Source organism: Limanda limanda, chromosome 16 (assembly GCF_963576545.1).
Source record: "Limanda limanda chromosome 16, fLimLim1.1, whole genome shotgun sequence".
NCBI classification, from domain to species: Eukaryota; Metazoa; Chordata; class Actinopteri; order Pleuronectiformes; family Pleuronectidae; genus Limanda; species Limanda limanda.
The window spans coordinates 19663715-19786732 of record NC_083651.1 but is presented as its reverse complement, the minus strand read 5'-3'; the positions used below and the strand labels follow the sequence as shown (position 1 = coordinate 19786732).

The window sequence follows — 123018 nt, the reverse complement described above, 5'->3', positions numbered from 1 at the left end:
GACATGGTCCAACATTACACACCAGCACGTTCACTCCGCTCTGCTTCAGCTAAACGACTCGTTGCTCCTTCACTGCGAGCTAAACACTCATCAAAATCACGACTGTTTGCTGTCCTAGCTCCTAAATGGTGGAATGAGCTACCACTCGATATCCGGACATCTGAAAGTTTACACATCTTCCGCCGAAAACTAAAAACCCACCTCTTACGCCTGTACCTTGAATAAAAAAAAAAACACTAACCACTTTTTGAAACTAACACTTTGGTAGCACTAAAATGGCACTTACTTATAGCACTTTGTAGTTTTGCTTTATTTCGAAGAAATTGTACTGTCTTGATTCTTGTTGTTCTTGGTTTGTACCCTCGGGGTTGAATGCACTTATTGTAAGTCGCTTTGGATAAAAGCGTCAGCTAAATGAAATGTAATGTAATGTAGTTGTATCTGCTAAATGTTCAATGACAACATGTTTACTTTCTTTTCCTGGGGAGAGTATCTATAGCAACTAAATTATGTTTATTCTCCATAAACAGATTCTATCAACAGTCCAGATTGACTGAAATGATTTCATAAACAGATAGCTGTTTAGAGAGATTAGTCAAAATGTCATCTGGAACTAAAACACCTATAGTATCACTGTTTGTGTTTTGTGTGGGCAAATGATTGTGTGAACACATTAGACTGTAAACAGAGTAGGTGAATGGAAGATGGTGTCATCAGAAAGTAGGGGATGGGATCTGAAATTGAATTATGTTTAACATTTTACAGTAATATTTAGTCAGTCAAAGCTTGATTATGTTTATTTAATTAACATTTTAAATCAAACCACAATCTTTCCAAACCTAAACCTGACCACACGTGGGGAATTATTGAACATTGCACATAATCTAAAAAACAATTATAGTTCACTATAAAACAAATGTGAAGATAAACAGCTACTTTGGGTTTGCTTATGAGTATATCACTATAATACCTTGCCTTGGCTGCCTTTATTTTATTAACCACATGTTCACAAATCAAGATTACGGCTGAGTAACATTTCTGGTAAACATATTATTATTAGAAACAAAACAAAAACAAGGCAAAGTTGTAAGAAACCAAAATTTAATATCTTTAACACATTAAACATTTTATGATACTGTACACAGAAAACAGCCGTTTCCTCTCAGTTATGAATTTCAAACATGCTTCTCTGCAAATCCAGTTCCCACCGATTAAATATTTGGCCCAGAGGTTCAGGTGAGTCCTGCATTTTTCACTTGTTTTTAATAAGCATGCATTCAGTCGAGGTAAGAAACTGGCACAGTCACAAGGCTCAGTGGTAATTAAATCCTATGAGCTATGACCATGTCAGCAGATATAACCCTGTATTGACAGGGGCTGATTCTGGACTTCAAACACTAAAGATTTATCGCAGTCTACATTTTTCCGACATTTCATCGACCCGTATGCTCTTCTCTTCTTCCCTGGTCTAAAGATGCTGAGCGCTGTCACAGCTCTAGTTCGCATGCTGCAACCTTGCTAATTCCTTCCTTGGGGGGGTTGTAAATTGGCATGTCATTACAGCTTCGGTGTCGGGACAGTTCCTCCATCTTGCTGTAGGGGATCGGGGGGTGCAAAGGCCGCACACAAAGGCAGAGTGAACTGTCCTTGGGTTGAGGAATGACACATTTCTTACTGCCGAGGCTCCGACAGCCCCGATCCCTTTAAAGTTGCAGGTGACTGATCTTCACTTGTCAAACAGACAGCTCGTCTTTTTCTTTTTCTCTGTAAAGTGACACTTTGAAAGCCTCAGCTCATATTCCTCTGACTTCTTCTTTCCCTGCAGGAGCTCAGATGCTGCTGATTTATCCCGTTCCCCCTGTAGAGAAAATAACTACAGTATGACACTTGTACTTGCAAAGCAGGGCTCTGTGCTCAGGAGCAGAAACCTCTGAGTCATGGCTGAGTCATTGGAAGGATGACATTAGTAACTGATGCAAATGCTAGGAGGATGTGGGGGAAAGTGACATTGGAAGAGAAGACAGAGGAGGTAGTCGCAACAGTGTTAGGGTGTTTGCTGTGATAAAGCTGTGCAAATACTAATTAGTGTACGCAGGTTCCCTATGTTGCTGCATAGTAATAAAGCCTTAATCAATGAGTCATGCACAGAAGTCACGCTCTCTTATTTGCCCCATTAACCTCATCGCCCTCACACCTTCTCTCAGGAAGTCAGCACAAACACTTTGAGGGAGGCAGGAGTGCAGAGGAGACCTGGAGAATGCAGATGAATTGGCAGCAGAACCAAAGGCACAGAGGAACAGCAGGTCCCGGATGCCCCAGCCCCCCCCCCATCAGCTGGCTGCGCTCCTGCATCTTCTTTGCAACAATTCAACAGCAGCTTGCACAAATTAGACCCATGGGGAGCGAGAACAGACCAACGTGCGGCAAACTACTGTCACTCGCTGCTACACCTTCTGCGGAGGAGAGGAAGGAAGGGTGCAGCGAATGCAAGAGGTGCTCAAGCAGACGAATTGGCCACAAGGGGCCAGATGTTCCCCTGTAGTGAGGCCTCCTCTCACTAATAAACGCTCTTGGAATTGCACTGCAGCGTAAATCCACAGTCTCTGCATCTTCATTAATCGCAGGGCCGGGTGGTCTGTTTCTAATGTGGAGCAAACAGAGGATGTAGTAAAAATTCATTGTGTTCTCTTCTTTGCAAGCGACACAGTTTCCCTCAGTGTCACACTACGGCACACACACACACACCTGGTGACGAGAGGCGACAAAGAAAGAGACAAGAAGAAAGAGAGGGAGACAGACGCACGTCTCGCCACGGGAGGAACCTGGCAGCTTGCACGCCTTTGTAGATCACAGGTGTTGTGTTCGCGATGGTGATGGAGTTAGGAAAGCCACGCATCAGTGCGGGCTGGCAGGTGTTTTCTGTGGGGAGAGGCATCGACAAGCATGACTTGTCATATGTGGAGTGGATTGGTAGAAACAGAACAAACCCTTATTCTCTCAGAGCCGAGGCTTGTGACGTTCATCGTGGTTTGATCGAGAATACTGAGGTGAAAATCCATAGATAACGCTGCACAGAACACCAGAGGAGTGGGAGTGTGTGGGAGTGTGTGTGGGTGTGTTTCAGTTTGGAGGATTTAGTGACACCTGATGATGAATATTTTTCTCCCCATCCCCAATAATGGATAACTGTTGCTACATTCAGGCTGTTCCCCCTACTGCAGAGTTTTTCGAGCATCTAACATTTGGAAACACTGATGTTCCCATTTTAGTTTGAAAACCCCTGGGCTGGGGAGAAATGGAGAAGTTTGGAGACGATGACACAGTACAACCGCCTTCGTAGCGGAGATGTAAAATGTTGTTTTTAAATGATAAATAAACATTTAGTTTACAAAACGGTTCGACTTCTCTTCGGTTTGGGTCTGTCTGTCTCGGTTGAAACAGTCCAGAGAAATGGTAACAAATCCAAAACTCTCATTCCCACAGGTAATGGGACTTTCAGAAAACTCATGTATTTCACCTCCACACACTTCAGCCTTTCCGCACCCAGATGGATGGCTCCATCTTATAAATGAATTTAACACACACCACACATACCACGCAAATTTGCATGCACAGGCTCACCAAGGTGCACACAACTAATTATAACTGTATTATAAATAAGGACCTTTGATCATTTTCCTACAAGCAACCCACTGCACAGTAGACTTTCTCCTTTGTGTTTACACCGTGTGCTTCCTATGTGGAACTCATTTTAGTTTTAAAACACATCAGTGTATGGATGTAGCCTAAGCGAACCTACAGTAAACTCTCACTAGCACCTGTATTTGTTTTTCCGTTCAGGGTTGCTATAGAAACATGGCGGTGCAACATGGCCGACTCCACAGAAGAGGATCCACTCCAGATGTAGATATAAGGGCTGATTCTGAGGTAAGGAAAACACAACAATTCTCAGTTTAAGGTAATTATACACATCTCAAAACATTAGGATAAATATCATATTCCATTTTTACTGATAGATCCAACACACTTGATCTTTAAACTGGATTAGTTACATGTTGTTTTTATCCAGAGCAGGTAATTAAACATAATTAAATCCCTCCTTGAACAGTGAAACCAAACATAATGAATAGACCTAAAAGCCCATGAATCATCCCTGTGAAATATTAAAGGGACAAATGTGTTTTTGAACCACTCAGTTGACTGTGTTTCAAATGAAAAGCTTTTTACAGCTCAGTAGATGTAATTACACTATTCACACAAACAATCCACCTGAAAGATGCATCAAAATAGAAACACTGTCGTACTAATAAAGACTATGAACTTTATTTCATATAAGGGCAGCGGAAAAACATGCGTCTTCCCTTTCCCTTTCACCGCCATTGACAGTGATGGCCCCCAGTTTGTAATGGCAGCCAATTACAGGGGCTTTTCATCCGGGGAGGCAGCTTCAAACGCTTCGACTGTCAGCTTTTGTTGGTGGAGGGAGACTGGCAGGTCAGCCTGGGGGAGAGACGGGCGCGCACAGCAGCTCTCCCCTCTCCTCTCTGCACGTGGTAAACTGCTTTCAGAGTGACCACGTCAGAAAAACACGGCTGCAGTAATAACCTCTTGTAGCTGAGAGAGGCCAGGGAACGACCGGAATGAGACTCCTTCCGGCTGCGTCATCGCATGCAGGAGAAAAATATATTAAACATGTGCTGAAATTTAAATCAATAGGCTTAAAGTGTTTGTTGATTCAAGAGGTTGTTATTTAACCTTACCTGTTTGTCAGGCTGCGGGATCATCCGGTCGCTACCTGAGGGACTTTCCCGTGAGCGCTGTAGCCGGCCTCCCACTGGGATTTGACAGATATAACAGATGCAACATCAGCTCTTAGCTCACATAAACACATCCACACACACACACACACACACACACACACACACACACACACACACACACACACACACACACACACACACACACACACACACACACACAAACTCTCTGTCTCTCTCACACAAAGACAGACGTGCAGGCAGCGAGGGACAAATGGTTCCTGCCTGGGAGGGGGTAGAGTCTTGCGTAATGTGCTTTTAACACAACACAGAGTGGATGAATTTTTAATGCCAGGCAAGAGAGAGAGAGAGAGAGAGAGGGTGAGATTGGGGGAAAAAAATGAACCAAGTTAAGTATTTAATTTGTGCCGTTGCTTAGGGGAGAGACAGAGATCTGAAAGCAGCCAGGAGTCAGGCATGACACACAGGATGGCCAACGATGTACCAGCCATGGATGAGTGGGTCTGCAAAAGAGGGAGATGGAGACAAGAAAGAACAGAAAGCAAGTGATGGAGGTAGAGAGGGGAATATTGGGAGATATGAAAGGCAAGAGAGTGCAGAGGAGTTTGCATGAGCGAGTGAGCAGGAATAACTACGAGCTATATCAACTATTGTGCTTGGGGAACCCGAGGGAGAAGCCCTTACACAGAGATGTGAACGTTCACAATGCAAAGAAGTGTTGGGCTGAGATAATGTGACTCAGGATAATCAAACATGAGAAATAAAGGTCAAATCTTTTGCAAGAAAAACTGTGCTCTCTCTAATAGCCTCCTGCTAAATTTAGAATAGAATTTAAAATCCAACACCTCACCTCAAAAGCCCTTAATAATTTGGCACCATCATACATTAAAGAGCTCATTGTACCATATCATCCCACTGTCTATGTTTAAGAGTAAAGGCTTATAACCTTCCTTTTTGATAAAGCTTACAGTCAGAGCTGGTTCAGGTCTGTCTTGGACCAGTTAATGTGCTGTAGGTCTAGAATGTAGCTTATCTTTTCTTTTCTCCCTCTTTATCACATTAATGTATCGTCAAGAAATGTTACTGATTGTACCTCTTCTTGATAGACCGTTCCATTCTGCTTAATATTGTAATTTTGTTGATGTCTTTATTTAGACGCAGCATCTATTGCACTGCTGTCTGCCCTGCACATGTGGCTCTCTGATGTTTCTATGTCTCTTTTTCCCCTGTTAATAGGATTTTATGGGTAGTACTCCTTACTCTTTTTTGAGGGTTAAGAAAAGAGGATGTCGCATCTTCTTAAAGGGATAGTTCACAGAAAAATGAAATATCTCCTCACCACTATGCCGATGGAGGCACTTTTGGAGTCTCAGGGGTAAACAGTGCTGCAGCCAAAGTGACCCCTTCCTCAGATGTAATAAAACAATGGAAAAAATAAACTTACATGCCTCCATGCTGCTCGTGTGGTGTCATCTAAGTGTCCGCAAGCCCCGACATGGACATTTGGCTCAAAGCGACATAATTTACATTGTGGTTTAAGCCGAAATATCCACTAACAGAAGCAGCAGTGCTAGCAGACTTGCCGATGCAAACTTTTCTGTTGTTTTTCACCTCTGAAGAAAGGGTCCTGTTTACTTCAATTGCATTGGATTCGGCTGCAACTCTGTTTACACTGAGACTCCAAAAAGTGTTTTATGGAAACACTTCACCCCAATAGTGGTGAGTGGATAATGAGTGAATTAAAAGATTTTTGGTGGACTATCCCTTTAAGTCCTTTGAGACAAATTGTGATTTCTGAATATGGGCTCTGCAAATAAAATGTGATTGATTGGATTGATAAATAATGTCATATTCATTGTGCTGATTTGACTGAAGGGAAAGCTGCGGAGAAAACAGCTTTAGACATTCGATGCAGGTGAATTAGAAACGGGTGCAGATGGGGGGGTGATCACCTTCTCCAATCTTACAAACAGCGTCAGAGCAAGATACCGGAGGTGACATTTTTGCAGCTGTTCTATGCTGAAAGGGCAAAGATAACGTGGCGCGCAGAGCGAGTCGCTCCTCCACAGGGAAAAGGTTTCACACCCTGCGTGCAAAATAATTAAAATCAGATTTATTGCTCTGTGGATTTCATGTTCGGACTTGGTTGTTTGTCTCCCCGGAGACAACAGCAACTATGTGATTAACCACAAAACCTTCACAGAATACGACAGAATATGTTCATAGGTCCTCATGTTTTTTATAGACAGAATCCTTTTCAGTGTGGAACAGAATTTGTTTTGATGGCAGCCCGACGGTGAAGTTTCTCTTTCATTGGTATTTCTCAAGGTAAAGGCTACTGTCAACAAACATCCACGATAACATCAACATCAGTTTCCATCCATTTTATTATCATAATATTGCTTATCCTTTTGAGGGACGCGTGGCGAGCTGGAAACGATCCCAGCTGTCGTGGCGGGTGCGAGGCAACACTGCTAACCTCTGCATCCCTGTGCCACCACGCATCACTCATCCCCTGACCGAAGAAGATGTAAAATATTTACACATGGCTCAAATACTGTTTTATTAATGACATACTCGTGATTTGTGATTTACTGAATTATAGATTAAAACACATTTGGTGATGCAATGAGTATTTTACAGGTGGGATTCGGTCATTAGTTGTGTTGTTTTTTCAGTTGGTTAAGAGTAAGAAGCTGAAACATGAGAGAGTTTTCACTCAGTATTCAACCACAGCTGCTGCTGAATCCCAACAGACTCAGTCTTTTAGTTAAAACGTTTTTATTGAAGGTCTTGCTGCAGCAGAAAACTCAGGTAAATACTTTTACCTTGGAGACTAGAGAAAAAGCTGATTTAATAAACCTACCATGTTTAAATCATAGACTGTAGGCTATATTAAAATGACTGCTCCACAAAAATGATGCCAAATGGTCTGGATCGCCACCTGGTGGCTGGCTGCAGTATAGGTCATAAACCCATGTCTCCTCCATGTTCGTGAATGGGAAATGGACCAAATCAAATATATTCTTCTTAAAGATAGTTTCTGTCATTTTTTTAGTTCTTATCACACTGATGTTTTCCTGTTTCCAGGAAGTTTGGCTTTAATTGGTTATTTGATGATATGACAATGGGAGGAAACGTCATGATTGACTGCTATTACTGATTCGCGATTGGTCGAGAGCTTTTATTGGTGAGACCTCGATTCCCCTGATTGCTACCGTGCAGACTCTGGCTCCAAATGCACTATCCATGATATTTTTCTTCATTCGAGTGGGAGGAAGTGGAGTCACATCATTCATCTTTATACACAGTCTATGGTATAAAAACATTTAGGATTAAGAGCATCATCATAAGGTGAAACAGGTTGTCAGCGCTGTTTTCTTTATTGGCTGGTGAAATCTTTGCCAAAGTAAATCAACCCACTGCTACATCTCTGAATACATTCTCATTTGACATTCCTATTTCCATTAGCTGCTCTTCACGATAACTGGATAAAAAAAACCACCCGTGTTGACAGCTCCAGGGCCGCGGTGTAAAATCACATGACGTGTGCCAGCAGAAGCATGGGCAACAACACATCGTCAGGGTAACACGACTGACTTCCTGAAAGACAGTTGGCTACAACTTAAGAGCCAGGACCAAAATAGCTGGATGTGTGAATTAGCAACACCTTTCCCTGCTGCTGGCTTGAAAACAAAAGCAGAGAAGAAGAGAAATAAAGCATAAATAAAACATCTTTAGATGTCATGGAAACACCTGCCTACAAAATCAGCTGGCTGGCCGAATCCCTCTTGGAGCTTTATCGCCTCTTCACTACATGGTTTTCCTCTCACCACAAAGGCTGTTTGGCCTCTCCCATTGTTTGCCTGGAAACATTATGTCAGCATCACTGTAACTCATGTGTTATAGCCCCTAGAGTCCCTGTAAGCCCAGGGTATTTGGTGCTGATGCAGGCCGGCGATGACAGATGGCCGATCAGGAGCCGGCTATCTATCTTCTCACATGGCTTTAGTGTACGAGGGGGCAGAGAATTGAAAAATGATCAGGGTTGTTGATCAGCAGATGTTATAGGTCCACTGTTGCTAATCCTAGCTGCTCAGATCTACCGGAGGGATGACGTTGGCATGACAGCGAGTGATAGACTGCGTCAGTCGAGGGGGACAAGAAGTGACCTCAGCAGCAGCAGCGAGGGGGGGCATGTCAAGTGAGGAGCCGAGCATTCTGACGACTCTAATTCATTTTGTTCACCTCTTTTTCACCGTCTGTTTGGAAGGAAACTGTCAGTCTGTCAGTCTTCAACAGAGTTAACCTGCAAATCGATTTTTAATCCGTTCAATGTCAACATGTGCAACACTGTTCCACTGGATATATCCTCTGTTTACAGTTGACATATTATCATCTGTTTTTTATAGTTTCTTATGTATACTTATTCATTACTTTGATTGAGTGTGTTCTTTCAATACTTTCACTCAGCGGGAAAACAATTGTCTTCAACCAATGATCATGTAATAGAAAACCAATCTTTTGGATCTCAAGTTTAATCTCACGATCTCTTGTGCCTGACTGTTAAAGGTAGGTATGACGATGAGCGGCTGAGCTTGATGGAAATAACTCGCAGGAGTAGTTGGAGATTCAGGTAGAAGAGGGGATTTTATTATTCCCAACAAATGAAGGCCGACAAGGCAGAATTATGAAAGAAAATACAAAATAAAACAAAAGAGCGAAAAACAAACACTACGAAATAAGAAAATAAATAGGCACCATGGCCAAACAAATAATTACAATAACACTATACTGTTTTCAACAAACACTTCCTCGAGAGCTCTCAGACTTACGTCCCTCTTACAGCAGCTCTCCCCGACTTACGTCCTCCCATGTCTCTCCCCTCGACTCAATGATCAGCCCGGCTTAAATGGACCTAGACCACGCCCCGTATAATTGGAACATTCCAATATTACATTAAGCACATGGGTGTCCCAGGTAAGGCCAGCTTCATAGCTTTAATCAGCTTAAACACTAAAACTCAATATGGCCGGTAGCATAACCAGCAACATATTGACACACAATTGTTCCCTGAAGGCATAGCCTACTAATTCTAGAACAGATTGTATACCGACACAGACCACAGACACGTAACACACACAGACAACATTTATACATATAACACGTGTCAACATGACAGTATATTGGTGCGGTGACGGTCGCCGCGCGCACCGATACACAGGTAAACGGGGCAGTGCCATCACTGCCGTGACGGGCGCCGTGCGCTCCGTCACACTGACACCAAAGGTTTGGAACATGCATGACAACTGGGTAAACATAATTTGCAGGTGAACATCATGAAGCAATAAATCATCCACTCAATGGACCTCTAATGGGAACACTGCTTCTGAGCGTCGGTTCCCAAGGCGAGGAATGACCTCAGAGTCGTTAATGGACCATAAATCCTCAAAATGCTCAGGTGGAAACTTTAAAATGTGCATTTCCATGAGATCCACGAAAACTCCCATCTGCTGATGTGATGTGATCAATTTACCCGAGGCTGTTTTTCTCTTACTTAGAAGTAGCACATGATAAATATTCAGATGAGAAGCACGATTCCAATACCAATTATATTATCTTATACCATTATATATAATTTTACTTAAGTTTAATTTCTGATGATCTCACATGATGGAGACAAATACATTTTTTGGCAACATTTCACAGGGGAAAAATGTATTCACTCATCTTTTATATGTATTTTATTGTTTCTCCTAATAAAATACTGTGGAAAAATAATAATGAAATCAATTAAGCACAATCAGAGAGCACTGATTTCTGAGTAGACTGCAGAAAATTAGAAGACATTGATTAATCAGTTGGTTTGTGAAATTTCAATCTCTGTTTTTCTCCTGCCAAGCTGAAGAGCAGCAGCGGCATCCTGCAGCATCACGCATGTTTGTGTGTGTACACGCTCGGGGAGCATCCCCTTCATGCTGACTTTGCTGGAAGCAGAAATGAATTCGGAGGCCCACCAGTCAGAGAGGTAGGTGTGATCTCTCTTCCTCCACAGTTTCACACTGAGACTATAAACTGATCCCTGCCACCGGAGGTACGAAGCAGGCTTACCAGATGCACATGCACTGCACATGCACATCACTGCCACAGCGGAGCTTAATACTTGGTTATTATATTGTCTGCACATTAGGCTGAAACACCAGATGTGATAATAATATTTCACATTGGGTGTCCGATTCCTACGATGCTCCGTGGGGGTGAGCAAGAGCCGAAATGGGTTTTGCCATATTCATGTAAAGGTGGCAGGATTTCAAAAATGTGAGAGGAAGATCAGCATTAGCACACGGGGGTAGATACTGTATCTCTTCCCTGGAAAACACATTGAGGGCTGTATTTTTCTGTCACATCTCAGATCGAAATGGCACATTGATTAGAAGAAACAAAAAATCAAAGTCACCCTCAAAAACCAGCAGCACTTCCTCTTTTCTTGCAGATACGTTGTGACGGACAGAGCCCAGAGGTGTGTGAGCTGCCATCCGGGGCTCATCTGGCCCGGGAAGGCCCCGAGGCGGTGGCTGTCCCCAGCAGAGCGCACTTCCTGCTCTCGGCTGTGGGTTTTTCCATTGGGCCGGGGCCATCTAATGAGGATGTTATCAGATCAGCGTCTTCAGCCTGACACGGGCCCATCGCCGCCAGCGCATCTGATCCGACCTTTCTTTTTCACCTGCTGTCAAGATTAACGACCCTGGAGCTTCACACAATATATAGTCACGGAGGAGGTCGAGGATATTGTATATTATTTTCTAGGCAAAGGTGAATGAGGGGAGGGAATGTGATTTATGTGACACAATTCAATTTTAAAAGTATGTGGGAGGTTTTGATGACTTATTGCTGAGCCTTATATGGTTGACATACGACTGACCATTTAAAAGCTGCTTTGGTTATCACATCATTATCTAACCTGATAATGGCAGTTTAGAGGAAATGATCAGAAGTTCATCTGGTAAAACATCCTGTGTTTATCAGTTTCCTTCCGATAGATAAAGAGATGAAAACGATAGGTGTCACCAAGGTAACATCACACATTTGCTTTCCAAAGCAACATCAGCTGAGAACTGAGCAACGGCAGGAACCTGTTTTTCTTTGGATCCTAAGACGAATGCAAACATCTCAGAGCCACTCACTGTAAATCCGATTAAGAACAACGTCGTGTTTAATAGCAGCTTTTCTCTGGCTATCTCAGATCAAACCTCTTTGCGGTAAAAATACAAACATCCTCCGCCATCTCCGCAGCGACAAACACATTATTTCCTCACAGCAGAGAGACCCGAGTGCTTTGTTTACAGTTTTGCGCTGATACATAAACGTAATTATCACCACTGGAGGAGATGTGTCCAGAGGCCGTAACCAATTTAGTCACTCAATCGTCGTCTCCGAAACGGAGCAATTCTATCATTTCGAAAGCCTTATTTGGTCCATTAGTATTCACAAAGAGGTGCACTTCATCTCAAGCACCACAATTGTAGTGGCTGTTGTGCAATGGTGGACTCGGGGGGGTTGGTGTTGTTTTCCTGCAGTTGGTTGCACACTCAGCTAGAGACAGTAGGGCTGCAAACATCACATGGAATGTTATTTATATTTGTACACCTCTATACTCTCCCTTTATACAGCCAGTTCTAAAAAATGCCACCCTCTTTCTAGGCATCGACTGTATGTGCTATGTTGGAGGGGACCCTCAGAAGATGACAGCTTAATGTCCTCAGTGACAGCTAATTTGGCTGCGTGGGCGTGAGATGGAGCTGCCAGGGAGTTTATCCCCCCCGCCCGTCCCCCAATAAAATCTACATATCTGATCTTGGGTGGCGGGGGGGGGGGAGTCGTTTTCTGGAGTGAATTTTCTTCCTCACAGGGAGTACCAGCTGTTGGAGGCTCGCCTGCCTCCTTTTTTTTTCACAGGGCTGCACTGTATTTTCAAATTAAGATTAGTCACAGGGGGGGGGTGCCCGTTGCCTCATGGACGCATCCAACAGCTTTTTGCAGGAACCTTAATGAACCTTGCAGCTTTGTATGAATATGTATGCCAGACACAATTACTGTTACCAAATAGAATTACCATATTGTGGTTGTATGTCTCCGCCAGTGCAGTTTCATTCAACATATATTTCTTCATATGAGGTCACCTTTGACCTTTGACCTAATGACCACTGAAATCTCATCAGCTCATCTTTATGTCCAAATGAGAACTGGGCAAAATTTGAAGAAATTCCCTAAAGTCAGACTTGAGATATCAATGTAAAGAGGCCAAAACATTTATTCTTAAAATAATGTGTTCATTAGGCAAAAGGTTTTGGTCTTACCTTGACCTTTGACCACCGAGTCTTAATCAGGTCCTCTTTTATTTCCTATTGGTGTTCCTGATACATCACAAGAACATGAGATCGCTGTGACCTTGACCTTTGTTCTTTGACTAAAGTCAGTTGAAGAAATTCCCTCAAGAAGTTGAGGAGATTTAAAGTTCACAAGAATGAGACAGATCCGATCATCGGCCATTGTTGCCGCTGAGGCGTAAAAACACAGAAATCCACATGAACGTACAGAGCAGGTCCAACAACATAAAAGCTGGTAGCCATGTTGTCTATCATTATATATCAGATCTACTTCCACTCAGATTCCAGGTCCACCAGGTGTTTTTTAAATCTAGTATTTAATCCAGGCTAGAGTTTAAAAGTGCTCAATTATTGTTACATTTCTTAAATTAGCCTTAATAGCTTTAGTTGACAGCATCAACATCATGAAGCAATTAACAAAGTATATCATCACATTCATTTCTTATATTACAAAGCAATTTTAAAAGACTTATCTATTATTTAGTTACTCTGAAAAAAACGTGTTAAGATTGATGTCCTTGTTTTAGATCAAATGAGAAAGCTTGTTCCATCAGTACAACTTACATTAGTTCATCTTTTTTCTGTTGTTAATGTAACAGCTCCAGTCGTAGATATTTAATGTCACTTCCTCACAGTCTGTAATAGATTTTGAAATTATTTAACTAATTAAAGCATTGTGATGTGGTTTTGAATAAGTGAAGCTACTCTCATTGTGCTCCATGTTAAGTGCAGCTTTGCTACAGAGTGGAATAGAAAACCTGCTGCGTGTGTCGACAAAACATAGAGTACGATGCCTTCTGAGCCTGATTCAAACAAATTAAGACACAGCTTCACCTCAGGTTACCACTAATATTTCTATATGTGATGAAAATCTCTTCTGTCTGCGTCAAGATGAGGTTTTGAATCAATTACGATCCAATATCATCAATGTAATATTATCGCAGCAGCCTTCATCTTGAGTCCCTGTGCCCAGAGGTAATAAAGAGCTGCGCTGCGACGTTATTGTACTTGTTTGAATCTCTCTAGGTCTCCTCTGACAGTCTGAGTGGCGGTCACATTTATCAACACCTCACACAGAGCCCGGTGTCGCTGCTGCCTCGGGTTGGAGAAACTGGCAATCTGAAAAACAGTCAAAGCCCTGGGGATGATCCGAACGAGGGAACAACCTTGAGGTGGCGAGCAGAGCCGAGTAAATCTATGACCAGGGAAACAAGTTTGATGACCCAGTGTTGTTTACGTACAGAGCATTCTTTGAAATATGTGTTGTATCAGAAAAGGGACACAACCAAGAAGATGATTAAACAATTATTGTGTGTGTGTAAATAGTCCTGCAGTTGATATAGAGTCAATTTAAATTTTCAATATGCAACTTTGGTCACTTGGGTTTCTCAATTAAATTTTGTCCGCTGCCGTCGGAAAGGCAGAGAAGAAATCAGGAGCTGAGACGACCGAGAGTTTCTGGATTGTGTCACAAGAATGAAACAGCTGTTGTTAAATGTACGTGGGTCTGGCAAGGCTATGATTATTGTTGCTGCAGTGAATTGTGGGACGGTACATTTTCCTTTCATAGAGGATAGTCTGGTGTTTCCTACGTTAAAGAAAATAAGATTGAAGCTCCTCTCCCTAGTATACTTCCAGGTAATTTCCCTCAGTAAGGAACAATGGACTAACCCTAGTTTAATGACATCATGAAGCAGCGTAGGATCATGGCAGATGTTCTCCCTGGGTTGCCTGGTTCCCCTGTGCGTCCGCATATTACTGGGAGAGCTTTGGCAACAGGAGGTGCAGCAAAGGGCAATGAAAAAATCATCAAGTGACCAAAACAAACAGCTGAGTGGCTAAAAGCCTAGCAGTGTGATTTCCCTTTGTCATACAACGTTTCCCCCAGAAGTTATTGAGACGAACAAACCCACGGGTAGAAAGGATATGATGCAATCTAAAGGCGACCAGTATGAAATGTCCTGTTACCTTAAAGTAACCATGAATTTCTCTGGGATTGAACATTGTTTAAAACATTTTGGATGATAACATACACAAGTCAACAAAGTTTAAAACATAGGTTTTCTTCATGTTAATGAAGAATTATGACATATTAAAGCTCTGGTCATTCGTTGTGATTCTCACTGACAGTTCTCCTTACTTGTACTTTGGAGTCTTTCAGTTCATTGTTTGGGTTTTTCAACCCCAGCTTAGTAATTAGCTGCTGGACAGATTGACACATTTACCTGTGAAAGAGATTTCCTCAAGGAATCGATATTGGCCTCTAAATAAAAGCTATTGCAGCAGTGTTGCATTTGCATCTTGTTGCGTCGTTCTGAGGAACCCAAAAATCTATTAAAATAGGTTTAAAGAAATAGTAAAAGGTTCAGAGGGTGTTTTTCAGCCGTGAAAAGCAACTACTCAGCTCGACCTGCATCTCATAGCACCTTCAGATTAACAATCATTGACCAAAACTGATGAAAGCCCAAGGTAATCAGCTCCACAGCAGCTCTGGCTGTCACAGTTGTCACGCCACTGATTTCAAACGTCTTCCCCTCCACTCTGGAGCAGCCTTAGGTCTGTGCGAAGGTGATGAGAGGAGAGCGGCTGCAGTAATTCACCGTGCAGCCTTTCCCTCCGTCTCCGGGAGCAGGTGAGAGTTAGATCAGTGGCTTTAGATTGGCTGTTATCTCCTCATCTGTGGACTGTCTCTGCCTATCAACGGCTGCCTCTCACACGGTAAGCGTATTGATCACGGGTGTCGCTGGTCTCTAAACGGGTAAGCGCGAGGTAATGTGTTCCCGAAGCAGAGTAGGAAGCGTAATGTCCAGACTGATCACACATGTGAAGTGATTATTTAACAGCGAGTGAGGAGGTTAATGACAGTGCAACCTTCTATTTCTACGTTTTCCTTTATTCGTAGTGAAGGTGTGAAGATGATGTCGGTGCTTCAAGGCTCGCTAAACACAGAGCACTAATTGGCCTGGAAATCTGGTAACAGGTTTAATTAATGTCAGCTAGCATAACAGACACACACACACACACAAATGCACAATTCGTACCAGCGTACTTCCTGATAGATAATTATAGTCGGGAGCCCCATCAATTGGAGTGATTGAATCCACAGGTGTTCGGTTTCCGGTGGTCCTGTGCCGTGCAGGAGACGTTTTGCCTGAACCCTCATTAAAACCTCGGGGGGGCCTCATTAGTTCACCTCTCAAAGTGCCTGCAAGCGTTACATTATCTTTCATATTCTGATGAATAATTAACAGTCTCGTGGCTCACAGGGCTCCTTTACTTGGATGTAGAAAGTGCATGAGGCTGCCAAAAGGACATATAAAATATAGATTCATCATTTGTGCGACATATACTGCATCAAAGATAGAAATTAGTGCACTGTTAATGTCTCAGATGCTTGTGTTATTTATTTCTCAACTCAATTATTCACATCAAGGCGATAAGGCGAGGGAGACTGATTCCTGAACTCAGGATACTGTATTATAATTTTATGCCACCAAGCATTTAGTCTTTGAGCTCTGTGAGGGAATGAATGTGACTTTGAGCAGTAACAGTGGATTCCAAATTATGTAGACCTCCAAAAAAATTACAAACAAATATTAGATAAGAGACTAAGACGTTCTTCAATATTACAGGACTGGCCTTATTTGTTTTGATGGTAAAACATTACCTATTTACCCCCAGAATCCAGTTAGCTTATATTAGCATAAAGGCTAGAAATTGCACAGAAATCTTGCAACCAGCACATCAAGTTGTGATTAAAAGTAAGGTTGTCTTTTTAATCAAAAATATGTTAATGTACATTTCAGAACTATTTAATAGTTTCTTTATAAAAGTGAAACAAAATAAAATTAGTTGCTCACTTAGGAAAGTTGTCTGACACTAAAATAAAAGACTCACTAAAAGAAAGAAAGAAAGAAAGAAAGAAAGAAAGAAAGAAAGAAAGAAAGGAGATTAAATTAATTAGATTAAAAAAATGTAAATTATCGAGGTGATATAAATTCAAAATGAAGAAGTCCAATCGAAACGTTTAAAAACTAAGGATGAATTCTTCTACGTGGTTTAAATACAGGAAGATGGAAAAGGTTGAATGGTGTTCATGACCAATAGACTCAATCAGCAAGCGGTTGTGTGTGTTTACATCATTGTTTCCAAACATCTCAGTTTGTGCCGGTCTAGACTAAAACAGAGCTTTCAAAGTAAGACAGAAAACAGGGCCAGCAGCATCTGGAAACTTCTCAATTTTAGTGATTATAAAACTCTGGATTGGTGTGAAAGCCAAACGTATACGTAGCAGAGTTGTCGCAGCAACGTAACATGGCAGGATGTGTACTCGGATCATTCTCCGGAACAACTCCTACTGCATGTTGAGAAAGTTGGTCTCAGAGTGTTTTCATATTCTGCTGCTGTATTAATGATGAAAGCCAGGATCAGAGTCATTTGTGCAGCCTGGTCCCTGGACAGCATCAGCAGCATGTTTTGTGTAGATATATTATGTCACTTTCCTGTGAGGTTCACTGAGTGCTAAGTCGGCACGATAAACATGCTGCACCCTGGAGCTAAAGAGAACAAAGACGCTGTAGAAAAGCCAGAAAATGAGGCTACTCCTCTTATTAGAATAACTTCTAGCTTTCCATAGCGTGTCACATGGCGGAAAGTTATCCAGATCTCTCCCTCTAAAGCAGGCTCTCTCGCCCTGGCCCGTGGAGGAGAGCTTAGGAGCATCTGAAGGTATTTCTCCAAGGCTGCAATTATAAGGTTTGGGCCTGGAGGAGCACTTTTTAATTACTTAGACATGGCCGGAGTCCTGCGAGAAGCGATTTACCTTGCTCTTAAAACTTCACAGCAGAGGCAGTGAGGTCAAACACTTAGAGAACTTAACAGAATTAAAACACCAATTTCAAAGGCTACGTCCCTCCATTAGCAAACTCCCACCTTACTAGCTCCGGGAGGATGCAGAGCAATGGTATAAGCATCTAAATAAAAATGGCAATGTGACATCTCCCCCGGCACCTAAAACTCCTCCAAAGGACACGTTGGAGCATCCTCATGAGCCTATTGTGGCTAAATGTCATTTAAACAACCTTGCCGACTTTCATCATTAAACTGCACACGCGGGCACAAGCCTTTGAAAAGCATGCCACTATTGAGCGCTCTTGAAAGGAAGGCTCTTTTCATTTAGCGATTCACTGAAGATGATTAGCATTGGGGGGATTTTTTGCTCGATGCTGTGTGATGTTCAACAGGCTGAGCTGCTCCAGGGAGCCGTGCTCCTCTCATCTGCATCAGTGATTGATGGCGGCTGATTGTCCCTTGAACTTCCAGGGCTGCAGAGTTCAGAGCGATGTGATGGTAAGTGTGTGGGGGTGGGGGGGGGGGCAGGAGAGGAGGGAGCGCAGGAGGACAAGCAATTTAGCAGATAATTAGACAATCAGCCAGGGATGCCCTCTGAAAAGGCTTGATTGTTGCTTTCTGTGATACAGCAGTCTTTCCAAATAGGACTTCTTGCTGTCACTGCACAAACACAAAGCCAAAAAACAACTGCTGAATTCACAGTGGAACAGGAGTTTGACACAGTTGAAGCAAAAGGTGGCGGTAACAGTCAGGGAGAGATTGATATCACATGTGGGGAACTTGTTCAGGAGAGAAAGGGAAGCAACCCCTGAAAATGATCAAATATACATTATAAATATAAATGTAATGTCACCTTGATTAAGCTACAACAAAATTACATCAACCATGTGATGCTTTGACCACTAGTAGTGTTATAGAGCAATATTTTCACGTGCATAGGCACTTAAGCACACAGCATCCAGACAATGGTTTCATGTATACAGTTTACTGACACTTGTGATACTTATAATGTCATTATTTTCCTTTTAATAGACGATATTATATTTCAATAAATCTTAATTTTCTCTTTGGATTTTATTATTTTTACTGTATATATCTTTTTATGTATACTCTGTCCACTGGTTCTTTTAATATTGCTATTTTGGTCTTTTATTTTTTAAATTCTGCCTCCAGTGTTTCCTAATTGTAGGTTGGGAGGATAGTATGTCCTCAGTCCCTGTGTTTACAAAGTGCCTTTAGTGCTCTGTTAAACCCTCGCTGCTATGATTGATTGATACTCTTATACCTAAAGAAAAAATACTAATGCCCTGGAAAAAGCAAGAAAGAAGAGTTCTTGAAATTAAACATGAAGGCTGGAATGTTAATATTTAAAATACACTGCTTTGCAAATATTTAATCAGGAAGAAAGTGCATTCACCATATCAAGTAGATCTCAAGGATACGTTAAATGAAAATATAAGCTTGTGATCACGGCTGACATATGCGGAGATTTGAAATTGTACTGCTTTTCTTAAACATGTTTAAAACTTGAATTTCCTATTTTCCCGAAAAAACTACGACAGATAATGGTTAGTTGTTATTCGTGGTTGTTTACAGGCATGAAATGGAATCTATTGAAATGGGAACAGGGTCCACAGAGGATGAATAAGCGTGGAGCTGTTTGTAGCCTGATAATAAGAGCAAACATACTGCAAGGGGCCTCTTTAATGCATTCAGACATATTTTATCCTCTCAGCCAGTTTCTCCACTTTAACATGTCACCATTTAAACGCTCAGGCATTGTGAATGCAGCACCACGGAGCGGAGGATAAACCTTTCAGGGCTGAAGTATAAAAAGATGAGCTCAGCCTAAAGGCTTGGTGCGCTCTTCACTCCATTTGATGATGAATGCACACCCGGCAGAATTTTACTGATTCACTTTACAGATATAGTTAATTCAATTAAACTTCATTTTTCACGCATGCACTTTAAATGGTAGCTGACATATTGCTGAGAAAGGGAATAAATGCTTCTAGAGCTACATTGTGATTCCAGCACCTATAGCAGTGGCTCTTTAACTTGGGGTCAGGTCCCTCTGGGTGGAGGGATATTTGATAGATAGAGTCACTGAAGGAGAGTCTAACTAATTTGCCTGAATATGATTTAATTGGTTTAGGGACCTTTAAAAAAAATCATCATTGCTGATGCTATTATGTTGACCTCAATTTCAATAAACCTCAACTTATATTCTTTGTTATAGTAGCAGCTTCTTCTGTCATTATTAAATCGTGGTTTGTAAAGTTGTCTCCTCTTCTGTAGAGGGCACTTGCCAGGACAGTTTTGAGAACCATAGACCATATTCACACATCAGCCATTTTTCTCTGTCGTCTGAAGCTCAGTGTAGAAGGCTCAAGTGCTTCTCTGAATATAATATATTTATATTGTATTGCTTAAGTGTTTGCTATTGTGCTGCATGGTTATGTGAAGAAAGTTTGTTTGAAGATGTCTTTTCAGGAAAAAATCAGTTGTTGGGATTTAGTTGGACCATTATCACTTAAATGAAAGCTTCCTTTTGCTGATCAGGGAGAAAACATCTGACTACAAGAGCTTGTAGTGGAAGTCCATCCTCCAGTGTGAGTCAGGCACCTCATATTTACTGCATTCAGTCTTTGAATAATGCATGCCAGCTATCCACATGCATCAGCAGCGGATGCACAAGCCTCCATGGCATTTCTTCGCCTCACAGCCAGACTGCGAGGATCCCCATCTGCACCCGTCGACTCAAAATAAAAAAACTCAAGCCACGGGAAGCAGTGTTGCTACAGCATCATACCGCCAAAATAAGTTGGAGAAAGTGAACACTGCCATCTGAACACTTCTGTTTTTTTTAGAGGAGTTTGTCAGCGGTGGTTGTCAGCACAGAGAAGCGACTGTACACTATACTTCCTCTCTGCTGCAGCACGAGCAGCCCACAGAGATGAAGCACAGAGCTGGTCACTGAGCACTTCAGCTCTCTCTGCATTTGGATGTCAAAGATCACAGCTCCGTGCCCCATTTTCACAGCTCATTTTGTGAAATCTCCAGCACTCAGGCTGCACGGCTCATGTGAGAGGCGTCACCAGGAGGTTACACGACCTCAGAGAAATCCCAGACCTCTCACAATCTCCACACATGTTCTGTTTGTTTCACAACTTACAATTGTTGCAGCTTTTGTCTGAGACGTGGGGATTATAAGCTTTGGGTTTTTGGACAAAAGCATTTTTCATCTTTCATTCTTTTGCAAGTAAGTCTGGCGTGTTGTAAATCCACTGCTGCCCGGCACACATCACCTGTGAGCCAGAGCATGTCGGGAGAACCTGGCAGCCACATAAGAGTCTGCAGTCTGTGTGAGAGTGTTTCAACGGACGTTATCACAGCTGCTTCAAGACACATTTCCAACTGAAAGAAATAAAAGTTACATTTCCGTGACAGGCCCTTATCATCAACCTCACACAGTGTTTGCATGTTTTGCTTCATGACTCACAGTGGCTTCCGACAGACTGCTTTTGTCAAGTACATCCGAGCTGTGAAGCCTGCAGAGCTAAAGAAATGCTGAAGTGTGCGAAACTACAAATAAAATCATAACATCAGAAACATAATATTACCACCACATTGAGTTCTATTCCCGCAAGACCTGCAGGCACAGTCAAATGAAAGCAGCAGAAGGCTGTTGGGGGAATTATATCTGGGGGAAGAGAAAGCTTCAGTAGGAGCAGTCTATTATCTGTTTGAGAGGCTATCCGAAACAAGACCTTTAAACCAAAGCCCAACCCTCTGAAGACCGTCTACCCACTAATAAACTGGCTTTTCAATTAGCACCTATCTGACATCACAACGATAACACAAAACCAATTACACGCTGCGCTGCCGATAACTCGTAATCCACTTAATAGGTCTGATTTGACTTCTTCCACTGTTGCTGCCCTGGGGCTTTTTTTGTTCTCCAGCCAGAACAAGGTATCACTTTGAATTATCAGTATTGAAGGCACATCTGTGATAGTGGGCCAGCCAATCACCTGGATGTCCTGATAGTGTGCCTCAGTGTCGGTGTACGGGGAGTGCTGATGACACATGGACTCACAGAAGACATCACTTCGCTCTTTGTGTGTTCTTCAGATAACTGTAACCTTAACCTTAACTTAAACTTAACCATCTATTTTGTATAAATTATTAGGGTTAGTTATTTTGTCTAGAATATGGGACACAGGCTTATCGCCATTTTTTTCTCTAGCAATGTTAAAGAAAGTGAAAATAATTATAATTTTTCCTGATCTTGTCAAATGCAGATGAAAACACAACATCCATGGCTGAAGTAATAGTGTTGGGTATATGTAGAGTATTGTTGGGTATACACAGATCTTGCTGCTCTGCTGGACAGATTAAAACAATCCATTTTTAGATAGAAGTGCAGGAAGTGAGTCCAACCAAACACAGTTTGCTGCATGAGAGCTGCAGATCTGCTAAATAAGGCTTCGTGGGAGTAGCAGAGCTGAATTAGTTGACTGATTGACAGCAGCTATTAATCTGACGTTGTTTCAGCTTTTGCAGATAACGGAGACCCGCCTCAAATGATGTCACAGCTGCCTGCCTTGTTTAAACAAGACCGATGTTCAAGGTCCAGAATCCATGCAAAATAAATCACAAATTTTCAATTCTCAATTAATACAGTTCTATGTAGCGCCGAGTGATTTTATTCCATCGACACCTGATGTGAGGCGTCTCATGCATCATACGATGGAAAAATTACCATTTGCATCAAAATGATATTTCACTTGAATATTTCTCGTGGCCAACTGCATATTCTCCCTGTTTAGGAAAACAAACAAAAGCCAAGCCATTTTTTTTGCTTCGGGGTGATTTGTACGAATGGGTGGAAAAAAAGGAGAGCGAGAGAGAGACAGAGAGAGACGGGAGATGCATTTATCAAATATGGCAATTTGCTTAATGGACTCTGACAAAGCCATTGGCGGTCTTTATTTAGATGCAGATGACTTCCTCCGTACTGGCTTCCTCTGTCACTCTCACAGCCGCCTGTCAGAGGGAAAAGAGAAGAGAGCTCCCTCCTCTTTCTACAGACTGACAATCACTGCTGCTGTCTGCCTGAATATGAGACTGACTGACTGACGGCCAGTATAAACTCTACATTAATGCAGCAAAGAGGAGAACAGACCCGTCTCTCAGCTGAACTGCTCCATGTGTGTGAAGGCACAGGGTCACGGTTATCATGAGGTCTAAGGAAAATGGAGAAATATTGTAATGTCTCTGATCTGGCACCACATCAGACTAAAAGCACAGCTGCCACTCCTGAACGCAGCCTGGTGAAATGGTCCGATGGAAATAGTGTTTGTACTTATGACATTATATATACACCATGACTTTTAACAAATACACCTGCAAAAATAAAGCTATTCGGCAGTCAATTGCTGTATTGCTTACAAGTTTTGGGCCTGGAGGAGCTGATAAGCATGCAGCTAGCATACTGAGAGCACAGGGCTTTCCTGCACAGAAAAAAAACTCACAGAGCAGTGCCCTCTTGTTAAGAAGAAAAACACTCTTTGCTGCTGGGTGTTATCTGTCTACTTCAAACACTTTACTCGTTTGATATCTTATAGACAATTTTTGCATTTTAAAAATAATCTTTTTTCAATAAATGTTCTATTTTCACTGCAGTGTCATAGGTGGAATTGAAGATATGTTTTTGTATGATTCATTAACATAAACTGAATCAAGCCCATCCACAGCAGACTGGCTGAAAAAGGAGTCCACCCACGCCACAATGCCCTTCCTGCCATCCATCCACCTACCTATCTATCTATCAAGCCACATATCTATCTATCTATCTATCTATCTATCTATCTATCTATCTATCTATCTATCTATCTATCTATCTATCTATCTATCTATCTATCTATCTATCTATCTATCTATCTATCTATCTATCTATCTATCTATCTATCTATCTATCTATCTATCTATCTATCTATCTATCTATCTATCTATCTATCTATCTATCTATCTATCTATCTATCTATCTATCTATCTATCTATCTATCTATCTATCTATCTATCTATCTATCTATCTATCTATCTATCTATCTATCTATCTATCTATCTATCTATCTATCTATCTATCTATCTATCTATCTATCTATCTATCTATCTATCTATCTATCTATCTATCTATCTATCTATCTATCTATCTATCTACCTATCTATCTATCTACCTATCTACCTATCTATCTATCTATCTATCTATCTATCTATTGTGATGGGAATTTTGTATTTAGACATGTTCAAATGTAACAGATTACATTTATATAGAAAGAAGTTTACTGAAAGATGTATTTCTGTGTTTAAGACTCATAGTCAGAGTTTAGCTCAAGTTAACACTATGCATAATACTCTTGAAGGGCCTTATAGACGTGGCCTTCTCAGTCTAGTGTGAACAAAAGGTTTCTCAACAGGGGCCAATTAAGTCTTCTGCAGCAGGGAGCTTCAAAGGCTAATAGGTGTGACCTGCAGAGACAGGAGATCTCTGAGAAACTCACAGGGTCTGGAACAAGATGCGTTTAGCATCTTGTTCAAACTTCAAAGAGACCGCCAGAGACCAATGTCTGGTCTTCCTGTAACGACATGGAGAGAAGCTGATTGGACAAATGTATTTTACTGTGGAGAGGAGGGATCTGATTGTATAAATGGAGTGTACTTTTGAGAGCTCATGGCCATTGCCCTCATATCTGTCACCGTGATGTTTGAGCTCTGTGCCATTGAGGTCAAGTCTGTTGTCGTGACTTGACCTTTGTAAACCGTCCGCAGACGGTTTGAATTAAACATCCAGAATTGATAATTGCTTGTTGTGTCATGATATGTAATAATTTTCCCATTACATTTGGCTGTTGTTGGCAGTGACATCCACGTGAGCGACTCTGGCTCTCGGTGCTGAGGGTAGGTAATTGCGCCGGGGCAGTACGTTTGGAACTAAACCTTTATTATTTCAGTGGGCCTGATGTTCTGAGAATCCGGAGTGCTCACTGAGGTGGGCTAAAGAACCGACTGGGACAGGCAAGCAGTTTCATTCTGGTAAAGTATAATTCTTGTTTTTAGATCTTTTAAGGAAAAAGGTCCAAAGAAATTCACTCATTCAGGGAAGTGAGTTACAGACGTGTATATACTAAGGAGGTCTTAGAGACCGGTATAGGATTCACAATAAGCTTAATAGGTTAAGATTCTTTTCAAAAAAAGATCAAAATGTTAAACAGGGTTTAGCGAAAGAGTTTAATGCTAAATTACTTTAATATTGGGCGCTGCGGCATGCTCATAGTTATTGTAAACAAGCAGAAGAGTAATATATCATAGTATTATTATTTTGAAATGGAGGAAAAGCTGTGACAGAGAGACCTAGGCCAGGTCTGTATCGTCTCAGCATAGCCATCTGTTGAAAAATCTGATAAATTCCCATACATTTTATACCTGCATGTGTCTTGTTTAAGAGAAATGTGAAATTAAGTTTTCTCTAAGGCGATTTGATTCATGCAGAGTTTTAGAATTGTATTAGAGGAATTAAAATTAAAACTTAGTAATTACAAGAGGTGATTACAGTGGCAATATTATAACTGAAGGGGTTTTTCTCATTGTCTCTTAAAAAGTGTTTTGAAGGTGAAAGGTTACTATCAACGTTACACAAATGTTGATGATTTGATACAAGTAACATGCATGATTTGATGAGACTAATCTGAGAATTACAGCTGAAAAAGAAAAAGTGAGGAGTGAGTGAGAGAGGATTTCTTGGAATTCTCAACACTGGAATAAGGTGAGTATAATTTCAATCATATTTGGGATATATGTGTAAGTTTTAAAGGCTTATATCAAAAGAAAAAGAAAAAGATTCAGATCAATCTTAAAACGAATTTGAAAATAGACGTTTTTTAAGAAATAGGAAAATAATTGGCTTTAGAAATTAATTCTGAAACATTAGGGTCTTTTCCATATCAGTAGAACTTAAATTCCCAAAAGATTCGTATTCTACTGAATAAATCAGAGTTTAAATTGATAAACAACCATTACAGAGATGAATTTACCACAGATTTCTTCTCCTACAGTTCAAGATATGGTTCTGAAGTATGGTCATTATAGTGTTACACAGTTTGGCTTGTGGGTAAAAAACTATGATTTTCCAAACACAGGGAACATAACTTTAAATCAGTTGAAGCAACTTAAGATCAAATTGCTCATTGAACAAGAACGAAGCAAAGAAGCAACAAGAGGGAGAGATGTGGAGCTATTTGTGCCAGACTGGAGAGCATTTGAGTGTTGGTTGACTGAAGTCAACATAAGAGACAGTATACAGAAGGAAGTAACCGAAATAATCTCCAGGTATCAGTCTCTCCAAATAGGTTCTGATCTGGATACATTTCCACTGAGAGGGAGATCATGGAGACAGAGCAGCCATCAAGAGCAGACCATGATGGAGAGAGAGAAGTTCAACAAAACTTCATATCGTAAGAACACAGCTGCAGACACCATGTGAATTAATGTTACACATAAAGCATATGGTTAACATTATTATAGTTAAATTAGAAATCAATAAAACTAATTGCTAAAAACACACAAATTAAATCTATTTTTAGGTTCAGGAACTAAAAGCACCAGTAAATATGTGTGAATAGTGTGATATTACTTTTAGAATGAATGTTATATAGCTCATAATGATAGAAAAACATATGCAAAGGTTGTAGATAGATCCATTTTTATCATTGGGGTTTAATAATGTGGTTAGAGGCTAAATGCAAGACAAACATTTATCTCTGTTGTCACTTTACTGCTGGGTAAAATTTAGGGGGAAGATAGAATAGTATGCTAAATTTTAAAACAGCAGGGCAGTAGTGGAAGACAGAGTTGAATAACATCTGCATTTATTTAAACGAGAAAGGGGGATCTGACACAAGCGTATCAATGGATGATCCGAGACAAATTTCTCACCTCTAAATTAACATCCTCTTGCAAAGAGCAAGGGGAGAGATCAAATTAGAGCACAAATGGTATTTACTTAGATTTATCTAAACACTTGGTAAGACAAATTTAGTTTAAAAGGTTATATAGTAAGTAAATTAAGGATAAAATAAGTTTGGTTGCATTTACAATAGTAAATACGGTGTTGTCTCAGTAGTTTTTGATAGATACATTGGCTATAAGAAAAGAAAATACATTTAATCAAATTAAAAGATTTTAAAAGGAAGGTTTAAAGTTAATCGCAAACGATTTTCTTTCATGCTAAATCACATTGGGGTTTCTGAACACATTTCTGCATGAAAATGTATTTCTTTGATGTAATTGATTGTCATTTTTAGTTTGTTGTAAACATTATTGATTTTTCTGAGTTGATAACAGGTACTATCATGTTTGTGAAACGGACACATATATGATTTTGGTCTGATCAGAAGAGCAGACGCAATAGAAAAGAATATCTGAAATCTTCTTGTGGAATATGAGTAATCTTTTGTTTAAACAGAAAAACTTTTTCCTTTAGGGGAAAAGCAACAGATGCAAAGTTTCAAGCAAGTCTCAGAGCAATGGCAGCTTCTGAGAGAACAGAATAATGTGATATGTGTGATACTTTGAAATAAGACTTTACTAGTGTCATATGCTGTAACAATGATATTTGCTGGAGAAGATAACATTCACTTTTCAACAGCTAGGAGGTTCAGCTATGATACAGTATTGTTTTGGATGATAGACATTACTATTTACAAATAGAAAGTTTTTAACTAGGAAATTCTTAACTTTATCAGTAGAGCAGATTTAAATGGTTAACAGCTGATTACTGTGAAACTGAAGTGTTTGATGACAGGTTTTCAGCATCACAGTGTGATAACGAATGACAGAGGGGTTTTACGACTCTGTTTGAAACAAAGGAAAACCGTCCCCATCATTACATGCATGAACCAAAGAGATGCAAATATGCTAGTGGCGAGAGTGTCAAGATTTACACTGATAGCTTGTTTGCATGGGGGTTCTGCATGTGATTTGGGCTGAAGAAGACATTCATGAGATTGACTTCACACCATTGTCTTGCCTTGACTGTGTTACTGGTTGCAAACAGTATGCAGTCTGTAGAGGACATGGAAGGCATTTGAATGATTCTTAACACTGACATTTAATGTGGGTTACAGGAGCGGTTAGCAAGACTACATCAAACTAAATTTTTTTAGAATGCAGATTTGGGTTTATTAGTTTAGGAATTAAGTAGTCTTGATAGACTGTGTTTTGTTTGGTGGTCGATGGACTTTTGATGTGGGATATGGATGATTTTGTTCAACCTGTGTATGTTTTCTCATTAGGTTGGATTGACACATGACTGGAGTCAGTGTGTCAAGAGAGAGGAGTAACATATGCTGGATATAGATGAATTGGGTTATTGGGTGTACACAAGAAACACTCTAAATAATATTCAATAAAACTTTTTTAACAGAGTTATGTAATTTGAGTTACAAATAAAATAGAGACATCCAGATTCTACAAGATTGACATCCACCTCAAAACAAACGGTTTAATCATTTATAGAGAGGTTTAATAAAGATTAAGTTAAATAAAGTAGGTTAGGGAAATAAATAAATACTGTTTTGTTTTATGACATGATTTCTATGCAAGCAGAAGTGTTTCCCAAACATCTAAACAGGATTCTCCAGCGGTGAAACAGATACTGTTCGGAGAACTCATTCCATGATGGAAGATTTCAAAAGGATGTCCGCTGACAAGGGTAACATATTCATAAGTATAGCTTTATGGATACTGGTGAGTATGAGTATCAACACAAGGCAACATCATGCCACATCCCGCCAGGGATGGGACAGTGGAGAGAGAAGGAAGTAAAAAACAAACATAACAAACACATTGAAAAACACATTGAAAAACAAACTGGTAGATATTGTTTTAAACTGTTTCCTGTACTCTTTAAAATCCACAGGCAGACGAGGAGATTCTATCTAAATCCATGGAGAGAGGACTGCGTGACCTGAAACCAGGAGACTGGATTGTGCTTAAGGACGTCGATGGAACGAGTGCAAGCCAAATGCCTCTCAACACAGATGACAGGAAGGTCGCAGAGGTCAACCTGGAGATGAGGGCCAACGCAGGAGGATTTCCAGAGCCAGGGGTGGATCTACAGGACGGGAAGTGCTTTGTGCCAGTGTGTGAGCTTTAGTCTGAAATTTTTAGGTGTTGCAAGGAGAGTCAACACATTTGAAGAGCTACACGCTGAACACAACCGCACCAACAGGAGATCAGCAACACATGATTATACGACTGAGAAGCATTCAAGGGAAAAGAGATGGTTTCCCTGCTCACGAATGCTTGGCAGGAACAACATCAAATTTCTTATCATCAAAGTCAGAGCATACAAGATGTCTCTGAAACAAGATGTTCTTCAACAAGGAGGTGTTCGACACACGATCAGGACGAAGTGTGGCACCAACACAGTGAACATTTTGATAATATGATGCACATCATTTTAATAATTGTAAAATATGTTATTGAAGTTTGTAGAAACTGATCATTTTCAATTGTGTAACTCTGTTGTATTGTTTTTGCACTAAGACTAGTGTTACTTCTTTAATTCACATATCCTGGAAAATTCCCAATCTAAATGATGAGATGTTATAAAGATGTTGATCCCAGATTGATAAAAAGGGAGGAATTGTGATGGGAATTTTGTATTTAGACATGTTCAAATGTAACAGATTACATTTATATAGAAAGAAGTTTACTGAAAGATGTATTTCTGTGTTTAAGACTCATAGTCAGAGTTTAGCTCAAGTTAACACTATGCATAATACTCTTGAAGGGCCTTATAGACGTGGCCTTCTCAGTCTAGTGTGAACAAAAGGTTTCTCAACAGGGGCCAATTAAGTCTTCTGCAGCAGGGAGCTTCAAAGGCTAATAGGTGTGACCTGCAGAGACAGGAGATCTCTGAGAAACTCACAGGGTCTGGAACAAGATGCGTTTAGCATCTTGTTCAAACTTCAAAGAGACCGCCAGAGACCAATGTCTGGTCTTCCTGTAACGACATGGAGAGAAGCTGATTGGACAAATGTATTTTACTGTGGAGAGGAGGGATCTGATTGTATAAATGGAGTGTACTTTTGAGAGCTCATGGCCATTGCCCTCATATCTGTCACCGTGATGTTTGAGCTCTGTGCCATTGAGGTCAAGTCTGTTGTCGTGACTTGACCTTTGTAAACCGTCCGCAGACGGTTTGAATTAAACATCCAGAATTGATAATTGCTTGTTGTGTCATGATATGTAATAATTTTCCCATTACACTATCTATCTATCTATCTATCTATCTATCTATCTATCTATCTATCTATCTATCTATCTATCTATCTATCTATCTATCTATCTATCTATCTATCTATCTATCTATCTATCTATCTATCTATCTATCTATCTATCTATCTATCTATCTATCTATCTATCTATCTATCTATCTATCTATCTATCTATCTATCTATCTATCTATCTATCTATCTATCTATCTATCTATCTATCTATCTATCTATCTATCTATCTATCTATCTATCTATCTATCTATCTATCTATCTATCTATCTATCTATCTATCTATCTGAACAAATTTAAATTAGCATGGGACAGATGTGTATTTATGATCGGGTGGATTTGTGCACTTATGAGCTTCATTGATCACTTCCTTAAGCTCTCACACATTTACACATATGCATTTTGGATTAGGTAATTTAGTCCCTTTAGATCAACAGAAAATAATCTGCAGATATTTTGATATTTTGAAGCTTCTTTGATTTTTAGTGGAATATAATAAGACGTCTTTTTTCACTGCTTAATATGTTTTATTGGCTAAATAATTGAACTAATGAGAGTTTTGGAAAATAGTTAATCTATAATGAGTCATCATTAGCTGCAGCTCTCAATTTAGTTGATTGAAACAAAAGGAAATAATACAAAGAAAACAAACTGAGATATTTTCTCGTTGTTTTGAAGAATTCCTCAAAGAAACAACGCCACAGACCAACTGGGATTTTTTTCACAATTTGTTTCTCAATAATTAGAGTGAAATCCTTCGGGCCTTCGCTTTGAGCACCGCAGGATAAACCTTCTTGAAAAATGAACACAACAAATGGATTTCTTCTTTAATGAGGGGTTTAAATATGACTTTTGTGCTTAAGATGCATTAATGAAGATTAATCCTGAGCACTGTCACAGCTTCAAATCCTCTGTGTCTCTTGCTGAAGAGGAGAGATTAGCAGAAATCCACCAGGGGAGATGATAAGTGGTTCTTCAAGTTGACATGGGAACTGAAGGCCTGCAGGGAGACTGAGGAATTACCACTGTACCAAGGAAACCTGAACCAATGCTGAGCCGAAACGTTGAAACTCTGTCAAACAAATGAGCCGAGAAGGAGATTCTATCATCCTGAGTTTCTCTGAATTCAGTCCAGAGACAGTGGTTTTTACTTTGAGGGCAGAGTGTTAAAGAAGTCTTGACTTTGAGACATCATTATAAGCAAACATATACACAGAGGTTTATCGTTTTTTTCATGAGGAACGTTAATAGGTCAGACATTAATTTTAAAAGACGTTTAGCTGCTCTTTGCTCAATATATTATTAAAAAAACGCTCTATCTCCTACAAACGATATGCAAAAATAAAATCTTGATCCGCCCTCTGATCCACATCTGCTCCAAAGTGTAGTGCGTTATTCCTTGGGTCATGCACCAACCCTCCAAATAATATCATGGAAATTGGGTATGTAGTTTTTGTGTCATCCTGCTAACAAACAAACAAACAAATACAGGCAACAGTTTAATCCTCCTTGGCTAAGGAACCAAACTCTGAGGATATGATATCTCAACCTTTCTCAATATGAAATGAACATGTTGATAATAATATCTAATAACATTCATTCCTCATATGAACAGAGGGACCTAATGACCCAATGCGTCTTCACAGGTTTGACTGAGAAAGTACGACCTCGTGTAGAGACGCCCAACCACCCACCCCCAACCATCTTGTGTCGGTGCGTGCCCCTGGGACAGAACAGTCACATTGCAGTTTGCAGGAGTGGGCCTGCATATCTGTTCAGCATGCATGAGTCAGCTACAGGCAGCAGCAGAAGTCATTACTGATGACATGATGGTTTCAAGGCCTAATATTTGAATCGGGCACATGGGACAAAAGCATCAAATCAATGTTTGTCATTGACTTGATAGAAAAAAAAAGCAATTACTTCCATGCGTCTCGGCGATGAGAGGCAGCACAAAATCACGGGGCGGCACATTACACACTGTTTCTGCAGGAGAAAGGTCCTGTTGGGTCCTCGTCAGCGCAGCCATGACAGAGGGAAGGTGATTGTTGTTCCCATCTGGACACAGAATGGGTTTGGAGTTAGACACAGCGGTTGCTAATAGAGAAACATCACATGATACATGCTGTACGGTGAGAGCAAAACAAGCTGTGCAGTTGTAGTCGACAAGAATAAAGGACTCTGCCCATTTTGAGTGTTTCACTTTATAATTCCCTCCCTCACTCGCTGTCACAGTTCACTGTGATTTGTCTCTTTCCAAAATTGCTCTAATTGTGCGACTTGCTTATCTGGGCGCACTTGAGCGAGCGACGGGGGCTGCGGAGCCGAACCACTCAAGTTCATTGATATTCGAGAACCTGCAAAAGTGGTCTCATCTCCTCTGAGAGCCAATTTGAACTATCGAATGAAATGTTAGAGAAGGAGGAGGCCTCTCCGCGGTGTCAGTGCAGCACTGTAGGCCACAACCTATAGTGAACACCTGATTCCATTAAGGATGCATATATTACAGACACAGCATGCTTTCATTAGTAGATAAATAAGTGCAGCATTATGATGGTAATGTCTTTTAGTTTGCACAAACTCATTAAAACAAGCATTTAAGAGATGGGGGCGTAGAGCAAACTGTAAAAAGATAGCGACTAAATTGTACGAGCTCCTATCAGGGAGGTTTTGTCGCATATTAGGAGTAAGAATAAAAATATGTTTAAAGCTAATTTGTCGATTGTATTACAACAGTATAGGATGCACCTTCTTGAAGTGTTTATTAGAGAGACAATAAGAAAGAAATGTTAAAATCTATACAGGATGAGTTATCAAAGCTTTTGGGCCTGAGGTTCTCCAGAATACTGGTCACCACACTTCCCATAATGCCATTTTCCAGTATCTTTTGTTTGCACCCTCCTTCCTTGTGAGGGCAAAAAACATTCCAGTTTCCCAGCTAGTGTTGCAACTAATGATTATTTTAATTGTGAATTAATCTGTCTCGGTTAACCGGTTGATTATTTGATCAGCCAAATGCCCCTCAACATTTTGTCTGATAAATACTTCAAACCTAAAGACGAATAGTTTCTTATGAGAAAAGACAAAGAAAAGCAGAAAATCATCCTGATGAAGAACCTGAAACCACCAAATGTTGTGAAAGGCCTGACGGAGTTTTTTAATTATCAAAATATATCAGTCAACTAATCCATTCGTTGTGTTACTGCAGCTGTAATCCTCTCTTTAATGTTTGGATTGCCCATTAAATTAATTCACCACTCAATCCTTGCTGCACATTCTGCATGTTACCATAGAAGTGGGTTGGTTTCTGAGTTTCTAGGTACAGTTTGATGCACTTGATGGTTACTTGGAGGTGACACACTAAAAACACCTTGCACAGAGGGGGATGAAGGGAGGGGGGGCAGGGGGTCACATACCGCTCTGGGGCATGGACCATCTCTACATCACAAGAGGGGCTTCAGGAAACGATTTCCTCCACAAGCTGCTTTTGAAGAGTCAAGGTCATCTTGACACACCACACACACAAATTCAACCCCTTGGTTTTGAGAACTGGTCAAAAGTCATTTGGCAGCAACAAGCTCACACAGACAAGAGACCTGGTTGTGAAGTAACTGCTTGAAAATGTGATTGTGATCGTACGGGTGTTAAAAGTTCAGAGGAAGTTCTGCAGAGGTAAAGATAGGTTATGATCAAATATTAACTTTGTCAAGAAGAGGTTTGTGTCAGATTACAAACAGTAGTGTACGCAATAATAAGTCAGACAATTATTTGGTAATATTATGAGAATGGCCTGTTTATCTGGCTATAACAATATATTCTGTTGCATAAACTGATAACATTTTTTGCATATAAATTCTTAATGTGAAGAGTCAGTAGTAAATATATCTTTTCATTAACCATAGAGAAAAAACACAAAAGGTAAAATACACTCTCCTGACATGTAGTAGACCAGAAATAGAGTGTTTTGAAACAATAAAAACCTCAGACTGTATTTAAATATTCTTATTTGCTTTTAAACCCTGACAACACTGTGCCTAATATATTTAATACCTTTTGAAATTCAAGCAAAATACTGATAACAGACTGGGGACTTCTCTGTTGTAGTAATAACACTGCACGGCCTTGACAGCATAATCTGTGAATAATATACTGTCTGAAAGCCATAAAGATTTGTAAAATAATATTTATAAAAATATAAAAATGTAGTTATGTCTATCTCGCCTTCAGTTTTTAGAGAGGTCTTTGTGCTTTGTATAATACACATATTTCGAATGTGCAAATAAATAAACAATAAATCAGAATAACAGTGCACCTCTTTTGATCTATAAGAGTATAGGTCATGGGGGTAAAATGGATAGATAGATAGATAGATAGATAGATAGATAGATAGATAGATAGATAGATAGATAGATAGATAGATAGATAGATAGATAGATAGATAGATAGATAGATAGATAGATAGATAGATAGATAGATAGATAGATAGATAGATAGATAGATAGATAGATAGATAGATAGATAGATAGATAGATAGATAGATAGATAGATAGATAGATAGATAGATAGATAGATAGATAGATAGATAGATAGATAGATAGATAGATAGATAGATAGATTCAAATCAAGTTTTAGTTCCAGTGCAGAGGTTGCAGTACCGATAGTGACCAATGGGAGGCGGCTGTGAGAGAGAGGGAGTACCAGTCATTGGTAGAAAACGAGTCTTGTTCCCTCTTTGCTAATAATGATCTGTGATAATAATTAATAATTTATAATAATACTGTGGAAAACAGATAAACAACTCAACTTAATTTTCAGCTTCGTGATTGAAGGTCACATGGCTCCACAAAGCGTGAGGTGCCGTCGCTTAGCAACCCACAGGGTCCAAACAAGCTCGAGCAGCGGCCCCAGAGGAGACGTGACACATTAGCATATGTGTTTATTAGCTTATTGTTGTTGTTTACAGTACAACGCACAGCTCGATCATTCTGTGTGGAAACATCTGTTGAATTGACGATTCAACCAAATGGCAGCCAAGAAGAAAGAAGCGAGTCTGCAGGTTAAACAGCCCACAACATGGTTTCTGTCCCGATGGGAACAGTTTCCTTCTTCCTGTGATGCTTTAAGATGCTTTTAGTAACTTTTATTTGTATTTTCTTGTCCAGGCGTGTGTCACAACCCAGGAGCAGTGGGAGGAGATGCTCGCCACCAAAGGTTTAACAGGTAGGACACTCACAAGTAATAGAGATATTGTTATGTCCTTTTTGACTTGAACGCATCCCTGCAAACAGCTATTACAGTTTTTCTCAATTGGTTTGGCTCATTTCACGAAACAGAAATTACATTCTCAGAGCACTAAGTGCAATTGGCAAAATAGCCTATATGGTTCAGCCCAACTACATGGATCAACTTCAAAAGGTCATATCTCACCCAAAACAGTTAACTCAAGCTTCAAAACCAAATCATTTTCTCATATAAATAGTCAGTGCCCCCAAAATGAAAAGTTCCTTCTCGATTGCTGTGGCTCATCTCTCAGTGGAAAAAGGACATTCTCCAAAGGTTTAAATACATTTGCCAAAATAACCTGGATGGTTCAGCAAAACTCCATGGCACACCTGCAAAAGGTAATATCTCTCCCAAAACAGACAACTCATCAGTCAAAACTAAATCCTTTTCTCATACAAATAGTCAGTGCCCCCAAAATGAAAAGTCCCTTTGGCATTGTTTAAACACTACAGGTCAAAATGTTTAGATGTTTTGTCAGTGTGGCAGTGGACCATAGAAATATCCCTCATGTGCACATTTCAATCTTGGCTCAGTCCTTTGACACTGAATGGTTTCAGTAGATGTTTTCTTTCCAGAATACTATGTGTAAACAGAAAAAAGATTAATTCAGGGTTTCACATAAAATACTTTATTGCAGTCATACAGCCATGGAAATTGTTACAGTAATTGCCATACATCGTGGTTACAGTAACAGAAAATATGTATAGCACAATATACTGCGGGACAATTAGCACATCAAAACTAAAATTAGGTATAGCCTACACTAACAACACATACAGTAACAAACTAAAGTAAAGCTGGAGTTTCACTAGTTTTCATCCTCACTCGCCTGCTCATCCTTGCGCTCTCGTCTGTCTGGCCACAGACTTCCATCAACATCACATCTGATGTTCTCCCTTGCTATGCAACGGGGGAAGAATCGGCGTGCATGCTGCAACCATCCCTGACACTGCTCTGCTGTGACAACACCACAAGCAGCATCCATTGCCTGGAGAAGGGACCTCTGGTTTTGAGCCCGATGCTCATAGACTCTCCACCTCCATGCAGATAAAAACTCCTCGATAGGATTGAGGAATGGGGATTAAGGTGATAAGAGCACCATCAGCATTCTTGGATGGGCAGTGAGCCACGCCCTGATGAGCGGGCCACGGTGGAAGCTTACATTGTCCCACACAATGAAAAATGTGTGGGAATAGACACTATTACCATTTGTATTTACTTGTTTACTTTGACTTTAGTTCAATAAATTTGAATACTACAGTTAACTCTACCATCAATAATTCCATAGTTGACTGACCACATACCTGTTTTCCCTGCGGAATGTTTGGATGATAGAGGACACTGTAGAGCGTGGCACATTAGGCTGAACTCGACGACCTGCCTCTGCCATTGTGAGGCCATGGTTGACCACATGGTCCACAAGTGTAGCCCGAATTTGATCTGGCACAAATTGTTGTCTTGGTCCTCCTCGGCCTCTTCCCCCTTCTCCACCACCACGCACCCTTGCTCCTCTTCCTCTTCTTCCTCGAGCAGGCAGTTGCCCTTGGTTGTTTCCCTGGCCAGGTGCTTCCAGGTTCATAAATTGTACTGAACTTGGTCAAGCTCTAGATATTTGATGGAAGCATTTATTCCCTGGATAGCACCTGTCAGCTAACTAAACTTACTGTGTGATTGGTGATCGGATGTGTGAAACTCCCCCTTGATTAGTAAAGTTCTAGTTGCACCTGAAAATTAGGCCGATGATCCAAGAGATCCATATTACAGTATATACCATGATGTTTTTCATGGTATAATGTGCCTGAAAGATTTTGACAGTGGAGTGAACTACTGTGCAGGTGATGATGTAAACAATGAAATTATGCCAACATGTTCTGCAGAGAACAACCACTTGACTGAGAAGCAACATTCAGTTTAGACCAGCAAGATATGTTCAATTGGTAATTGGGCTAACTGAAGGCAATTGTACCTAACCGTTTGCAAGGTGTCCTAAATCATATGAAAATTGTGCTTGTCATGTGCAAGGCTGTGCTAATACAATTGCAATTTGATTAAAGGAATGAGATCTGCCAATCTGTTGTGAACAAGTGCCCAGTGGTTTGGAGGTTTGCACGTGTAGTTTTGAGAATGTCATTTCTGTTTCGTGAAATGAGCCAAACCAATTGAGAAAAACTGTAATAAACTGTGTTAAATTTACTGTGTGCTGCTGCCCCCATGTGTTCGCTGAGATTACTGCAGTTTAAATTCAGTGAATTGCAGTCACTGATATGATGTAAAGACTGTTTGGACTTGTTGTGCAACATGATGACTGGATAGAAAAATCAACCAATCAATCAATCAACCAATCAATCAATCAATCAATCAATCAATCAATCAATCAATCAATCAATCAGTCAATCAATCAATGATTATTTTCTCATCTCTTGTCCCTTCTTCTAGTTGTGGATGTGAACCAGCAGTGGTGTGGTCCCTGTCGAGCTGTGGTCAGTCTGCTGCGAAAAATAAAGAATGAACTGGCTGATGATCTACTGCATTTTGCCACAGTAAGAAAAATACATGTTTTTTTTTAAATTTAAGAATATAAAAAATTATTTTGTGAGCAAGAATCCCTAACATTGAGTGTGTGTGTGTGTGTGTGTGTGTGTGTGTGTGTGTGGTGCAGGCCGAGGCAGATAGCATCGATGCTTTGGAGAAGTATCGGGGGAAATGTGAGCCCACCTTCCTCTTCTATGGGGTAAGTGTGTGTGTATGTGTGTGTGTGTGTGTGTGTGTGTGTGTGTGTGTGTGTGTGTGTGTGTGTGTGTGTGTGGTGCAGGCCGAGGCAGATAGCATCGATGCTTTGGAGAAGTATCGGGGGAAATGTGAGCCCACCTTCCTCTTCTATGGGGTAAGTGTGTGTGTATGTGTGTGTGTGTGTGTGTGTGTGTGTGTGTGTGTGTGTGTGTGTGTGTGTACATGCTGTATATACATGTTTTTACACTAATGTGTCTTAGGTTGAGCCCTCAGGTGTGTGTGTTTTACCTTATTCTTCCATAAAATGTGCTTCTCTAGTTATTTAAGTAAGATGTTGCATTACAGCTCGATGAACATTGTTATGTTGTTTTCTGATTCAGGCACCAATAGAATACTTAGTTGCTCCCTCTTGTACGTACAGAAACGTGAGCACTTAAGAGGAAAATGAGACCACAAGGAACAAGGGAGTTGTGAGGAAATTAGATTTAAATTATGTAGAAAGAGTATGTTATTGGTATCTGATTTATACAGAAAAATTACACTGTAAACTGTGATGCTGCATTATGAACAGATAATCCAGATCTCTGTCTATACCTATGTTACTTTTTTTTTTTATTATGACTCTCCAATACTCAGGTGCTAACGATGTAGGCCAGGAAACAGAGCCACCTAGAGTTGTAACCTCTCTGGTGGTGATGCAATCTTATTATTTCATGCTTATTGTTAAATCTCTGTTATCAGTGTTATCCTCATTCCTGACTCATCGTTTTTTGGATCCTTCCTCTGTCTAATGCAAAGGGGGGGGAGCTGGTGGCTGTGCTGCGAGGGGCCAACGCTCCTCTGCTCCAGAAGATGATTGTAGAGGAACTGGCCAAGGAGAAGCTGGTCCTGGAGCAAGGTGCTGAACGCAAAGTGGTGAGCGCACACACACACACACACACACACACACACACACACACACACACACACACACACACACACACACACACACACACACACACACACATGTTATCCACTCACACATATGCTATTATAGACAACCATTTCCAGCAAGGGTTTTATGTGGTATGTCTCTCAGGTTAAGGACGACGGTCTTTTGTCTTATGAGAATCCAGAAGAGGAGGAGGCGCCTCAGCAGTCAGAAAATGAAGAAAGCATAACTGGTATTGTGGAGACAGTATAATCATGTTTTTGGTCATTTTGTAAATTGTCATTGCTGTTATCATTGTTGGTTATTTTATGACTATCATTTACTGGCATCCCCGTGAACCATTTTCAATTATATCCGCCTTACTGACCATATTTCAAACTGCTCTCTGCTCCTCCAGTTCCTGCCAGTAAATCCTACACAGTCGCCATCATCAAACCAGATGCTGTGGCTCACGGCAAGGCAAACGAGATCATTATGAAGGTACACAGAGACAAACACTTGCTCGCATTCTGGGAAGACAAGATTGTCCCCAGCCGTCCTGCTGATATCATTTCATCAGGCTCTGATGTGATTCCCCCGGTTAGATTCAAGATGCTGGGTTTGAGATCCTGGCCCACGAGGAGCGCACGCTGACTGAGAATGAGGCTCGAGACTTCTACCAACACAAAGCTGCAGAGGTAATCATACAGGGAACTAAAAGAATAGGATATATAATGCAATAATTGCAAAAAGGTACGTATGGTGATCATATAGACGAGGTGAGACATCTAATAATAATAATACATTTAATTTCATGACACCTTTCTAGACACCCACCTTACAATATATCGTAAATAAGCACATGAATAGTAAAACCAAGTGTTGAATTGCATCAGGAGACAAAAACACCTTAAAGTACATCATATGTGAGTAAAAGTAACACGTAAAAACTAAATTATATATGATATATAATATACAATGTAGGTATGTCAAGATGCCGACAATACATCTGACAGACTCATGACCTGGTCAGACCAATGAATTCCTTGTGTGTCTGTGTAAAGTTCATCTGAGTCAATATCCCAATGGGAGAGTTACACACAACGGAAAAACCATTTAAATTAGTTTGCAATACGTCACACTTCCATGGTAATCTCTGCACAACACAGCTGCTGAATAGGCAGTTTCTTTTTTTTGCTTATCACACTGTTTGTGATGAGACTACATGATCCAGAAAAATGTCATGTTCATGAAATGATAGAATGTAAATGTGGCTTGTACAGTCCAATATTTGTTGTGTCTTTTACAAAAATCATTTCCACTCTATTTTTACTGAATCACCTGCATGTCTTTAGTCTGAAACCTGGCCCGACTGGAGTTGTGTTTGTGACATTAACGTGTTGTTTCCGTCTGTCCTCGTCTCTGCGTGTGTGTTTATGATGCTGGTTCTCAGGATTGCTTTCAGGACTTGGTGCAGTTTATGTCCAGCGGTCCCTCCCACGTTCTGGTGCTGTCTCAGGTCGAGGGCTCTGCTGGTGTCGTGCCGGCGTGGCGTGAGTTCATCGGCCCATCAGACATCGAGGAAGCCAGGAGAGAAAAGCCAGAAAGGTTTGTTACTGGAAATTATACATACGTTGCTTTTAGAAGAAAAGTTGAGTTTAGAAAACATCAACATCATCATTACACGGTGTAATGCAGCATGAAGAAAATTGTCATTGGTACAGCAAATATTTGTTTGTAAAGACACTTATTCATGCACCATTGACTGCAACAGTGTGAAACAATCTCAATCTAAAGTCTGGGAAAGGGAAGGAGCAGCACATTCTCTCAGCCGCTCCGTCAGACACACCCACACAGAATGCTTCTCTCTGGTCGAGCACCAGCAGAGCAACCATCTGCTCTGCTCTCCTCTCTCCCTCCCCGGCTTCCTGCAGCTTGCGGGCACAATACTGCACACAGCCACCGTTCAACGCAGTGCACGGCAGTGAGGACAGCGACCAGGCCAGCAGGGAGCTCGCCTTCTTCTTCCCCAACTTCAGGACGGCCTCGGTGACGGAGCAGCAGGATGGGGAGGAAGAGCGTGTGGAGAGGACGCTGGCTCTTATCCGGCCTGACGTTGCCAGGGAGAACAGAGGTGGGGCCCGTGCCAAACGCATAAGCACAAAAACACACGTGTGGGGGTGAAGATACACACACACAAAAGGTGGATCATGTCAGCGTACTGGGACCGCTCCCTGATTCGTTCATTACTGTCAATGACATGGTTGGTATTTGTGGTTCTGCAGGAGACGTCCTGGCCCAAATCCACAAGTCAGGTTTCTCTGTGGCTCTTCAGAGAGACGTGATGTTGACAGAGGAGCAGGTCCGACAGTTTTACTTCCAACATGTTGAGGAGGACTACTTTCCAGCCCTGCTGAGAAGCATGACCAGGTACTTGACACATCCATCCATCCTTTGAGGGTTGTGGGAGGAGCTGGAGCCAATCCCAGTTGACATTGGGCGAAAGGTGGGGCACACCCTGGACAGGCCATCACATATAGAGACAAACATCCAGTCATGCTCACATTCACACCTACAGTCAATTTAGTGTCTCCAATTCATCCAACCCCAATCTACGTGTTTTTGGACTGTGGGAGGGAGACCCAAAGAAAGATAAATTGGCAGTTTATTGCTGCAAAGGTTTATTTAACATGTGTGTTTGTATTTACAGTGGGCCGGTGCTGGCTCTGGCTCTAGCCAGAACAGGGGCTGTCGAACACTGGAGGAGCATCCTTGGACCTGCTGACGTTAATAAAGCCAAAGAGGAGAGTCCTGACTGGTGAGTGGTGGAACTCTTACAGATTAGTTTGCACAAATGTGTGTTTAAAGATTAAGTAAACCGTAAAACACCCCTTTGGAAACCAATGGATACAGGTATTTTGCAATGTTGCTGAAGTCCGAATCGTGACATTTTAGTGCATCTATCCATCATAATGACTGCCCTCTAGTGTTAAAAGAGAGAAAAGGCTTCACTCCATTTGCACATTCAACAATCACACAGTAGGTCACCATCTATACAGCACTGTTTTTTCTAAACAGTAGTTCAGGTCCCAATACAGGTTGTTTTTTTTATCGCTCCACCTCCGAAGCATTCATTTGAAAATATTAAAAAAGCTCAATAATACCTGTAATTCTGGCTTCTGTGTCACTCACCACTCAGTCTAAGGGCCCAGTTCGCTGTGGAGAATGAAACCATCAACCAGCTGCATGGCAGTAGAAGCCAAGAAGAGGCAGAGCGCGAGATCGACTTCTTCTTCCCCAAGCAGAGGACGCTGGCAGTTATCAAACCGGACGCCATGGAGGAGCACAAAGGTTCCGACTGCTCATTTAGAACAATACAGAAATATACTTTGGTTTTCACAGATGCACAGATGTTGATATAATTTGTAACATTTCTTCTGTTCCCTCTATCAGAGAAGATCCTGGAGGAGATCCATGCCAGTGGCTTCTCTGTGACGCAGCTGAAGGAGACGGTGCTGTCCAGGGAAGTGGCCGAGGAGTTTTACAAAGAGCACAGGGAGAAGCCTTTCTTCGGCCAGCTGGTGGAGTTCATGTGCCGGTTAGTTTCACCTGTCGTTTAGTTTGACCCCTATTCTCAGGAGCAGGCCAAAGGGACCAAGGCAGACCGAGCCTCATCCTTTCGCGGCTGCAAATTTTCCACTATTCCACTATCATCCTAGCAGCTCCGAATCAAGGCGGCCTCGGGCAACTGGCAAGAGAGTCCATCTCAATTTCATTCTTAGTTCTACAGCACATCTAGATTTTAGAGTTATCTTCCGCTCTGATGGGCCCCTTTACTTGGTGGTTACACAACTGCTCGGACACAATGGGCAGAGAGAAGGATGCAGATGGGCACTACAGCTTGGAAAACTATCTTTACCATTTCCATTTCTCAATGTAAGCTCAGGTTTAGCCTTAATTCTTCCTCTTCTGGTTGTTTTGGAGTATTTTTGGGAATCTCTGCTTTTAAGGAGATAGATGGAGAATGACAAGCAACAAATATCTCCAGACAGATGCACACCAGGGACACTCCAGGCTGCAGTTACTGGTTATACATTGAGCTCTGTGGCCTTGACCGCTTATGGTAACACTTACAATGCATTTAAAGCATCTCCATGAAAGCACTGATGTCTTCATCATCAGATGAGTTCTCATCTACAGGTTTAGAGGTTGAAACTCAGGAAGGTTCAAATAAAAAAGGCAGTTTTAGAGTGTCGTCTGGTGTAGTGTGGATCAGATTAGCTATGATATTGTTTTAACAGCATTTAAACCACTACATTTAGTATGAAGCAGACCATTGAAGTTGAGCTAGGATGGCCTCCACCAAGGACCAATAGAAACCTCTTGAAATCACATTTGAATTATTAAATTATTACTATTTAATCTAGATCCACAAATTCTTATTTGAGAAATCCAAGAAAATGCTGAAAAACACCACATATCACAATGTTAAAGAAAGTTTAAAAAAACTAACGATCCTTCTACCAAATTTCGTTGTAATCCGTCTTGTAGTTTTTTCATAATCTCGATAACTAACGCTAAGGTAGAGGTAAATATAGTGATGCTGTAATAAGAATTATTTTTACACAGGCTCCCAGGATATTTGCAGATTTAAGTAAATTCAGCTCAGTTTTGACCCAGATTTGAAGACCGCAAAATTTGAACAGAGAGAATAACAAGGTTGACAGGTGCCTCCCCGGCTTCACTGTTTGAAGGATGTCAAATGCATTAATGGTGAAGGTGAAGGTTCATCTCCCAAATCCATCAGCAGCCAGTGGTCAGATAACATGAAACTCATAATCCAAAAAGCTATATCAGTACAGTTCTCTGTGTGTCAGGCTTCACCCAGGACCCAGCATTCTGTCTGATACATGTATATGAGCATCCTGTCCTTGTTTGTTTCAGGGGGCCCTGCATGATGCTTCTCCTGACTAAGGAAAATGCAGTTGAAGAATGGAGGGCCATGATGGGCCCCACAGACCCTGACCAGGCTAAGGAGACTTCCCCAAATTCTCTGAGGGCCCGCTTCGCCTGCGACATCCTCCACAACTCAGTCCACGGCGCCTCGACCGAGCAGCACGCAGCCGAGAAGATCCGCTTCATCTTCGGTGAAATCTGCACAGAGGCAGAGACCAACAGTGGTGATGGACAGAGTGACGCAATAATTGCAGGTAATGATCAGATGCATGAGACACAAGACATTTCCATCAGGTTTCAGATTAATAACAATTTTGTTCTGATATTTTGTACGTCTTCGTTTTTGCTTCTGCTAGAAATAATAGCCAAATTTAGCCATATTTATTATTCCAAGATTCTGCTTGAAATAACGATTTGTTTCTTTTAGCTGAACAGGAAGACAGTTCTGCAGATGACAACGCAGGAATGTCACAATCCCAGAGTGAAGAAACATCTGATAACCAACAACAACAAGAAGAAGGTATGAGATGGGTTTCAATGATACATTAGCTGCACGATGGAGAAACTCACCAGTATTGTGGTCTTCAGTTTTCAGGTGTTTCTGTTTCAGTCATATTCAGATAGCTTCCGTTAACAAGAAGGGGTGTTTTCTCCTGACTGAGAGAAAAACACCATTTATCCTCATAATATCCCAAACAGCTGAGATGTAACCTGCTTGTACGATGCCTTATTGGTCTACGGTGCAGTAAATCTGGACCTGTTGCACTTAAAGCATCAGTACAATTCCTTTCTGTGATCGCAGTATAAATGGTTTAGGAGATAAAATGCTGCACCTGAGCAAAGTCTTTAGCCCCTCAGCCATTCAATGTTACAAATGTTTTAGTTGCAGAATCAACAGAATCTATCTAATTTAATCTAATCATCCTCTTTTATTTCACAGCCGACCCACAAAATTCAAATCCTTGCAGTCCACAGACGGGAGAGAATGACGATGCAGAGCGCTCAGCTTGAACCTAATGTTTTCCTTTTAATTGTTGGCCACTTCCGCAACATTACGAATACACCAGAGTATGTTTTCTATGAATAATGAAAAAATAAATAGATCAATCTTGTGTTTACGTCTTTTATTTGTGGCATTACTGGGCTGTATACTCCTCAGCCAATCATAAGAATCTCCTGACAGAGGGTTAAAGTCCCAGAATGCTGCTGGAGCTTTTTATTTAGAACAAATAAGGGTGGTTCACCACGACATCTGAAACCAGAGATCAACTCATCACTGTGTTCAGTCCATCTTGAATTACCTAAAATAAATTGTTTTTACTTTTGTGGCAATGAGTAAGAATGACCAGGCTCTTGTATATTGTTTTAGTATGGAGGACCACAGCATAAACATTAAGAATGCACTACAATAAAATGGGGATCGATTTATTACCAATTAATGTATTGATCTATAAACAAATAGACTGAATTACAAAGTAAATTATTTGACATTTTTATTGGTAAAATAAAAAAAGTTCAAATAAAAATTTGGATCACAAAAACAACATAAAACAGACAATAAGTAAAAACATTTGAGGTACGTTTGCAAAAGTACATAAGTTCACTCATGATCAACAGAAAAACAGGACACAAATAAACAAATAATTTGTCAGTAAAAGTCATCTGCTGAAATATTCCTTAATGCCTCCCTTGCTGGGGCTTGGTCCGATGGGGCTGTGATGTTGTCAAGAGGTGTCTTCGGGGGGGTCGTTGTCCCAGTCGTCTGCGGCCTCCAGTAACATGGCCTCGTCCATATCTTCCTCAGCTGTGAACGATCTCTGGAACATCTCCATGATGCTCTTCTGCTTCGGGTCCTGGACAAATCCAAACAATCATGTTCAAGATACCCCAGACATATAGCTATATGAGTTCTGTTGTCCTGGGTAGTCTCATGTAAAAGTGTTTGATGCATAAACATGTGTGAACATCTCATTTATTTATATACATATGCAGGATTTACCTTAGAGTGGAAGCTGGCGCTCACTGCGTTGTCTGAGAATTTAGACTCAGAAAGACCCACTTGTTGTAAGACATTCATTTTTCCCTGGATCATTGGCCTGAATCAAAACATAAATAAATGATTATAATAGAGCAGACACCATTTAATTCACCGTTTCTCCCAGTACGCATATAAACTGCCCCCCTGCTGTTTCAGTTTTGGCTCAGTGTCTTGCAGCAGTGGACCACTCGTGAATATGAGAGGAAACAGTTTGAACACAGGATTATCCTCAGAGATGGAACACGTCAGGATAGACACGTACCACAGGTGATCATCAGCAGTTCCCTTGGCAACCAGGTAGTGAATGTTCACACTCTTGGTTTGGCCAATGCGGTGCACCCGATCCTCTGCCTGAATGAGAACCTGCAGAGAAAAGGCAAAACAAAAAAACTAGCACCTGAAGTTTTACATTACTGAATCTTTTCTGTCCTCATCCAGGTGAAATAACTCCGATGAACATAGCAAACATAATTCAGTTGAAAGTAAAACACAAATTCTTCTAGATTTGTCCCCTTCCAAACACTAATTTTAGAATTGAAGGTTTGCCTCCATGTCACATCTTCACATCACTTCCCACTCCACTGTTAGCCTGGAGAGTGCGGGGGTGTGAACAAGCTCCGCTGACAGACAGACGTGGAATGATTTTCCTAAGTGAAATTGTTATTTCTAGGAGATGTCAGTCAACCCTTGAATTGAAAAAAGAAAATTGGCTGCCAAATAGAGAGAAGTTCTGCTGCATTGTACGTACTGAATGTCTCGTCCTCGGTTTTTCTACTCAAAAAGGAATACCACCATTCAACCCATGAGATAGGATTATGATAATAATAGATTCTAAAGATAATAGCAGAACAGCAGTAAACACCTGAAGTCCTCTTCACTTCAAACTCAAAGCAACACCATGTAACTTTTACTGATCAACACTTCTCCATTCTCTATTCCAAGTCTGTGTCATCAAACTTACTTTGAAGAGATTATCTATAAAATAAAAAAAATTGCATAGTGTTGCTTTAATTTCACTGTAGGTTTAATTAAGTTGAGTTTCTATTTCCCTTCGACTCCAGAAAGAATTATGTTTTCAGCTGCTTAAGGTCTTACTTGCCGCACCATATCCACTATGTGATATTGTCTGCAATTTGACGTAGGAGTCGGTCTCAACCTAAATTGTGTTCCCAATAAAGTAGTTTCAAAGAATGTGCAGTATATTTCTGTAACATCATGAAGTTGCTCACTCCGGGGTTCCAGAACAGCTCTGCAAAGATCACCAGGTCTGCGGAGTGCAGGGTGATTCCCATGTTCGCTGCAGTGATGGACAGAACAGCTACACACGTCTTGGTCGAGTGCTGAAACTTGTCACACAGCTGCTGTCGCTCAAGTGAAGGCGTGGCCCCGTCGATACGAATGAAAGGGACTTTCTGCAAGGGGCGGCGAAAGACCATTATAGTTTATCGTTTGTTTTTTCAGTACAATTATTCAACAATTATACTTAAAACATACACAGATTTAAATGGTTTAAAGCCAGAAAAAGAAATCAACAAACAAATGTTACTCTAATTAATTTGCATATGTAGCCTTTTGGAGACTAATATCTTTCTCACCTTTTTCCCCAGTTCACAGGAGATATGATCCAGAACTAACTTATGATGGGCGAACACTAGAAACTTCTCCCTCCCACACTCCAGCATGTCCGTGATGTACTCCCTGCCAGTGACAGACACAAACACAGCCCTCCACTATTTTTAAAGGCACATGCAATATTCTGTCTTCGTCTCTTAACATCATCTCAAATCCAGAGCTATCAAAATGATCTGACAAAAGATTCTTATCAGTCACATTATTCTCTCGTTGCTCACCAAATCTAAGATGATTCAGCTGAACTGATCCCCATCATTAAGGGGTCTGCACTTACATAATCGCTTGCAGCTTGGCTTCAGAGGTGCGGTTATAAAAGATGAGGAGGGCTTCCTTCTCTTCCATTTTCTGAAACAGATAAGAAGCGGCATAAGATAAGAACTGACAGGATTGTGTTTGATGATTTGATAGGAGTCCTATTACTCCGAGAAGCAGGGGGGATTATGCACAATCAAGCTCAGCAACTCGTTCCCGTCTGAGTGGATGAACACTTAAAACACGGCTCTCTGGAGGATTCTTGGTCGGTTTAAAAGCACTTGTACGTGTCTGAGGCCTGGAAGGACTGATTTGGCTCAACAAGGGTCTTTAAGCCTTTTCTTGACTGTGATGACATTTTAATCACAGAGTAAAAGTAGAAATTACCTTAGAAACAGAAGAACTTGTGTTGAGGGAAGGATAACATGATATACCTACAACACATTTATTATATTTAAAAGTATTTCTGTATCATGGAAGTTATTTAGAGAGATATGAAATGTCAAAGCAACCTCAGTCTTCGAAGTCGTACATGTCATGGCATGGCCATCCACCTCATGACAAAAATATGTGCAATGTTTTTATGGTTGCCAGCTGATATATCGGAAAAGTTTTATACTGAAGTTTGGGTAGAGAGGGTTTATAAAGGAACTGTTATGACATCTCACAGAGCAACAGTATCCAACAGTTTTCTGTAGTTATTGCAACAGAACTGACCCTGACTCTTTCTAAAAAAAACTGATGCAATGTTTTTTTAGGTATTTTACTTCTACCATTATGTTATTTCTTCGAACTTTCTACCAAATAAAGTTACGACTGATTTGTTTTACATCAATTCCTGCCTGACAAAAATACCTGCACTCTATTTAGGTTTGGGTAAATTAGGAAGTTAGTTAGTAAGTTAATTGTCTCTGATAGAGGAAATTCAGTTTCACACCCACATTCACACTCTCAAACCATGTCCTATGAAACAAACGACAGAGCAACATCTAGCAAACAGTACACATCATTAAACAACGACAACAGCGACAACAACACACAAGGACATCTCATTTATATGAAATCCTGGGTTATGCGTGTAAGTTTTGTGCGGCTTGTCACAGAGAGCCTTTTAAAGACATGAGTTGAGAAATAAATAAAAAGGGCTGGATAATACTTCATTACTTTTTCTAGTTTTTTCCAAGAAATATTTGTGACCTACGTTGCGATGTTCCTTGGACAACTCTTTGGCAGCAGCCGACAGCGCTGCTTTCATGCGGGCGCAGATCCCATCTATGGTCACCGTGACAACCTTGCGCTGTTTAGCAGGAAGCTGGGACAGGACTTCGGATTTGAGACGGCGCAACATCAGAGACTCTTCCAACAGCAGCTTCAGCTCCGCAAGATTAGAAGAGCCGGAGTAGTCCCAGCCCCAAGTCGTCTGGAGATTGAAAGGAGGAAAATGAAGAAGAGACGAAATGAATGAAGAAAATAATGGAGAGTGGACAAGTGCTACAAGGGGACATGTGGCAGTTGGCCAGTACACTTAACTGGTAGTGTGGGGAAAGAGCTATAAATACATTCAGCTTCTTATCATGATAGCCCTTGCCTACACTACTGCGTATATTTTTTGAAAGGATATTTTCCAGTTTAAAAATAAAATCTCTGGTCTGAAGACCTTCGATTTACAAAATATCTCCGTCCAGATGAGAACACAAAAAACACAACTAACGCTCAAACAATGCCAGGCCAGTAGGTGGCGATAAAGTCTACATCAACAATCTTATAACTCTCTCTGAGCTGATTGGGTGAGCTTGTCTCGTTCATTTAACGTAAACTAGGCCAGCCGTACATCGCAGTGGTACAAATAAGGATCCATCAGGATGAAACTACCTGCTTGGCGTCGCAGTAGCGCATCCCGAAATCGTGGTAGCGAGGGAAGAGTGAAGGTCTGACGGCCAGAATCTGGGTGTAGAGCTCACAGGGTCGGGACATGGCCGGGGTCCCAGACAGAAGAATCACTCTCTTTGCTGCCTGAGGATGAAAAGAACAAATCGTCACATCACTGCTGACTGAGTTTCAGAGTCAGAGCAAGAAATTCAACTAAAAATATTTTCCTTATTTTTTATAGATATAACATATCCAAATCTATGAGGAACCTCTTAATACAGTGAGAGTCATAATTATATATTTGTATATTGCTATATATTAAATGGTATTTAGACTTTTTTGGAAACTCGCAACAACTGTCCTAAAGGATATGAATGTTTGAATTCAAATCTGAAACTCTTCACAGAGTGCATCCCTCTGTTAACATCCATTATCTATACCGCTTATCCTTTCAGGGTCGGTGGGGGAGCTGGAGCCAATCCCAGCTGGCATTGGCTTGCAGTTCTATCACACTGGTAAGGTGCAAAAAATATTTAAATAAAAAAGGTAATTATCTGATGGCAGAAATCCCATATCTGGTTTGCAGTGGAAATCTAATCAGCTGATCCTCTGACAACATCGTCAATAGACTGAGATTGTTTGTGAACAAATATTAAGGAAACTTTTATGAGGCAAATTTATACCTCAACATCCAAGTGAATCTGTGTCTGTGTACAGATTCACTTACGTATTCTGTGAACTTATTCTTTGGATATTTCTCAGATATGCTGCAGTCAGGTAAACAAGTACAGATATTACTTCTTTGATTTAGATCGTAAAACACAATTTTAGATAGGAGAAGAGAAAGATAATCACCTTCAGTAGAGGCAAAGCAGCTTTACACCGAGCCGTCTTTATGTTCTTCAGGAAATGGGATTCATCCTGCACAGAAGGACAAAAAAAAAGTTTCACAACATTATCGCTATAAAAGGGGAAATTTGTTTCTAAAATCAATAAGTCAAACTGACAGAGGTGAAAAAGGATTCAGAGACATGTCCAAATAATAAACAGCTGACCATGATAAGAACATTGAAGGGGTCTCCAGGCTGCTGCTTGTCCATCCTGCTCAGCAGGTCGTAGCTGACGATGTTGACCAAACCGGAGCGCAGGTTGTCTTTGGCCTTCACCACTACATTGATGCAGTCAGGACTGAGGGAGGGGAGCCAGCGCCTGAAGGCCTACACACACACACAGAGGCAAGACTCATGTCAGAGACGCAGAGTGAACCAGAACTCACAGGACTAAGACTATTGATTTTCAAGCAGTGCAAATGTCAATCTGTGCAATCTGTAATAAACATCATGGAGAATGATCTTATGGCTGACAGATGGTTTGAAGGTCATAATGCATTCTAGCTACTATCACAGAGTCTGCATTAATAGACAATCAATCGTGTAGTTTGGAAAAGAAAAATAAGTTTCCGACAACTCTCAAAAAATACAAGTCTGACCAAAAGTCTGAAACAAACAGACAGGGTTGAAAACATCCCTGACAATATAATACAAGCTTTGATGTGAGGAAAAGCAGATTATCAGTGAGGGAGAATACAAAAAAAAGTAGCTAAATAAATTAGCTGTGTTGGCATCTCAATCAAAAATCAATGCTTTACACTTGGCAAAACACCTTTCCCCATGAGAGAGAGAAATGGAAGCTTGAAAATCAATACTACCATCTTTCCTACTGAGGATTAAGCACCTAACAGAGTGCAAGCAGTCCTCCGGGACCAGCATTAACATTCCTCAAATACAGAGAGCTGCAAGCAGAAAGCCACATTATAATGCGTTGAAGCATAGCTTTGGTTAGAGGAGATTAGAAGGATATCCTTAAGACGGTGCCTGCTGACTTAACGACACCATGAAATGGAAACAAAGTGATTAACTATTAAAACCCAGTAGGTAATGAGCTACTTTTCATTCGAGGCACAACTTGGGAGTAACAGAATCAGCGGATGTTATTACCTCAGCCCAGGTGAATCGTACGGAGGAGGGAGCCACCACCAGTAAGGGCCACTCATTCCTGTAATAGGCTGCTATGCAAATGGCCTGGACGGTCTTTCCCAGACCCATGTCGTCAGCCAGGAGGAGGCGGCCTTGTTTAAACACTGCAAAACTACAGGGACATGAGCAAATAACAAAATTAAAAGCTACAGCAGGAACTCACAAAGATCAAACCATTATAATCGACTCATTTGAAATCACAAAGTAATGGCACAAAAAGATTGACTCATTGTGATAAGCATCTCTTCATTTACACAAGGGCAATCAAATAAGTAGATAAGAAGCCGTCTCCTGGTATTGAGTTATTGGCTACAGCGTGCAGATCAAGAATTAATGGTTTTTCAAAGACACCTACTTGACCCCCTCCCTCTGGAAGGGCATAAGGCTGTTGGTGAGCGAGGGTTCGATGGAGGACAGGTCTGCCTTTGGGACGTCCAAAGACCTGGCTTCAGTCCCATCAAAACTGGCAGAGAAAGCCTGGATTACTGCCCTGGGCAGAGGCTCCACCTCCACTGCTGCTATCCCACCAAGGAGATCCACTGGGTATGGAACATAGCTCGGTCAGACAAGATGGCAAATGCAACAGAGTCAAAACACAGAGATAAACCTGCTTAATAAAGCAAATGTTGTTACTCACTGAGTTTCTTAAAATCCTCAAGCGAGAAGCTCCACTTTCTTGTTTTCATGTCTGACAGACACAAACACACAGACAATAGACAAAGTTAATTCAGCATCAAAGACCGTAAAGTGTCAATACAACAGAAAAATCATATTTTATCACATGAAGTCATTGTTACCATAGCTGCTTGTTGGCATTTGCTTGAATGCTGCAATGACATCAACATTGTAGCCGACATCAACCTCAAACTTGTTGGGCGACACCAAGATGCACTGGCCCTGCAGTTTGGCTCCAGGTTTCTGCCAGCCGCTACACAGCTTCAGCAGCGCCCCCAGAGCTGCAGGGTCACGGGGTCGGAAGGAAGCGACATCCACCAGTTCCATTCCCTCCAGAGGCCTCAGGGACACAGAGGGAATAGAGCCTGCCTCCTCCACTGCAACAGAGTCAAGATGCGGCAGCAAGTCAGACTGAATAAATACTTTAATAGTTATTATACTTCTGAGAAAATGTAAAATCAGTGAATGTCTCCATGAATATTTTCCTGATGTACACACTTAGCTGCTGATAGTCCTCCAGGCTGAAGTTCCACATCTTTGTAGCAGGGTCTAAAGTAGAGAAGAATACTTTTTCAACTTTAACATCCCAGAAGGAATCTGGAATCTGCTTTTCCATCGATACTGCTAAGGGATGAAACATATTTAAACTGGACGTGTTCAACAAAGGAAATTACTGAAGGTTCAGTACATAATAGTTTATATTGCTTTTTTGTTTATGTTGCTTAAAAGAAAATGTGCAGATACAAACCATAGTTCTTGGAGGCGATTGATTTAAAAACAGCAATGAGCTCTGCGTGGTAGCTCACTTCTACTCTGAAGCGAGTGTCCTCTGTGTGGGGGACACATCGTCCCCTCACGGAGATGGAAGGCTTTTTAGCAGCTACAGCGTTGGAGGTGGAGGTGGAGGCGCGTGAGGGAAGCTGTGCCACAGAACTCTGGGCAGGTTTAGTGGTCGCTTGCTTGTAGAAAGAAGTGGCTGCACCACCAGCACCAGGGCTGCCGGAGGAGAGGTGAGGTTTGGACTGAGCTGCTCTCCCGCCAACGCCTCCTCCATTTAACAAGACAGCGCTGCTCACATGTGGACGTTTCCCCTGAGGAAGTGGGTCGATAACTTGGATCTATGAGGAAAGACGGCAAAAAGGTGTGAATGATGTGTTTCATCTAAATAACAAATGACTCAACATTACATCTCACCTGTCTCAAAGGAGAAGAGGTACTGGGCCTATTCTGGTTGATCTGGTTTCCATTAGCAGATGACTGATGATGCGTCGGCACAGCTTGCCTCTGGTTGTTGAAGCTCTGTGCAGGCTGAGGTTTGGAGAGTGGAACATAGAGTTTTGGTGCAGAGACTGAGCTGCTGGAGGAGTCTCTGGCCTGTCTAAGCACTGCAGCTCTGCTGGGCCCTGCCGAGCACTGGTTGTTGATACTGGGAGCTTGTCCCATCCTCTCGGCTCGCCTCTCTAACGCCCTCAGCCTGTTCTCCTCGATCTTACGCTGCTGCTCTGGAGTCAGCTGATGAGACATGTTGAGCTAAATGCTAACTAGCATACACACAAATGCACCTGGTTACCTGCCAGCGAGCGATCCGTGGAAACCCATGTGTGCTTGTATAGGTAAGAACTGACTCCCTCTGCTGCTGGTGCTAACGCTAGCTGCTAACGAGGCTAGCCTGGACGTCAACAGTTAAAACACAGTTAAATACCCTAAATGTACCGGCAGCTTCACATCGGTGGTGGGTCAACATGAGCAACCACACGTCGAAAAGCAGACCGTGATCAATGTGGTTCACAGACGGCAAAGAAAGGTCGTAAAGCTAATGGAGGAAGTTAGCATCCAGCTAGCTGGTTGACAACCTGCTGTATTATTCCTAAACTGCCGCGCAGGAAGTGACGTAGGACAACAAGCAGGCACGTGGAGATGGTGGTTGCTGGGTGACGTGAGAAGAGGCAACCATTAGCTTGATTAAACTTCTCTTCAAAACTTTCCGATGAAAAAAGTTAAGCTAAGCCTAGCCTAACTAGCTAAAAGAAAACTAAATGCTCTTGTGTTTTAGCTCAACCAGATGCTGCTGTTACCAGATGTGTTAAATATGAGCTCAACCCTTCTCAGGTGGGTAATTTGTTAAATTGAAAGTGTAGGAAACTAATTTGCACTTTCCATCGTGTGTAACTGGCTCACATCCATAGACTGTATATAAAGCTCACATCTCTACAAACCACATTCCATAGTCCATTTTGTATTTTTACTCCACTATCCGACAGTCGCACAGTTGAATCCAAACGTGTAGGCCCACATTCTGTTGACATGTGATGTGAAAAGTAGTTAATTCATTTCCTCACAGCTGCAGCACAAAGACATTCAAAACATTAACCTGTCACCAAAGGTTAATGCAATTTTACTTTTTATAACATGAAATTAAAAGAAGAACAAAAACAGTAATAACTGCCAGGGCTGTGTTTTCTCTCTTTTTAATTAACAAAATAAACAAACATCTTTACATACAACAAACAGTTAATAGTTACCTTGCAAATGACGTACTAATTTAACATAGTGATCATTGAGTAGAATATGGTGTATGGTTATTTATTTAAATATTAAATTTGCTCTATATCGCCAATAAATTGCTGCTATAGAGCATCAGTATTATCAGACCAACATTAAGATACGCATAATGTTAATGCAAAGAGAGGAAGTACTTGATACTGTGAGTACATTTAGGTTTTAGATTCAATAACTTTTACTTGCAATGGAGTATTCTTACCTTATGGTGTTGATATTTAACTTAGGTAATGGTTATGAATACTTCTTTCAACACTCAGGTGTTCTAGTTTGTGTTTGATGTGTGTATGTAGCAGAAAATGAGGAGCTTTCTTGCTTTGATTATTAGGCTTCAAACCCTGAAAGGATATATCCTATTTAGTCTGTGCCAGGCTTATTATAATTTGTCTCCTTCTGTGATATTCTGTGCTGCCTGTTTAGAATGTGCCTGCCTGTAGGGGCTGATTACTTGGCCTGTGTTAATCCAGTTTTCTCGAGAGCCTCATCCAACAGCGTCACACTCAGCATGGTTTCATTTGTGACTGCTGTAGTTCTATGTATGTATCTGCCTGGTCTCACTATACTTCTTTAAAAAGAGTTAGCTGAAATGAATGCACTCATTTGCTGCTCGTGGCCACAATATCAGGCACCTATAGCTGCTTCTCTCCTGTTGAACAAAAAAGGTTTCACCCTGCAAATTGCAGCTATATCTTTTTCAATAGCTATTTAATCAGGCACTACTTGGGACCGTGTAAGGCAAGCAATCACTGGCAATTATCTGGCAGAATAGAAAACCAGCACAGTGAGAGCTACAAGTTTAATCTGTCAGTTCGCTATAGCAATCCATTAAATGCACAGCCCATATGGGCACTGAAGCCTGACCTCCGTCTTATATACATTCTGACCAAAAAAAGGAACATGTTTCTGCTCAGTGATACAGTCCAGCACCTAGTGCGTTCATTGCTATTTGTTTCATAAAGCTGCTCAGAGCTGCCTGAACTAACCGGTAAACTGTTTTTGAAAAGTCTGTTCTTTTCTGTCCAGGGATGTTTGGCCAAATAAGGGCATAATTTGACTGAGCTGTTGTGTTTTCTTTGTGCTCCCTGATAATTGAATTGTTTAATTATTGATAATTGATGGTAACTGCTTAATTAATCTCCTTTGGATAAAAAACAATTCTTTAACACAACTATAATAGAACAAGTAATTAATCCCTGTGCGTGCGTATGTGTGTGTGTGTGTGTGTGTGTGTGTGTGTGTGTGTGTGTCTGTGTGTGGGTGGGTGGGTGTGTGTGTGTGTGTGCATATAAATGTTACTGTAAATGTGTGTTTAAGGTTGATCACATACAGCATGAGCCCTCGGGTGTGTGTGTTTGCATACATATTCTTCCATAAAATGTGCTTCTCTAGTTATTTAAGTAAGATGTTGCATTACAGATCATGATGAACATTGTTATTTTTTTTTTCTGAATCAGGCACCAATAGAATACTTAGTGGCTCCCTCTTATTGGAGTATGTCATTGGTATCTGATTTATACAGAAAAATTACACTGTAAACTGTGATGCTGCATTATGAATAGATATATCCAGATCTCTGTCTATACGTATGTGTTTACATTTTTTTTTTTTTATTATGACTTATTATGTGTGTCAGTGCTGGCTGCTTGCATCACCGTGCGCTGATGACGTGTGGCGTCTGGGAGCTGTCCCAGGCATCATGGTGCTGAAGCTGCAGCACCGAGCAAGCAGCCAATGATCGCAGGAGGATGCGGGGCTACGGAGGCTTTCACCCGAAGCAGGACAGTCCGACAATCGCGTTGGGGGATTTGAACCGAGAGATGTGAAAACCCCATCGGCTCGTCCCTGGCACATGGGCGATTCCACAATTGAGGGGATGTAAGCTTCATACAGACTTGCCAGCGACCTGCAGTCTGGCTGGATACCCGTTGAAAGAAAAGGAGGGGGAGAAAATAGTGAGTCGGGTGGAAAACGGCGGAGCTCGCCAGGTAAGAGAGATCTCGCCTCCTAACATGGCCATTGATTGATTTGATTTACTGTGAAATCCTGACAAGACGCCGAGTGTCATCGGAGCTCTGGTGGTTTTTGAAAACGCGCTGTTGTTGCATTTTAATTTTAAGAGGCGGGTCGCTGACATTTTGTTTTGTAGTCTATTTGAAATCGACTGTACCGCTCTCGGCAATTGTGATTCTTGGTTGTCTGAGTGAATGAGGAGGGAGCAGCTTGTTTGGATAGTTTATGTTGCACAGAGCAGCCTCACTATTAAGGCCATGAAATGTCAGTGGACACTGAGTGAACGGGCCGTAGCCTTATTACTTGAATGCATATTCCTATCAATCTAACATTTCCACTTTCCTTTTGTAGCGTCTATTCAACTTAATGGCTTCAGACACTTGTTTGCATCCATGGGATTTATTTGCCCTTTGGATTTACATCCTCGTGGGAAGACAATAAAAGTCAGAAGATAAGAAAACTTAAAAAAGGGTGATTTAAAACCCCAACAAACGCTGGAAAAGACTGTCCCTCCTGCCCCCACCATCCCATCTCTCAACATATGAAGAAGTGTTTGCTCATGACGGGGACACAGACGGTGCTCGGTGTTTTCTTCCAGCACCTTTGCACGGTGCCGTGAGCTTTTGGCCAGGGAGCCAGCCTGATGCTGGGCAGCCCGGGCATGCTGAAGAGCCGCTGCTGCGTCCTGCTCGGGGACCTAAGGGTTCTCCTGCTCGGGCCACCGGCGACACCAATCCCACCCCTGACCCCGATGACCACGGAAAACCACGAGACAGGTGTCACCGTCCCCGACAACAACAACACGCTAACAGGGAGCCACCACCAGCAGCAAGAAGGGGACCGGACTTTGCCCAGTGCTGCTCCGGGGGCCGCGGGGCCACCGGGCGGGGACCGAGCTGGCTGGGTGGATGCCGCCGAGCTGTCGGCGGCTCTGCGCGGCTGCAGCAGCTCCTCCGACGACTGCTCGAAAGGCAAGCTGGAGGAGAGGTTCTCCCTCACCAGCTACACGGAGAGTGGCTTCAGGACGCCTCTGTGCAGGATCTGCTTCCAGGGACCAGAGCATGTAAGTCAAAGAAAAATGTTCCTTATGTTAAAAAAAGCTGTTGTTTTCATGTGAAGGAGTTCCTCTTGCTTCTGGTTGTTGAAGCCCTGGTTGTTGAGTTCCTCTTAAAGTAAAACAATATTGATAAAGCCTTATCTAAATATACTATTCCAACTATTTGCACCGACAACCTCAAAGGCAATGTTGCGTATTCAGATCAATAATCATCCTTCCTGTGAGGATTCTCAGTCAAATTGGTCATGAGTTGCACAAGTATCAGCAGTCAACTGGACTTTCCAGTGTTCCAGAACAGAAGAAGTCATTTGGATGAGAGGTGAAACGTGTTCCAGAAACACAAGCAAGTCCAGATGCCTTTGCACACTTTTACAACTAGTCTACTGAAGATCCTTCCTGGTGTAGCAGCTGTTCTTTGGAGGCTTCCTGTTAGGAGGATTTACCTCGTTTCCGGTGAGAGCATCCACTCCCTGTGTCTTGTTAATACAGCCACACAGCTGGAGAACCCTCTTAGCAAGGATCCCACTGCATCCTGCTCTCCTCCCCCTTCATGCCATGAACAGACAGCCATAGCTATAGCGGTGGGAGGATCATGGAAGACCTAGTCTCCATGTGACAAGTGTGGAGGATACACAGAGAAGAAGTAACAACTCATTATAGTCAAACACTGGGAATCGTTATTGAATCATTGCAAGCAAAAAAAACCTGTATGTTTCACGTTGCCGCTCACATGCACCACCTGGAAACAGCAAGAAAGAAATGATGTACACGGAACAGAAGGGAAGAGCCTTCCAGTTAATCTCCCTGCACCTCCACCCTTTGGGCCGTATTGATGATAATGTCACACTACATCAATCAGCCGAGGGAAACTGTGAGAGAAGATGACACAATAAGTAATATTAAATTATAACAGAGGAGCAGGCGCTTAACAATTTGCTGACATTAGTTACACTGCTTGACAGAGCCTTTGAAACCATATTGACAAATATGTCACACCTCACCAAATGTAATGGAGGACGGGAGGTTATTAAAGAATGTGAAGCAAGTTAACTGAGGTGTAGAAGAGAACTTTGTATCCATCAGTCTGTTCTCACTCTGGACTTTCCTTTACCTGAGCAGCAGGTTTATGATTTCATGGTCATTGCATTAATCTCCCTGTGTTTTATCAACTAATTACTCCAACAGTGATTCTGCGCATCAATCCACCTCTGAGCTCTGTCTTTGTAATTATTTCAGACATAAGTCCACCTCTGAGATTAGAAGACAAGGCCTCTTCCTTGCTTTTCTTTTCTTTTTATTGAAAAACTCATTAGATAGTCAGCACATTCAGCAGTGCATACAAAACTACCGATTTCAGATTTTTTACGTATTTCCCATGGTCCTCCTCATGTCGTCAATGCTTGCTCAAGACACCGCAGCCGGTCAATAACCTTTTTATTTTATGCCATCCTATCATAATGCGAGCTCTAATCCATCACCGGGCCTTCCTTTTTCCCAGTCGCCTCTTCTGTTGGTTTGGGCGAAGTCCAGATATGGATCTGCTGACGTGTAAATGGGTACAAGGAGAATGAGGGTCCATTTGAAAAGAGGAATGAGTGGACTGTCGGTGTGTCACAGTGTGATACAGGCAATGGGTGACATTAGTTGTCCTCTATTCCCCCGTAGCCGTCAGGATGTCACATGGACTAAGGTAGCCAATATCTGATCTGACAATCCACCTTCAAAACACTTCCACCCTCAAGGCTCAGATACTCAAGTCGAGAGACAGCTTTCTTTAAGTATGTCACAAAAAAACGGGCCTGACAGAGCCAACAATTTGAAAATGTATTTTGCTGTGATTTAGTATGACATGGTTCTTTTTCAAGTTCACATATTAATCTATCCTAATAAGATATTTTTTGTATCTTTAAATGTATATTTAATGACTCATAGTCTCTGTATCTCTTTCTATTCCATTCCTCTTCTCCTTATTTGACACCTTGCCACCCCTTCAGCCGCCTGTTAATCAAATCAACTGGATATATTCCAAATTAACAGTCTTTTTCAGGGCACATTTTATTATCCTTTCTTCGCAATTCCATAATTACATGGTAACTTTGAATAATACTTTTGATTGCAGGAATCAAGAACTGATTCTTCGCTCAAACTCTTACAGTAGAATCACTGAAAAATAGATTTTTCCATGGTCAGTATGTGAAAGGATAAGAATTAAGTAAGTCTCTCAATATACAGTATATAAATGTTCTATTCTATTCAATTGGAATAGATAGATAGAAAATTGGCTTTACCAACCCTTAAATCCAGACAACTTCCCCAGACATAAGGTGAAGTTAAAAGAAAAAATGAGCAGCTGAGCCAATATCAGAAACACACAAAACCTCTATTCATCATGTTTTTATTTCTGAATTTACAGCTATATTTGAAACATGTTTCGATTGAATTCTCAGTTCAGTTTAGCTAAAGGTCAGCGACAGGCTTTGCAGACGACTGTGGCTCGCTCGCAGGGAGCATTGGCTTTATTCGAGCCTGTGCTTTCAGACCAATCTCGACCTTGGCACTTGATGAATAAGCAACTTCTCTGCATTGTTGTATTTTCCTATTATAGAGATCTTTTAGAAAATAGTCACGTTGTGCAACGACTTATAAAAGGGACATTTTAAAAGCGTTATATGAAGAAAAATGGTGGAATAGGTCTGCGTGTGAGGGATCTCTCTCCGAAGTGTCATGCGCTATTACATTGAAGTGGCCTTTGGGGCTAATGCTGCAACTGCACTGTCTTCACTTCAGCTGGATGACCAGAATATGGGAGTCCCTGCTACTGTGAGAATAAAGTCAGCTTCCCCTTCTACATCATAACACGGATAATGCACTGGCACAGTGTGTTTGTCTGCAGCACAATGAGAAGCCTCCAGGGGTCAAGTTAGCATGGTTTTATTTTCTATATGTCCCGACAGTGGCGAGGCACTATGCTCTCTGTGTTCCATCATATGTAGCATGGCTCCTCTGCCAGTTGTCAGGAATCAGATGTAAACACACGGCCTTTTTTGGCATTGCTGAAGTCTATAGACAGGAGCTTCGGGTTCCCTAAATTCAAATTAGAAGACCTGGTTTATTCTGTTTCTTTATAAGGTCCATTAACTGTCGCGGTTTCCCTAATGGTTCCCGTAAAATAAGCAATAAGGAAGGTGCCCCAGCATATGTTTTACGTGCTGTCATTATAGGTAAATAAATTTGAAGTTATATGACCCTCAGTTTCATTTCCCAGTGATGAGACTTCCTTCCCTCTAACTTGTTGAATATAGTGAAAAATGCACATGTGAAGCTGTTTCTCAGATGACTGCAGTGTTGCAGCGTCTTATTAAAGAAATGCTCGTGGCCTGAATGCCATTGGCTGTCGTTAAAATCGCTTTCACTCAGTTTCTGTGGGAGCGAGATTATTATAACACGATTTCCCTTCGCCTGGAGTTAATGGAGTTCACTTGCATCGATTCCAGACCCTCAAGAATGGTGAATGGCCATTTCTAATTTAGCCTTGTGTCATTATATGCATTGAAAGTGGATCCAATTTTACACGGAGAAAATTGGGTGCACTGGGGTGTTTTTAGGATAATTGCACGAGCAAAGCGATCAGATTTGTCTTCTTTACATGTGTTTTTGTTTTCCAATAGTCATAACTGTCTGATCAACAAAAGGACATTTATATGCCACTTGCTGTACGCGTGGGCTGCAATGCCACGTTTGTGATCGGTTTTTCTTGCTCCCTCTCCAGCCTCAGTTGTACTGGAGTGATCTGGGTGTCAGCTCTTGGCTGTGATCGGGCCGGTCACAGTGAGCAGTCTGAGTCCCACTGGACACGGCAGAAGTGTTCTGGTGCTCCTGCCAATACACTCCCACCCCGGCCATCTGTAGAGCTGCCTTTTCTCCTCCCTCTATCTCCCCTCTTTTCCCTCCCTTCTCCTCGGCCTGGGTTCTCTTCCGTCTGGCAGCACAATGACACCACGGAAAAATTATTTGGAATCACACCGAATGTTTTTTTTACAATCTCTGTGCCATGTTCCTAGTATTGAGCAAGAGCGAATGCTGAATACTAAATTAACAATACTCTCGAACACCATAGCTTGAGGCGGAGGGATTTCTTGCAGCAGATGGCTAATTTATTTTTCCATTCACAACATGTTTTTTGTTCAGGCCCATTAAGATTAAACCATCTGAACAAGTTTTGTCCTGTTTTGCATTTGATATTTTATTGATCCAAGGTTCTTAAACTGAAGGTCAGGACCTAAATATGGTAGCAACTAAGCCTGTATATTATGAGTCATTTGTATATTCATTATGACAAAACTACTGATGTATTTTAATAAGCTTGGAGCCCATGGTGAGAGATTATAGGTCCCCCATGGACTCCTGAGACTGAATGCAGATTGACAATAATGATGGGTAAAGAATATGCCTGAATACAAATTGCTGTAAAGTCAAAATCTTATGATGCGTCATTTTCTGAATTTCCGGTTTTCTCTCTAGCTGATGTGTTGTTTTTTTGTTCCCTGTTAGTTTCAGAGCGACACAGTTGTCATTTTCTGGTCCAGTGCCCATGTTCTGTAAACTGGTGTCCATTTGAGCGGTTGTGCTTAAAATGCAGTGTGATCAGGCTCAGTTCTATCCAGAGGAAAGTGCTATTTCTTTTGACCAATAAATACCTGGTCTGAAGTCAGTGCTGCAGAATTTCACTGTTATTTTAAGGCAGCATTATGGGCAGGTGCCGAACAGCTGCTGGTCACACACACAGATGGTTTGGTCGTGGGTGGAGTGACAGCGTTCCCTCTGCCGAGAAGCGTTCTCTCACTACCTGGCACATCTGCCCTTCTAACAGCTTTTACAGCGAATGGGAGATTGCACTCTGATTGGTTTATTGCATGATACACCCAGTACACACCCATGCTTGTAAAGGAACTGTAAGTACAATCCAAAGGTGGATTTTGCCCCTAAATGCACCTTACACCATGCACTTAGATCGTTAAAATGGAGCCCCAGAATCTTTTACCCTGCAAAAACCTTCCGGACTTCTGTCAAACATCATTGTCTAAGTTGAAACACTGGTCAAGTTAAAAATAAGACTGCTACACCTCAGCACTGTTACCTGACAGAATTGCTAAATGCAAAAATTATAAATATTCACAAGAGTTCGCAAGTCTAATACTGTCGCAAACCTATCAGAATCCATTCAACAGCCGGTTGATGATATTGCTTTGCTCAAATTATTTTCAAAAACAGACCTTTACTCCAACAGCTTTGAGGTGCTTAGGTGAAGGTCTTGTTTTTCTGTGAAATCAAGCATTCCAAGCTCTTCAGCAGGAAGACAGAGGGCACTTGAAATGCTATCAGTCATCATAACACCACGACTCACTGACAGTTAGTGACATTATACAATAAACAGTAGAGAAATATAGGACATCTAGGCAGAGGCAGAGTTTTATATTTTCTCTTTAGATTGGGTGGAGACAGAGAGGAACGGAAAGACAGGGAGAAAAGCTTATTCCAGCACAAACAACTGCAAGAACTGCAATGTGTATAGTGTAACCTGCAGTATTGCACATATTTGTGTGGGTTAATAAAATAAGAAAACTAATGATTATCGATCTGTGATTACTAAGGAAGATATTTCTTCCTGCTCTTCTAGGCTCCAGTGTTATGACGCTGATCATAACAGTTTTTTCTCTCTGTTTCTTTCAATGAAATATCTGTTTTGATGCTAAAAATGTAACCCAGGCTGAATTTTTTTTTACATCTCACCTCAGGTTGTTAGGTAAAATTCCGGATTCATCACCGGCACCACAGAATGTTGTGCAAGATATCTCCTGACAGGGAAAAAAATAAATAATAAAAAAGGAGCTTAAAATATTTACACATTTCAATGAATTCAATAGTTTCTAACACTTGTCTGGGACTCACTAGGACTCACTGGCTCTTGCTCTCTCCTGCAGGGGGAGCTCCTGAGCCCATGTCGGTGCTGTGGGTCAGTACGCTGCACCCACCAGCCCTGCCTCATCAAGTGGATCAGTGAGAGAGGGTCCTGGGCCTGTGAGCTCTGCTACTACAAATATCAGGTCATCGCCATCAGCACCAAGAATCCTCTACAGGTGAGACGTGTACGAAAAGAAAAGATCCGAGGGAATGTAAATGAAAAAGAGTGATATCAAAAACCTTCAAGGTTGCACCACAGTGTGTGAAAATAGTGGAATTATGACTGTTTGATTATAACTGAAATCCCAGACTGTAAATAAAGATGGATGACAGGTCAGCTCCCAAAAAATGTCTAAGGTAGTTCTTATCACACTGATGTGTGTTTTAATGCTCATTCTCCAGGTAAGTTTGGTTTTAATTGGTTATTTGATGCTATAAAAACCTCATGATTGACAGTTGAGACTAACTCTGGATTGGTTGATTGAACCTTGCTACTCCTGCTCCATCCCCTAAACGCTACTGCAATAGAGATCAGAGGGAAAACTATATTTGAATTCCTCAGTAGCAAAAATCGGAGCTACAGTAAAGATGGTGTAATTTCAGAATAGGGTATTTTTATAGTTTTATTGCAACCTTGTAAACTAAAAGCATATCCACCTGAGTCCCACATGAGTTGGGGCTAAGAGCTGTCTCCCCCTTTCTCCATATAATTATAATGTCTTAGTTGTTTTGGCATGCATCTCTATCTTTATGCATCTTTCCAACAATGATTTCCTAAGTTAAAAGTGAAATAAGAGTCAGCTGAGCAGCACTGTGGTCTTTGTCTTGTTGCAGTGGCAGGCCATCTCCCTGACAGTGATTGAGAAAGTGCAGATAGCAGCAGCCGTCCTGGGCTCCCTGTTCCTGATGGCCAGTATCTCCTGGCTGGTGTGGTCGTCTTTCAGCCCGTCGGCCCGCTGGCAGCGACAGGACCTGCTCTTTCAGATCTGCTACGGCATGTACGGCTTCATGGATGTCGTGTGCATCGGTGAGGTGCTGCATTCAACACTGGTTTATTACAGTAATGTTAAGTGTGTCAAATTCGCTCACATTATTCAAGCTATTTCGCAAAGCAAACCTAAGTAAAGTCAATAATTATACCCGCCGGCTGTGCACAGATTACTGAGGACGCCATGAACCGTTTTCACTCTATCGGCATTTAATAATTCATCTATAACACATAGCCAACAACCTCAAATCAATATTGAGCGTTTTGGTTCATTATTAATATTGCCTGGATGATTGTTTGATTAGTCTTGATATAATTACAAAACAGTTACTATATTCAAGTTAATGAAGAAACTTTCTTATATAATTAAACTCAAATGCTGAATGTTAAAATCAGTTTTTGCAGTAACTGAAGTGTATTTTAATGTGCGCATTAAAATACATTTCACTTTATAATAAAAGCTGTTTGTGCCAAACTCTGATGCAAACACTGACGACCAACATGTCCAAAAATAATAAAAGATACATTGATTTTTATTATGTCTGGAATTTGTATCCAAATTGAAACGTGTACTATCCACTCATCGTCCTCTGGAGCCCGAGGGCCTCCTCGTGATTTGGACATTTGATGCATGTCGCATCAAAATGTTTTAACTGCCTCTGCAGCAGAGAGCAGGATGAGAGGAAGAGGAGATTGATCCTCTCTGGTTTAATGACGAAGGGTTGACTGTGGTGACATTAACTCTGCACTGTACAGAGATTAACTCGTCACCTGGCAGATTTTAAGACCTGACATTCACATATCCACAAAGTTGGAGTGGAAGAAAAATGGAGGAGAAGAAGTGGGGTTTTATCAATAAACTCTGCAGGATATGATGTAATCCATGTCCATATGTGACAGACTGATGTCAGTGTTGTAGTTGTTGCAATATGTAAATTCTTATGTCAGGGGAAAAATTAAGCTATAAATCAAATTAAGTACATTATCATATATCATTTGTTGGCTGTAAAATGAATACTACCTCTTTACACAGTGGAAAATATATTTAAACCACTCCTAGTATTTAGCTTTTATACATTATATTTATTTATGTAAACATATAATAACTTAATTATAAATTAGTTGTAAGAAGATAAAAATAAACATTTGTCAATGTACAGTGATTTTAAAAAGTATAACTTCTCTTATGCACTGTTTAATAATGTTATATTATTAAGAATTTGACAGATACAGTAACTAACGTTGTTAAATTTTTATATGCTGCTTAAGAATGTGAAATAGATGATTATATATTACAATACAAACTCTAAATTCTGTATTCCCCGCTACATGACTGTAACGGCAGGCTCCAAGCATTTACTGTCACAGATTGATTTCAATTTTCCATATGCTCAGTTCAATGAACAAATCAATAAGTAATTTTGAACCGTGATAAGATGTTATCGAACAGCCCCCAGAGAACAGATGCATCACTCTTGCTAACCTAAATCCAGAAGTGGAGAGTATCAGTGTCATGATTTGTGCCGTGTCTACAGGTTTTGTAAGAAGTAAAGATCTTATCTCGAGGTTATGGTGCAGCACTTTGAGTTGTTTTGTTCTGCTTCTACCTCGGCTAATAATTTTCTGCAGGCTTTAGTACAGAGAATCTACCAGGCGGAGGTATAGTTTGCTTTGTGGTGTCATTAAGACGGCTGCCAGACAGTGACATTGTCAATTTGATGCTCTGCTCCACAGCACTAATAGTCCACGAGGGACCCTCTGTGTTTCGGATCTTCCACCGCTGGCAGGCTGTGAACCAGCAGTGGAAAGTCCTGAACTACGATAAGTCTATGGACTGCGGGGACCTGAAGGACACGACCCTAAACAGGACTGTGTCCCAGCCCAGTCAGGGATTTCAGACTGGACTCGGGGTGTCAGCTTCCAACTCCTCGCTCATGGTGGTCGCCTCCACGGCCGACGGTTCCACTTCCTCAACTGTGGTGACGGCGGCGGGAGGATTGGGAGCACATGTGGACCCCAACAGTGGCAGCGCTGTGCCGGACCAACACTGTCCCTACAACATCCTGCACCTCCTCAGCCACCTGAGGCAGCCGGAGGTCCGTGGCGAACCCAGCAATAGCACACGAGAGCTGGTCATGCGAGTCACCACCGTCTGAGGAGTAAGTTCAGGCCTTATCTCACGTGGAGGAGAAAGATTTATGAACCAGCTGACAGTTGAAAAAACAACCATCTAATCTTAACTGCACTGGAATAATACCATGTTCTTGTTTGTTTTCAAATGCATCTCTGATGTCCGTACGTGGATTGAATAAAAGTCAAAGTTGTTTGATTTTCAGAATTGGTTGGAAAATGGTTATTTTAAGTACAATTTCTATGATATGTGTATGAATATGATACGCATAGACTGATCTTGATCTTTGGAACCAACCTGGTAAATATATTATACATTGAAAGGTCTATTTTGTGATGATCAAAACCTTCTAATTGCATTGTTACCTCTGCCAAAAGAAGTTATGTTTTCACCCTAATGCATTTATGTATTGGTTTGGACTTCACCAAACACGTTGGTGGAAGGATTCTCTTTATTATTCTTCATAAAAAAAGTTTTAAAAGTTTTACATAGACATCCGCCCGTCAAGAAAAAAAAATAAACATGCCGAACTGACACAATCCTCCAACTTTTATTTCACAAGATACATTTTTACAAGAGTTTAAAAAAAGCAAATGCAGCGATGCAGGGATCAAAACTTCAAATCCATTCACCTTGATGTATATTTTAACGACTTTCTGGTTCCTTGAACTGCTCGTTTTACAATTCTCCAAGAAATCCCACTGAAATCACCGTTAACTAATCAAGAGAAACACTTTTCTGTTTAAAAATGTAGAAATGCACAAAGCTTTTAACCATATCATCAGCTTAATGTTGCATTTAAAGTGACACACCAGGGATAGTAGTGGTCTGAGGTTCCACTTGTCGATCAGCTGTTTAAGTGAAACTCTAATCCCAGACAAGAAATAAGACTTTAACAGGACTGGTGTGAGTTTGTTTTTCTGGGTCTTTAATGAGCAGCTTCTCAGAAGCCGTTATATGATTATGTTGCTTCTATTTGGAGTTTTGAGCAATTAATCGAGCACATTTGTTTTTTTCGGAACAACTCGTCTCTACATGATGCCAGTATTTCTGCATCTGAACAACGGAGTAATGGTAACAAGGAAACTAATCATCCACTTTGCTTTAATTGCTTCTGCCTCTGTCACTCGCGGGTTCATTATGTTCATATTCATGTTCACGTTTTGGCTCACACAAAGCCGGCGGTTTTTCACATCTCTCTGGCTTTCACATTCAGATATGCTCTTTGATAATTCTCTCCCATGTCCATGAAAGATCAGTTCTTCATCCCAGGGGGAACCAGATCTCCAAAGCATGTTATGGGAGGGAAGAAACACTGGTGCTCATAGCTGGGTGGAGATGGGGAGGAGGGGTGATGGTGGCATTGATGTTAAGGGAAGATGTTACAGTTTCTCATCTGGATGCGGTCTGCTCAAAAACAGCGTTTGATGCTCAACGTTATCTTACGATCATCTGACTGCGAACGAGCCAAAGCTGATAATGGCGGGAAACACAATCAGACGCTCTGCCTCCTTTGAGCCTTTTCTAATATGCAACACATTAAAAGCCTACATTATCATATATATACACCAGATAGGAATCATATGCATTGATACAAGTGATGCTGCTGCGTAATTTGCTTTTAGATGTGCAGCGTCTCTTTTCAATACAGTACTGACAAAGTGCTTCAATAGAGTAATAAATAACGGCAATAAAGGTTTACACAAGTAGCAGTTCAGCTGCCAAAAAGCATCACCAAGAGTTTGTTTATCCTTTATTATTAATCACCGCAGTAAATGTTGGATGTGCTGCTTTGCAACCCCCGCTGGTCCTCATCATTATCATCAAATGCCAGTGTACAGTAGGGTATCTGCAGAGATACAGGTAGCACCGTGAGTTTTTTCTGATGAATTATTTAAAGCAAGAAGTGCTGATATCAATGGGTGGGAGCAACTTGCAAAGAGCTGGGAGGTTGCAGAGAGTTCACCGTGAACCTGCCTCCCTCAGTTCTCTTCACACATTTGTCTCTTCGAGTTTACAAGCACGTAAACGTAGCTCTGATCCAACTTAACTGTAAACGAAAAAACAAGCAAACAGGAGTTTATCGCCTATTTCAGGATTCGTATGGGTCACATGTCTGCAGCAGTTTAAATATTGAACCGTTCTCATGTAGAGATCACGTCTGTTTCATGCTACAGAAACTGTATGCTGCGTGTTCACAATCCAAAGCAGCAGCCGATCTGTCAGATTTCAGCTTGAGGAAATAATGACACAACCAGACCTTTAATTCAACGATTTTTTTCTGGTTTCAAAGCTTTTGATTATGCAAACGTTTCAGCCAACGCAAATAATTGAGGCTCTTTGCAAAGCATGAATGTGTGTAATTCATACTAACAAATGATTTCAGAGGAGTTGTCTTTCTCCTCCGTGGTGCTCATTGTCATAAAAACCATTGTGCACGTTGCTTTCATCGGCAGAAAACTGACCCAAAAAAAGGATTTTGTGCAGACAGCAGAGAATGCTGAACCTCTGAAACAGAGTGACTAGCGCACAGTTTAATGCTTTTCAAGCAGGGTCTTGTGAAGTCGTAGAACACGATGCATTCACTCCCTGCAACCTCTGCTAAACCCCTGAAAATGAAAAGGAGTTTTTTTTCAAAGGAATTGCTCTTATTTTGTGCTGAGGTAAGATGAAATTAAATGACAGGTAGTATAAAACGGAGCTAGACGCATTGATAGCGGATGACAATGGTTGGAGGAACGGGAGGAGATGGTAGCCTTAATGCTCACAGTCAGATTCTGCTTCTTGGAGAATGCAGAGACATTCATCCGTCGGTGGTTTTCTTAGTTCCTGGTCAGGGTCAAGACGGCTGCTGCAGCCTGATGCTGCAATCATCGGGCAAATCAACACAGAGAAACAGACGTATACAGAATGAGCAATTTCGAGATTCCAGCAACAGGACATCTAGAGCTGAGGTCCGTGCTGTGAGATGACAGGGCAAAAACACCGAGCTGCCACCATGCTTGGATATCAGTCAGGAAAACAAAGAACTTCTGCATCAGGACCAGAGAACAGACATTAAACAGTTTGATTTCTTTTCCAATAATCTTCCAAAGGTTTCCTACAAGTAATCAATTAATTGTTCTTGGTGATTTAAATGGCTTTAAGACAAGTGAAAGCAAGAATCAAAAAAGAATAGATAAAGAAATAAAAAAACAGCAACAACCTGACAAAAATCAATAATTTACTCAAGTAATACATCTGATGCACAGTCAACAGTTCACATGCTGCAGCAAACATAGGAAGAGTGCAGGCCCCCGATCCAGGCTTCTAATTGGTTGAGAGGCCAGGTCCCGCCTCCCTGGTACTGCAGGGCAGGAAGTGAAGTTTTCAACACTCTGTGAAAATCAGCTCAGTTCATTTATTAATCTGGGATCTTTTATTACGCTTTAATAGACTTTAGCATGAGTGGAACCAATTGAAAAGCTGACAGGCATCATGAATCTCACTGGCATGTTTTTGCAGCTTGTGCTCTCCCCCTGGTGACTGACTCGCGTACTGCTCTGGAAGACAGTAGCAAATCTAGTTTGAAAGTGTGAAACCAGGCGACTCTGCACGTCCAACAGTTACTTTAATGAAGTTACAGCTACAAGCAGCTGTTTTAATTTCTTCCATTAGGTTATTTCCACTAGTCCTACTGTATGACAGCTGCAAGGATGAAGTCTTTCACCGGCAGGCAGCACAATGATTGAGTCTCCGTCCATTTAAGATGACGGCCAACTGTAATAGCTTTTTTCCTGTCTGTGTGAAACCATCTAACACAATTTGCTGTTCCACTTCCACCAGTGATGTAATATTATATAACTCAGCATCATGGGTCTGCGTCTTATCTGGATACTTCTGTCCATTGTGTGTTAATATGTTTTTCTACTTGGAGCCACTTTTCTCTATGAATATCAAATTATCAGCTGAGACTAATTCAATATGAATCGATTGAAAACGAAAACTTTTAAATGCAGTATTGTGGTATGTTAACACTTATTGACAGTAGTAATACATTATATAAATAACGAAGACCAGGAAAAAGAACTATAGCAGAAATTGTTGCAATATCATTTTCATGAATAACAATGTGACAAAAGTGCAATATACTGTATATCAATATAGTGAGGAAATATGACACAATGTTGACCTACATCAGATTTTGATCTTTGCTCAGGAGCAAAGGATCAGTCTTTTAACTTTAAATAATTTATTATGTACAAATATACAGTATATCGTGATGAATATTGATATCGACTGATATGATTCTTTTAAATCTTCAAGTTATTTTTGGCCATGTTTCCCAGCCCTATAAAAACTAATGCAGAGGCATTTTCAAGCGGGAACAATAAAGTCCTTGATCTATTTATATTGTTGTCTGTTGCTGGTTTTCATTGCCCCTTTACCCAATTATTACCCAAAAATGTGTCAAATACTTCAATCGCATACTCAAACCAGCTTGAGAGCTCCTTCAGTATTAAGTATTTAATTGTATATTTCCAAGCATACTGGTGATAATATCTGTTATCAGCATTCATTTCATAGACGTATTAATCTTCATTGTAACCCTGTGAGTTTGTTCCCCACCAGCATGATGCAGCTTCTCCACCTGTGAATGTTTATCTGGATGCAGCAAACATTTAAAAAAAAAAGAGTGTTGCTCAGGGAAAACACTCCCAGATTGCCTGCTTCGCTCTTAATCGCTCACTTGCCCACTCAGCATCTCTTCAGGAATGCACCCCCACTCCTTACACAAACACGCACACACACAAACACTTGTGTGTTCTATAAATAGCAGTGCCCTTTGGGAACGTCAATACATGTAAGGCTGCATTTATTTAATTGAGCCCCTATATTGAGCATCTTGCACTAATGCATTCCTGCTGATAGTTACACAGTGTCATGCAACTGTGTGTGTGTGTGGGTGTGTTTGTGCATGTGGCCTGAAAAAACATACCTTTAAAGATCCAGTCCCTAAAGACTCCCACACTTACCCCCTGCTGAACTTGTTTTGTTTCCAAAGTTAAAGCCTGGGACCATGTTCACAACAACAGCTTTATTGGCCTTTTTAATTGGCGCGGGTGTAAACCATTATATCATATCCAGATTGAAGGCTTATAAGCAGTAATCCTGTCTCTTTTCCCAGCCTTTAATGCACTTGAGGACGGAAGGATTAGATTTTTGTGGAGTTCAGGTATTTTGAAGTGTGAACAGCTGCAGCGCCAAATGAATTTGCAGGATAGAAGAACCAGATAAAGAACAAATGGTTTATGTGAGGGTCAGGTCTCCTCATATCCTCTATTATCCTTGTGTTGAAGCTTGCAGCTTCCTCTCTCCTGGTCTCCAATGAACAAAGCTCCAGTTTAAGCCTTAATGCTGCAAATTGGCATGCATAAATATGTATTTTTTCCTTACCAGCATAAACAACATGAACATACACCAGTAGGTGCTGGTTACACAAAAAGGAATGGATAATTGCAGTTTAAAAAAGCTGCCCTACAGCACTAATTGCATCCCAGTGTGAAAACATAACAGATTTATTGTAATGGAGGGAGTCGTTGATCGGCTGTAAGGAAAGACTTACAGTGCAGTTACACACTTCACAGTGTGGAAGTGCCTCTCACAATGTTTTCATCAAATCATGTCTGTATATACATGCTTTATAAATACAAAAGTGAAATGAGGCATATGTAATGTAATGAAATGTTGCAGTCAGGAGGACGACCTCGCCGCAGCCGCTGCAGAGGTGTCTCTGCCCTTGCCTCATTAAAAAATGAATAAAATCACAGAGGCATGAAAAGACAGACAGGTCATCTGTAATAATCTACAGTGTCTGAAAGGACAAACGTCCTTCAATGGACAATGAAAAAGTGATTGGCTGCGGGAACTAAGCTTGTGCTGCAGCATCAATATTATGCCTTCAAAAGCAGTGGGCCTATATAAATACATACACTATCAAATCTTTGTAATATTCAGTTATTGAAAAAGAATGAAAATTAATTGAATTGAATTGGGGTTATTAACTAATTGATATAAATCAGGTATTGAGTGATTCCTTCCCTCACCTAACCTAACTTAATCCTAAACCTAATTCTTACCTTAACCTAATCTTAAAGGTTCAGTGCCTAGAATTAGCTGACATCTAGTGGTGAAGTGTCATGTTGCACCTGAATACCCCTCTGTGTGTTAGCCTTCAATTGGCATAAAATCTCAACGTTTGGACGACTGTAAAAAACATGGCAGCCTCCGTAGAGAGGAGCTCCTCCTGATGTAAATAAAGTATTAAAATATAAAGGGCCCATTCTAGGGTAAAGAAAACAACATTTGTACAATGTGGATGATCAAACACTAGTGAAAACATCACTCTTACAGACTGGACCTTATCAAGTAAACAGGTCATAATGCAGGTAAATGGCCCCATGTGTGTTTCATCACCTTAATCTTATAATACAAAAATGTATTTGATCTTGGATTCAAGGTCAAGTCCTTTGGTTCATATACATTAATACAGTTATAACAATTAAAACAGATTAATAATATTTCTCTGCTCAGATTATTGAATAATCTCCTCCTAGTAAAGTTCTGGTTTGTATCAGCTGTGGAATTCCACCGGGACATCTCTGATGCTGTACTGTATGGTGAGCAGACATAAACACCGAGCGGGGGTGTGCAGCTCTCTCCATGTAAGGATGCGGAGCTGCACACAGAGTCGGTGTGACACTCACAGTTATTCTGTCAAATCAGACAGATAAATAGACTGCTGTGTTTACACAAGCTCCACCTCGTCTTCCACATAGTCTCTCTCTAGCTTTCTGGAGACGGAGCTGTCTTCCCTCAGTCCAGCAGACCATCATCCAATCATCAGCTGTCTCTCTGCAGTGCACAGACCTACGGGCGCGCTGGTGCGTCATTTGGGAATAAAACAGACGGCCCCCTCGACCCGGAGCTGACCCTCACTCCCAGATCTCTGATACTTTGAGAATGAGATGATTATCTGGAATTTACATTCTCTGGAAATTGCCTGAATTTCCTGTGAGTCTACAGTCTCAGCTTGGATTTTACTTTCTAACGGTGTGACCACGGTAAGTACACTTTATTCTGACTGTTACACGGCTTTAGTGCGGAGGATAATGTGTGTGACAAACACTGCTAAAGATATCACACTTTTCATCATCTGTTTGTCTCCTCTCCACATTAATGCTGACTAGTGTGATGTTGGGAAATGAGGATTAACATTATTTAGAGATCTGTGTTGGATAGAACAGACTAGTCCTGTAGGTCTCAACATGGTTTGATGGAAGATAGGCTGTTATATACAAGTAAAAAGTATTTGCTGCAACATTTAACATGTTCCACAATGACCATGTATAGTGTTATTATCGCACCACAGTTGTTTCTGTGTTGTTCATGACTAGAACTATTTTAAAGTTGTGGCTGGTCAGTTTTTTAATATTCTAGTATATTCTGTTCATTTGCCTCATATTTGAAAGCTCATATTAGGCACAACCACTTGAAAACAATTACTGTCATGTATGTGAACTAGTTCAGTGGACATCAAATATTTTTTTTCTTTTTGTTACATAGTTTTATAACTTATGATTTATTATAAATTCATTATTTACTTCGCAACTTAACAAATTATCGGGGACAATTCTCCTTAAGGTCCCAACAAACCAAAAAGAGCTGGTTAATCTGTCTTTTGCTTTCATTGTGTGTGGGTGTGTGTATGTTATCTGTCCCAGGACTGCCTGACTGATGAGATATTTTATCTCAATTGGAATTTCCTGGTTAGATAAGAGATAAAGGATCTTTTGGATGTAAACTGTAAAGAAACTAGTAACTTTCTGAATAAATAAATGCAGTGGATTAAAAAATACGTAACTTCACCCTGAGATACAGGAGAGGAAAAGTAAAAAAATGACTCGTAAAATTCAAATTTTTACATTTCGTTGTGTCTATATTGTATGGTGTACTTATTTATTACTATTACTTTTGATTTTAACTATCCCCTGTGCTGCTGTAACATGGCAAATTTCCAATTGTGGGACTTAACAGATTTTAGAGTACCATATATTATTGAATCGTTTCCTAACGTATCTTAACCTAAGGTATTGTATCTAAATGTATCATATTGTATCTTAACATATTTGAAGGTATTGTATCGTATCTTGACTTAACTTGAATTAACGTTATATAAATGCATCATATATTAGCGAAACCTTACATATCATATCTTAGACATATCGTACTTTAACATACCGTATCTATCTTAACATAACATAACTTAATGTATTGCGTCATAACTAATCTTATCTTATCCTAACTTATTATTCTGCGTAATGAATCTAACCAAACTTGACTTAACTTTTTTTCATTGTCCAACAGCTAAGCTTGTCTTGGATTTATGTTCCCGCCCCATCCCTTGTCTTCTTTATGTTCTGATGTTCCTGACAGGCGATCGTTTGGGAATCCTCTGCTGTGGACGGAGTTTTCACTAACCCGTCAATTTAACCTGAATTAAATTTTTCTTTGTTAATATTGGATTAAGGGAATGTTTAGCATTTTGGGTAATCCTCAGCTGACTCTTATCAGTTCACACCAAACAGCTCAACTCATTTAATCCCATACATGTCACCTAGGTCATATGTTGTCTCCTTTGTGCTTCAGGGCTCTTGACATAAAATAGCTTGGGGAACCCCCCGCCCTGGATTTTCAGCTTGACTTAACAGGTGGGATGCAACATTTTTAATATCGTGCTCTTTTTCCACAGTGCGGTTGCTCAGTGACATTGTTTAAAACAGCGATAAACATTCCTCAACTCTGTGGAGACGCCTTCTGTGAAGACTCACTTGTTTGACAGCTATTTCCTGCATTCAATGCGAGCACCAGAGATACAAGTGAAGCCTACAACAACTGTCCACTCCTCTCTGCCTTGTGTTTTCTAGAGGTTGCAGCAAAAATGGGGATGATTTCAGGGTTCGTTCTTCTGTGCATGCTCCAAGCTGCTGTCCCTCAAGGTCTGACCCCTCGTGGGCCCAGGCCGTTTCCTGGGATCGGGGACGACCCGCGTTCGACTCTACCTCCACCTGAGCCCACACCAAGACCTAAAGGTTGTGAGAGTGAGTTCCTTCAACTGTTTTCCAACTCGGACCAAGTGTGATGATGATTTTTCAGATTCAGACAACTTTGCTAATGTTATAGGAGGACAATCTGTTTCCACAGCCTGGCCAATTCATGTGAATAAAACTCATGAATAAAGAACACAAACTAGCCGCAGCATTCTGACATCAACATAAGCATGCCTGATGTCGTGTACTCACTAGAGTAAGCAACTTTAGTACACGACACTGACAAGTGCAACAGATCAGCAGGTTACAGGAACAGAGGGGGAATAGAGTCGTGCTCTCTCAGGAGCCAGGTGATAACAAAGATGATTACAGAGGATTCCCCTTCAATGTACATGGTCAGACTGACTAACGATTACTTTTGCTCTCTGGACCACTCGCTTCTTCAAGAGAGAGCAGAAGTCTTTATGCCAGACTCTGATCATCTTGAGGCAGCACTCAATGGTGGTAGAAGTATTCAGATCACTTACTAAAGTAAAAGTAAAATCAACGCACTGTATAAAATACCACATTTCAAGTAAATGTCAAGTATTTAAAACTTTAAGTACAAAGTTTAAGTGACAGTGAAAAGTAGTAATTATGCAGAATGGTCCCGGTAAGAGCTACATTGTCATATTACTGAGTTATTATCATTACTAATATGTTAACATGAGCAGTACTTCAACAGCTGGTCGAGGTTAAGCGTAATTTGCTTTATGTATCTTTTAGTTGTTTAATCTATATCATCATAATGTATAAACAGATCATATGTTTTTATATGAAGAATACTAATCTGAAAAGTAAAGAGTAAAACATCTCCCTATGTGACTTTGTCGAGTTTAAATAAGCTGACTCAATTAAAGTAAAAGTACCTCAGCGTCACATTTGAATCAGTGGTTGAAGACGTATCTAAATCAAACATATATACTACAGGTAAGTCTTGGATTGAAATACAAAAAGTATACGAGTATAATCAGGATAGTTTCCTGATTATACCCGTAATGAACTTGTGGTGGACCGTCCCCTGTGAATGTTACATAATCATAAATATAATAAACAGATCATTTTACTGTTGCAATGGAGAAACATTGTTCACAGTGTGTTTGTCCAATCGATAGTCCAAACCTCAAATGCATTAAAAGTAAATTACAAATTATAATGTTTATTAGAAATATTGACAAGATTACATGGATGAGCAGTGACTCATGTGAAAATGAAAAGTTCCAATGAAACGTTAGAACTTTGAAATAGCATTTGTGCCTAAAAATGGCAAATATTAGAATAGTTGCTAATTCAAGGATTCTGCCTTAGTTGTCTATGATATACGATAGTTTGATTGTATAAAGTTCTTCATATGTTTCGTCCGAGTAAACTTACAATTTGTGTCAAAGGCATCAGAACGAGCTCTTCTCTCCTGCAGCAGGAATAATCGAATGTCCCGTCAAGCTGTTCTTCACCATCGACACCTCGGAAACCATCGCCCTGCAGGAGTCGCCGCCTGGTATCCTGGTGGAGAACATTAAAGAGTTCACCAAGATCTTTGCCCAGAGGCTCGACGACGAGGAGTACAAGGGCCAGATCCAGATCAGCTGGTCCATCGGAGGCCTGCATTTCTCCCAGACGCAGGACGTCTTCAGCCAGTTCACCACCAGGGAGAACTTCATCAGGAGCCTAGGCGGGATCAGATATCTGGGAAAGGGCACATACACCGACTGCGCCCTGAAAAACATGACCCACCAGTTGACGCACCACTTCTCAGGGTCAGATGCCGTGCTCTTCTCCGTGGTCATCACCGATGGCCATGTGACAGGTAGTCCATGCGGGGGCATCAAGGAGATGGCCGAGAAGGCCCGAGAGAAGAAGATCCAGATCTTCTCTGTGGCAGCATCCAGGAGCATTGATGAAGTAGGGATGAGCGAGATCTCCAGCTCTCCCCTTGAACTTTACCGTGATGACTACATCGCTGTGGACATTGTTGGCGGGCGACCGAAGATAAAGACTGAATCTATCGATCGTATCATCCAAGTCATGGTGATGTTTTTCTTTTTTCTTGTCCTGAATGCTTTTATTCCGATTCTGATTTCATGACGGTATAGCACTTTCAGGTACTTTTCACTTACTGCTCTTTTTTCTTTGTAGAAATATCAAGCGTATTTACAGGTAAGAAAGAAAAGCATTTAAAAATCTTTCACATCTCCCTTGTTTTTATGCATTACCACATTTGATATTATTATTTTCCTCATTGATCTTGTAGTGTTATAAACCTAAATGCATGGAGACTCCTGGGATCCCTGGACCAAAAGGGCTTCCAGGTCCAAAAGTGAGTAATGAAAAATAGAACAACAAATAAATAAAAAAAAACAAATGTTACATGGATGTATAATGAATATAATAAATATTGCTTTCTTATTTATAGGGTATAAAAGGAGACAGAGGTTATGCTGGGCCAAAAGGGGATAGAGGTCGACAGGTAGGTGGAAGTTTTGTTCAACTTCATAAACAAAGAATCCTAATAACATATATGTTTTATTTTACAGTGTTGTGATTTTAATGCTGAATAAATATTTTCCATATTTCAGGGTGATGCTGGCATCGAGGGTCCAATCGGACGACCTGGTCCAAAGGTTTTCTCAGGCTGATTTTTTTTGTTCACACCACATAGGTTTCTAAGGTGTTGCTTATCTATTTATAGTAACACATGTCTGTGCTTCTGTTCAGGGGGAGATTGGGTTGAAAGGTGATAAGGTGAGAGTTAAATCCTTATATTCCTGTTGTTCAAGTCATCTTTTAAACCAAAAGAGGTTTAATTTTGATTGATTGGTCTGTTTTGCCTTCAGGGAGAAATCGGAGCAAGTGGAGCGAAGGTAAATGATGATATTACGACCTTATGCTTCTATATACATTTTCTGTGTTATCTACTACATCAGGGGTGGACTGGCCATCTGGCATACCGGGCATAATCCCGGTGGGCCGTTGACCCAATGTGGGCCGGTCTGGTCCGCTATGTTGTTGTTTTGTTTTTTTTCTCTTCTTCCTCTCTAAATTCCCTCCAATTGGGCCGGCCAATTGGCTACAGAGGGCTAGCAGTGTGTTGCCAGCATCGACACATATTATTGGTCTATTGTTTGTCATTGTTAATCAATCATGGGCTGACAGGCTCAGAGAGCCCTGACAGTGCTGTCAATCACAATACAAACCGGGGGCGGGGGGGGGGGAGTCGCGGGACTGGCTGCTGCTGAGACAGAAACTTAACTTAATGGATAATAAGAGTAAAAAAACGCCCGGGTGGCGCTGAGAAGCATCGGGAAAAAAAGCAGAAGTCTCTGGAGGTGGAGGCTGCTAAATGTGCCAAACTGACGGACCTATGTGGTGCCGGGTTCACCAGCCCAGCAGCAGCAGGTGCGCCGGGAGACGAGCGAGGAGGACTCGACAATGATGAGCGAGTGGAGGCAGACATGTGAGCGCGCATTTTCAATTTTCAATACATTCTCCAAACTGGCTCGTTACTTGAGCAGCGGAGGTTGGCGTCGCACGCCTCTACCCACGGCGCACCTCTCTCTCGCTCTCTCACTCGCTGCCCCCTCCCTCCTGAGATGTGCAGGTCCCGGTGGCGTGTTTGCCGTCGGGGGGGGGGGGGTTGGTCTATCCCTCCGCAGGTTCACCTTCAGAAATCTTGTTACGACTTTTACTTCCTCTAGAATAGGATAAGAGATAGTGTCTTATTTTGTGTGCCTAGATCTGGTTTCCCTTTGCTGATTTATCATAAGGGGCATTGTGTATCACTCTTGCTACTGATGAGAGGTCCATGTTTAGTGATATTTACAGAATGTTTTAGTGGTTATACTGCGGTTTATTAATGTTCTTGGGCAGACACAAGCTGCACTTGTTTATAGTTAATTCTTTGTTGTCTCTAGATGCACTGGTCCATTACTATTTGAACCTCAGCATCTAGGGTTCAAAATTGGTAAAATTATACATTATATGCATATTGTTGTTGTAATTTTTCAGTCAGTTGAGATAAATCTTGAGGAGAAACATTTTGGGTTGTTTTGTGTCTGTATAGACCTACTATAAAAAGAGCTTTGCATTTTTTATTTTAGTTCTTGTACTTTTGATACTTAAGTACATTTCAACACCAGATACTTTTGATACTTGAGTACTTTTAATATGAGCTACTTTAAGACATTTAGAAGACATAAGTTACGTCAATTTAATGGCAGATGTGCTCGGCTAATTATGTGGGCCGGTCTGAGCCAAAAAATGCCCGGGCCGTTTTGTTCTCCCAGTCCAGCCCTGTACTACATTGATTATTGGGAAGTGTTGGTAATTTTGTGTCATCATTGACGTTCCGACATTCAGGGCGTGGCAGGACTAGGTGGCAGGAACGGAACCGACGGCCAGAAGGTGAGTTTTCAAACGACAATGAGAGATGTGCAGAACATCCATGATGCAGTTTGATGATACTGATGTGATCGTCTCTGTGAAATCTTCAGGGTAGGATCGGCCGAATCGGAGCCCCTGGCTGCAAAGGAGATTCAGGCGAGAAGGTGAGTCACCATCTTATACAAAACTATTTTTCACTAGTTACTCCCAAAGTGCAAATATTCACCATCATGCAGAACAGCTGCTACACAGAGTAAATGAGATGAGGACGTTGTTTTTTTTTTGTATTTTCGAGAGTAAAGAGGAAATGTCAAGAATATATTCCAACCAAAATAGAGGAAAAACATTTTTTTCTCATGGCAGACCCAAATACTCGTCCTTAATAATGATTAATAGCTCTAATCCTACTGTTATCATCTTATTGAATCTATTTTGTTGAATTAAAATAAATGAAGTTGCTGAGCGGTGAAGATTGTTTCTATGGTTTACTGTTGTTATGAATAAGTGTTTTCTTGTCTCTTCCAGGGACCAGATGGCTACACTGGAGAAGTTGGTGACGCGGGGCCTCCTGGTGTCAAGGGAGAAGGGGTCTGTATTAATTAAAGATACAATCTTTTTTCTCCCTGAAGCAATCAAAAATAAAACATACAGCAAAGCTTTGAATGGGCCATGTTTGGGCTCTGGAGGTGGCACACAGCAGATGGTGTTTTTGTGGGTTTGTCAGTCCGACACTTTGGACCAGAGTTAAAATAAAACTGTACTATAATGTAATATGTATAAAAGTAAATAAAACAGAGTGTTAAAGCCTTTACAGCATATTGTTTATTGTATCTCTATTTTGAATTTCTTGTTAATACATATATATATATGCATGTCTGACAGCCCACACAGAACAACAGCGTTTTTTTGATATGACCCTTAACTTGCTGGCTTTTTAAGTTCAGTTCATAAAGAGAATCTTTAAAGTCTTCACATTCAATAGATCTTAAGTCGTGTATTTTTTATTTGATGTCCACAGGGAGACCTGGGCCGTTCTGGGAAGTCAGGCCCCCCTGGTCCTGGTGGTGAACAAGGACCAAAGGTAACTGTCAAGTAAAAGCCTGACAGAAAGCATCATCGAAAAATGAAGGTTGTCTTCACTTTAAAAACAGAATCACTGGTCTGAGTCTTTGCTTTGCAGGGTGAAGGAGGGAATCCTGGACATCCAGGGCCACCAGGAGAAAATGGAACTCCGGTACCTAAGACATTTTTTATTCTTCATTACAAATACTGTTGCTGCTACAAGGTATTTCTACAAAGCTCTGAAATAAAAATAATCTCCCACAGGGGCGTGAAGGCCTACCCGGACCTAAAGGCGAGGAGGTATCTGAAACACTTTTTATTTTATGGAGAACAAATATATATATATAAATATATTTGTCATAGTTATTTCAATTATTTTAAAAATAAATGTTAACAGGGAAGAAGAGGAAACCCTGGAGCAAAGGGATTATTAGGAACTGATGGGCTTAATGGAGATAAGGTAAGTTCAGTGCTCTTGTATGTATATTTTGCTAAATATCATCTCTGTGTAATTGTTACATTTTGGATTGTCAGGAGTTTTAAAACCCACAGGGGAATTAGCAGGAAACTGTACCACATTTCCTCTCAACTATGACTTCACTCACTGTTGTAAAAGTGACGTAAACTCTGAGAAATCACGGTGGATTCTGATTTAACCAGAGATTTAAACCGCAAGAGACAAGTCCCACAAGTTTCAAATATCCCGACAGACTGCAGATCTTCCAGAGAAAGATCAGTAACACAATCGCAATCCCAGAATGCTTCTGTCCTGATATAAGATACTTACTAACCAGATTGTGAGAAGTGTCCTGAAATGCCTCTCAATTCCTGTTTGTGTTTTGTATACATTGGCTGATGATTAAGGTTGTGGTGCAAATCCTGACACATTCATTTATTTTTCGAGGGAGAACGAGGTCCACAGGGAGGCAGAGGTCGGTCGGGGGAAGACGGACTGAAGGGCGCAAAGGTGAGGGGATCGAGCTGTGGGCGGATTTTGCTGGAAGCATGACTCAGCAGCTTCCCTAGAAGTCTGCAAAGACATTTCACGCCTCCAGTACTGAAGTTATGTGTTGTTGTACTGGGTATCCAGCCAAAATAGTCTGTTATCAATAAAACACATGTTCCGGGGAAATTGTTCTTGTAAAAAAACGTGTAAAGCACTGTGAATTGCCCAATTCACATCAGCATTCAATTATTCTGTCTGGGCTGGAGAGACGGTGATGCCCCGTATGAAGTTTTTTACTGTTTCTCTCTATTCCAGGGAGACCAAGGACTACCAGGGCCGAGGGGTCGTTCGGGAGAACCAGGGACCCCCGGAGCAAATGTGAGTTGTTAATCATCTACTTATAATTGTTGCTCTTGTTCTGAGTGTATTCTTAACATATCTGCGTAAGAAACATATTGTAGACAAAACCTCTGATCATCTGTGCAGGGCACAAGGGGACATTCAGGAGATCCTGGACCAAGGGGGGACTCAGGACCCTCTGGACCGAAGGTGGGAAAAGATTTCGACATTCTTCCTCATCAAATACTCCAAAAGAAATAGCAGCATGGTCAATAATTACTTTTTTCTTTCTCTATGTAGGGAGACATGGGAAGACAAGGATTCAGCTATCCTGGAGCTAGAGGACCCACTGTACGGTTTTCTGTTTACTTCTTGATATTCCTTCATTTGGCTTTCAAGTCTTTATTTGGATCTAAACTCTTCTCCAGGGAGACAGAGGTGATCCAGGGAACAAAGGACCGCGGGGAGGAAGAGGAGATTGTGGTGCCAAAGGACATCCTGGGACCAAAGGAGTACACGGAGAGGCTGTAAGTCTGAAAACATCTAATTGATGCACAAATAAATCAACAAACTTATGTGGTGAGAAAACAAAGACTTCTTTGAATTTATATGAAGAATAAAATTGTGATGTTAATGGACTTTACCAGCTGTGGTTTCTGATTTGAAAACAAACAAAAGTCCCAAGAGAAGAGATCATGTGACACCAGCAGCTCTGGTGGAGTGTAATATATCTTGATATCTTTTTTAAATCCATATGCAACATTAATATAGTATTGAGTTCAACATATGCTGAAATCCATTTAAAAACATTTAAATGGATTGGACAATTTCGTTTTATGAAGAATAATGGTTGGTTAGTTCCAGTGAAAACTGTTTCCTGTCCAGGGAGAACCGGGTCAGACTGGTGAGCTAGGAGAGCGAGGACCCAGAGGAGGGCCAGGAACTGATGTAAGCAGCAGCATATTCGCTCAACTAATTACTTGACCATCCATGCATATTTTGAGATTCAATTGCATTCGCCTCTTTGTGTGTGTGTGTGTGTGTGTGTGTGTGTGTGTGTGTGTGTGTGTGTGTGTGTGTGTGTGTGTGTGTGTGTGTGTGTGTGTGTGTGTGTGTGTGTGTGTGTGTGTGTGTAGGGGAACCCAGGACCAATGGGTGACCCTGGACTTACTGTGAGTAAACATTATGGCTTTGTTAATACTACATTATCTAAACTTTCCTGGTTGTATGGCGCCTAACTTCCATACCTGTCACTGCAGGACTGTGATGTCATGACTTACATCAGGGAGACGTGCGGTTGTTGTGGTAAGCAAATACCATCACCACTGTGCACACATGCAGTGGGAGTGCTAAATCAATGAATCAAAAAGCTATGTTGTCAGTATCTTTCAGTGTTGTAAATCCTGTTCGTTGTGTTTTGTCTCAGACTGTGAGAAGCACTGTGGAGCCCTGGACATTGTGTTTGTAATCGATAGCTCCGAGAGTGTTGGGATGACAAACTTCACCATGGAAAAGAACTTTGTTATCAACACCATCAACAGACTTGGCTCCATGGCCAACAACCCTGCGTCACCGACCGGTATGGCTAAGCAAAGACATCACCACAAATCTGCAGACAGAGTTTCAAATGACACATTGATTGAATCACTTAATCCACCAGTGAAATTACAGTTGAAGCCAACAATATTAGGAAAGCCACCTGCGTTGGCCCAGTAGTCTTCATTAACACTGACTCTAGAGAAACGACAAAGTACAGATTGTCACGGACTTCTTTTCAGCTGTCATGTTTAAACATTCTCTAAGTACACTGAAAATCTTATAATGTGAATTTACGATGTAAAATAGGCCTAATGGGTTCCTTAAATTCATCAAGTGGCAAACCGAATTGGATCTGCGGCTTTGTCCTTATCTGTGCCCAAATCTAAAGTTGTTGTTTTATTGCCCATGTCCCATCAAGTTTTGTGGAAATAGGTTCAGATGTTTTCACATAATCCTGCTGACAAGACAAACAACCAATAACCACAGACAGGGGCAAACAAATGATCTCCTTGGTGTAGGTAATAACAGTACACTGTAAACTCAGACGGACTGGAGCACAAAGCCAATACTTCAGAAATGTTCTCTAGAAAAACCTCTCATCCAAAACCTACATGTTTAACATAACGACTCACAACATAGCTGAAGACCCACAGATGAAATACCTGTACCCTCCCAGTAGTCAGTTAGGACTGATGAGAGGTGATGCGTCTTCAGGAAACACAATTGCCAGTTTTTTCATGGAATTAGTTACGCATTGTTAAAATTGAAGAATAGCCAGCCTTTTTCTTTTAACTCTGAAATACTTGACATGTCGGCTCCTCTAGGTACAAGAGTAGGAGTTGTACAGTTCAGTCACAACGGGACCTTTGAGGCCATTCGTCTCGATGACCCAAACATAAACTCCATGGCTGCCTTCAAAACTGCGGTGAAGAAACTGCAGTGGATTGCTGGGGGAACCTTCACACCCTCCGCTCTCAAGTTTGCCTACGATACCCTCATCAAGGACAGCAAGAGAGCCAGAGCCAAAGTATCCGTGGTGGTGATCACAGACGGCCGCTTTGACCCGCGGGACGATGAGGATCTGCTGAAGTACCTTTGTGATGACGTAAACGTGGTGGTGAATGCCATTGGAGTTGGTGACATGTTTAAAAAAGGGCAGGATGATGAGATCCTGGGGTCGATAGCATGCGGAAAGAAGGAACGGGTAACTGAGATGAGTAATTATGTGGACTTGGTGGCTGACTCCTTCATCCAAACAATGGAAACTGTGCTCTGTCCAGGTAAGCCTGTTCCACTTCCCTCAGCACAATGATGAAACTGGTCTTTCTCATTCATTTGGCTAACTCATGTCCATGTGATTTCCGTTCCAGAGCCAGTCATTGTGTGCCCTGATCTCCCCTGCAAAAGCAGTAAGTATTGGTCATGGTTTAAGTCTATGTTCATTGTCTTCATGGAACGTACCTTTTTTCTTCCTCTTTTCTTTATAGAACCTGAAGTAGCCCAATGTGTCGGACGGCCAGTAGATTTGGTGTTTCTTCTCGACGGCTCAGAGCGCCTTGGGATGGAGAACTTCCAGCAAGCTCGTGAATTTGTGCAGAAAGTGTCAGAAAGAGTAGGACTCGCCGTGGGCAAGACTGATCGTATGCGAGCACGCTTGGCACTAATGGAGTTCGGCAGGGAGAATGAGACCCACATGGCCTTCCCTCTGACGCACAACCCTGCTATCATCGCCGACGGCATCGCACGCTTGCCTTATCTGGATTCTTCCTCAACCGTGGGGCCGGCCATCCTCCACGCCATCGACAACGTCTTGGGTAAAGGAAATGCTCGCAAGACACGGCGAAATGCAGAGGTTTCATTTGTTTTCATTACGGACGGCGTCACTGAAACCAACAACCTGGAGGAGGCGGTGAGTGCAATGCGTGGGGCACAGGTCGTCTCCACGGTGATAGCTACTGGAAGTGACGTCGACCAAAAAGTCCTAATGAAGCTGGCTATGGGTGACGAGGACGCCATCTTTAAAGGAAAGGACTTGTCTGAAGTGTCCAAATCTGGGTTATTTGACCGTTTTATGCAGTGGGTATGTTAAAGAAAGACCATGCTCATGTGGACCTGAATATCATGCCGGTGCTACTGCTGATAATCTAGCATCTTAGAGATGAGATACGTTAACTATGATTCTACTATGCACTGTACAACTTCCAAATGATTCAACTGTATTTATCCCCAGTATTTTGTTATACAAATACACAGTACTAGTTGAGCATTTTTCAAAGGTTAAACTTTACTGATCAAAGAAATACTAAATAATCAAAATAAAAAAAGTTTGTTGGATGCTGTAAGAAGAAGTGATGACTTCTGTAATGTCATCAAGTTTCTTAATGCACATAAATCTTGACATTTAAAGCACTCACTGTATCCAATATTATTGCGTATTGCAAAGGAATTACAAGACATTCATTAACTTGACAGAGACTGACATTTCAGACTAAACATATCTAAACCCTCACCATGGTTTTCGTAAACAAGAGTAGCCTTTTATTATAGCACTAGTGTAAACTTTAGTTCTGTCAAATCCTGGTCTTTGCAGCATCGCATGCAGATACTCAAAATCACCAGTTGCAAAGTATCACCAAGTGGGAGACAGAACAATGGACGGCTAAACTGGTTTGGTCTGGTTGGGATGAAAGATCGCATTCTTCTCATTTCTTCCTGCATGTCCGCTGCACTCTCTCCCATTGCGTCTTACATCATGTCCAGCTGCACAGGAAGAGGGGAGAAACCAGAGAGTTTATATCAGAGTTCTCAATAGGATAAGAAACATTAGCAGATACACACTGAGGCATAGTCTACAAATATAGTGGAAATAGCTTTAATATGAGTTTGGGGTCCATCAGTTAAATATTTTAAACCTGAAAAGGGTTGTTACAGAAAATAGCCCCACTGATACTCACCAAGTCATCGACATCTCCGGGGTCTTCAGCTGGTGGAGGTGCAGCCGTCTCCTCTTTCTTTTCCTCTGCAACCAGAAACTTAGAACAAAGCACGAACCAGTCAGCAAGAATCATGTCTCAGCATATTCTATCCTGAAAATTGTTCAATCGCTTGCTCCTCAACAGCTCACAGAGGTTAGAAGGGGAGGTTTTTTTTTCAAGTCACCTGATTCGCCTCGCTTTTGGACACAGTGCTTCCCTCAACCTCGTCCTGGCTGATCAGAGTTAAGGCATCTGTCAAACAGGAATAATCACGTCCTGTAAACTGCTTCGGGACACTTGTGTTTCAGGGCATTTTTAAGAATAAGTCAGCATCCGTTTCCACGTTATTCACTTATTTTGCAAGCAACTCAAGATACTTTGCAAAACAATCCATCGCACCTCAAGGGAGAATGATTTGTGAGAGAACGAGAGGAATCCTGCAGCCGCGTGTAAAGAGGCTTATCATACCTTGAACGAGCAGGTCCCAGAAGACCTCAAGCTTTCTGTTTGGGATGCTCCTCTTCAAGGATTGGAGGTAGCTATTGTACAGATCAGCTTCTCCAAGCTGAATTACGAAAGAGACAAAACATTTATAAGTCTCCTTAAAAGCTCACATCTACATGCAGGCAGATAAGCACACTCGAATAAGAACTGGCTTCCGTTCAAATCGTGAAAAATAAAACAGACATGTCGTCATCTCCTCTTTGCGGTCTTTTATCTAAAGGTTATTTCAAAACACAGAGTAACTCCCACATCACGATAAATTTCCCAAATTGAAGATAGTGAATGTTTATTTACCTTAACAGACTGCTCTCTAAAAGCCTGGATACAGGTGATGCTTTTCATGTAGTATTGTGTGTTCTTGGTTTTAAGCAACTCCTCTATCCTGTGAGTCAGTTGTTGACAGACTGGGAAGGACACAGGGGTCAGCACAAGCAAACAGAGAGAAACACAAAAACACTGGATAAACGTGAGTCATGATGGTTTATAACAGAAGTAGGGGGAAAAAACTGTATCAGCCCAGTTCATGAGAAAATAAGAGAATGACTGGAGCTCACCCTCTCCGAATGGAAGACTCTTCTTCCTGATCAGAGTGCAGAAGTCTCGGGCTGGAGCAACACTTCCCACCTGGTGAAATAATTCATGTAATTCAAGGCCGAGGGGAAATTATACATTTAAAGTGTGCCTGTTTAAACAAGTGGTGAAACACTTCATTTTCGAAAAGCAGATTTTATAGGAAGTGGTCATCTATCCCCGAAACTTACTGAAGTAACAGAGCCTTCAGCAATGTCCGCCAGATTATACTCCTCCTCCTCTTCTTCGTCTCCTTTCACTTTCTTGGCGTCAGGCTCGTCTGCACTATAAATCACAGGGAGGTCAGTTAGAACACAGGACACATTTTCAGAAACTAATATTTTTGTAATGAATAAAACCTCAATCCCACATGCAATCACTGTTTTAATCAAAGTGACAAACAGCCTTGTCCGTGACATTGAGAGACCACACTGAATCAAACTTACTCTTTGCCAAAAATCTGAGCACTGGTCTTCAGCTTCTTTTTCTTCTCCACTTCTGTGAGAGGAAAGTTCTTCTTCATCTCCTCCAGTGGAACTTGGCAGCGTTTGCTGATGACCTCAGGGAGCTCGAGAGCAGCCTTCAACCACGGCTCTATTGGAGGAAGAGGCGTATCAGGGCTTACTCCTCGGTGATGCAGGCACTGAAAGAAGGTTTGGTCAAGGAAGTGAGACAGGAGATAACATGCCAGCTGGTGAAGCTCTAGTCAGGCAGTTACAGGCCATTTTTTTCAGTGATGCTGTACCTGAAAGTGCCTCTGGAACGCAGGGTTGGGAATGTGGTGGGGCTTGAACAGGTCCTTTTTCTCTCCATTCTCGTCCTCCTCAACCAACATCATGGAGTCAATGAGAGAGTCCACAGCCGACAGCTGAGTGTCTGTGGAAATCACATGTTAGTCAGACCAGTCCATTACCACATCTCTCACTGCTGTCTTCAGATCTATTTAATCTCTTAACACAGACACACAGTGCGAGTGCATTCCACCCAAAGACACAGCAGATATCACAGCCAGCAGGAGGGATGCAGTACATGACGACATTCTGATCACATTTACTTAGTGTGTGAATGTTATTTTCAGTTCATGCTAATACAACATATCAAAGGGATTATATGACAGCCGACTCCAACTTACTTTTCAGTTCCAGATTTTATATAAACGAACTGTACATCATCAGTTGATACAATGTTATTATAAATATAAAATTATGTATGACAGTGAATGGGAAAGTGGCCTCAGACCTTTTAACAAATGTATCGGCATATCTAGTTATTTTACTTGTAATACTTAAAAAGTTAAAGTTTTCCTGCCAAGACTTGTGTACTTTTAAATAAGACCATTTTTGAATACTGGACATCTCCTTATAATGTTTTTTTTATTTTTTACTGGTTTGCTGTACTGGTACTTGTAATTAATTATAACCTTTTTTTGCAGTTCTGAATCTGTGTCAGATGCAGCCGAGCAAAGTAACAGCAGTTGCGTCTCAACATGATGTTGTGTGCCATCTACAGGCAACAAAAGTAGTGTGATTATACTGCAGCAGCCTTCACTTCCTGTGCCTGTGGGGGGGGACATGAAAGTGCTTACACAAGCAGGTCTGAACAGCTGTTGTGGAGCACTAGTACGAAAAATGATCTACATCGGCTGTGAGGATGAACCATTACAACGACGTGAGGAAACAGTACCTGACGGTGTGAACTTTTTGTTGTTTTCAAGAGAAGGGAATGTAAACTGTCTGAGGTCTTCTGTGAAGGGCATCTGGAAGTACATCAGACACTATGGAGGGTGGGAGATGGAACGTTATTTAACACAGACTCAGTAAATTAACTTGAAAGCAGCACGTGCAGGAGTCTGGTATCTCACCTGATAGTCCTCCTTAATACAAGGGAACGCTGCCCCTATTTGAGGGTTGCAGCGACGGTCATAGGCATAACGCACAATGGCCACCATTTTGAGTTCATCCAGCGCCCGGATGACGGCCGACAGCGCCACTCCTGCATGCTGTTAAGAAAGCGTAGAAATAGACACAATCACGACATCATCAACATTGTGAGTCACAAGCAGTACATCCAGTTCTCTGTGTTCTCACCTCATCATCCCTGCCAGCGAAAACCTTGAGGACCTGATTTCCCATGAACAGATGCTTACGTACCTGCGGCATGCAGACGGTAAAAAAAACAAATGTAAAGAAAAATAAGCAGCTCAAGTTTAGACCACATTTGTTTTACTTGAATACTTTTAACGATGTCATGTTCAATCACACTGATGAAGAAATTAAAATACCGTGCTCTGCTTGGCAAAGCCTAGAACAGCAAAGCATTTCCCATCATGCTTGTACTTCATCTGGTCTTGATCCACTTTGGAGAAGGGAACAATGTCACTTCCATAACGAAAACCTGCGAACAGAAAATAAGTGAATTCCAATAATGAATTCATTCAGTTTGTGATGTTACTGTGGGGACGCAGCAACATGAGCGTGTGGCAAAGTCATCCAACATATATTGCATAAATCAAAACTAAATCCGCCCTGCTTCTCTCATGCACATTGACGATTGCTGGTGGCAGCTCTCTGTCTGTCTCACTGCGGCAGAGGTGGTCGGCTGAGCGACTCGGATGTCAAACAACTTCCTCACCTTGAATGATGTCATCCTTTTGCACCTCAGTCTCGTTGTCATCATCCAGACAGTAGACAGTCTCTCGCTTCACGTCATCTTTCTGGTTGGTTTGAGCATCAACTGTAAACCATATCTTCTTCAGCTTCTCTTCTGTCACCTGATATGCATGATAGGTAGTATTTGAGGATGAGGAAAACCTTGGCTTCACTGGCAAGGCTGTGTGACTTATAGTGATGAGCTATCATCTGTTTTTATAATGAACCATATGGTGAATTTGTTCAGCACTGTTTTTTGCTGTGAGGGTTTCACAAACTGATCTGTTTTTAAAACAAAACAACTAGAATTGCACTCAGAAGAGCACATACCTCTGCCAATGGAACGTTTCTCAGAGGCTGAAAAAAGCTATCACCCTTCATGAAATCCCATTTCCGTCCCCCCAATTGTGCCAGATTTCTTTCCCATCAAGAGCCATGAATTATTCTCTGCGAAAAAGAATAAAGAATTTCCTGGATCCGCCTTTTTGTCTGAATATATTGATCCAGTTCTCAGGTTCTTTCTTAGCCCATGTCTCATCCTTCCACCAAGTTTCGTGGAAATAAGTTCACTAGGGTTTAATCCTGCTGACCTACAAATGGACAGGGGAGAAAAACATAACCTCCTTGGAAGAGGTAACTAACCAGAACCAGAACTCCAGTTTCCTGTGTATATGAAGCATATTATTCAGCACTTGCTCAGTAGCCAATGAAAACTGATATTTTAGTCCAGCAATAAAGTTATGTTGAGAAAGCTGTGGTATATATTAATCCAGTACACTTAAACTTACTGCTTTGTATCCAACGATACGGATCGACAGGGAGCTGCCGATTGTCATCTGACAGGGCCAGGCCATTGGTCTCCTCTCGATGCGCTTGAACATATTCAGCTGCTCGATTGCATTCCTACAACAAGAGAAAAACCCCAATGAAACCAAACTCACAAGACTTACAACAATTCTTCATATATATGTGTCTATAGTAGCCATGTGATTCAGAGACAGAAGTTATCATGCAGTGTTAAATAAAAGTTTTCTGACCTGAATGTATAAATTTCCTCCAGGCCCTCATCTTCATCCAGATTCAACATGATGTGTTTCATTATGTCCAGGCTATTCTTCTGTTCCTTGGACAGACCTTTGCCAGTACCCGGGTGACCAGGACCTGTGCCGTCCTCATCCCCTCCTCCACCTCCCTCCTTGTCATGGTCCTTCACAGGGAAAGGCAGACTGGCAAAGCAAATGATCACAATCAAAGCCAGATTAAAGAACATAAATGGAATACGGTTTCATACGAGCGACCAAATGTCAGGAAGTCGGCCTGAATGAACTTCCCAGGATATCCGTTTAACGTTAAAATAAGAAAACACATTTTATCCAGAGTGACTTTTGATAGGTGTACATGAAGTGTTAGGCCAATCAAGACAAAGTTATCAATGATGATGAAGATGTAAAATAAACTAAAATATCAAACGAAATACTATTTGTGCCGTGTGCCATTTTCAAAACAGAAAGAATATATCAGCAGGATGGACTAGTTTCCTTAAATAGCCTGATTGTATCACACACAGTAATTAATATTAATTTGGGAATTACACGTTGTTAATACAGTAAGTGTGAACCTTACAAGAACTGTAAAGTGATGCCATCTTTTTTCAGATTATCTATCATTGCATCCAGGTTGTCTGCACTGGCTGGGGAGTTGAGGTCAGTCAGGAAGACGATGTTGAGACGATCAAACTTCTTCCCTCTGAAAAGAAAACCAAAAACACGACCTGAAGTCACACTGATGAACAACCAGAAGTGAGTTGTGAGAGACAGGCGGCTTCTTACTTAGTTTCCGTCCGAAGGAGATCCATGCTGACAACAAGAGCATCAAGCCCTGGTGAACAGTAGTTAGGGATTCATTTTACTGTAGCAATTCTGAAGCAAAACTTTTTAGGGTTCATCTGCAAAAACACAGGAATTAAATCACTGTGTTTAGGCTAAAACACGGTGTCGCAAACATACTCTCAACGATATTGTCTTCTAGTCAAATGTTAATATATTTTTGTTGTGGTAAATATTATCAATAGAAAGTCCTCTCCTTTAAGCCTTCAACTGACACTACCGAAGTCTGTCACTTAGGTCATAGATTGACTTACAAATCTTCCTGGTTGAGTATGGCTAGAAAAGTGAACTGTGAAATGTTTATTTTATGTAGCACAGCAAGAAAAGAACAATATGTTTAAAAGTCCCCATCATAGGACATGTCAATAATATGAAAATATAAATATTTATCTTGTTGGAACACATTTTCTGGCTTACCCTAACGACTGATGAAATTATTGGATACTATTGGATAAAAAAAAACAAACAAAAGTGCCTGAAAATGAGAGAAAAATTAGCTTTGGTGTCATAAAAAACATTAAAACAAAAAGCAACTTGAAGTGATTGCTATAAAAGTAATCTCAAAGTCCCATCCAAAATTGTCATTTGTTTTCTTATCTTGAAAAGGATACAATCCGCATGCTGACTCTCTGGACGGACCTGAGTCTCAATTTCCTCCAGTAGGTCAAAACCGGCTACATCGAGGTGGCGGTAGATGGTGATGTGTTGGTACTGGTCGTCCTGGTGCAGAGGGTTTTCGGTGGAATCTGTGCCAAACAGGACTAAAGCCACTTCATCCTTAGTCTCAGCAAAAACCTGCCGGGAAAAAAAGATGTGTCAACTTAATTTGTATAAATAATGATGGGGTACTTTTGGTTTAATAAATATTTCCATAGATGTGTAAATATACCTGACGCTGGACAAACTTCTGGACAATTTTTTTGGCCAGTTCAAAGGGAGGCTCTTCACCCGGGGCAGAGTTGGACATGGAGAAGCCCACGTCCATGCACAGCACCAGCGCCGACTGCAAAACAACACTTTGTTAATACAGAGCAGGTTTTAACTCAAGGCGACTTTGCCTCAGCACCTTAGAGGTGACACGGAGAAGAAAACATCTGAGTGTTTATGTTAACGGTCATTTATTGTAGAAGGGACTGAGAGCAAGTTTGTCCCCAAATGTAATCAAAGATAAAAACTGTAAAAAAAAATTAAGATGCTCCTCAGTGAGGTTGTGGTTTTAAACTTCTTTATGTACAAAGAATAAACAAACACTTGAAGAACATACAAATATTTTACAAATCTGAGGCAGATCAACAAAGTGTTGCACTTCCTCACTGTGCCTGAGATGAGATAAGATAAACTTTATTGATCCCACAATAAAGTGGTATATTCAGTTAAAGCAGCAGAGAGTTAGAATGAGTTAGAGAAGAGAACACATGAAAGTATAAAACTGAATAAATTAGGCAGTAGAATAGTAATATAACAAATAAATTAAATAAAAATAGACTTTCACTACATACGGAAAATGAATTGTAGTAAAATAAACTGTAGTGAAGTGCAGTGGCACGAGGATTGTAAGAGGTTGTATATTGTAACTCAACAAAATATATGAAATATTGAAATAGACGTTTACACATATAAACTGTTATAAGTATATAGGCAGGTATGGTATAAAATATAAATAAACCTGCCTTTATACATATAACACAATGTATTTGATATATGCCGACATTCAGTTCATAAAGCTTCAGTCTCAACATGTCTCAACATGTCGCTCACTCGTTCAATGGAACTACAAACCTCTTATTATACACACTACCCTCCCCTCGCTGTGTTGTTGAAGGGGCGTAAACATATTGAAGGAATAGACTAAATAGTTCATGAATTAAAGAAACGTCAGAAAACAGTAACTTACTTTCGATCCTGCCATTTCTTCCCTCTTCTGAGTGTGGTGTGTCACCGTGTTATGGCTCCGGGGGGAAACTGTGCCCGGCCCAAACGAGGTTCTTGGTTTGCGGTGAGAATCGTTCCGCAGTATTCTCAAGCCGTCGATACCCTCGATTCCTCAACATAAACCCGCAAATATCTATGGAAGCCCATTTCCGCCACTGTGATAAAAAAAAAAAAAATTGGTATCTCATTATTATGAGATACTATCTCATAATTATGACTTAGCATCTCATTATTATGAGATACTATCTCATAATTATGACTTAGCATCTCATTATTATGAGATAGTATCTCATTATTATGACTTAGTATCTCATAATTATGACTTAGTATCTCATTATTATGAGATAGTATCTCATAATTATGACTTAGCATCTCATTATTATGAGATAGTATCTCATAATTATGACTTAGCATCTCATTATTATGACTTAGTATCTCATTATTATGAGATAGTATCTCATAATTATGACTTAGCATCTCATTATTATGACTTAGTATCTCATTATTATGAGATAGTATCTCATAATTATGACTTAACATCTCATTATTATGAGATAGCATCTCATTATTATGAGATAGCATCTCATTATTATGACTTAGCATCTCATTATTATGAGATACTATCTCATAATTATGACTTAGCATCTCATTATTATAAGATAGTAACTCATAATTATGACTTAGCATCTCATAATTATGACTTAACATCTCATTATTATGAGATAGTATCTCAAAATTATGACTTAGCTTCTCATTATTATGAGATAGTATCTCATTATTATGACATAATATCTCATAATTATGACTTAGCATCTCATTATTATGAGATACTGACTGCAGGGTCTGTCATGCAAGTCAAATGTTGTATTTCTGTTACAGTGGCGGGCGTAGTTATCATTAACTCAAACCTTAACTTTACTTCACTGAGTTCCCAGCCTCTCTACCACTGCTCACCTGCTCTGCTGCAACCCGCCCACAGTCAGACACTAAGTCATAATTATGAGATAGTATCTCATTATTATGAGATAGTATCTCATAATTATGAGATGCTAAGTCATAATTATGAGATGCTAAGTCATTATTATGAGATGCTATCTCATAATAATGAGATACTAAGTCATTATTATGAGATACGGATTGTGGGCGGGCGCCACAGAGCAGGGAACCCGAGGCTGAGCGGATGCGGGGACAGCAGCCTTACTCGCGGAAGTGGGCGACTGTGCATCGATACAGAGACATAACAGGATCGATCCATGTTTTCTGCTCCGTTCATTGTCTTAGCGATGTGCTGCCGCTGAATAATTATAACAAGCGCTGCTCCAGGATCAGAACAGACGCTCTTTAAAAGTCCGGTTGTCTTGTGTGTGTCGGACTCTGCTTCCGCCTCACTTCCCTCTGACCCGCGCTCACTTCACACTTTAACAATAAACACCAGCACCGATCACAAGTTATTAGGACACGTACAGGATTGATGTTTACTTTGTGTTTGTTTGAGTTCATGAAACACGTGTTGTGTGGAGCTGGGGACTACGTGCACACGGTGTTTAAACATGTGTTTCGTAACGTGAGATGTAACGTGACGCGCACAGTACAGGACCGTCAGCGTTAAAGTGACGGAGCGATCCGAAGTCTTGATCGGTCATCATCGAATAATTACTAAAAAATACATGTGATTATCAGTTTTAGTGAAGAGGAATAGAGACAAGCATACACACACACACACACACACACACACACACACACACACACACACACACACACACACACTCACACACACACACACACGCAGACTCGCATGACAGACCCTGCAGTCAGTATCTCATAATAATGAGATGCTAAGTCATAATTATGAGATATTATGTCATAATAATGAGATACTATCTCATAATAATGAGAAGCTAAGTCATAATTTTGAGATACTATCTCATAATAATGAGATGTTAAGTCATAATTATGAGATACTATCTCATAATAATGAGATACTAAGTCATAATAATGAGATGCTAAGTCATAATTATGAGATACTATCTCATAATAATGAGATGCTAAGTCATAATTATGAGATACTATCTCATAATAATGAGATACTAAGTCATAATAATGAGATGCTAAGTCATAATTATGAGATACTAAGTCATAATAATGAGATGCTAAGTCATAATTATGAGATACTAAGTCATAATAATGAGATACTATCTCATAATAATGAGATGCTAAGTCATAATTATGAGATACTATCTCATAATAATGAGATACTAAGTCATAATAATGAGATGCTAAGTCATAATTATGAGATACTAAGTCATAATAATGAGATGCTAAGTCATAATTATGAGATACTAAGTCATAATAATGAGATACTATCTCATAATAATGAGATGCTAAGTCATAATTATGAGATAGTATCTCATAATAATGAGATGCTAAGTCATAATTATGAGATAGTATCTCATAATAATGAGATACCAATTTTTTTTTTTTTCATCACAGTGGCGGAAATGGGCTTCCATAAATACCTGCTCGTACAACATGTGGATGTTTCTGTGGACATGTTGTGCTTACCGGAAGGATAAGATGTACACACAGTCTGTAGATGTGGGTCAAACGCCCTCCAGCGTTTCACATGGAACTTTGCACAGACTCATCGACTGACTGACTGTGGCCACACAAATTGAGGTCACACTAAAGTGCTGATACACACATTAATACACGAAAAGGCACATTTAAAAAACAACTAAATTAAATAATGATCATAGTAAAGAACAATTGTCATGTGGATCATGATAAGTAATGAAACAAAATCAAAATAATCAAATATATTAGATAAGAGTTATAAAGATTTGTTTAAATAATATTATATTGATCGATAGACATACAAATTACTCACACCCCTAAAATGTAAAATGTTGAATTTATTGGATTTTTCATCTTTATATGCAATGCATTTTCACATTGTCTGTAAGTTTTATTTTCCTCCATAAAGGTAGCGAAACAAGAAAGGTTCATAAACTGCCAGGAATACATTTACTCTCGGGAAATAATGAAACCCTGGAATTATCAGAAAACAATAAGTGGGGATATGAACCAGACCTCACTTTGAACCTAAAATGTTTCAACATTCATTTAACAGAGTGTAACAGAACCTAGGCCATACTGCCTACTCATTCCCAAGAGAAACTAAGCACATTAAGAAGATGGACAAATTATTGTCTGTGTCATTCTATGCTGCTTTTGATACACAACATAGAAAATCATTGTATTTTCTACTTTACTTTACATATATTTGACACCCTAACTTAAAAGTTACTTTTACATTTTTTTGATTTAGATACTGGATGATTTAACATGCTTTAAAAACCTATTGTTAGAGAATAACCCAGTAGTTTCAAACCTTGGCTTCTGACGCCTTACAAGAATCACAGTGTGGGACACATTTAATTTAATATAATTCTGAAAATTCATGCAAAACCTTCTAATTTATGTTAGGTGATCAAATAAATGACATTTTGTTCCCATCAACTAGCACAAGGAGTAAGGGTCACTCATTACTCATTAATCAAATCAAACCTCTGGCCTCCTGAACTTTTACTTTGAAGGTGAGCTGTCTCTCTGTCCCCCTCTGGATGTCCTCGTTAAAGTTTAGCTCCTCAAGTTGACTTCCACTTCCTGCAGAGACCAGGTGAAGCTTCACTACTGCACGAATCTACAACAACAACAATCCCTGGATCTTTCTGCTTCATTTCCAAGCAGTCTGCTGCTGCTTGTTTCCATGTGAAGTCCCGAGGCTGCCCCCTGCTGGCTGCTGGCTTCCTCTGCTGCTCATGCTTGGTTTGTGCAGCTTGTGATTGATTGTAAAATCCTATTTTACATTCTTATAATTTTCCCTGACTCTGTAATGAAGGTACAAACACGTGGCATCCGCAACATAAACGTTTTCATTTGTCTGATAGGCAAACTTGAATAAGAGCCGGTTGCCATAGGTACGGATTTTCTCGCGCAGTTTGATGACGTCGTCTACGTCCGCCGGAAAAGGACATTTTAAGATTTGTTATTGTATTTCGCAGGGACAACAAATAGCAGGCAAAGGTCGATGCTTCCGTATTGCATGACGTCCCCGTCTTGATTAACAGGGACTGTGCTCTGCGTTTGTTCCCCCCCTGACCTGGGCCACGTACTCTAACCAGGGGCTAGCTCAGTCCTAGCTAGCCCTGATGTGGCAGCAGGCTAATGTTCTGTGGAGCTGAAGTTGAAGTTAGCATTTAAGGTTGCTGTCTCTCGTCTGTAGTTTATTTTAAAATATACATATTTATCAAATGGGGGACGTCTTAGAGAAAAAGACTTCACCTTGTGAGGCGAAACTCGACACCAACACCGGGTCGAGCATTCCATGGTAATTTAAGTTTAGGTTTTTATTTACCAACAGCATCAGTAGAATTTGTTGGTTGACTCTGCATGAGTTGCAGCTCTACTGTTTGGGGAACGTGGATGTCTGACGTCAGGGGGAACCCTTGTGAACCGGGTCCTGACCCTGTGGGACCCCCGAGTGATGAGGCTCCCGGGCCTGACCTCCAGAGGTGAGACTTTCATTCACCCCCAGTTACCTGACAGGTCCTGACACTGGTACCCGAGTCATGCTGGTCCCTCTCATCCCTTCCAGTCCTCAGCCGGCCGGTCAGCCGTCCTCAGCAGATGCCAGCCCCTCGCCCTGCGCGGAGACAAGTGGCTTGTTGTCTCTGCCCTGGGAGATGGTCACCCTCATCGCCTCCTACCTTCCTGCGCAGTGTGTCACCACCGTGCTGCCAAAGGTATGTTTTCAAGCTCTATTGGCCCGATGCTCTGAAGATATGTGTTCCTAACACTGTTATTGATCCTCAATCAAGTTTCTTGTCTGCGTTCCCGACTTGTTGTATTTTCTCCTCACGGTTAAAAAAGCAAGTATATATTTTCAGAATTCTGAAGGTACTCCAATGACTTATTCTTGTGCTTTATTGGGTGAGAAGAAATAGGTTTCCATATGTTTTCTTTCCCAAAACATTTGCAAGAATTATTTGACATTATTCATTATTTACATTCATGTTTACCTGCAAGCAGTCGTCTTCCTTGCCTCTGATGGCGAAAGCTGTATTTCTTTGATCGTTGAAATTGTGTAAACACCATTGGAAGGATTGCTTGTCATCCAAGCCTCTTGCACATGCACGTGAAAGTGTGTTCTGAAGTTGATTATGTAACAATTCTGAGCTTGCATTGGATAAAAGAAAATGTGGACCCACTCATACAAAACTGCTCCACGACGATACCAGAGGTCCGACAGTGAATAAGCAATATTTAAGACTTTATAGTTCTGACATCTGTTGGAAATTATTCTTGACACTCTGTTTCTCCTCTTTTCAGGTCTGCAAGACATTGGGTAATTTGGCAAAGGACAGCAGCGCATGGCAACTCCGAGCACGTAGATTAATAGGATCCCAAGCTGGCTTTCCAGTGGGGCCAAGGGAGAACTTTGACTGGCCTACTGCTTGCCTGGAGATGGAGCAGCTGATAATCTGCTGGAAAGGCAGAGCGCAACTTTTGCCCGGACAGGCCCAACAAGAGGAGGAGGAAAGTAATCAAGTGAGGCAGCAGCAACAGGCCGGGCAGGACAGGGAACCAGGCGAAGAGGGACAGGATGGGGGCAAAGAGGCTGAGGTAGAAGGGGCAGGGGGGGCTCTGCAAGAGGCTGCATATGGGGCTGGTGAAGAAATGGTTATAGAAGATGGTTATGGTGAAATGCAGCCCATTGAAGGTGAGGACCAACTACCAAGATTAAGAGAAGATATAAATGAGAGGGTGGAGAATATAGTAGCACAGATGGAAGAAGAAAGGGACCACAGGATGATGTTCGATGCTAACGGGGAAGATGGTGCTCTTAATCACCAAGAGAACTTGGCTGACCCCGGGAATCTGGGAGCTGGAAGACAGGGAGAGATGGAACAAAGTCAACCCTGCAGAAGTCCTAGCCCACCCCCAGCACTGGAACGCATCACCATCCCTACAGACCACATTGCATCAGTCAACTCTGTCCTCCTTGTCGGGGGAGAGGGGAAAGTTTGTGCCACAGCTTCCAGAGACTGGAATGTTAAACTGTGGGATCTACAAGCAGGCTCTACTGGGACACTGCTGCACACATTGGGAGGACAGGGTGGGTTACACACCCATCGGGGCTGGGTCTGGTGCCTGGCATCTCGAGGGTCTCTGCTGGCTTCAGGGTGCTTCGACAGCTCAGTGAGGCTGTGGGACCTGCAGGCAGGTGGTGCAGTGCGGGGCCTAATCAGAACTGATTCGGCTGTCCTCTGCCTGTCCTATACGACAGATGTGTTGCTGGCTGGTACAATGAACAAGATGATCACGATGTGGGACACCAGAGGTGAGGGGGTTCAACATTTAACAAGCTTGACAGTACATTGGCTGAGTGTGCCTCAAGTGCAAATAACAATAAATAGTATCATGTATATGATGACAAACAAAACACTTGAAGCGACCAGAAGTTGATAGAACAATTTGATCTGCAGCTGCCAGCCCCATGGTGAAAAGTCTCTGTCTCCATGGTAATGGTGTGATGTGCCTGGCTTCAGATGACAAATACATCATCTCTGGGGGTAAAGACCGCACTGTATATGTCTATGATCGCAGGGCAGGCAAAGTCTTGAAGAAACTGCGGGTAGCTACAAACACACGGACACACTTGTAATTTGCTGTTGTTATAGTGCTTCTCTCCTCAGTGTAACAACTCGACCCAACCTGTTCTTTTCTAGCTGACCTCTTACCTGCGGTCCATGAGCTACAGTGGCAGTGAGGTATGGGCAGGAGACAGCAAGGGCATGCTCCGCTCCTTTTCCATGCAAGCAGGGACTTCCAGAGACAAGGATTCTCAGTTTGATGTAGGACACACTGCTATGATCACTGGTGTCCACAGATCTCATGGGAGCCTCTACACTTGTTCATCTGATCGTACTGTCAAGGTAGGAACAGGCAAATTCCCTGTTATGTCTCCTATTTAGCTAACTGCCACAGAATTAATGCTAATGTAATTATGGATTGCAGGTACACATCCCTTGTGCGCCTCCGAGGACATTATGCACACTGCATCATCAAGTTGGAGTCAGTGGGGTAAGTACTTTGTTCCACATCTTTTAGATTATTATAATTTTTTTAAATGTTTTTTTCTCCCTGTGCCTCTCTCTTACCCATACCTCTCTTGTCTCTGTCTCCAACCACCAGCTGAGTGTGGACGCTGGAGTCTTCGCTGTAGCCACAGGAGATGTGTGTGTAGATATCTGGAGGCCCAGAAAATGAAAGAGAAGCGCCTGCAAACTATAGTATGTGGAAAGAATGGAAAACAGAAGACAAAACACTACCTGCAGCCAATCAACACCATACCTGTCTTTCAGCATTTTGAAATTTGGAATACTTGAACAAGTGCTTTATATAAATCAAACAGCTATGCATCTCTTATTAATCAAGATGTTGGTAGTAATTTAAAGGAGACATAAGCTGTATTCTTTTTTTTTTGTTTTGTTTTTTAAACAATTAGTTTATTGAGTTTTCACCTTCATTTGTTCCTTGTTTGATTCAAAACACACATACAGGAATCATAACTGTTAATAATGTTTGTCATTGGCATTCAGCGCTTTCAAAGATGTTGGTTCCTTGTTCCATTGTTTTTCTTCTTTAAATTATTTGTTTGTTTAAATAGCCTGGAGAATTTAACATTTATAATATTCACATGTTCACAAACGGACTAAATCCATTCCAGGAACTGACATTGCATAAGTTAGAAAACACAATTAGCATTAATGATCCTTCATGTGCATTGGAATATTTGTATCCTGATACACTATTATTATTATTGTTGTTTTTGAGGGTATGTCTGTAAATGCTGCGTGTGTGTGTGTGTGTGTCTTCGTAATTGTTTGGATAAATGTAACTATGCATAATTTGCACTATACTTGTCGGATGCAATGTTTAAACACTGAAAGACTGTTAACGCTGTCATTAGATGTCATTAAAATCGAATGTCTCATTCATTGGTTGTATTTCTTTGATTTTGATTTATTTGACTTGATCTGAGCCAGTTACTGAGGTAATTCCTAACTGTTATACATTCATATCGAAGCTATTAATATGACAGATTATTTAATTATGCTGTTATAAAGAGCAGTAAAATTACTTAAAGTTGTTAAGTGAAAAAAATGAACTACATACCAACTTTTTGTCATGATCTGTACGTGTTTTATAACCAGTGATGTCTTGAAGCAGTTCACTTCTGCGCAGGAGGTAAATAAAAATAAAAAAAAGGAATTTAACAACGGGGGGGCACCGTTGAGCCATTTTGCCACGCCCATTTATAATCACTCCAGAATACGTAAACTTTCACCACTTTCTAATTTTTTTGGTAAGAATTTGATCATGTTAAATAAAGCCCTCAAACAGCCAATTCGTTTGCCTAATAACAATTTTTTATAATAATCCTTACAATTTCAATAGAAATTGTAAGGATTATTACAATTATTACAATTGTGCTCGGGCCCTAAAAAGGAACGACTTAACACATGTCAGTAACCTACTCAAATAATACATAATCATCAAAAGAGGTTTCACGATCTGCAGCATGAAAGAGGAGGTTGAGTAGAGGCTCCAATCCAGCACGCTAACAGGCTGAGAAATGGAGTCCTACTTTCCTGGGACTGAACAGGAAGTAAGGCTCTCAGCATTATTAGTGGTGCTTTTCTCTAAATGACTGTATTTTGTACACTGCTGACCTTGCATTAGAGCATATGGATTTGTTTTCCCAGGGTGCTGATAATAAGATCTCAAAGTGCACATAACTAAGCCTCTGTGTGCATCATGCAGGCACATTTGCTGACTTGTCTCTGTAAGAGTGAATCTATGGAACGGAGGAAAATAATGAGCTGCTGTGTGTGTTGCTCTGCAAAATAAATGAAGAAATGAGCACATAGCTGCCATGTAAATGATACAACACTTAATTTCATTTGTGTGATTTTTTTTAATTTTGCATAATGAGAACTCACAACATGTAACGTGAAATACAGATTCAGTCTACAACCACTGACTCGTGTTTTTTAACCTGTAAGAAAGTAAAATGAAACCCTACCAGATGCAATAATAAGCATTTGAATCAACAAATATTAAAACCACCTCATCCCTTTCATTGGCTTGTATCTCGTCCAGTCAGTAGTAGCTGTTGGCAATTCATGTATTGTACTTCAAAGTGCGTAAGAGAAAAAATATAAAAGTAGCTTGCTACGAGAATTCCACAAATGTACTAGACTTAAATATCTAAAATAAATTAAAGCAACATTGAAAATGTGTCTGAATTGAAATGGAACAGGAATTGTCAGGTAGAAAATTACAGAAAACGTCATTTTAGTTGTGTGTGTGTGGAGCACAGTTGTGAAGACAACAGGAGAAGTATCGGCTCAAATCCAGGCCGATTACAAACTTCTTTTTTTGATAGTGCCTGGAACACATGAAAACATGACATTGGGAAAAAAAAACTAAATTACAACCAAGAAATGCTTTGTCAGCTTGTTCTGACTATGGCTTCCTCCATTTCTCCAAATCTCAGATTTTTTGTTTGTGTGCCACAAGTAGCCATCAAGCACAGAGCACACAGCACGATGGACATCGATGCTTCTTTACACTATAACCAGAGAAACCAACCAGTTTTCACATGTTACAAGACCAAGTCTGATGTGTTTCAGTTTTTTTCATTTAAGCATAATATCATGAGGAATAACATAAAGTTTTCTTCAGTCTTTTGTTGACAACAAGAAAAGTTGAAGAAATCCAGCGTTGCCCTTTAAAAACTAGATGGTGACAGAGTCCCTTAAAAAACCGTGCCCATCTTCAGTCACTTACTATTTTAGTTTAGTAATCCTAGTCTTTACAGTGTTGACCATAACTCGGTTATATGCATATTTCCAATCAAAATAGCAATTAAACAAATTTCAATAGTAACTGGCACACATTCAACTTGGATCTGTGACCCTGAGGTGGTTGCCCAATTTTCCCAGTTGGTGTTCCAGCCTTTTTCCAACTATAACTTCATGGATTGAACAGAGCATATAAAATGTGGCCTTTAAAGTCGCTGCACAGCACAGCAGAGTGAGCACATGCATATAATAATACATATTTACAGATGAAGTGAAATGATCTAACTTGCAAGTTTGCAGTAACTCCTGTATCAGTCCCAACTCCTTTTGAGGTGCATTGCTGTTCTGTGATTATTTGAGGTTAATTAGTGATCTGAGGGAGCTGTGACCATTACATGTCCGTAAAAACCCCCAATGATAACCACTCCCACGCTCAGAGCTTATTGATTTAACAACAGTTTCTGTAACAATAGTTCGGCCCTTGAGGACAGTTCAGGCAGTGTTCAATAAATAATAACTTCCACTTTAAACCACAGTGGAGTTGCTAAAAATACTTTCCTGTTCTTTTGACAAGAAGTTCAATGGAATTTGTTTCTTCAGGAGCTTTCAGCAAAATCTCAATAAGTCAAGAAGGTTGAACTTGAGAGGATGATCATCAAACTGCTTCCATTGACAGAAATTAGCCTGAAAGCTCTTATTTCTTTGAGTAGTTTAAAATTTCCGGCACTTGTTTGTCCTTCGTTTCTGAACCAAACTCGCGTGTTGAATTTCAGTCAAATTAGTCAAAGCACCTGCAACTTTGACGCCATCCTCCCTATGCGCCTTGGACCTCAGCGTCGCCCTGTTTCACACTGATGATGTCTGGGCGTGTTCACTGGGGGCCTTGCTCTGCAGGGTGCCCGAAACTGTGTCAGAGTCGAGCAGCTCCACTATGCTGTAGGGGGAGCAGTCCTCCAGTCCCAGCTTCCCACAGGCCCAGCCGCAGAAGCCCTTCTCAAAGTCTCGCACCACCTGCCACCACTCGCTGAAGGCCCAGGACACCTGTACCACGGCGGAGTAGAGAGCCAGAGACAACGCCACAGGCATGATGAGCATGGGGTAGAAGATGATGAGGAAGGGGCATATCGTGATCTTGTGCCAGAATGTCCGCTCCTCGTTGTACACCAGGAATACGTTGTACCAGGTGAGCGTGCCGTAGTAGAAGGAGGTGATGAAGGAGAGGAGGAAAACCACAGGGGCGCAGGAGAGGCTCCACAGCACAACGTGGGGTCCCTGACACACACTTAAGCTGCAGTTGCATTTGGAGCCTTCCCCGGCCTCACACTCTGCATCGAGGCGTTCCTTCGACTTGTTCAGATCCCTGAGTTCCTTCTCTGTCAAAGTGACATGTATGTCCACCACCTGACCCTTCTTCTTGCCCCGGGTGATGGTGCCTGTCAGGGTCACGTAACGGCTGTCTGGAGGAAGGCTCCAGCCTCCACCTGTTTAGAAATAGGCCAGATTAGAACCATGGACACTTTGCCTGCAGCACTCAAAAAGGCCTATACAGTTTAGTGTAGATACATGGTGGAACAGGGATTATTCATGATTTAATTTGAGGTAATATAATCCAATTAATAGTATGGTCACACTTTAGGTGCATGATTTTAGGATTATCCCTCCTTTGTCTTGTTCAGATGCTGTATGCAGATGCAGATGCTGATGTATATCGATTACATGTACATTAAAACGTCTTTTAACTTCAGTGATAGAACATATACATTTAGCTTCATGATATGAACACATTAAAGCACCTGTCTCACCATCACTCGTGGGCGTGCAGAGGAATTTAGCTCCCTCCTCTGCGCTCCTCTCTGCTCCCTCCTCGCTGCCTGGGTCCTCTCCAGGCACCGTCTCCATGTCTGAGCGGTACACAATGATGGACTCTGGACGCATGTCTCTCTTCTTCCTCCTCTTCCTCCTGACAGAGGGTCCCACTTCTCCATCGTCCACATGGTTCCCCGATGCGTCTGACCTCAAGGAGATCAACTGGGGGCTGCCCTCTCCTTCGGTCTGAGACTCCTCTACCTGTGCCATCCCCTCGCCTGACCCAGTAAAGACTCTAAAGCTATTCCTTCTGCTGGGTTGGATGTGGAGACTAGTAAAGTCTGGAGCAGCACAAACGACATCCACCCATTTTGTCAAAAGTTTTTAATCTAAAAAAAACAGAGAGAGGGAGAGAGGACGTCATTACAAGCTGGTGACACCCACATTAATCTTGCATGAACATTGAGTTTGCGTGGCCTAGATCCTGGTGGGTCGGTGCTGATGAATAATACCCACCACAGGACACATCCTTATTATTATTTGTATCATTATTGTTAGTATTGATCGCATGGCATTGAAACACCTGAACACAGAGATACACAGAGATCAAAAAGCACCAGATGTATGACAAACAAAGCGTGATGGATTTCCCTTAAACTGGGGGGTTGCCTCTCTTCTGCATGACAGCGCACTGACACTGTGGTGGAAATGCACCGACTCCTCCTGTCCTCCTCTTTGCAGACATGATGAGCTGCACACTCCGCACACGGATCAAGCCCTTTTTTTTTTTAAATAATTTCTTAAATCAATGCTTTATATAATAAGATACACGAGGGACTGAGCTCCTGACAATGCAACCCATTCTCCCCACAGCTGATCCCCTCCCATTTAAATCCCACCCATGTCCGCTCTTTGTCTGCAGACGGGAAACCAGAGCAACTCGATCAGGAACCGGAGCTGGAATGTGATCTCACCTGAAGCAGAGAGGACGAGCGGCGGGGAGATGGAGTGAAAGCAGCGGGGATAAATCACCGGGTTCCTGTGACACATCGCAGGAGCAGATGCGTCGCAGCGCCGAGGTCTCAACGATACAGATGCGCTACGCAAAATGATTTGAAGAATCGCACTGAACCCGCCCCTCTCGCCGCTGTCGCACCAATCCTGCATGAGCCATCCCACTGTCCTGTGAACGGGAACCCCCCACGTCTGCTCCACACGATGATTCAAGCAGCCCCCTTACTAATAAAAAATATTTTAAAATAAAACCATCACTCCTTTTAAAAATAGAACCACAGAAAACTGCATTTGGAATCATTTCATCAAAGGTTTCATTATTTTATTTTACAGGTTACAGCAGGTATCATAGATTATAGACTCAATTCAGAATCAGAATAGGGTTGTTTTGCCAAGCAGGTTTACAGATACATGTCAAAGGCAGGGACATCAGTGCAGTTGAGAAGCCAATATGACATTTTATAGACTTGAAATGCTAGTGTTACCTCCAACCCCGGTTCATTTGTTTGTTTGTTTGTAACAATATTACACAAAAATAATTACTGGATGGACGTTTTTCAAATGTATCCTATATACTTTTTTGTTGTCTGGTCATAAATTAAATTAAATTAAATTAAATTAAATTAAATTAAATTAAATCAATCCTGCGCAGTAGCGATTTGCGCACCTTCTGCGCAGTGGCGGACTGTGCACGATTAATTTAATTTAATTTAATTTAATTTGCCAAACTTTAAGCAGTTATATTAACATTAAGGATGGATTACCTGCTCATTCCAATGAGAAACTAAGCACAGGAAGAAGTGAACAAAATAATTGTGTGTGAGTGTGTGTGTGTGTGTCTGTGTCATTCTATGCTGATTTTGATACACATTTCAGAGAAAACCATTGTATTTTCTACTTTACTACATATAGCACGTCGCTAACTCAAATATCAATTCAACACAGTGCTACAGTGCAGCCTCTCCGCTCCGATTACACCTGTGAAAATGAGCGACCAACATTCACTTGACATCATTGACAGCCTCCTCTGTCAATCTGGTGAGTTTCCTTTTTGAGTTTTGTCGAGCTTAACAGTTTTACCTTTGTTGTAATTGTATGTGTGTAAAGGTTTGATGTTCGGTAAAGTGGTTAAGAGATGTCGGTTGCAAGCTAGCTTGCTGAAAAGCTAAGCTAATTGAAGTTAGCAACTTCACAAGATGGTAGCACCTCTTCAGACACAAGCCAATTGTTTTTTTGAATTCTTATTTCATAGCTCTTCAGACTCGAGAGCTTTCCCAAAAGAAGAATGAATTTATCCAACGAATTAAAGGTAAGCCAGTAAAAGAATCAACTGACAAGCAGTGAACTAAAGAGCTAGCTTAAATTAGCTACCATGTAAGCTAGCAACAAGATGGCGACCTCACTGTTTTTAATGTAAAATCATTGTGGTGTTGTGCTGTGTGTGTGTGCACAGTTTGCAGAGCTGACATTGCTGAGAGGAGGTCTTACATCGACACACTTCAAAGAAGCATCCAGAAACTGGATGAGGAAGCCAGGGGGAAGCAGAGCTCTGCCATGCTTAATAAAGCTAATGCAAGAAGGTAAAGATGACAGAGCCAAGCCATGGTGGACGGATGAAGATGACACATAATCAAAATTGTGCATGTATATAACAATGTCATGTGAAAGAGATATTAATTTATTTCACTGCTTGTCGTCCATGTGACTGTAGCATGAAGGCGAGCAACAGCCTGCTCCTCCAGTTCGAGCAGACGCTGAAAGATGAAATTGAGAGCAGAAGAGAAAGCTTCAACCGAGACACGTGGGTTCAACTGGCTGCTGGGTCGACTCATCTTTTAACACGTCCTCTGTGTTCTCTGATAACAAAACTGAATTGTTCTGTATTTGTTACCTAACCAGGGAAGTCTATGAAGAGAGGATGGCAAGCTACAGAAAGAAATTTCAGGCACATCAAGAATATTATTTAAAAAATACTATGGCTCAAAAGCTCCTCAGGCAGCAGGCTGAAAAAGAAGAGATTGAGTGCAGGATCAAGGCCTGTGATGATCAAATTACAATGAAGCAGGCAGAGCTAGACCATCTCACAGGTAATAAACCTTTTAATCCCATGGTAACTTGCTCCGCTTGAGAATATTGAAATTCCTCTTTACACAGTTGATTTCTCTGGTTTTGCCTGACCAGGTCCAGCAGTCACTGCCTACTCCACTGAGAAGCTACTGGACAGGTGTCTCTCTCTGAATCTTATACATAACAAATAATTATGACACGTTTATTTTATTGTATTATTCTCCAATCGAATCTGTTTTTCTTTCTAGTGTTACAGGTCAAGAGCCTGAAGAAGAAGCAGAGAAACAATTAGATCCTCAGACTGAGGACTGTGAGTCTGCCATCGACAGCTTCTGTCTTCATCTCAACCAGACAAAGGTACTCAGAAGCCATACGTGAAAACTAATGGCACATCATAGTCGTCCTGGTATGTAAGTAACATCATATAGGTAACCAAACGATTTAACATGAACAGATGTTGCAGAATGGAGATACAGTATGTGTAGAGGCAGGTGCTGCAGATATCCCTGAGGAACACAAGGTCCAGGATTCGACCGCCTGCAGCACTTACCCAGAGGAAGCAGGCAGAGAGCTGTGGTCTCACCAACAGCTGGATGGTAAGTAGAGAAACACATTCATTTCAGTGGATTCCTGCATCTTTCATACAGTTTTCTTCATGTTTCTGTGTTGATGTTGCATAAAACCTCATCAGCTAAATATTTGTATCTCTTTAGAACAAAGCTGGACAGAGGAGATGCAGACTAATGAGCAGGAAAAGGACACTGAACTACAGGAACAAGTCTTGGTAATGTCTGCTTTTCAACTAGATGGATAGATAGATAACCTTGACCGTACCAAGAATGATCTGTTGTGGTCACTTCTCCCAATGTTCTAAAAAAAACTTTCCCTCACGCTGCTGGTATCATTCCTAAAGCATATTTAAGGTATTGGTCTTGACACCTACTGAACTGCACGGTATCCACCCCAAAATAGTGGAGGTGAAAGTACTTTATAGAAACTTCACCTTTCTACTGTTAAAATCACTTCACGTGGAGCTCATTCTGTGAAAACTGGAATTTTATGTATTCTGAGAATGTACTATAGTTTAAGCTTGTAGATGGACAAATTTGAAAAAAACAAACTTACAAAAAACGATCTTAACAGTTTTGAGATCTGTTTTGTCCGCCACTGAAAACAGCAGTGATATTATTGTCTACGTTGCAGAAGCTGTTTTTAAAGGTTCCACTCTTGTTGGAAAAGCTTTCACACTCAATGTGTTTTGTGTGTAGGAACAGCAATCTAATATGTCAGAGGAAGAGGAGGCAGTGGAGGACAAGGCGGAGGAAGGATTGGGAACAGATGAAGAGCAGACATCAAGTGAAAAGGACAACGAGGAACTTGTTGCTTTCCCTCAGTCTTCATGTGAAGAGACTAATTCTCAGGCCTCTCTGGCAAAGACGACAGCTGCACCTTCGACCGCAGCATTTCCATTTAAGTAAGGTTTTTGTATCGACTCCTTAATTCACTGTCAAGATAACCACTGAGAGCAATCTTTCATGTGCTCACTTCAGCCTCAGCCCTGCCAGCAGTACCTCCGAGACCAAATCTCCAGCTTTCCTGTTCTCTCTGAACTCTGATCCGAGCACCCCCGGCTTCTCTGGGTTTGGATTTGACTCTTCGCAGGCTGAGGTGAGGAACGAGCAGAGGGAACAAACAATCTTAAAGAAATCTGTGTACCTTGGATTTGGAATGACTTGCTTTTTTAATGTTTTGTTTTGCAGGACACAAATTTTGCTTTCCCTGGCTCTTTTTTCAACGAGAAGGTATAGTAGATTTATTGAAACACTTATTTATCTCATGCTGTACTCTTTAAAAAAAATAACACCAAAATCTGTTCATCATTTTTCAGAAAACCACGGACACCAAGTCTTCAAGTGGTAAACACCTTAACAAATCTCTCCATTTGTGTGATGTGTGTTGCCCTTCTTACTAAAGATGTGTAAATGATTTTGTTTTTCAGGCGGTGAGTTCTTGTTTGACCAATCAGAGCAAGGTGAGGACTTTCAGTTTGCCTTCAACTTCAAGAGTCCTCAAGCAACTACCAAAGAGAAGAGCAGGGAGGAGGACTTTCCATTTTCATTCACCTTTTGAGAGTTGTAACAAAAAAAGTGGTTCATTTGGTTCAAAGAGCCGTTGCTGGTTTAACTTCAGTTATGTTCTGATATAGTTTGCAATGGATTCAATGGTTAAAATTATTTATATTTGCCAAGTTTGGCTTTTCTCACAGCATTTTTCATCTTTTACCATGTTAAATTGTGTCTATGCATTTGTCTGTGTTATTTAATTTTATTTATTTTTACTGACATTTCAGTGAACATGTTTCTAATAGCACTACAGTTGAATAACATTTTATTGAAGACACAGTTATAGTATTAGTAACACCATAACACACAAGTCCATATTTCTTTACAGAGTTCCATGTAAAGGTACAGTAGTTGTTATTCTCTAATACATAGTGTAATTAACTGCCTGTAGGTAATTTGTGATTAGCTGTTCAGTTTACTTAGAAGCAGTGTTTCAGTCCGATACAATGCAAAAATAAAATCAACATCTCACAGGTCCCACGAGTCACAGTCATATTTTTATGGATCAGTATTTGTGAAGTTGGAATTTCTTAAAATATGTGATTTTAAAGCAAACAACACACACAATGTACTCTATATTATATTGCGCAGTACATTTTAACTTAATGACAGACTTGTGTCATCTATTTATGGCAGTGGTTTCCTTTTTTGTTTGGAATTGCGAAAAAGCCTCATTCAATAAATGAGTATTTGAAGAACACTTATAATATTTACAGTTCAGTAGCTACAGTATCTGCTGTCTTGTGTTCTGTCCCGTGAAGGTGCACAGCAGCAAATTTAAATCTGTGTGGGAACAAAAGAGGGACAGAACACACTGGTCTCGGAGAGCTTAGAACCCAGAATCGATGCTGAGTGAGCGTCGAGTCACATGTTCGATCTCCCCTGGGACGTATTCACAGAAGCTGGTCTGATACTTGGCCAACATTTTTAGCATTGGCCGCAGGTTGTACCACCACTGGACCTTGGGCATCCGGTGCCTGAAAACCAGTGACATACAGTCAAATATTAAGACTGATCAAAAACATACATCACTTGATAAGCACCATGAATTCACTTACTCGAAATCAGTCACAGCCTTCAGCTCAGCGACAGGGCTGAACTTGATGACCTTCCTGTGTAGGCCGAGCACACACGCTGTATCTGGCGAGTTGGTGAACACGCGGCCTGGTGGGAAAAATGGCATAATCGTGACATCACTGTTGTTTGACTTCCGTTTCTGAGCAATTTGTTCATATAAAATATGACTTCATGCAGAAACTCTACCGTTTCGAAAGTTTTCTGTCAATCTCTCTGAAATCCACTGGATCACCCTCACACCCAACTTGGTGCCAAAATTTCTGTCAAAGGGAGAAGGTGCACCACCCTAGAGCACAAATCCACGAACTGAGTGTAAATATGTTTCATTGAGGTCAGTTTAAAGCAACACCAGAAAAATTGCGACGTGCACAAAGTTTTTTTTCTCCCAATCACTAATGCCGGTCCCCAGTCTCTGAGGCTTAGGGAGTCAGGGCCTGGAAAATGGGACCTCTGCTTAACAGTATATGAGTGTCCCTTATATACCATCGCATCATATATCATTTGTAATTTGTTAAGCTGTGTTGTGACAGAGTGGATAGATCACACGGTGGCTCCTCACCTGCTGAAGGTGTCCCAACACATTGACTCTGCAGTCAAAGATGCCCTTCCCCTCTGATGAATACAGCTTATGGATGAAATCTGTCGTGTAGTTTGCATGGCATTTCTCATTCCTGTTGCAACACAGGAAAAGTTCAACATGGGAAAAACTTCATCAGACATACACAATAATCAGTGTGAAATCTTTTATTTTTAAGGATGACAATGTCCCCCGGTCATTCTGCCACTTTGGTCCGGGGTTAAATTTATCAACGATTTGATGCGTTGCCATGAAATCATGTGCCCCAGATAATAAATCCTCCTGACATCCATGATCCTCACCCCTAAAGCAAAAATACCTTTATATATATATATAAATCGGATCAGTATGAAAATCCATTACATACCTCAGTACCAGACCCCGCTGTACGTCCTTCTTCATTTTTTCAGCCAAATGCTCCACGTTGGTCTGTCAAAGTCCAGATAAATAAATAAGCTGAAATCTTTTAACAATACCAATAAAGAATAGACGAAGCACAGTCCGGTCTTACCTTCAGGTCATTGATGTTGATGGGATCCTCAAAGATGTAGGCTGCGTCAGCACCCACAGCTATTCCAGTTGACGTGGCCAGATAGCCACAGAATCCACCCATAGTCTCCACCACAAACACTCTTCTCTTGGTCCCACTGGCAGACTGCTTTATCTTGTCACAGCCCTGATGAGGAAATTAAAATGAGTATTTAAATTCGGGTCAAAGTGTGGGTGTGGAAGTCAAGGAGGGACTTAGCTTCCAAGCAACAGTAAAAAAATATTAGACCTTGAGACCCACAATTTGGCTCATCAAGTTTAACAGTAACGCTGAACTGTAGCTCAAATAAAGACTTAGAAACTTGGGCTTATCTCCAATATTCAGCAAGTAAACATAATAAATATTAACAATTCTGAACAAGAGTTTGTTGTATTTGTTACAGCAGCAGCTCCCCTGGTTCAAGAAGCCGGGGATCATGGGTAACAGCTATAGTTAATTTGTGTTTCAGTTCAGTGAGTGGGACTATACAGCCAGAGCTCTGGTCAACAGATTGATGTCCCATAGTTACATAGGGTTGCTTTAATCTACTCCAAATTAACCGTCACCTACATTAATTGTGACTATGCAGCCACTAGCAAACGTAATAAACATATACACAGAAAGGGTTTTTGGAAAAAGCTGCTGTTGTCTTATTTATGTTCTTTTACCACGTTCAGTATTTAAAGTCACAGGGAATAACCAGAGGGCTGTCTGCCTCCATCTCCGTCCTCTAAAAATTAAAAACTAAATCTCTATCCTCTGCTTTAAATAGGTATGAGGAGTTCAAAGTCTGGCTCTGTAACACAGCTCATATCTGATGTGATGCTTTCTGATGTCATGGTCTGGTCCCCATCCATCTTAATCCTGAAACATCAAAGTCTCTCAGTTAATGTGCCATCTGCTCGGTGTTACCTCCATGGCAGCGTTGACGGCAGTGTCTGCTCCCAGGCTGAAGTCAGTTCCAGGCACGTTGTTGCTGATGGTGGCAGGGATTACACACATGGGTATACAGAGCTCGTCGTAGCGACTCCGGGCTTCAAACAGCTGCAGCACTCCTTCGTACGCCTTTGAACATCAAGAGGCTCAGTGAAAACCACTCTGATGTAACGCTGATATTACAGATTATTACCTATAACCAATCAATGCTCTTACCTCGAACCCACCAATGACGAGAAGAGCTGAAATGTTGAACTTGGCAATGGTTTCCACAATCTTCTCCATGTGTTTTTTTGGAAGTGTCCTGAGGGAGGACATGAAACAGACATTAAAAATCACTTAAAGGGGAACGCCAACAAATTTACATTAGCTAGACAATTTGTAGCGAGGAGCGAGTAGATGCCGCTGGAGGGTCAGATACATTTCTGAAATTTCTAAAAATCCCCCAAAACAAAACAGATTGAGAATCATATGGACAAAAAATGGCCAGGTTGTAACACAGAGAGATATGTCAAGCATAAAACATTTAAGAAAAAACATATTGTTGACAAACGATATCTGCTCCATAATGTATTAGCTATTAACATTCATGAAAGTGGATTACTAGAAATGTAGGCACAGTTTGAGAACTCCTAAAAATATATAAATCCATCCATTTAAAAAAACGCTTAGGGGTTGTAGCCCACCGTTTGGTTCCCAGCAGCGAGCCCCCTTGTCCCGTCCATCCGGCCACACTGTGCCATTCCATTTCAGAAACCTGCCAACAGAACAGAACAGGCTCCTCTCAGTCTCATGCATTACTAAAAACATACTGCAGTGTGGAACAGATGCAGAGATAGTTGGTCTAACCGCTCCATTGGCAAGTCCTTGATATCCATCGTTGACCGCAAAGACCCTGTGTCCGTGAGCAAGAGCTAATCTCACCGCCGACCTCCCGGCTGAATTCATCCCTGCAGCCGGAGCTCCAACGTTCAGAATAGCCACGGAGAATTTGCTCTGTGGGAACATGAGTCTCACATTATAAATAAGTGATTTTGACATGTGTTTAATCTAATACCACTCAGTATGTGTGTGTACATGTGTTCATGTCGATGAGAGACTTACCTGAACCTGGGCCGGTTTTTGGAAGGCGAGAAGCTTGTAGATGTTCAAGTTGTTCTCAAAACTCCTGCAAGAACATCATCTTGTTTTTTATTGACAAATTAACAACAACAAAAAGAAATGGTCTCGTGATAAAAATGAACATAAAACCATTTACAAGGGATTATAGGGCATGTTTGTATAATGAGATGAATGATAGAACCATTCATTATACATGAACAAATCTCCTTTCTCACCCTCCTCGCAGTTTGACCGCCTCGTCGAACCTCTTCTCGTTCATGGCCGTCTGCACCAACTTAGTCTGCAAACAATGTGAAGAAAAGTTGAAAAAACAGCCACCTCCCACTGTTTACATTCATGTCCTTAAAAAACTAAATATAGAAGTGAGGAAAGAGACTCACCATCTCCACACACTCCATTAGAGGAAGACGAACAGCCTGGTTCCCTGACAGGCCGATGACACAGGCTGGGGTCTCAGGAGAGCCCTCCATCAGAGCCACTACAGCCTCCACACCCAACTTACTGCTCTGGAGGAAAAAGAGCACACATACATACATGTTCATTTAAATATATATGTCATCGATGTTGGAAGTCATCTTTCACTGATAATTAATGTTTTGTGCAACAGTAGACTAGCATGTCCTTCTGACTGTATCTTCGGGGGTTGTGCCTGACAGTTCAAGACCCCACAGTGAGGTTATACTGAAGGGGAGACATCTTGTGAGTTAATACGTCACTTCCCGCCTCTGTTTGCTGCACCCCGCTGATCCACCTCTCACCTGAATAATGTGGAGGATTTGTTTTTATGTTGTGAACGTGTCCGTGCAGAAACCCTCAAGCTGTGTTGTGCGTGTGTAAAAGGCAAACTGCTTGTGAACTCGATAGTCGATTAGTCGATTCTCAGGATTCTACCTGCAGGGAATGTCTGGAAACAGCTGTAGTCAGACCAAAGAGGTTTAGATCAAACTGACCCTAACCCTAACCCTAAAATTAAGCATTTACTATCACCTCACAACAATGTGTTCAGGTGTTATACATAACAAATAATAAAATATGTTGTTCAACTCACCAGAATCCTGTCGAAGGCCGAGGGAGTTCCTCCTCGCTGAACGTGGCCGAGTACTGTCACTCTGGTGTCATAACCCAGCCGATCCACCACCAGCTTCAAACACACATGGAAGCATTTCAGTGTACTATGTCTTTGTCTTTCACCAAACACAACAGAGAGGCTATCGAAGAAATTCTGTCTTGGGCCATGTCCCATCCCTCCACCAAATTTCCCAAAAATCTGTTCAGTAGTTTTTGCGTAATATAGCCCTTAAACCGTTATACTTACATCTTTTACATAAGTTGAGGAGATGGGTTTGCCATTAATGTCAATGGCTCCTTCTGCGATGATTATAATGTTTAGTCTTGACCCCTTTATACGGCTCTGGAGGTAAACAGAAACACATGCATTAACTAGTAAGTCAGGAATATAAACTTGTTTCCAAGTACCCTAAGAGCTTGTAGACCTAACTTTCATGGTAGTATAGTTTTTGTGTCTTACCGTTTCTAGACGGGAACACATACGATCCTCCCAGCCCTCCTTAGGGGGAGACTCTGGAATAAAGAGCCAGTCGGCCCCAGATGCCAGCGCTGACACCAAGGCCAGATACCTGGAGTAACAGCACAACCACTTGTGTTTTATTAAGTTGCTTCTTATGAATGACATCAACATTTATCTAAGTGTATTACTCACCCACAGTGTCGACCCATGACTTCCAGAACAAAAGTGCGCTGGTGGCTGGGGAAAATAAACAACAACTACGGTCAGACCAACTAATACACTTTTGTAGCAGCTATGTGAACATAGCACATGAGAGTTTTCATACTGCAGAAGCTCGGCAGCTGAGATGCAAAAGTACAAGTCTGAACAAGCTCAGAGGACTCATGCCAAACTTGAATGGAGGAACTCTGATAAAACAAAACTTGGCTTTAATCATCGCATTCCAATGCATCAACTACATATTGCAGGTTTAGTGCAAATCACAGACTGTTCATATAGATAGAAGACGTGACTGCTCTGATTGTGAAGCCAAAGCGTCTTGATCACTACCTGGTGGCTGGCTGCAGTATAGATTCTAAATCCTTCCTTCTCCATGTTAGTGGATGGGACATGGAACTAACTTAAAATATATATATATCACTCATTTTAGGTACTTATTATCAGATATGTCAAAGTGTTCATTCATTTTGGCAGTTAGTTCGGTATTAATTAGTTATTTTATGCTATAAAACGGAGGGTAAATTCATGATTGACAGCTGACACTGACTCCTGATTGGTCGAGGATTTTACTACTGCGGCTCCATCCCCTGATCAATACTGCGCAGACTTTGGCTCCAAAAGCACAATATGGCAGCGTTGAGGGTATTTTGGTTTCATTTCTAGATAGTGGGAGGAAGTAGAGATGCGTTATTTATCTTTATAAACAGTCTAAGGTTCACACCGCATTCCCAGACACAAAGATACAACTTACTGTTTATGTGTGTAACCTGTATGATCATATACGACAAAGGAAATCAGCAATTAGTCACATTTCAGAATTGTTTCGTATTCTAGAGTTAATTTCCCGTTAATTGATTTCTCAAATTAATTGCTTTGTTTTTTTTAGGTCTGACAGCAGTATATCTTTTACTGCTATAAATTAATCTATTTACAGTTTCTCAATTAAAGTATCATTGTGTTTTTGTTATATCTTCGTATTCTGAACAAATTTATATCACTTTCATCAGTGAACAAAGGATTTATCACTTTGATGAAACAGCAGCCGTCACTCTTCCACATCACACAGTGTCTAACCTCTGTGCCGTGGTCATGATGGCGTCAATTATCTCCATGATGCGGTGCAGCGCTGAGTCGGCTCCGATGGTCATGTCCGTGCCACAGAAGTCGTTGTCTATGGATCCGACGAGCCCCACGATGTTCAGGTGACCGTGCTGCTGGGCCAGAGTGTCTGTGATCTGTCCTGAAGTCATACACACACGGATATGTTATAATATTGGTTCACTGTTATATGTAGAGAACTAGTGATGACATGAATGATTCCGTACTCTTTAGCACTTTATGCTTAATATTAAGCATATTTGAATATTTGCACTACTGCATAATTGAACATTCATCTGTAAAGATATATATTTAGATGTATATATTTTATATTTTATTTTCTATTTTAAATTTTTGATATTCTATTTCATTGTTATTCTATTTGATTCTTTTTTTATTCTATTTTATACTATTTCTATTTTTATTTTATTTTTTTGGGTTGAAATGACTGAGCATTGCTTAAAGAGAGTGTGTGACCCAAGCATTTCATTGACAGTGACTACATGTTATCTCTGTTCATTTGACAATAAAAAATCTTGAATCTTTACCTTTCTGTACGAGCTCCTCCAGCAAACTGCTCCACTCACTGCGGAAGATGTTGGCCCCGGTGAGGCTGCCGTCTCCACCACACACACACAGGTTGGTGATGCCTTTCTTCACGAGGTTGTAGGCGGCAGCGACTCTGCCCTCCCGCGTTGTGAAGACCTTGCATCTGGCACTACCAATCACAGTCCCCCCCTGCAGCAGAGACCTCATTTACTAACAAGTCCAAGGCCAGTTAAGCTAAGACAGAAAGGACTATGTCATCTGTCAATAACAAATGTCCTGATAAATGACGGAAACTTTCCTTTAACTACGGGATTTTTAGTAACCTATAGAGACACATTTGTGATGCAAAACACATTCAGCAACATTGATACAGAATCTGAATCAATCTAGATACAGGATACTATGTATGAACAGGGCTGCAGTGGCGGTAAGAGGAGGTAAGTTCAACACAATGCAAACACAACCGCTCAAGCAGTTTTAGAGAGGGTCAAACATCAAGACATTAGCTAAACAGGTCCAAGAAAACTCACACAATTGGTCAGTGCAGTGTGAGACTGTTTATAACTGTCTCATCAGTAGAAAGCAGCTCGCACATGCAGCAAGACTCCTTACCAGGCTTTTACCAGTATGACACAGGCAGAGGGAAAACAGATCAGAGGAGATGGAAGAGATAATACAATTCCTTTGAAAACCATAAAAATAGAAATAAAGATATACATTTAAGACAGAAAAGACACACAAATTCTATGTCACTATTTTTTATAGAAGTGCTCTGACATGGGACAGTAGGAAAAGACAGAAAAAAAACATTCAGTACGGCCCTGCTGGTGTGCTAATTGCAGCTTGTTACATCAATAATGTAATTAACACTTTTAATGTTTTCTTACTACGATGGTAAGTCAAAACTATGAAAAAGGGCAGACTACTGCAGTGGTGAGGGAGCAGTGACCGAGCTAATGGTTCCACCCACCTGTTGGATGATGTTGGTCACACTGTGCCAGTGAGCCAGTTTGATGTTGTCTCCTCCATCCACCAGGCCCTGGTATCCCTGAAAAGTACAGATTTGTAGTCAAGTAAGAAAACAGGACTTATTCAATGTGTATATTTAATAAGGTCATGAACATGATTTAATAAAAAGCTTGTTTATCACCTCATGAATAAGATAGACCTTGGCCCCCACATAAATGCCCATCCGGGTCACAGCTCGGACAGCAGCGTTCATCCCTGGGTCGAGGACAATTGCATAAAAACATCAAGATTCAAATCTGACTTTGAAGTGATTACACACAAGTGGTTACACCATGTGGTCCTGAATGAGGAAATCAGATACTGCGGAGGATATGACTCAGTTTCACACCAGTGGTGAAAGAAGAACTGGTATCTTAAACTACAAAAGTAGCAATTACTAATCTAAAAAATCAAATCACACATTAAAAACCTTACATCAAGTTATATTTGAAGTAACAAAAGTATTGATGATGCAAATCATTTAACTTTAACTTCTGAATATCGTATTATATCACTGGATTTTATTTACTGCTGCGATAACAAGCACATAAAAACAGAGTGGGTAATATAAATTTACGTAATACATGGGAGGTAGTGGATCCGGAGAGTGTTATTTCTTCCTAACCACACGGTGTATTTGTTTTATTCACCTGAATATTGTAGTATAAGTATATAAGCTGAAGTACATTACCTAAATTATGTATTATTATACTTGTTGTCTTTAATGTATTATTTTCTGGTTTAAATTTAGTCATCTTTTTACAGCACTTTGTGTTTGGTGCTAACTTATTAGTATTATTATGTTTATTAATAAACATTCAATAGAATGAGTGCAGTAAAAAGTGCAGTTATTTCCCTCAACTGTTAAGTAGAAAGTAGCCAAAACGTGATATACACTCATAAAAGTACAAGTGATACCTCATACAGCACTCAACTACGTTACTTGTGTACTCAGTTACTTTGCTCCATTTCGAGTTACCCGCTGTACAGCAGAGGTCATGTGTGTTGCTGCACAAACATGACCTTTGACCCCTGATCCCAAATATGAGGGTTAAAAACAGGAAACACTAGGATCATATGTTCAGTTCTTGTCCCTGTCAGTGTCCCCTCGGTCCTGCTGTCCCCTCCCTGCCTCAGCACTGACCTCCCCCCCTACACAGGTACCTGAAGGCAACACGCTGCGTTTGAGTGTAAGTTTAACTGCATTATTTACGTCACCTTGCGCATCTCCGCCGCTGGTCAGCACGGCCATGGCCCGGCCGGCCCCCGTCATCTTCAGCCGCTCCAGGTCCATGGAGGACATGTTTAAACAGCGAGGCGGTGCAGGGTCTATGTGAAGTGCTGTGGTTCGGTTTGTTAGTTAGTCCAGATGTGTCCTCTTCGATGGCGGAAGGTTACTTCACCCCCTCGGTGAGCAGACGTACTTCACCCGCCCTGACTGACACTTCTACGGTGTCTGACTCCGCCCCGCCGCCCTGTACCGTGCGCTTGTTTTATAACCCCGCTCCGTCCGGTGACAGGCTCCCCTCCTCGAGAAGCTATAAGCCCCGCCCACTCGCTCAACGCTGAGGGGGATACATCCGGAGCACGTCCCGCACGAACTCCAGGCAACAGGTAGGATTTAACCCCGCCCACTGATTTTAAATGTTTGTTAAAATGGGCTTAAATTGAATAAGATACAAATCATTCAAGTTTTTTTTCATGTATGTAAAACATAACTCTTATGTAAAATTTCCTTTAAAATGTTCTAATTCCAAAATTTAATAACTCTTGTATTTTAAATATTCAAATAAACTTTGTGTTTAACATATAATTTGTCGCTTTAATACTTAAGTACAGAAGTATGAATGTACGATGTTAAAGTGTAATACATTTTCTCAACATTTTAGTATTGCTACTTTTTTTTATGTATTTGTAGATGTGTTTATCTATTTTATCCATAGTTGTACCACTGTACATAAAATGCTTTTATTAGTTATATGTTTAATATTTCTATTTAAATACTGACATAGTATTCCCTGAACTTGCATGAGAGCTGGTTATTAGCTGAATATGTGGGTGTGGTGGA

The 123018-nt window shown here is 41.1% G+C and overlaps 8 protein-coding genes across 12 annotated transcripts; 4 read left to right on the top strand and 4 right to left on the bottom strand.

Moving 5' to 3' along the window:
- The first annotated feature begins 35392 nt into the window (after positions 1 to 35392).
- On the top strand, positions 35393 to 44872 carry nme9 (NME/NM23 family member 9). Its single transcript, XM_061088040.1, has 17 exons — positions 35393 to 35425; positions 35532 to 35589; positions 38089 to 38192; positions 38312 to 38383; positions 39181 to 39297; positions 39461 to 39545; positions 39711 to 39793; positions 39898 to 39990; positions 40746 to 40900; positions 41227 to 41426; positions 41578 to 41722; positions 42003 to 42110; positions 42492 to 42643; positions 42746 to 42890; positions 44237 to 44502; positions 44676 to 44768; positions 44859 to 44872. The coding sequence occupies exons 1-17, from the start codon at positions 35393 to 35395 to the stop codon at positions 44870 to 44872; spliced, it is 1923 nt and encodes a 640-aa protein (XP_060944023.1).
- A 915-nt stretch (positions 44873 to 45787) lies between these two features.
- On the bottom strand, positions 45788 to 54373 carry smarcal1 (SWI/SNF related, matrix associated, actin dependent regulator of chromatin, subfamily a-like 1). The gene is made up of 17 exons (XM_061088714.1): positions 53945 to 54373; positions 53499 to 53868; positions 53249 to 53299; positions 52873 to 53127; positions 52713 to 52763; positions 52431 to 52614; positions 52037 to 52187; positions 51095 to 51256; positions 50895 to 50960; positions 50043 to 50183; positions 49372 to 49590; positions 48193 to 48263; positions 47882 to 47984; positions 47516 to 47698; positions 46549 to 46649; positions 46248 to 46344; positions 45788 to 46101 (listed from the first exon to the last, which is right to left on the bottom strand). Exons 1-17 carry the CDS (start codon positions 54272 to 54274, stop codon positions 45973 to 45975), a joined length of 2664 nt encoding a protein of 887 aa, XP_060944697.1. The 5' UTR covers positions 54275 to 54373; the 3' UTR covers positions 45788 to 45972.
- A 3589-nt stretch (positions 54374 to 57962) lies between these two features.
- marchf4b (membrane associated ring-CH-type finger 4b) lies at positions 57963 to 67481 on the top strand. Its single transcript, XM_061089191.1, has 4 exons — positions 57963 to 58382; positions 64358 to 64513; positions 65172 to 65364; positions 67060 to 67481. Exons 1-4 carry the CDS (start codon positions 57963 to 57965, stop codon positions 67479 to 67481), a joined length of 1191 nt encoding a protein of 396 aa, XP_060945174.1.
- Positions 67482 to 74331: 6850 nt separating this feature from the next.
- On the top strand, positions 74332 to 87259 carry LOC133021217 (collagen alpha-2(VI) chain-like). Of its 5 annotated transcripts, none has more exons than XM_061087985.1 (29): positions 74332 to 74559; positions 76145 to 76206; positions 76423 to 76587; positions 78005 to 78612; positions 78721 to 78741; positions 78836 to 78901; positions 78998 to 79051; positions 79161 to 79205; positions 79300 to 79326; positions 79419 to 79445; positions 80941 to 80985; positions 81075 to 81128; positions 81490 to 81552; positions 81983 to 82045; positions 82145 to 82198; positions 82291 to 82326; positions 82424 to 82486; positions 82931 to 82993; positions 83288 to 83350; positions 83459 to 83521; positions 83612 to 83662; positions 83740 to 83838; positions 84197 to 84259; positions 84448 to 84483; positions 84571 to 84616; positions 84738 to 84890; positions 85675 to 86130; positions 86221 to 86259; positions 86338 to 87259. In XM_061087985.1, the coding sequence occupies exons 3-29, from the start codon at positions 76437 to 76439 to the stop codon at positions 86937 to 86939; spliced, it is 3111 nt and encodes a 1036-aa protein (XP_060943968.1). In that variant the 5' UTR covers positions 74332 to 74559; positions 76145 to 76206; positions 76423 to 76436; the 3' UTR covers positions 86940 to 87259. The 5 variants fall into 5 exon arrangements, with proteins under 5 accessions (XP_060943968.1, XP_060943967.1, XP_060943966.1 ...); XM_061087984.1 differs by having other exon boundaries at positions 78002 to 78612; XM_061087983.1 differs by having other exon boundaries at positions 76423 to 76596.
- Positions 87115 to 97925, bottom strand: xrcc5 (X-ray repair complementing defective repair in Chinese hamster cells 5). The gene is made up of 22 exons (XM_061087986.1): positions 97882 to 97925; positions 95328 to 95498; positions 94323 to 94436; positions 94045 to 94228; positions 93377 to 93425; positions 93171 to 93293; positions 92585 to 92773; positions 92336 to 92450; positions 91531 to 91669; positions 91181 to 91293; positions 90987 to 91049; positions 90761 to 90898; positions 90583 to 90673; positions 89645 to 89775; positions 89346 to 89542; positions 89091 to 89184; positions 88884 to 88953; positions 88624 to 88733; positions 88294 to 88390; positions 88010 to 88077; positions 87805 to 87882; positions 87115 to 87610 (listed from the first exon to the last, which is right to left on the bottom strand). The coding sequence occupies exons 2-22, from the start codon at positions 95340 to 95342 to the stop codon at positions 87596 to 87598; spliced, it is 2193 nt and encodes a 730-aa protein (XP_060943969.1). The 5' UTR covers positions 95343 to 95498; positions 97882 to 97925; the 3' UTR covers positions 87115 to 87595.
- A 1471-nt stretch (positions 97926 to 99396) lies between these two features.
- LOC133021544 (F-box/WD repeat-containing protein 9-like) lies at positions 99397 to 103428 on the top strand. The gene is made up of 8 exons (XM_061088447.1): positions 99397 to 99755; positions 99829 to 99939; positions 100023 to 100170; positions 100757 to 101768; positions 101914 to 102062; positions 102157 to 102363; positions 102446 to 102511; positions 102623 to 103428. The coding sequence occupies exons 1-8, from the start codon at positions 99679 to 99681 to the stop codon at positions 102695 to 102697; spliced, it is 1845 nt and encodes a 614-aa protein (XP_060944430.1). The 5' UTR covers positions 99397 to 99678; the 3' UTR covers positions 102698 to 103428.
- A 2227-nt stretch (positions 103429 to 105655) lies between these two features.
- Positions 105656 to 107373, bottom strand: tmem169b (transmembrane protein 169b). The gene is made up of 2 exons (XM_061089142.1): positions 107100 to 107373; positions 105656 to 106778 (listed from the first exon to the last, which is right to left on the bottom strand). The coding sequence occupies exons 1-2, from the start codon at positions 107371 to 107373 to the stop codon at positions 106144 to 106146; spliced, it is 909 nt and encodes a 302-aa protein (XP_060945125.1). The 3' UTR covers positions 105656 to 106143.
- A 5182-nt stretch (positions 107374 to 112555) lies between these two features.
- pfkla (phosphofructokinase, liver a) lies at positions 112556 to 122436 on the bottom strand. The gene is made up of 22 exons (XM_061088183.1): positions 122169 to 122436; positions 121093 to 121166; positions 120913 to 120990; positions 119942 to 120131; positions 119370 to 119535; positions 118269 to 118313; positions 118077 to 118185; positions 117864 to 117959; positions 117597 to 117689; positions 116929 to 117054; positions 116764 to 116828; positions 116531 to 116594; positions 116276 to 116422; positions 116113 to 116183; positions 115643 to 115730; positions 115403 to 115555; positions 114473 to 114637; positions 114329 to 114390; positions 113944 to 114055; positions 113571 to 113670; positions 113366 to 113471; positions 112556 to 113284 (listed from the first exon to the last, which is right to left on the bottom strand). Exons 1-22 carry the CDS (start codon positions 122251 to 122253, stop codon positions 113137 to 113139), a joined length of 2343 nt encoding a protein of 780 aa, XP_060944166.1. The 5' UTR covers positions 122254 to 122436; the 3' UTR covers positions 112556 to 113136.
- Between the last annotated feature and the right edge of the window lie 582 nt (positions 122437 to 123018).

Excerpts from the sequence above, each read along its gene's own strand:
- nme9 (XM_061088040.1), top strand. The coding sequence starts at position 35,393 with ATGGCAGCCAAGAAGAAAGAAGCGAGTCTGCAG. Across the intron at positions 35,426-35,531 it reads AGAAAGAAGCGAGTCTGCAG|GCGTGTGTCACAACCCAGGA; the intron begins GTTAAACAGCCC and ends TTTCTTGTCCAG. Across the intron at positions 39,991-40,745 it reads ACCAACACAAAGCTGCAGAG|GATTGCTTTCAGGACTTGGT; the intron begins GTAATCATACAG and ends GCTGGTTCTCAG.
- smarcal1 (XM_061088714.1), bottom strand. The coding sequence starts at position 54,274 with ATGTCTCATCAGCTGACTCCAGAGCAGCAGCGTAAGATCGAGGAGAAC. Across the intron at positions 51,257-52,036 it reads TACGATTCACCTGGGCTGAG|GCCTTCAGGCGCTGGCTCCC; the intron begins GTAATAACATCC and ends GTGTGTGTGTAG. Across the intron at positions 46,650-47,515 it reads AGCTGTTCTGGAACCCCGGA|GTTCTCATTCAGGCAGAGGA; the intron begins GTGAGCAACTTC and ends TTTTCTCTGCAG.
- marchf4b (XM_061089191.1), top strand. The coding sequence starts at position 57,963 with ATGCTGGGCAGCCCGGGCATGCTGAAGAGCCGCTGCTGCGTCCTGCTC. Across the intron at positions 58,383-64,357 it reads GCTTCCAGGGACCAGAGCAT|GGGGAGCTCCTGAGCCCATG; the intron begins GTAAGTCAAAGA and ends TCTCTCCTGCAG. Across the intron at positions 65,365-67,059 it reads CATGGATGTCGTGTGCATCG|CACTAATAGTCCACGAGGGA; the intron begins GTGAGGTGCTGC and ends TCTGCTCCACAG.
- LOC133021217 (XM_061087982.1), top strand. The coding sequence starts at position 76,437 with ATGGGGATGATTTCAGGGTTCGTTCTTCTGTGCATGCTCCAAGCTGCT. Across the intron at positions 78,742-78,835 it reads AATATCAAGCGTATTTACAG|TGTTATAAACCTAAATGCAT; the intron begins GTAAGAAAGAAA and ends TTGATCTTGTAG. Across the intron at positions 83,522-83,611 it reads CAGGACCCTCTGGACCGAAG|GGAGACATGGGAAGACAAGG; the intron begins GTGGGAAAAGAT and ends TTCTCTATGTAG.
- xrcc5 (XM_061087986.1), bottom strand. Across the intron at positions 93,426-94,044 it reads AGAGAGTCAGCATGCGGATT|GGCTTGATGCTCTTGTTGTC; the intron begins GTATCCTTTTCA and ends ACTGTTCACCAG. Across the intron at positions 91,670-92,335 it reads GTATCGTTGGATACAAAGCA|GTGACAGAAGAGAAGCTGAA; the intron begins GTAAGTTTAAGT and ends CATGCATATCAG.
- LOC133021544 (XM_061088447.1), top strand. The coding sequence starts at position 99,679 with ATGGGGGACGTCTTAGAGAAAAAGACTTCACCTTGTGAGGCGAAACTC. Across the intron at positions 99,756-99,828 it reads ACCGGGTCGAGCATTCCATG|CTCTACTGTTTGGGGAACGT; the intron begins GTAATTTAAGTT and ends CATGAGTTGCAG. Across the intron at positions 101,769-101,913 it reads CACGATGTGGGACACCAGAG|CTGCCAGCCCCATGGTGAAA; the intron begins GTGAGGGGGTTC and ends TTTGATCTGCAG.
- tmem169b (XM_061089142.1), bottom strand. The coding sequence starts at position 107,373 with ATGGCACAGGTAGAGGAGTCTCAGACCGAAGGAGAGGGCAGCCCCCAG. Across the intron at positions 106,779-107,099 it reads CTGCACGCCCACGAGTGATG|GTGGAGGCTGGAGCCTTCCT; the intron begins GTGAGACAGGTG and ends ATTTCTAAACAG.
- pfkla (XM_061088183.1), bottom strand. The coding sequence starts at position 122,253 with ATGTCCTCCATGGACCTGGAGCGGCTGAAGATGACGGGGGCCGGCCGG. Across the intron at positions 120,991-121,092 it reads AGGTCTATCTTATTCATGAG|GGATACCAGGGCCTGGTGGA; the intron begins GTGATAAACAAG and ends TGTACTTTTCAG. Across the intron at positions 115,731-116,112 it reads TCGCTGCTGGGAACCAAACG|GACACTTCCAAAAAAACACA; the intron begins GTGGGCTACAAC and ends GTCCTCCCTCAG.